Source organism: Bos grunniens, chromosome X (assembly GCF_055505025.1).
Source record: "Bos grunniens cultivar Pamir isolate PY7600 chromosome X, Bosgru_T2T1.0, whole genome shotgun sequence".
Lineage (NCBI taxonomy): Eukaryota > Metazoa > Chordata > Mammalia > Artiodactyla > Bovidae > Bos > Bos grunniens.
Window position 1 is genome coordinate 125,341,428 of NC_141194.1, and position 135,273 is coordinate 125,476,700.

General features: G+C 40.3%; 2 protein-coding genes across 3 annotated transcripts; one reads left to right on the forward strand and one right to left on the reverse strand.

Moving 5' to 3' along the window:
* Positions 1–14,877: 14,877 nt before the first annotated feature.
* SLC9A6 (solute carrier family 9 member A6) lies at positions 14,878–64,914 on the reverse strand. Its single transcript, XM_086389154.1, is given in 18 exon segments — positions 14,878–17,558; positions 22,095–22,200; positions 27,740–27,819; positions 30,049–30,079; positions 31,255–31,268; positions 31,270–31,345; positions 35,872–36,025; positions 37,232–37,343; positions 39,799–39,912; positions 42,203–42,291; positions 42,587–42,692; positions 44,812–44,953; positions 51,276–51,381; positions 53,649–53,761; positions 54,066–54,142; positions 54,415–54,492; positions 56,082–56,281; positions 64,563–64,914. Coding segments are annotated over 18 exon segments (2,199 nt in total). The 5' UTR covers positions 64,891–64,914; the 3' UTR covers positions 14,878–17,285.
* A 23,033-nt stretch (positions 64,915–87,947) lies between these two features.
* MMGT1 (membrane magnesium transporter 1) lies at positions 87,948–100,271 on the forward strand. 2 transcript variants are annotated; one of them, XM_086389155.1, is made up of 5 exons: positions 87,948–88,363; positions 89,585–89,686; positions 92,398–92,450; positions 95,163–95,266; positions 96,865–100,271. In XM_086389155.1, exons 1-5 carry the CDS (start codon positions 88,285–88,287, stop codon positions 97,022–97,024), a joined length of 498 nt encoding a protein of 165 aa, XP_086245281.1. In that variant the 5' UTR covers positions 87,948–88,284; the 3' UTR covers positions 97,025–100,271. The 2 variants fall into 2 exon arrangements, with proteins under 2 accessions (XP_086245281.1, XP_086245283.1); XM_086389157.1 differs by lacking the exon at positions 89,585–89,686 and having other exon boundaries at positions 87,962–88,363.
* Positions 100,272–135,273: the final 35,002 nt, after the last annotated feature.

Here is a 135,273-nt window from a genome sequence, read left to right on the forward strand (position 1 = left end):
CTACTGGTCTGTCCACCACCTGCCTCACTAGGAGACGTGGCTCCCACACAAACAAACTGGGGCTTTTTCAAGCCAAATTTCTCTCCACATCCACATCCTCATCCATAGGGCCCTTGCTCCAGCTGCTAAGGTAAAAGAGGGGTTAGCCAGTGATTCAGGCCCATGTGCTTCATGGGGGGAAGCCATTTATTTTTCTATAAACAGCATATGGTGCTCATCTATGCCTCCCAAGGAGGCTGTGGGGATTCCTGGCACGAGGGTGATTTTGTTTCAAAGACTCTCCTGGGTCCCAGGGCGGGAAAAAAAAAGCTGCTGAAAAGACAGAAAGGGAAATGATCTTGAGCCATCCGCAGCAGTCCCTAAACCACAAAGAGCAGCATGGGCGTATCTGAGGCTCCAGCGCAGGCCTCCCCGGAGGCAGGAAGGCCCCAGCGAGGCCCAGCCAGGCTGATACCACTCAGGCGGAGAAGCGGCGCGGGGATCAATGAGCGCTCTGTGCTTGGCCTCGGGCGCCACCGAGCAGGGGCCTGTGGGCTACGTGCGCGCTGACAAGACCCTTAAAGGATTCCAGCTTTCCTCCAGAGGAAGGCTTGACTTGGCTCCGGCTACAAATACTGTCAACCACATCATAGCTGTTTCACAAAAGTGCTCAGAAAATGGAAAATGTGAAGGGCATTTGTGGGAACCAAGAAGGAGCCAAACACAAGCACAGCATAACTTTTCCCACCACCCAGGGAGCCACCTTCCTGAGTCTCGAGTCTTGAAGAGACAGAAAGGGGAGTCGGGGCACCCACCCCATTGAGCTGGCCCCTATGAACTTGGTAAGGCTCATGGGAATCGGCATCTCAGAGCCTGCTTTCGGCCTTTGAGTCTATGGTATCAGTCATCTCTTCTGATTAAGAATAGTGATAACAGGGCCTTTCCTGGTGGCCCAGTGGTTACAAATCCTCCTGCCAATGCAGGGGACGCAGGTTCTATCCCTGGGCAGGGAACTAAGATCCCACATGCCAAAGAGCAACTAAGCCCCTCATGCCACAACTAGAGAAGCTTGTGGTATCACAACTAAGACCCAACGCAGCCAAAAATTAATAAACATTTTTTAAAAAACGAGTGATAATATCTGTAACAGCCACAACGGATAGAGTGGTCACTGTCACCAAGGCACTGAAACTAAACAGCTATGTGAACTTGGACATTCACTGAACCTCTCTGAGCCTGAATTTCTTGCTTCTCTGTAAAAGAAAGACAATAATAGGGCTTACTTCAGAGGACGCTTGTGATGATTCAACAAAGCTATGAGTGTAAAGGGCTTAACCCTGCCCCTGGCCCATTTGAGGTACTCGGTCAGCAGCAACTTATTATTACTATTCCACATGAAAAGTATCAAGTGATTAAGATCAAAAGGGGACACAAGAACCGTCTGAACTCTGCCTTCTGCACCTCCTCACCCTCACTCTGCTCACCTTACCCTGGCTCTTCAATACACACTCGTCAATTTTCTCCCAATCCCCAGAGGGGCAGCCAGGATGAGGGCTGATCTGCCATCCAAAAGCATAACCTAATCCCTCAGGGGTCCATGTGCTCATCAACTGCAACTCTGAGCAGACTGCCTCTTTCTTCCTCCCCACCAGGTCCATTTTCTGCAGTTTACATCTCCTTGACAGCTTCACTTTGGCCTGGCTCCACAGGGCAATGCATGAGGCATAGCCCTAGCCAAGTTGTCCATTGGCTATCTTGCCAGGTGACCAAACTGTGAGTCAGAAATACTCAGGCATTTGAAAGCAAAAGCACCCTTTCTGTGATGGCCACCAAAAATAATGCCCCCAAAGATATTTTTTCCCTTGTTTTTCTGAGTGTAAATCAGATGAGAAGGCGAGGGTGGAATGAATGAGGAGAGTAGCATTGACATATATAAACCATGTGTAAAACAGACAGCTAGTGGGAAGCTGTTGTATAATACAGGGAGTTCAGCTTGGTGTTCTGGGATGACCAGGAGGGACGGGATGGGGGTGAGGGTGGGAGGGGGGTTCGAGAAGGAGGGGATGTATGCATACCTATAGCTGATTCACTTCAGTGTACAGTAGAAACCAACACAACATTGTAAAGCAATTATACTCCAATTAAAAAATAAAAAATAAACAACAACAAAAAAACCCAAACAAAACAACAAAGCAGAAGAGAAAAAAAAGTGAGTGGTGGCAACCAGTCCTGTGAAGAAAATGTTTCGTCTTGGTTTGTGCACTTGTTCATTCATGGCATTCTTAGTAAGTAGCTGAGTAATACACCACAGGCCTGGGGGGATCGAGTCAGACAAGGGTGCCTGAGCCTGAGGGGCCACTCGCCACTGGTGGAGGTGGACACAGTAAATAAGCAACTGTGATGTGGTGTGAAAGTTCTCTGCGGGAGAGGAGCCTGAGGTGCTGCTGGGCCCCAGAGGAACAGGCACTGAACTCATCCTGGGACTGTGTTTGTGACAACAACAGAAAACAGGCTTTGATGAAAATAAATGGAACTGAGCAGCCCAGGAAACCACATGCAAAGCACCCAGGGCCTGCCAAGGCAGCTCTAGATCTTGTTTCTCTGGGTCGTGGTGACTCTACTGCTATTTCTTATCTGTTCCTGAGCCTGCTGATTGGGCTCTTGCCTCCAACCCTCAAGGAAGAGTTAATCCTTAAGAGAATACTCACAATATTCTTTTTAAATTCAAGTATAGTTGATTTACAATGTTTCTGTTGTACAGAAAAGGGATTCAGTTATACATATACGTATGTATGTTTTCAGATTATTTTCCATTATAAGTTATCATAGAATATTTAATATAGTTCCCTGTGCTATACAGTAGGACCTTGCTGTTTATCTGTTTTATGAATAGTGATGTATATATGTTAATCCCAAACTCTTAATTTATCCATCCCCATCCCCTTTCCCTTTTGGTAACCATAAGTTTGTCTTCTATGTCTGTGAGCCTCTTTCTGTTTTGTAAAAAAGTTCATTTGTATGAATTTTCTAAGATTCTACATGTAAGTGATAACATATATTTGTCTTTGTCTGACTTACTTCACTTAGTATGATAATCTCTAGGTCCATCTGTATTGCTGTAAGTGGCATTATTTCATTCTTTTATGGCGTAGCAGTATCCCATCGTGTGTGTGTGTGTGTGTGTCTATGTACCGCATCTCTTTTATCCATTCATCTGTCGATTGACATTTAGGTTGCTTCCATCTCTTGGTTCATAGTGCTGCTATGAACACTGGACTTCATGTATCTTTTAAAATTCTATTTATTTTAATTGATTGATGATTGCTTTATAATATTGGTTTGATTTCTGTCATATATCAACATGAATTAGCCATAGGTGTACATGTATCCCCTCCCTCTTGAACCTTCCTCCCACCTCCCACCCTTTCCTACCCCTCTAGTTTGTTACAGAACCCCAGTTTGAGTTCCCCGAGTTGTACAGCAAATTTCCATTGGCTATCTATTTCACATATGGTAGTGTATATGCTTCCACGCTACTCGCTCCATTCATCTTATCCTTTCCTTCCTCTCCACCACCCTTATCCATAAGTTTGTTCTCTATGTCTGCATCTCCATTGTTGCCCTGAAAATACGTTCATCAGTAACATCTTTCTAGATTTCATGTATGTTAATATACGATATTTGTTTTCTGACTTACTTCACTCTGTATAATAGGCTCTAGGTTCATCAAGCTCATTAGAACTGACTTGAATGTGTTCCTTTTAATGGTTGATTAGTATTCCATTGCATATATGTAATACAGGCTTCCCTTGTGGCTCAGCTGGTAAGGAATCTGCCTGCAAAATGGGAGACCTGGGTTCGACCTCTGGGTTGGGAAGAGCCCCTGGAGGAGGGCATAGTAACCCACTCCAGTATTCTGGCCTAGGGAATTCCATGGACTGTGTAGTCAATGGGGTCACAAGGAGTCGGACACAACTGAGTGACTTTCACTTTCACCACAGTTTTCTTTATCCATTCATCTGTCAATGGATATCCATGTTGCTTCCATGTCCTAGCTCTAGTAAACAGTGCTGCAAAGAACACTGGGGTACATGTGTCTTTTTCAGTTTTGGTTTCCTCAGGGCATATGCCTAGAAGTGGCATTGCTGGGTCCTATGGTGGCTTTATTCCTAGTTTTTTAAGGAATCTCCATACCGTATTGTAACACAGGCTTCCCTTGTGGCTCAGCTGGTAAAGAATCTGCCTGCAATGCGGGAGACCTGGGTTCAATCCCTGGGTTGGGAAGATCCCCTGGAGAAGGGAAAGGCTACCCACTCCAGTATTCTGGCCTGGAGAATTGTCCAAAGAGTTGGACACCACTAAGCAACTTTCACTTCACTATATTATGTTCCATAGTGGCTGTATCAATTTACATTCCTACCAGCAGTGTAAGAGGGTTTCCTTTTCTTCACACCCTCTTTAGAATTTGCTGTTTGTGGATTTTTTGATGAGCGCCTTCATTTATCTTTTTGAATTAAGAGTTTTAATCTTTTCTGGGTATGCACCCAGGAGTGGAACTGCTGAGTCAGCTCACAATATTGTTACAAAATCCAACATCAAAATCCCCAATCCTGTATACAGTAGGATTCCAATTTTGTACTTGTCTGTTTCTGTATGTGGGAGTTCATAATGCACATGCAGAAAAAAGACTGGAAAGAAACACATCAAAACATTAAAAGTGGCTCTCTTTGGGAAGCATTCTTCTATCTTCTTGTTAAATATTTTCATTTTCCCACAATGAATATGCATTCATCTTTATTATCTGAAAAATACTGTTAATTTTAAAAACGAAGAGTTTGCAAAAGGCTGCATTGCTATATGATTCTGCTTATATGACATTCTGGAAAAGGCAAAACTATAGGGACAGAAAACAGGTCTGTGGTTGCCGGGAGCCTAGGGTGGGGAAGGGACTAATTACAAATGGACACAGGGGTTTTTGGAGTGATGACAACGTTCTGTATCTTGATTGTGGTGATAGTTACATGATTGTGTGTGTGGTTTTCAAAACTCACAGAACTGAACACTTAGGACAAATGTTGTTGTATATAAAAATTTCCTCAGTAAATCAGAGATTTCTTTTTGGTTAGAGTCTGGATCATTTCTCAGCTTCTATTATTTCTGAAGAATCAAATGGACCTAAGAAGATAATGAAAAATTAGAGGATATGATCTCAAAAAGGAAGATTAAAGAAAGAGATAAAGAAAAGTTTCATATTCCTGTCAGTCTCTTCAAGTTCAGCCTTAAGTGACTGGGGTTTGAGTTTGGTTTCTGTTCTTTGCTCCTTTTTTATTTTTATTTTTTTTTCCTTTGCTCCTTTTTTAAAGTCACTTGAGACCAGGATATATATGAAAGATATAGTTTTTCTTGGTATTTAATGAGGTGACTTGAGTATGAATTCAAGTATATGATTTACAACTGGAGTGATATCTTTATGAAACATTTACACCTGTGACAACACCTAATAAAACTTATTTATTATTATTAGAAACATTGCTTTTATGGTTAGAACAGACTCAAAATAATGCCATTGGACCAGACACATACAAATTGATCATTTACCCTATTGATCTTGTCAGTGTCATATCTAAATTCAATCTGATGGAGAATTGAGAAAAGGGCAAGCCAGTGACATCATTTTCTTTAAGAAGATTGGGGTTTTAATTCACTGCACAGGACATGACATAAAGACTATGTTAGAGTAGGGAACTACATGAGCCAGAAGCTGGCATGAACTCAAGATTATCTGTAGAAGGAAAGAGCGATGCCTAGACACAGACTCTCCTTCACGTAAAAGGACTTGAGGGTCCCCTGTGTCTGGCATAGGGGTAGGTGCTACAATTCTTGTCCCGAGTGACCAAGGTAGACACTAGTGTTCAAATTCAGTCATATCATTTAAATATTTATCCTTGGTCCTTTATTTAATATCAAATCAGATAACTGTCCATAAATATTGACATTAGGTGTTGTTATAATCAAGATAGATTCAAAGCTACTCTTTCGTTGCCTCCTTAGAATAAATGTTATGGAAGACAGGTGGGTAACTGGCTCAGTGCAGAGAGAAGAGCTATTCTATTTACTTTTTATGAAGCTGCAAATTCTTCTGTTTCTCCTTGCTGCTGCTAAGTCACTTCAGTCGTGTCCGACTCTGTGCGACCCCATAGACAGAAGTCTACCAGGCTCCCCCGTCCTTGGGATTCTCCAGACAAGAACACTGGAGTGGGTTGCCATTTCCTCCTCCAGTGCATGGAAGTGAAAAGTGAAAGTGAAGTCGCTCAGTCGTGTCCGACTCTTCGTGACTCCATGGGCTGCAGCCCACTAGGCTCCTCCTTCCATGGGATTTTCCAGGCAAGAGTACTGGAGTGGGTTGCCATTGCCTTCTCCGTGTTTCTCCTTAGAAGTGGCTTTAAACGTGTGGTGCAGAAATTGTATGTACAGATGCTCCTGGTTCAAATAAAACCAGTTGAGAAATCACAGAGAAATACTGAAAATTAAAAAAGAGTTAAGTAATGGATCCTGGTTAAGGGTATGATGAAAAGATGGCATGGAGTTCACTACAGAAAAAAAAAAATTACCTTGTTAGTCCATTTTATTTACAAACTAGGAAATTCAAGCTCTAGACCCATAAAGTCGATGGCCCACTGGATGTCTCCACTTGGATATCACACAGGTACATCATGCTCAGTATGTCCAAACCTGAACTTTTTCCCTTTCCCTCTCCCCAGCATATGCTCTTCCTGGGTTCCCCATCCTGGTGAATGGAGCTACTACCTACCAGTAACTCAGTCCAGAGAAACCTGGCAGTCATCCTTAACACCCTAACCTTCCTCACCTCCAGTATGCAAGCATTCAATAGGTTCCCCCAAATGTGCTTTGCCATTCCCTTAGTGTTACCATTGGTCTCCACGTTCCTGGATCCAGTGGATGCTCTTCTATCTTTGTATGACTTTGACCTCTTTACTGATTCTGACATTGCTGGAGGTCCCTTCCTAATGAAAAAGTCTTTTTCTCCTTTGATATCTCTAACACCACTCTTCTTTTCTACTAGCCTCTCTAATCCCTTTAAATATGACTGGTTTTGCTTGTCTGTTTGTTGTTGCTTTGTATTTTTGTCTAGGACTCTTTCTATTATATACTTTCTCTTGGTGAGCTCATCTACTCCCAAAGTCTAAATCTCTCTCTTGTGCTTTGGGCTTATATAATTAACTCATCCTTTAAGACTCAATTCAATGCCACCTTCCTCAGGAATCACAGAAGAGTACTTCATCTTATTATAGGCCTGTCTTCACTACTAGACTGTGAGCCCCTTGAAAGCAGGAACTGTGCCATATTCACTGCTGAATTGCCAGGACCCTGGGTAGGTGCTCAGATAAAGTTTGCTGAATGAGTGAGTGAATGAATGATTAGTAGAATCAACTAATTGGTCTCCTATGAATGGTAGAGGTTTGAATCGCCCTACTGACATCCCTGGGCTTCCTAGGTGGCTCAGTGGTAAAGAATCCACCTGCCAATGCAGGAGAAGCAGGAGATGCGGGGTTTAATTCCTGTGTCAGGAAGATCCACTGGAGGAGGAAATGGCAACCCACTCCAGTATTCTTGCCTGGAAAAACCCATAGTCAGAGGAGCCTGGCAGGCTACAGTCCATGGGGTTGCAAGGAGTCGAACATGACCTAGCGACTGAGCACGAACACACTGACTTCCCTACCAATGGGTCAAAAAGAGTAGAGCTCAGCTGGATATAGTGTAATGAGAGCAGAGTTGATGGCTGCATTATTACCCAGACCAGCCAGATTTGTCCTGGATGGTAACTCGAGGCCAGCTGTGAACTCTGACCAGCTGTCTTGAAAATGTAATGTTAGTCATCAAGAGAAATGGGTGAGAACACAGCATCACAAACCCGGATGGTGGTAGGGTCTCACCCCAGCAAGTAATCTTATTCTTTCATTGATGTCTCCCTTTAGAGGTGGGATTAGTGTCGGCTGATGGAAACCTTGGGGAGAGGGAGAGGAGACTTTTCACCTTCCCGGGGGCTGTACATCTAACCCCACTCTCTACAGGGAAAGACTCAGGTGAATCAATTAAGTGTTCTCAATAGCTGAAGGGCATACTTCATGAGGTTTAATACACAGTTTTAGATCAGCACATCAGTCCTACAGTTTCTAGATGGGGGAATAAAATCCTACTGAGGAAGGAAAGCAGTCATGAGTTAACACAGAAGCAACTGTAGGAAATACCTAACAGGATCAACATTACCTTTTTTTTTTTTTAAATGACAGCTCTCTGTGGATCATCTTTTTCTCAAGGTAGTTCTGAAGTGACTTTTCCCAGCGACTCTGGAGGCAACGAAGACTTCATTTTGGAAACATTGGCTGGTGAGCTGGTGAGTCACACCTCAGATGAATTAATAAAAGTTAAGAAAACAAAAACCAGATGTTTCCTTCATCTTAATATAGGCCTCTGTGCTTTCTTTTGTCAGTTCTACTGTCAATTGCTGATTTCCTTCTCTTGAGGCAAAAATCAATCTTTAAAAAGTTTGAATATCTGCATCTTTTATGAACTCTGTCCCACAGTGGCTGTTTGGCTCAAATGTCCACACAGACTGCAGCCCCGGCACGGACGCTTTCAGCAAGTGAACGACACAGTGTTTGAGGACAGCACACCAGAGGGCTTTTGGATGCTCCACTGGGTTCGCTGGAGAACTGTCCCAACAGCCTTTGGGAGAAGCACAAAGTGAAGCCGTCTCCTTGCTTGCACGTAAACCTCCCCAGAACCAGAAAGGGTCCGGCCAGCTAGCAGTGGCTTCCTTTCCAGATCCTGGATTCATTTCTTGGCCCTTGACCCTCCCAGAAAATGCTAAGAACTTTAGAGCGCCTGCAACATATATTTTCATCTCCTGCCCAGACCAGTGAAGGATACACTGAAATCCAGAGTGACACACTTTTTAAAGTTTCCTAACACCACCCATCATTCCCTGAGAACTTTGGAAGTATTCTGTATTTTTGTAAGAAAGGAAAATAATTTATTTTTTCCTCCATCTATTGTACTTTGGTTAAAGCAATTATTTTCCCCAGACGCCACCCCAAGCAGAAAGCTCCAGATGTTCTTAGGTCATAATGGGAGAATAGATTGCAAGTCCTAGTGTTTTCCAAGCTTGTGTCCTCTCCCAGCTTTTTCATTTGGGGCCCTGAGTTATTTTCTCTTACTCTGCTTTTCCTGATTGGGTTCCATCTTCTCTTACCTTCCAGAGGCAAAATTGGATTCCTATCTTTACTGCCTACATCTCTGAACATCTTTGTCATAAAAGGTTTTTGATATAGATGAACTTATTTGCAAAGCAGAAAGAGAGACACAGATGTAGAGAACAAACATACAGATGCCAAAAAGAGAAGGCAAGGTTGGATAAATTGGGAGATTGGGACTGACATATACACACTAATGTGTATAAAATAGAAAGCTAATGAGAACCTACTGTATAGCACAGGGAACCCTACTCAATGCTCTGTGGTGACCTAAATGGGAAGGAAATCCAAAAAATAGGGGATATATGTATATGTACAGCTGATTCACTTTGCTGTACAGTAGAAACTGACACAGCAGTGTAAAGCAACTGTATTCCAATGAAATTTTTAAAATAAATAAAATTATAGTACTACCGTTCTACCCACTCACTTGCCTAACCCAGATCACTGGGAATCATTGTACCACCCTCAGCCTCAACTCAATCACCACGTTTAGTCTCCAAGTCCTGTTGAATCTATGGACCACCTGTGCATGTCTCCTGCATTTTTTCCCTCCTCTCCACTCTTGACATTTGTACAGTCCAGGCCATGCCCTCTTTCACTAGCTAAGCCATCATCTCTGTGTCCACTCTTAGTCTGTCCAGATAATCCATCATTCCCATTGCAGCCACAATGAGAGCGAGCTTTCTAGAACCCAAATATGGTCATGTCTTCCACACACTGCCACTCCCTGGCCAGCGCGTGGGCATGGTGGCTTGGGAAAATTCCTGACAACAGTGAGTAATGTGGAAGCATTTGTTAAAGATAGGCTAATGTCACAGAAATGGCAGGGCCTCCTTCCCCAGCCTCCTGACCCCTCTCAGGGCTGGGCATTTATCATCCGGACATTCCTCCATCCCAGTGCCATGTTGTCTGTATACCTGCTAGTCTACCCCACTGGACTGTGAACTCTGGATCTTGTGCAGTTCTGTACCCATAGCATCGTGCACAATGCCTGACACAGAGCAGACATTCAGAACTAAATAAAAACAAGCCCCTCTCCCTCAGAGGCAATGCGTTAGTTGCCTATTGCTGCCATGACAATTTACCACAAACACGAAGTGCAAGTGTTAGTCTCTCAGTCGTGTCTGCCTCTCTGCGATCCTATGGACTGTAGCCTGCCAGGTTCCTCTGTCTGTGGGATTCTCTAGGCAAGAATACTGGAGTGGGTTGCCATGCCCTCCTCCGGAGGAACCTCCTGAACCAAGGATCAAACCCGTGTCTCTTATGTCTCCTGCACTGGCAGGCGTACCCTTCACTACTGAGGCACCTGGGAAGCCCCACCACAAACAAAGCACCTTAAAACAACCCGCACTTGTCACCTTATGGTTCTGGAGGCCAGAAGTCTGACAGTCTCACTGGGCTCAAATCAAGGTGTCAGCAGGGCTGCCCTCCTTCCAGAAAATCTGGGGGAAACTGTTTCCTTCCCTTTTCCAACTTTTAGAGACTGCTTTCCTCTCTCTTTCAAACCAGCACTGAAGCATGTGTCTACCCCTGCTTCTGGTGTCACATGTGTTTTCCTGAACACAGCCAGGAGTGTTCTCTAATTCTGTGGGCCTATGGGATTGGACTGGACCCAACTGGACAATCCAGGATAACCTCCCCATCTCCAGGTTGGCTGATTAGCAATCTTAATTTCATCTACAACTGTAATTCTCTTTGCCATGTTACTATTCACAGGTTCCAGGCAAGTTAGGAAGTGAAATATTAGTGGGCTCAAATGTTTAAATATCAGCTTCTTGGTTCCCCTTAGAAAATGGATCTCTGATTGCTGGTCTCAATAAAGTGTTAAAAAACAATTGTGTAGTGCAGACAGGGGGTCTGATCACCATTATCTCACTTTCTCACACCAAACAAGCTCTCAGATGGGAAAAACAGGCAGCTTTCATTGTCTGACAGAAGTCCTCCGGATTTTTCAGATGCAAAAGCAGCTCACATGCTTTTTGCCTAGTGCACATGGGAACGCAGCTGTATAGGAGATTCAAATGAAGAAAAAAATCATGTAATAAAGCCTTGTGACTCCCCAAGCAACCAAGAGTTGAATACTTGTCAAGCAATTTTGGTAGGATTAGTATTTAAACACATAGTGGACCACTTCAGTTCCAACAAATCTGGAGAAATTAAACCTTGTTTCCAAGAAGCGCTCACAGAGCTTTCAAAGTGTTTTTCCATCACTACAAAAAGAAAGAACTTGCACTGCTAAGCTGTCTCTTGAGTGGGACTCACACCATCAGACCGCAGCAGTGGAAAACGAGCAGGACACCAGGGGCGGGGCTCCTGGACAGCAGGGCGGTGCTGCTCAAGGAGAGGGGCTCTTTCACTCAGTACACAGAATTGTCCAGAAACTGTCAGGTCTCACGGCAGTCAGGCTCCAGCCATGACAGCCCCAGCTAAGCCAGTTCTCAGAGTTCAGCCTTCACCGTGGCAACCGCTTGGGAACCCTCCAACTTGCAGAACTGGAGATTCGGAAGGAAAGTCGCTCCCAGTAGAAGCATGGCCTGCAGAGAGTTTTCCCTGTTTTATTCATGTAGCACCTCATCACAACACCTGGCGGAATACTCAAGCTCAGTGTCAAGAGCCTTCTGAATCCTGGTCAAAACGTTTCCATGTACATCACTTCATCTGATCCCCCAATCAGATCTGGCAGCTACTTGGGCCTGGAATCATAACTCAGTACCTACCACAGTGTTGGCACACGACAGTAGCTCAATAAGTGTTCACTGGATCCATGACCTGTCATATTTTATAAAGGAAGAAACAGGCTCGGAGAGGTTTAAGTAGCTTCCTCAGTGTGCCCAGTGGCAGGCAGGGCTGAAACCTGGCCATTCTGTTCTCCCACTCCACCATGCTGGCCTTCCAAACCCAACTCAGTAAAGGGTATGAGGATGTTTTGCTCCTTTTCAGCAAACTTTTGTTGAGCATCTACCCCAAACCGGAACTTCCCATTACTCTTCCCCTGTCCTCTGCCTGGCCAGTTCCTTCAAGCCCTGGTTTTAATATCAGCTCCTGAGCAAGGCCTCCTCAACGAGCCCTCCCACAGCCACCCAGCCCCTGCCTCCTCACCCAGTACCTCTCACCTGATTCCTGTTTGGTATTTATCCCAATCTCTAATTACTTGATGTGTATATTTGTTTATTTATGGTTGGCTTTCCCCAACTGGAAGTTCCATGAAGGCAGGAAGCCAGCTCAGACTTTCTGGTGACACTTAAGATGAGGGAGATGATGCCACTAAAACAAAAAGCCAACATGGTCTCAGGTGAATCCACAAATATGTTTAGAACAATGGACTCCTAGTGCGAGCATCTGAAATACAGGAAGGCAATGAGATTGTCAGTCTAGGGGCAGAAAGACTCAGGGGAGACACAGCAGTTTTTCTTTTCCAATAACTGAAGGCTGTGATCCCAAAGAGGACCATGGATGTGCCTCAGAGGGCTGGTGGGAGAGGGCTGAAGGGGAGGAAGTTGCAGGGACAGGTTTGGGTTCAAGGTGCTTCTCGTTATGAGTGCTGGGTACTTCCTGTCTTGCACACTCAGCTGTGAGTATAAGAGGGTTGCCTCCATCTATTTTCTTCCTCACTATATGTACCTGGTTATGGTTTCACTCAATATCTATTTGACTGAATGAATTTGTGTGGAAGTTACAGGTAGAGGCTGTCACTATTCACTGCCTGGAATGTTTCTCATCCTCACCTTGTCATCTGCTTGACCCTCTGCTTATTCTGTGGTCTAACCTTAAATATCTCATCATCAGGAAAAGCTTCCTTATCCCCCATGACCAAATGACAGTCCCGCTTAGAGCCTCCTGTACTTTTCCACCCTGTGATGACTGTATTTGGTGTTGTCTGCTACTTGAGGTACGTACTCCCCCACCAGAAGGCACTTGGTGTGTCTTGCCTGAATGATTCCCAGCAACACCATGAGATGGTCACTGGCATCCCCTGCTGTGAGGGCAGGGACCATTGCTGTTTGCTGCTATAGCCACCATGTGGGGCATAGTAAATACACAAATATTTCTTAAATGAATTAACTTTACAGCTAAGAAATTGCAAAAGCTTGGCAACAGTAAGCGGTCAATGTTACACTATAAGCAAGCAGCAGAGTCTGGATTTGAACTCAGGTCTGTGTAACTCCAGAGCCTGGGCTTTTTCTATCAATATTATACCAAACTCTGTGTGGGTTCACAGCCATTGTTTAGGACCTCATGCTCTGCCATCAAAGGTGGGCTCCTTAGTGAAAATATTGGCAGGCACACTGTGAAGGCATGGTGTTAGCCACGTTGCCTTGTCCATGGACTCAGAGATACAAGAGGGCACTTCACTAAGAATTCAAGAAATTTCCCAACCAGGGAACGTGTGTCTGGCAGCCAACAGTGCATCAAATGGAGGAACAGAGCTGAGACTTCATGCCCTACCCTGGCCTGATGACAAGTAAGTGGGGGGTGGGCAGCAGGACAGACATCTGTAATTGCCTTCATCATCCTTCTACTAATACTCAAGATGGAGTAGCCTGTCACCTGGCACTGGAGCTACTAGAGTAGCAGGGAAGAAATGTAGACTTTGGAGTCAAGACTGGATTTGAGTCCTGGCTCTGTCACTTACTAGCAGTGTATCAACCTCCTTCCACCTAAGTTCCCTCATCAGTGAAAAGAGAGTAATGGAATATACCCTCCCGGCATTATGAAGATTAAGTTAAAATGGAAATGAAAAAAATACCTCTCATACACATTGCCTAGACCTAAGCGGGCCCCCAAAATGCAAACTACTTAGTGACTGAATGACTATTTTTGTCATTCCCAGTTTATTGCAAGCCTCACACATCAACGCTGCATCATTTGTGTGAAGTACTTCCTATCAAGGGCTTTCTGATTAAGTCAAGGCTTTTACATCTTCATCTCCAAACACTTGTGCATTGAGTCAGATAAACAAATATACTTTCTCAAACTTAATGTTAAGGTTTTATTTGTGAATTAGAAAACATGAGTTGGTTGAAGAAACAAGCCTGTGCTGTGGAGGCCACCACCTGGGCCCCTCAAGGACCATGAGCAAGGAAGCTGGAGTGGGTGGCACCAAAAGACAATCATGGTGTGGTTGGTGCCATTACCGGACTAGGCGAAGTGACTGTCAGCAAACCCCAACCTAGAGAACTTCTTACACACAATAAGAAAGACCTGTCTTTAACTTGGAAAAGGACTATTTGTGTGATTGTACTCTCAACCCAACTTGGAACTACCTTACCTAACTTTTTACAGAATTTACTCTCCCCACATAATGGAAGTTAACATGTTCATGACATTATCCATTACTGAGCTAACAGGCTACAAATCAATATAACAGAATTCAACTGCTTTGAATCATATTTCTTAAATGGTCCAACTGTGCCCATGAGCAAACACATCCAGCCTTACACATAAGCACCAAAAATGTACCACCCCATAAGTTATGTTCTGTTAGGTTTCTGTTTGCTGCTTTTTTAAAAAAAACACCAGTCTTCCTCCTTTCCCAGTAGGTATATAGGTAGAAAAATAAACGAAGTCAGCACTCTTTACCTCTTACTAGAATAAACTGTGACTCAAACACCATGAATGGTTACTTGCAAGGCTATAATTTTTTTAATGACAGATTTTCCTAAAAGAAACCACTATAACGTCTGTCCAAGTCCTCCAAGGGAAAACAAAAAAATACATAAAGATTAAAAGTCTATTACTTTAACAGCACACTGCCAAACACGGACAACTAGGATACAATGCCAAGGAACCTTAAAAAATAACTTGAAAAGACACAACGTTCAAGTCATTCACACGTGTAGGGTCCACAAAGGACAGGAAAACAAGTCCGAGAACAGTCCTACTTGTGCATGATGAGAATTCTGCTGTACCTCATCCAGGTTCATTCAGGTGTCTTAAACCAACAGATGGATGAGCAGAGTTTGTTTTTTTCTTCTTTGCTTGGAGATGCACACATAGATTAGAGGAGAGGAGAATCTTCCAGATGCTGATTTAAGCACAGCAGGCTTGGTTCCCCTTTGATAAAGTACGAAGGCAGATTCAGTTGACTCAAGCTTTATCAGTTTCCCTAAGAAAAAGTCTCATGCATGCTGAAACAGACAAGTTACTGAATTTGTCATGCTAAGTATTTACAGTCATTTTCATAAAGTGAGCCCAGTAACTTGACAGGATAAAAAAGGTAGTTGTGAATTCCTTGTATAACCTTTTACAGCGTGAATGACTTTGTGGGTAAATGACGCTGAAGTTCAAAGCCCCTCAAACATGTTAACAAGAAATTACTGACAGCATGAAGAGGCACACATTATAGAAAATGCACACTTCACGGGTTCCTGCATAGCAGGAAAGTCGCTACCACTACATAACAAATGGCTATGCCAACAGTTAGAGCTGCCACTCAAGGGATCAACAGTAGAATTCCCTTAAAACCGCAAGGAGTGTTTGCATCACAGCAAGAAAACCTTTGGGAAAATAAGTATATTTTGTTTGGAAAGATATTTTGCATTGGACAATTTGAACATCACATAAACAAAACCGTTTTCAAATTGGATAAGATTTAAGGCAATGCTACTCAGACCTGAGGGGAAAAAAACCTACAGAAGTTTGTTTTTCTTCCAAAACTCTGACAGGTCAGAATCAACATTGGAAAGGATCCCCTCTGCTAAGCATTCAATACACTGTTAGGTATTTGCAGCATTACAAAATAGAATCCACTTTCATACTCTGCATATGAAATGGGCAATTGTTATACACTCTTCCTTGAAAACTGTAAGAAACAAAACAAACATGGCAGCTTAGGTATTTCCTATTAAAAGTCACATGAACATGAAGACAACTACACCTGGTAACACAAAGGCAGAACCGTCCTCACAACAAGCTCGGGAGCGCTGTATTCTCTCCTGACTGGCTGTGGTGTCCTGTGGAACGGTCATGGATTCATAAATTAACATCAACTACAGACTAACGAATGACAAGTAGACACAGTCAATTCAAAAATTTTACATTTTGCTCCTGTTTGGCTGCTAAAGAGCAGCGATTTAAATTGGTATAAAAACTTCTGACCACAAAGCTTGCTATACAGATAAAGTACATAATCAAAAAGTAAGCAGCAATCGAGTTTCTCATTTAAACTTATCTGGTATAGAGTATTTACAGATTTGGGGGGAGAGCTCTCTGAAACCACTACGCTCCTTACTCCTCCTGTCCTCTGCCCACCCCAGCCCCTCCAAATCGAAATCAAGTGTTCCAAACTATATACAACTATACTTTGGCTAAGTGGGCTGGATGGTGCAACTCTTTCCAAGGTCTTGGTCTGGAAAAAAGAAACAAAGTCTTGGAAGTCATGCATAGCGTTCTTTTCTGAGTAGCAGTGTACTGGAGCCAAAAAATTTACTTTTTCACGGCAAAGGGGAAAAGGGGCCCCAGCACTTCACTCCCCAACCTGAATGGGCAAGATCCGAAGCCACTGGCCTCATGCACCATAACAGGCCACCAGACAAAAAGGAAAGAAAAAGGTCACGACAAAGGCAGCAGCAATCAACATAACTTTCCAACAAAGCAACTTCTCCTGCCTGGGCTCCCCCAGAAACAGTGCTCCCTCCTTCCTCTCCCTCCCCTCCCACAAGACAAAATTAATTCACATCACAAGAACCTGGTGCTCTGGTTAAGTGGCAGGTAAATATAAGAAAGAGTAAATCTGTCACCTTGTATACCTGAACTGACATAAAGCTAACAGAACACAAGACATCACTGTGAAATTAACTTTCTAAACAGGTCCAGTCTACATAGTGCGGCCAATAAAAAGTAAAATGAAGAATTTGTTCACAATCTGCCTTGTACAGGGTATTTATAGTCTTTCAATGCTATATAAATAAATAGCATTTATATAGCTTAAACATTCAGAGACATGCACTGGGACTTTTTAGGTAGTACGAATTTCTTCACAATCACATGTGCAAATTTTACAGATCACTAAGTGAGTAACTAGTAAGCTTAGGCTGGACCGTGTCTCGTATTATCTAACAAATTTAAGGGGGGCTCAGAATCATCCATAGGTAGAACCAGGCGTGTTCCCCGAATGACCAGTTCATGGTCCCCAAAGGCAAGTTCCCGATCAAAGGCATCTTCAGAACTGTTTCCCATAAGTCTCCTAGGGGCACCGGATGATGCTGACTCAGTGTTCACAGTAGAATCGCCATACGTCAAACTAATATCACCATCATTGAGGATGAGATCAGAGTCATCGTCTTTCAACTGTTCCTGGTTCTAAATGCAAATAAAACAAGTTTTGAGAATTATTATGAAAAATTAAAGAAACATTTCCAATAGCTGAATTTTCAAGGATGCTGTATTTTCTCTGACCCCACTTGCCCCATTGTGTGCCTGCAGACTGAAGTGCTTGACAGCTGCCAAAATCTCTACTGCTTTCTCTTACCTCCTGTCTCCTCTCCCCTCCTTCAGGTAATTAGCTCCTACTTATCACTGAGGTTTTCACTTAAAAGTCACTTTCTCCCAGAAGTCTTCTTTGATCATCCAAGGCTAGCTTAGTGCCCTCTTGTGTTCTTCCCTAGCAGCCTGCACTTAGCCCTCTCCCTACAGTGGCACTTACCCCTTTTCATAGCTGCACATGCAGGGATCTGCATCACATCTCCCCCCACTAGACTCTAAATCCCTTGTATGCTGTAGTTCAACCACCTAACAATTTGGGGTACACAGAAAAGTATTCACTAAATGTAAGTGCAATTCATTGCTGAATAGGTTTAAATAAATGAAGCGCTTACTTTCATGTCAACAATGCCTAGAAATATTGAACCTTCACTACCCTCATTACATACTTGTCAAGCAGCTCAAAAAGCTTTTGTTCTAATGGAAATTTGGGGGCCAAAAAGAATATAATTTCATAAAGTTCCAGAAGAGGGAAAAGTGTCCAGGATATATAGTGCCATTTTGGTTAATTAAAAAATGTACATGTGCATAGTGAGAAAGGGTCTGGAAGATCCCCTGGAGAAGGAAATGGCAACCCACTCCAGTATTCTTGCCTGAAGAGTCCCATGGACAGAGGAGCCTGGTGGGGTACAGCCCACAGGGTCACAAAGAGTCAGACACAACTGAGTAACTAAACCACCACCACATATCAGTAAACAATGATGTCACAGTCAGCAAGAAACTGCAGCCCTCCAATGTGAGCTGGTGAGCCTGAGGAAACTCAGGAAGGAAAGAATACCTGCCATCCAGCAGCCATCAAACTGCAGCCACAGCCCACAGTGAGCCCCAAGGGAGCTCAGGGTGTGAAAACATAGGATACCCGCCCCACACAGCTGAGGTGCATTTCAAAGGAATGCTTTCAGTGAGCCCAGACTTTGCCATCTTCCCATCATAAAAAAGCGCTAGATTCCTTCTTTTGGGATATCTGGTTTTCTTTAATTTACAAAAACTTTTGACATTCAGACTTCCCACCCTTTGTTGCAAAATTTTTATATAACCTGGTTCCACCTACCCTATGCCTCAGCTCCAATCCACCCCACTCCCCCCACTCCCACCTCCAGGGAACAGTTTTCTCAGGGTTTCTTGAGATGCTGCCTCCCAGACTTGAAGTACCCCAAATTCCAACTTTTAGGTTGTGACTATTTTTCCAGTCAACAATAGAAAAGTCTAGAAGGGTATTCAACAAAATGATGATAGCAAGCTCTGCATGATAGGATTGCTAATGGTTTTTATAGTTTTATGTTTCTGTATTATCTGAAATTTTATTATAATGAATACTTATTACTTTTAAAAATCAGAAAGTCATTTTATTTAAATGTAGAGTAAGAATCATTGTAAATACTCATGTTGATACAGCAAAAAAAGTCTGTGACTAATACTCCTTGAGGGAAGTAGATAGAAACCTCCTACACCCAACTCTCCTATCCTGTGCATTTAAAAATGTTAAGTTTGTCTAAGATAGTCAAATAGACTGAGGACACTATTAGACTAAAATTTCACATTTGCTGTTGCTGGAAATTTTAAAATTCTTTGCTGTTGCTAGAGATTTGCCTCAACACTCAAAGAAAAAGACCTGTAAATTAAAAACCAAAGAAACCCGCTCCACCAACCAGCCATAATCCCTTCCAAGCCAATCCAGCTATAAGTCTAAGCTGTAAGTCTAAGGAGCCTGTCTATCACTTAATTCAGCAATGCCCACAACAAAGCTCTGTGGGGCCTTCACACATCAGCAGGGGCTCTTCAGCACCTTCGACTGCCTTTATTAAGTTTGAAGTTTGGGGCAATAGCTACCAAATCTTAAAATGCATATGCCTTTTGACCCAGCGATTTAACCTTTAAAATCTATTCTTTATAACTTTATATTATTGGGTAAACATATATACAAGGATACTCACTGTAAACATTGTTTGTAATAACAAAAACACAAAAGGAATGAGACTGACTAGATCAACCTTAGTAAAGCTACACTACGCAGCCACCAATAGACAGAAGGTTCTCGTGGACTCTTACAAAGGTATCCATGCTGTGGATCATTAGGTGAAAAAAAGCAAGTAGCAGGACAATACTATTATAATCCTGTTAAGGGAAGCACACCGATTGAAACCGCCCACCTTGGCCAGGCACCATAGTAACTTTGCATGAGTTGTTGTATGACAGGAGATCCTGATAAGGAATACGGAATAAGCCACCACCAACCAGAAGAGTTCGGGGAAGGTTAAAAGGAGACACCATGTGTCCATCCACTTCCCAGAATCCCTCTCGCTAGCATCCATCTTGGCTGAGCAATGTGTGCGCCACCAGGAAAGACTCTGAATTAGAGTGATTGGCCAAAGACCACCCGGAAACTAATCCCATCACCATAAAACCCGAGACTGCAAGCCACACAGCAGAGCAGTTCTCCTGGGTTCCCTTACCCTACTGCTCTCCACCCGGGTGCCCTTTCCCAATAAAATCTCTTGCTTTGTCAGCACATGTGTCTCCTCGGACAGTTCATTTCCGAGTGTTAGACAAGAGCCCAGTTTCGGGCCCTGGAAGGGGTCCGCCTTCCTGCAACAATCCCATTGTAAAAAAACAATAACAGACAGTTATATACACACATAGAAGTTTGTATAGATAAAATATATCTGGGACTATCCACAATAAACTCTTAAAACGACTGTCTCTAGGGAATGTGGTGGGAGAAAGAGAGTGACTTTCATTTATCACTTTGTACATTCTATACTGTTTGAATATCTGGCTGTAAGTATGCTGCTGCTGCTGCTGCTAAGTCGCTTCAGTCGTGTCCGACTCTGTGCAACCCCATAGACGGCACCCACCAGGCTCCCCCGTCCCTGGGATTCTCCAGGCAAGAACACTGGAGTGGGTTGCCATTTCCTTCTCCAATGCATGAAAGTGGAAAGTGAAAGTGAAGTCACTCAGTCGTGTCTGACTCTTAGCGACCCCATGGACTGCAGCCTACCAGGCTCCTCCATCCATGGGATTTTCCAGGCAACAGTACTAGAGTGGGGTGCCATTGCCTTCTCCTGTAAGTATGCTACTTTTGTAATTTAATAAGGAGTCAGCATAACAAAAAATTAAATTAGAAATGAAGTTTTATGGTTGTTCTGGGTTACACTGCATCCCCCTCATCCCCTAGAAATATGAAATCCTAACTCCCAGTATCTGTGAAAGTGACCTTATCTGGAAGTACAGACTTTTAAGGGATCATGTTAAGATGAGGTCTTTAGTGTGGGCCCTGATCAAGTATGGCTGGAGGGTGTCCTTATAAAAAGGGGAAATTTGGAGACACAGACCTGCACGTGCACACACACACACACACACACACACACACACAGGGAAAATGCCAGGTGAAGATGAAGACAGAGATTACGGTGATGCATCTTCAAGCCAAGGAATGCCAAAGATGGCCTGCAAACCGCTAGAAGCTAGAGAGAGGTCTGGAATAGACTCTCTCTCAGAGCCCTTAGGACCCAACCCTGCTGGCACCTGGACCTCAGACTTCCAGCCTCCAGACTGTGAGACAGTAAATTTCTGCTGTTAAGTTTGGGGTACTCTGTTATGACAGCCCAAGGAAGCAAATAGAACAATGTTGTATTCTGCTATATTCCACAGAACACACAGGCATTGTGCAGCTCTTCTGGCTTTTCATGATGGTGAGTAGGTCTCTGGAATCCAACAGCCAGGCCTCACTGACTTAGCTGACAAAGCTGGCTGACCCCTCAGCAGACAGCCATGTGGGCTAACAGGGTAAAGAGGGAATGGGCCACTGTGCTTGATACGGGAGCCTGGGTAGAGTGGGAGGGAGGGACAAGACAACATGGGGTGTGCCCCCCACCCACCAGCAGTCAGTGTATGGACTCAACATAACATAGTGCTGCAGGGTACTCCTCCCTGACCCAGGTGCCACCCCAGCTAAGGCTCCCCTTCCCTGTCCATTCTCCATGAGACTTCTCTGAAATTGAAAACCAGCACAGAAATAGAATTTTTTTTACTAAAATTACTGATAGCAAGATGCTATTCCATATCTGTTTTCAAATGATGTTTCAAACACTGTGAATTATAATAAATTTAGAGATAAATTATATCTATTCCATATATAATTTATATAAAAATTATTATATATATAATAAATTTAGAGATTTCAGTGCACTTTCTAGCTGAGCAACATATGTTTATATTCCTGCTTGTGGCTTTTATATCATAAAAGCAAGCAAAGCAAAACAAAACAAAACAAAAACAGCAGTCACCCATCCACAGAGCAGATACATTTAAATTTAACTTAATGAAGAACTGAGGTTCTGGATGAAACCAACTTACCTCATAGGCCTGGGGACTGGTCAGGCATCTTGCAATGGGGCCACAGCAGGCAGGCAGGGTGGTGGTAAGAGGAGGCCCGCTGTGCGTCAACAGAGGCTTCAGATAGCTGTGCTGGTTAAGGAAGAGCTGTGTTCCTTTCTTTATCAATTTAAAAAGAACACTCTGCTTGATTACAATCACTGTCACAGTGTACCAACCACTTCAGATAGCAAATGTCCCACTTCATGACCCTGTTATGTCAGTGAGATAGCAACATTTTAAAATTTTGTAATATTATCTCTGTTTTACAAATATGGAAACTCAGGCTCACAGAAGTCAACGATCTGCCTAAAGTCACACAAGTAAATGGAGGACCAATACTCAAACCCAGATCAGTCTGATTCCAGATCCTATGACCTTTTGACCACTACATCATATTGCCTTTATGATTTTACTAAAGGCAAAATCACACTCGATTTAGCACCGAAGGAGATACAGAAGAAAGAATACTAAAGAGCCTGAAAAGCGATTAAACATTTCAGTAGTAGAATATAGTAATAAAAAATGGTTTTCATTATTTACTATGGATTCAGCTGGCCTCTTCAATGAGTTGAAACTTCAGTATCAGAGGAAATGCAATTCTAAAAACATTTTTAAAAATTATGCATCATGAGTTCCTCTGTCACAGACTCTCATTTTAGCATTCATCTATTCTCCAAAAATAAAAACAGATGCAATAATATATTTGATACTTGAAAGGAAAAAAGAGAGAATCACAAGAAAAAGCAGAGAAAGGGAGAAAGACACATATACATATTCCCTACTTTCTAAAATTACAACCTAAGGTTGTTCTCAATTAAAAATGAAAGAAATTTACATAAATTCCCATAAACTCTAAGATTAAAGTACTTTGTATAAACACACTTATATAGTTCATAAAACATCTTGCCACACAAAAATCACTGAAAATCTGGAATGATGAATTGTACTAGTGCATCAAGTACAGAAACTACCACATCTTAGTTCAGTGGTACTTAACAGGGTACTTAGTACTGAGGCTAATAAGTCTTGGTGTTTATAAGAACAAATTCCCTACAAACTAAAACTTATCAAATATTGACCAAAAAATCTGAATGGTCCAGTATCTATCAAACAAACTAAAACATTGCTCATACAAAAAGCTCCAGGCCCAGAAAGCTTCACTGGTTAAAATCTTCCTGGCACTTAAGAAGCAACACCAAGCTTACATAAAGTCCTCCACAAAACAGAAAAAGAGAAAAAGTCTTCCCTACTTGTTTTATAAAATTAGCACAGTCTTATTATAGAAACATGATAAGGATATTACAAGAAAAAAAATCACAAGCCAATACTTCTCATGAAAATAGACACAAAATATGAGCAACTAAATCCAGTGTCACACAATGAATAACATATCATGATCAAATGGGATTTGTTCCACCAAACTAAGATTGGCTTAACATTCAATTGATGAAAATCAGCAAGATAAAACACTAACAGAGAAAAAAATAAACACGTGATCATTTCAATTGATGCAGGAAAAGGGTCTGATAATACTCAATACCTATTTATAAGAACTCTCAGCAAACTAGAAAAAAAGGGAATTTTCTTAAATTGATCACAGATATCTCAAAAACTTATAGCTAATATCATACTTAATGGTGAAATATTGAAAAATATCCCTTGAGGTCAGGAATAAGACAAGAATGCCCACTGTCATCGCTTATATTTAACACTGCATTGGGAAGGTCCAGCCACTATCAGTTCAGTTCACTCGCTCAGTTGGGTCCAACTCTTTGTGACCCCAAGGACTGCAGCATTGCAGGCTTCCCTGTCCATCACCAACTCCCAGAGCTTGCTCAAACTCATGTTCATCGAGTTGGAGATGCCATCCAACCATCTCTTCCCCTGTCACCCCCTTCTCTCCTGCCTTCAATCTTTCCCAGCATCAGGGTCTCTTCCAATGAGTCAGTATTTCCCATCAGGTGGTAAAAGTATTGGAGCTTCAGCTTCAACATCAGTCCTTCCAGTGAATATTCAGGACTAATTCCCTTTATCATTGACTGGTTTGATTTCCTTGCAGTCCAAGGGATTCTCAAGAGTCTTCTCCAACACCACAGTTCAAAAGCATCAATTCTTCGGTGCTCAGCCTTCTTCACAGTCCAACTCTCACATCCACACATGACCACTGGAAAAACCAAAGCCTTGACTAGATGGACCTTTGTCGGCAAAGTAACGTCTCTGCTTTTTAATATGCTGTCTAGGTTGGTCATTGCTTTTCTTCCAAGAGGCAAGCGTCTTTTAATTTCATGGCTGCAGTCACCATCTGCAGTGATTTTGGAGCTCAAGAAAATAAAAGTCTGTCACTGTTTCCACTGTTTCCCCATCTATTTGCCATGAAGTGATAGGACCAGATGCCATGATCTTCGCTTTTGGAATGTTAGGTTTTAAGCCAGCTTTTTCACTCTCCTCTTTCCTTTCACTTTCACCAAGAGACTCTTTAGTTCTTCGCTTTCTGCCATAAGACTGGTGTCATCTACGTATCTGAAGTTATTGATATTTCTCTTGGCAATCTTGATTCCAGCTTGTGTTTCATCAAGTCCGGCATTTTGCATGATGTACTCTGCATATAAGTTAAATAAAACAGCCTTGACGACTCCTTTCCCAATTTGGAACCAGTCTGTTGTTCCATGTCCAGTTCTAACTGTTGCTTCTTGACCTACAAACAGATTTCTCAGGAGGCAGATCAGGTGGTCTGGTACTCCCATCTCTTTCAGAATTTTCCACAGTTTATTGTGATCCACACAGTCAAAGGCTTTGGCATAGTCAATAAAACAGAAGTAGATGTTTTTCTGGAACTCTCTTGCTTTTTCCATGATCCAGCAGATGTTGGCAATTTGATCTCTGGTTCCTCTGCCTATTCTAAAACCACCTTGAATATCTGGAAGTTCACCGTTCACGGATTGCTGAAGCCTGGCTTGGAGAATTTTGAGCATTATTTTGCTAGTGTGTGAGATGAGTGCAATTGTGTGGTAGTTTGAACATTCTTTGGCATTGCTTTTCTTTGGGATTGGAATGAAAAGTGACCTTTCCAGTCCTGTGGCCACTGCTGAGTTTTGCAAATTTGCTGGCATATTGAGTGCAGCACTTTCACAGCATCATCTTTCAGGATTTGAAATAGCTCAACTGGAATTCCATCACCTCCACTAGCTTTGTTCATAGTGATGCTTCCTAAGGCCCACACAACTTGGCATTCCAGGAAGTCTGGCTCTAGGTTGGTGATCATACCATCATGATTATCTGTGTCATTAAGATCTTTTTTTGTATAGTTCTTCTGTGTATTCTTGCCACCTCTTCTTAGTCACTTCTGTTTCTGTTAGGCCCATACCATTTCTGTCCTTTACTGTGTCCATCTTTGCATGAAGTGTTCCCTCAGTATCTCTAATTTTCTTGAAGAGATCTCTAGTCTTTCCTATTCTATTATTTGCCTCTATTTCTTTGCATTGATCACTGAGGAAGGATTTTTTATCTCTCCTTGCTATTCTTTGGAACTCTGCATTCAGATGGGTATATCTTTCCTTTTCTCCTTTGCCTTTAGCTTCTGTTCTTTTCTCAGCTATTTGTAAGGCCTCCTCAGACAACCATTTTGCCTTTTTGCATTTCTTTTTCCTGGGGATGGTCTTGATCACTGCCTCCTGTACAAAGTCATGAACCTCCATCCATAGTTCTTCAGGTACTCTGTCTATCAGATCTAAGCCCTTGAATCTATTTGTCATTTCCACTATATAATCGTAAGGGATTTGATTTAAGTCATACCTGAATGGCCTAGTGGTTTTCCTTACTTTCTTCCATTTAAATCTGAATTTTGCAATAAGGAGTTCATGATCTGAACTCCAGTCCCATCACTTCATGGCAAATAGAAGGGAAAAAGTAGAAGCAGTGACAGATTTGTTTGGAGGATCCAAAATCATTGTGGATGGTGACTGCAGCCATTAAATTAAAAGATGCTTGCTCCTTGGAAGGAAATCTATGACAAACCTAGACAGCATAATAAAAAAGCAAAGACATCACTCTGCTGACAATGGTACAAATAGTCAAAGCTACTGTTTTTCCAGTAGTCGTGTACAGATGTGAGAGTTGGATCATAAAGAAGGCTGAGCACCAAAGAATTGATGCTTTCAAATTGTGGTGCTGGAGAAGAATCTTGAGAGTCCCTTGGACAGCAAGGAAATCAAACCAGTCAATCTTAAAGGAAATCAGTCCTGAATATTCATTGGAAGGACTGATGCTGAAGCTGAAGCTCCAATACTTTGGCCACCTGATGCGAAGTACTGACTCACTGGAAAAGACCCTGATGCTAGGAAAAGTTGAAGGCAAAAGGAGAAGGGGGCAGCAGTGGATGAGATGGTTAGATAGCAACACCGACTCAATGGACATGAGTTTGAGTAAACTCCAGGAGATAGTGAAGGACAGGGAAGCCTGGCGTTCTGTAGTCCATGGGGTAGCAAAGAGTTGAACACAAGTTAGCAACTGAACAATACCATAGATACGCATTCATTCGTGTTTCCATATATTAGAATCCTTCCAGAAAGTGAATGTAAAAATCTAGCAAACAGAATATAGTAAGTAGTAGCTTCTAATGATAAGTGTCAAGTGCATTTTTCTTAAACATAGAAGGTTTTGATCAGAAAGTCAAAAGCAAGGAAAAAGGATTTTACATAGCTGTCCCAAAGTCACTTCAACAGAACATAAACTAGGTTCTGATTCACTTAAAGTCTCAGCCAGAAAGAACTCCATAATCCCTTTATCTAGTTCAATTTTCAAATAAGAAATTAATTTTAATAAATAGTGAGTGATACAATTTTTTAAAAGGCATGATTTAGGGACTTCCCTGGTGGGCCAGTGATTAAGACTTTGCCTTCCAATGCAGGGGGGTTGGATTTGCTCTGGTCCAGGAGCTAAGATCCCACATGTCTCTTGGCCAAAAAACCAGAAACAGAAGCAGTACTGTAACAAATGTAATAAAGACTTCAAAAATAGTTCATATAAAAAGTATCCTTTAAAAAAATTTTTTAAAAGCATGATTTAAACAGGTTATTATATATAACCTGACTTAAAGTATAGCTATGAAGAAGACTGTTACAATAGGACAAGAAAGAAATCTGGTAAATAATGAAGCACTGGCATTCTGAATGGAGAGGAGAATCCTCCAGTCTTTGGAAAGGTCAGAGAAAAGACATCAATGATCACTGCGGTATCTAGCATTGCTGAGTTTCTCATTCCCATGTTTCTTCCTAAGCCTGCCTTTCCTCTTTTACCCTAGCAAGCACACTGACAAACACCAACAAATTCCTTTTACGGCATTCACTCAATTAGCTAAAAGATAATAAATATTAAAGTTTACTCCATAAATAAACCTATATATCAAAGCAAGTCTATCATAAAGGCTCTTGAGTCCCTACTGGCTTCACAGGTTTTCAGAGGAATTCATCCATGTGTGTGGGTAACCTTCTCCACTACACTGAAGGGGAAAAGGAAGACCAAAGGTATGTTTTATATTCCAGTTCAGGAAGAGAGTAGTCAAAACAGTTGTTCCATTAAATTGTAATCATTCATATCCATACTGTTTTTTTCTCAATTAAGGATACTTGTGATCAAAGTTATACCACATCCGGAAGAGCCACGCACTCTCTGCTTTGGTAGTTCTTCTTTCACTTTCAGGAATACCCTGCAAACAGACAATAAGTAAGTCAATATATACATAAAGACAAAAAACACATTCATTTAAGAGTCATTGCTTTGTAGAATTACAAATATAGCCTAATTTAAGAGCTTGTATATTGCAGCTTAGGAATAAGAAACTGAAGTATTTTTCTGCACACTTCTATTACTCAGGCTGCTTCCTGATTTATGAGTCGACTGGCATTTAGCAAAATTAATGTGGGATAATCCACCCCCTAAATCTGAAAGCTTTACACCCACAATGTGAACTGCACCTTAAGTGGAAAACATCCCATAAACATTCTGATCTTTGGGAGTTGTCATGGGTCTCAAAACTAACTGGCATTTTCAAAGATGCTATTATGTTGTTAGAACATTAGCAAAATTTAAGTAAGTAGGGAAATTCCATGGTAAGCCAGGCTGGGTAGGAGGGAAAACTAACACAGCAAGCGGATCTCTTCAAAAACAGCTCCCCCCAAAACATAAACTGCATCCCCATGTGTAACACGGAGCAGTCAGCAGTGGCGCTGTGAGGCCATCTGGTTCATCTCGGCTCTGATGTGAACTAGTTGGGCAAGTCCCTTCCCCTCCCAGCCTGAGTTTTTTCATGAATACAATGCGAACCTTACTCAAAAGCTCTTTCCAGCATGAATGTTCTGTTTCCAAGATTTTCAAAGAGTACAGTTTAGATTCTGGGTTTGGTTCCTGTTTTGTTCCTGTTTTTCCTGATCCTCAAAATAAGTGAATCTTCCTCTCAGTAGGTATCAAAATACAAAATGTCTGAGAACACTGAACAGGCTTACAGTGTTTACTTTCACATCAGGAGGCATTAGTTTGTATAGCTCCACTTTTTAGAAGAGCAACAAATCTACAAATCTCACAATCCCCTCACCACACGAACACCTGTAAACCTAACCCCTACATGTTCCATAGTTAATAAAATCTTCCTCTGTGCTTCCCAGTGGACACTTGAAATATTGAGTAAACAATATACTGAGCCAAGGCATCCACAGTTTTGAGGGCAAAGTAAAAATGACATTTTTTTCTGGATGTCACAGTTGGTACTCACCTACCTGGCTCTTTCCCTGTCACTCCATTTCCATTTGTCCTCTGTGGTGACAGAGGGGACATAACAGGTAGAGGCATACACAGATGGTGATCAAGCATTGGTCTGGGGAGCTGTCTGATCACTACTCTTTTTTCGACATGGGGGTGGAGGCACTGAGGGGCTATTACCCTTTGGAAACTACCCCAGGAACTCAGCATCATGGGAACTCATCCAGCCTGGTTTGTACAATTATTTCAAACCCATGAAATTATACTTTAAGGTTCTGATCACAAAAGAGGCAGGTGCGTCCTAGGTCACATACAAACTCATCACTCGATAGCTAGCAAAATTAGCATTCAGGAAATGAATCTGACAAAAAAATTTTTTTTAATTACACTCTGAAGACAAGTAGACCAGGGCCTGTTTCAGACAAGAAAAAGAACTATTGTTTTTAAAGAGATGCTTTCCATTTTCAAAAACCTCATTTCTGTTATTTCCCATCTCATGTCTAGGGCAGAGGCACCTATTCAGCTGTGCTCAGAAAGCATTAAAAGGTGGAAGAAAAATACCAGGAAAAGGTGGTCAGTCTAGAGAAAGCACGGAGTTACAATGCACTAGTCTACCAAGTTCTGTTTCAAGGAAACAACAGAGAAAGTGACACATGAGTGTAAGCAAGGAAACATGGGCAGGGCTGAGGCAGAGGGTAAGAAAGCACATTCTCCTGAACAGGCAGGGAAGCCTGGCTGAAGAGCCCAAGGCTTCCAGGCAGTTCTCAAGGGCAGCTGCTGGTCATCCAATTTCAAAGTTGCACAGGAAAAGCAGCTGGAGTGGGGCTTACATCAGAGACAAGACTTCATGCGCAAACCAAAATGGAAAAAGGCTCCCCGTGCCAGAACAGTCACTTGAAAACCCAGGAGTGCTTAAGGGACTGCTCTTGTCTGTGGCCAAAGCCCAGCCTTGCCCACAGATAGGGGAGCTGTCACCCTTGATAACCACATGCGGCCTAAAATTCAGTTTTGTCTCTATCGAGCAGTGAGAAAAGCCAGGAATGATATGATGTCAGTTAAAAGCTGATGCAAATAGTACAGAATCTAAATAACAGTGGCATGAAGTCTACGTAGACTTGTTTTCTTTCCAAGCAACCACACATTTGACAGAAATGCCAGGACAACACAAATGCATATTTACCAAGTGTTCTTGGTCTGAATCAACACCAACCCTAAAAGAAAAACACAAAAGGCAAATGAGATCTTGAAGCAAAAAAAAAAAAAAAAAAAAATGCCCTATTCACATATGAGTACTCTTAGGCAACTATTTTTCTCAACACAGAAGCTATGAAATGACTAATATTTTTGTGCTTCTCAATGGCTGCTGCTGTAGACTTTTGGCTCCTGCCACTTTCCTTAGCAACAGCTTGACTCCTAAGGTAAGCAGGGTCTACTAACCTTCTCTTCCCGCAAGCCAATCCCACTTACCAGTTTCAGAAAAAATAACTTTTTCTTTTGTAACCAAGTCCACAATAAGCAGGAGTCAGGGCAAGCAGTGCTGCCCAGTGGCCGAATAAGAACTCTAGGGCAGTTCCACAAACAAGGTTGGCCCATTGCAGTTCCGGGAGGAAGCTGCATGTTTTCAGACCTCTCAGCTCTCCTGGCAACATTCTGTTATGATGACTGAAGAGAAGGTCCAATTCCAGGGTGTTTTTCCATAGGTGAATGGATAGCTATTAGCCTTGGTTCTTCATGATTCTTTTTTATCTGCTTTCAATATCTCAGGGAACAGCTTCATTATGAGAAGCTCTCTTTGACTCCTCTATCTCCTCAATCTGAGCACTCACCACCTCTGTTCATTCTCCCTCTAAACTGTCTCTCAGATCCTCTCTCCTTTCCATTTCAACTGCTCAAGCTGGGACCTTATTCTGACTCACAGCATCTGGAGCAACTGGCTGTAAGGGTCCCCTGCTGCCAGGCTCTCCCTGAGAGTTAGCCATCTCAAGCAGAGAGCTCACTGGCTTACTACCTTTACAAAAGTCTCTGAGACCAGCTTGTAACACAGAGGGTCAGGTCTAAAGTCCTTTGTGTGGCATTCAAGACTCTTCAAATTAGCCACCCCTGCCACTCTGGCCCAGTTTTCCCCTCACCCTCGCCCAAACACCTGCTGGTAGTGAGACCCGACTGCTCCTTGCCCCAGACCCTGTCCTCTCCTGAGCTTCCATGTCTGTGCTTGTGCTGGTCCCTCTGTTTGAACTGTATTGTCCCTTATTTTGTTCTCCTTTTTTGAGTTCCAAAGGAACCATTCTATGACCCCTTCAGTCAGGATCATTTTTCCTCTGGGCTTTTACAGTACTTTCTAATTCTTTTATTATAATACTTAGTATAGTAGAGTATAGTTATTTACCTGTCCGTCTCCCCAGATAAGACTGTGAGCTCCTTGAGGGTAAAGGTCATGTCCCAATTCATCTCTGTATCCCCAGAGTCTAGCACAGTACCTGACACACAATAGGTGCTCAAATGTTTATCGATTAAGGCCACTACTACAGACAACACAGAAAAAAACAGCAGTGTGAGAAGCTGCAGCAGGAGCAGCCTAGTAACACCAAAGGGAGGAAAATGATGCACGACCTTATCTGGAAGGCAAGAGAATCAGGGCCAAATACTTGAAAAACAGATGGTCATAACTAGATTCAGAATTCCAAGAAATGCTCGTTTCTTCTTTGTTAAGATGGCCAGAAGCTATTTAATACCTCCTTCGCCATATTAAACTCTAACCACATTTGTGTATCTCAAGTGACATCTAGTGGTCTTGACAACACAAGTTTAATTCTCAGATGCAAGAGTGTTGGAGGCCAAGTTAACGTAATAAACATTTATCAGAGCAGTTACCACCTGCCAGGCACTGTGCTAAGCATAGGGCATAGACACGATTTACACACAGCCCTGCCCTCCAGGAGTTCACAGACTGGTGGGAAAGACAGACATAACTACAGCGCAATCCCCAAGGGCTCTGCAGTCCAGAAGAGCTGGGTTCCAATCTGACCTCAGCTCCTTTCTAGCTGTTTGAACTTAGTCAAGTCATGCGGCCCTATGAACCACAGTTCTATCACCTGAGAAATGGGGGTGATGGCCCCCATGCAGAGTTGCTGCAAGAACTAAACAAGAAAATGTGTCTAAAGATTTTAAAACAGTGATACATCATTGTTGTTGTTCAGTCGCTCAGTTGTGTCTGACTCTTTCTGACTCTGTGGACTGCAGCACGCCAGACTTCCCTGTCCTTCATCATTAACACTTGCTAAATGGTAACTCTTATAATAACATCATCATTACAAGGCTGACTGAAAACAGTGCTATAACAGACGTACTCTACAGTAAGCAGACAGAAGAGTGGTTCTGAGAGAAAAGAAGAGGGTGAAAGGAGGCGGTGTTTGAGCTATGTCGTTTCCTGGGAGTGGAAGAGCAATCCAGGCAGAGCCAACAATGTGAGCAAAGGCTCAGAGACGGGGAAGTGCAAACTATGTGTGGTACACAACAAGGAGCCAAAGGTGACTGTCACAAACTACGCAAAAGGACAGAGGAAGAGCTGGCTGGCTCTCACTCACTGAGGAGCCACTGTCCACACAACAGGACAGATGACATCACGTTCTTGCTGTGAAATCCTACAAGACAGCAACTGGATTTTATTTATTTTTAAACAGAAAGTTTATTTTTAAGACATTCTTGTTTTATTTATACTACATTTTCTTTTTAATGGCTACACTGGGTCTTCGTTGCTGCGTGAGGGTTTTCTCTAGTTGTGGCGAGTGGGGGCTACTCTCAAGTTGCGGTATATGGGCTTCTCATGCTGTGGTTTTTCTTGTTGTGGAGCACAGGCTCTAGGGCATCCAGGCTCAGTAGCTGTGGTGCACAGGCTTAGCTGCTCCAACGCATGTGGAATCTTGTCAGACCAGGGATCGAACCCCTGTCTCCTGCATTGGCAGGCAGATTCTTTACCACTGGACCACCAGGGAAGTTCCAAGTGGATTTTAAAATCCAAACTCCTTACTGTGTCCTACTAGAACCAATAGCAGGGCTCCACCGACCACGCCAAGTTGGTGCACCTCCTGCTTTTGTGAATAAAGTCTTGTGGGAGCATGGCCATGGCAACTGATTCATGTATTGTCTATGGGGCTTTCATGCTGGAGTTGAGTAGTTGAGACAGAGACCATATGGCCTTCAAAGCCTAAAATATTATTCTCTGGCCCCTGACAGGACACATTTGTCAAGCTCTGCCCCTAAAGGATCTTGCCCACCTTGTTTCCTACCTGCCTTTTGGTTACTATATTCCAGCTAGGTGGGCTTTTTTCCTTTTCATTCAACAGGCTGTTTGTTCCTGCCTCAGAACCTTTGTACTTGCTCTCCCCTCTGCCTGGACCACTCTTCTTCCTGCTCACTGCTTAACTGGCATTATCTTGTCATTCAGGTATCCTAAGCTCCAATGTAACCTCAGAGACACCTTTCTTGAGCTCCATCGATAAAATGCACTCTATGCCCACCTACTATCATAGCACCTTGTTTGCCATCAGAGCATTTAACATCATCTAAAATAGTCATCTTCATTTACTTACTTGCCAGTTTACTATCTGTCTTCTCCCACTACAGTACAGACTTTATGAGACCAGAGACCTTTTCTATCTTGTTACTACCACTGTACCTCTCCAGATCAGGGTCTCTTAACCTTTGCAGTACCAACATTTTGGCTCAGATTACTCTTTGTTGTGGGGGCTGCTCTGTGTACTCGTGGGATGTTCAGCAGTATCCTTGGCTTCTACCAACAAGATGCCAGTAGCAGCCCCCTCTCTTTGACTGTGACAATCAGAAATGTTTCCAGGCACTGCCAAATGCCCCTGTGGGGAACTGCTGCCAGTTGACGGCCACTAAATTTCACCTTAAAACAGCACTGGGAACATGGCTGGTGCTAAGTTAGTATTCATTGAATAAATGAATAAAAGGCACATTTGAAGTATTGTACTAAGAGCTTTACAGACATGAGCTCAGGAATCCTTACAACAACCCTGGAGGAAAGTACTATCACACATGTTACCAATGGGGAAGCTGAGGCTTAGAAAGGTTAAAGAACTTGCTCAGGATCACAGAATTACTAAACAAAGGGGCAAGAACTCAAAGTCAAGCCTAATCCTGCATATATGTTAAAACTGAAGGACTTTTTAGTATTCTCACAATTATACTCAACAAATTTGGGGGGAGGTAAGAGAAATTTAAATTCCAGTCTCTGCAAAGAGGCCAAAAAACCCCCAAACAACAACATTAATAATAGTTAACCTAAGACTGTATGATAATGTATACAACTGAATGCCAAACAGGACAGGCAAGATGGGGCCAAAGAGCTTGCAAAGCTGGTGAGGTGGATTCAGCTTTATGTGAGTAGGTAGGTTTTGGGGGAGCTTTTTCTGGGGGGTGGGGTAAACATGGGTATTTGGTTTAGTACGTGTGAAAGGCAATGAGGGAAGAGAACTGATTTTACCTAAACACTGAGATTCCACTTAAGAGTGTTATTTTTCCTAAATTATCTTACATTTAGCTTTGGCTTTGTTTTCCTTAGTAGAATAAGGAAGAACGTTTGTTTTAAAACTCTTGAGGAAAAAAAGGAGTTTAATCCTTCCAAAATGGACCATCCTCATTTCTTGATACAGAGGTCTAGGACAAATCAAGTGAGATTGGAGGCTCCTCTGTCCACCATTAATGGTATTTATGAGCTTGAACAACTAGAAACTTTTAAAGCCTCTATTTCCCCACTTGTAAAATGGAGTGATTGTGATTAGATAAATATATCAAATGCACTTAGCACAATGCCCAGCACATAGAAGGTGTTCAACAAATGCCAGGTCCTCCCTAAAGTAATAATCAGGGTTACAAGAACATTATTTTGATGTATTTTTAATTATCCACAATAACAGCACAGGAATTGTAATAAAAGGATTAGAACAGTAAAGAGAAAGACAATCATAACAATATTCAAAGTCTGATTTAGGGCTGGTTGCTATTTGGAGTATTAAAAGAAAGGCATAAAATGGAGAATGGACTCTGTAAGATGTGAAAGAAATACTATTTTCTCTAATGAACCTTACACATTCTGGAAGCTCAGTAGCTCTCAAGATCTATGAAGTTACAGCAAACACAGAAGTAAAACCTACAACGGCTTTAACTATAGACTGCTGTACCCATGGAAACAAATGCAGAACTCCTGAGATACAACAGAGCTTTTTCCAACTGAATACAGTAACTAGTGTGCATTCAAGACTAAGATCTTACAACCTTGGCCTTGGATTGTCAGGTCAGAAACAGTGCTGATCATGAAGATAAGAAAGAATGATAATATCTAGTTGTTGATTTGGGCTGGGATAAATTGGACTGTCTCATATGCTGCAGATACAAGAAAATTTTTGATCCAGTTTGGAGATAAGAATAATAAGCCTTAAATATATGCATATCCCTTGACCAAGCAATTCGACTTCTAGGAATGCATCCTAAGGAAATAGCCAAGTGCACATTGGTATATGCATTTCCAAACACTCACACTGTTAATCATAGTAAGAGCAAAATTCTCAGCCGTAATAACAAAAACCTAAAAACAACACAAAAGTCCAATGGTAGAGATTTGGTTAATAAATTACAATATAAGCAGCCATTAAAATAATGATATTTACTAACATAAATGTCTATGCTATATTATATTTAAAAATCAGTTTATAAGAGTACCTACAGTGTTGCCTCTTTTTGTTAAAAAAAATACATGGAGCAGAGCAAGAGGTCTGGAAAGACATCCCTCCAAGTGTTAACAATAGTTTTTATCCTTCCTTTGCATATTTTCCATTTTTTCTGTGCTACATGTTATATACTTATTATAAGGAAGAAATGAAATATTAGGGACTTATCTAAGCTTAAAATTCTCTCATGGTTAAAAGAAAAATAACACAAATTACATTTTAATACTAAAATGAGGTCCCCAATCAATACATACCTTATATGCAAACATGACAGCATGGCAGTGGTGCCACCACCAAATACCCACACAGTAAAAAACACAATCAGAAGTGTGGTGCTGAACATCATCTGCCGGGCATAAGTGGCCGTATCTCGAATGGCCAAGGCAAACGCCATCGCGCCACGAAGGCCTACAAGGGAATAGGAGGAGGACAACATGAACTTCATAAATTCAGACATAAGGTACATTCTGAGACCTTAGAATAGCATGAACAAATACATATTTCAACATACGTAGGTATATACAACCAAATACAAAAAGAATTAGTAGATGATACTCACAAGCATTGATCATTTAATAATTTTTTAAACTCTATTGTAAAATGTACTTACACTAAAGTTCACTCTTTCGGGTGTACAGTTCCGTAAGTTTTGACAAATGTATACAGGTGTGTGACCACTACCACAACCGAGACACAGTGGTTTCATCACCCCTCTCCCAAATTCCTTTGTGCTACCTTCTTTTTGGTCTAACTTCTCATAATCTTACCACACTCTTGGTAACTATTGATTTTCTCTGCATTGCTGGGTTTTTGTCTTTTTGAGGATGTCATGTAAATGGAACATACAGAATGAAACCATTTGAGCCTGGCTTCTTTCGCTCAGCACAATGCCTCTGAGGTCCATATATGTTCTATGTATCACTGGTTTGTTCTTTTTAGCACTGAGGAATATTCCATGGCATGGAGGTGCCATTATTTTGCATACTCCCTCACTCACTGGAAGACAGACAATTGGGCTGTATCCAGGTTTTGGCAATTATGAAGAGAACTGCCATAAACATGCACATACAGATTTTTGTGTGAAAATGTGTTCATCTTTACCTCCTCCACTACACTTAACATAGTTCTGAACTGGGAATTTGGAACCAGAACATGAGAAAACTCCCACAGAAAGGAATGGGACACTTTTAAAAAGGATGTTTTATTGGAGGCTGCGATTTCAATGTTTAAGGGAGTCTAATATATTATCTTTGGAAGGGCTGATGCTAAAGCTGAAACTCCAATACTTTGGCCACCTCATGCAAAGAGTCATTGGAAAAGACTCTGATGCTGGGAGGGATTGGGGGCAGGAGGAGAAGGGGACGACAGAGGATGAGATGGATGGATGGCATCGCCGACTCTATGGACATGAGTTTGGGTGAACTCCAGGAGTTGGTGATGGACAGGGAGGCCTGGCGTGCTGTGATTCATGGGGTCGCAAAGAGTCAGACACAACTGAGCAACTGAACTGCACTGAATATATTATTGGCATATTATTTCCATCTAAAATCAGACTGGTATATGCACGGTGAGTTGTTTACTGGAGGAGGCAAGAAATAGAGAGTTAAAACTTACCAGCAAACATCATCATGTGTTGAAAATTTGATCCAATCTTACTTCTTCTACCCAAATTAAGTAAGAGGGACAAGGGGTAAATATTGGCAGCTCTTCCCAAGAAAATAGCAATCTAAAATTATTAATAGGTTAAGGATAATTCTTTTTATTGTTAACGTTATTTAGACCATGCATTTCTATCACTGGACTTTTGTACTATTTCTAGGATTTTGCTATTATGGCTAACGATTGAGGGGGGAGCCACCTGGGTCCCTAAGAACAAGGACAACTCCCTAAGGATGGTTACAAGGCTGTGCGGGTCCCTGGTGACTTTGTGGAGCAGAGCCTGCTACACCAGTTCAGACTTTTACAAGAGAGAGAAATACATTTCTATCTTTTTTAAACTTTGGTTAACTTTGGTAATTGCCACATGAAACCAAACCTATATCCTAACAAATACAGCCAGAAGGAGAACAAGTATCTCCTGCTAAGAGTCAATTTCCATGGTAGGATTCTGTTTTGAGGAATTTCAACTCTTAACAGACTCAAAAACCTACAGAAAATATTTAGCCTTGGTTCTGGGTAAGTATTGTGGATTCAAGCCACTTGACTGCTTAAAAATTTCTCAAAGACTAGCAGGATATGAAGTTACTGATCTCATGGGAGTCTTCAAGTCAAGGTTCTTCTCTTATGAATAAGGCTTTATCTGTTTCTGCCTGAAGTTCATTCTCAGAAGACTAAGACTCGGTAGAATAGTATTTCAGTAATACTTCAGTTTCTAACACAGATCCTACTTAGAGTTTTAACTAAGAAAATATTTCCAACAATCTCTTTTGGCAGAATCTTCATTCTGAGGTGGTTTCTTAAAATACTACTTCTTTTGAAAATCACTAATTCAAACATCCCGCTCTCTGACCACAATTTCTCTTTCCATGTTTCACATCCATCTATTGCAGATAATTCTTCCATTTCACTGGGACCTCCAGTCCAAAGACCCCTCTGCTTTTCCATCAGTCAGTCCTCTCCCCTCTTCATTTCCTTTTCTAGACGCATCTTAATAAAACTCTTTCCAATACTCAGCAATCCCTTTCCCCTCTGTTTTCACTGCACCAACTTGACAAAACTCCAAACTCAGATGGACTCAGCTATCTGTTTTCTCCATGCTTATAGCTAAATAGTCCTGGATAAAGTAATACAACAGGGCAGGCTGACTCTACTTTAAGATTTATTCCTCAAACTCAAATGGGTTCCTAACACCGCTCAGCGATTCTACTGCATTTCTTTGCTCAATGCACTTTTCTACTCTCTGCAACAACTATTTCCTCAAAACTCCTATCATCTATGGGAGCCAGCCTCCTAGAGGGTTCCCTAGTATTCACACCCTTGTGTAGTCTCAGCTCACACTTTACCAGGGTTTATGTGTGATCAACAGAAAACAGCAGAAGGCAGATGGCACACTGTCTCCAAGACTAGGTCATAAAAGGCCCTTTGCACTCCATCTTGGTGCTCTCTCATCTCACTCTATTCCCCTGGGGAAGCTATGTTGTGAGTTGCCCCATGGAGAGGTCCACGTGGAGAAGAACTGAAGCCTCCAGCTAACAGCCATGTCAGTGAGCTTGGGGTGGCTCCTCCATCCCCAGTCAAGTCTTGAGAGAGTACAGTCCCAGCCCAGAGCATGATTATAACCTCATGAGGGATACTGGAGCCTGCCAACTTAACCTGCCAGTTAAGTTGCTTCTGGATTCCAGAGTCTCAGAAACTGCAAAATAACATGTTTGTTGTTTTAAGCTGCTAAATTTTAGGGTAATTTGTTACATAATAGATAACTGATAGGCCACCTGCTCCTATCTCACTTTCAGCAGATGATCTCACCTCCTGCTTTTCAGATAAAAATAGAAGTAATCAGAGAAATGCCATCTTGGAAATGTACATACTTCATCTCTACATACTCTACCCTCTCCTGGAACAATGGCGGAACTGTGCTTCCTCCCTCTGGAGGCCCATCCCTCCCCATGTGCTTTGGACTCCATCTCTTCCTGCCTTCTTGTGAAGTTGGCACTATTGCTTGCTCTCTTTCATGTAATCAGTGTCTTCTTTTCAACTAGGTTTTAAAAACTCAATGAGAAAGAGAAAAAGAAGGGTGGTGGAGAGGGAAAGAGTGGGCAAGCCTCCTTCCATCTTTCATCATCTTTCAACTACTGCCCTGTGGCACAGACTGCAAACTGCTCTCCATCATCCAATCTCTCTTTCTTCCCTTCAGTAACAGAGGACAAACAGTTTTATCTTTTGGAGTTGGCAGAATGGTAAGAGACTTTTTCTTGTCATTTCAATCTGTCAGTATTATTTGTGCAATAAACAAAAACGTAAATAGCATAGACTAGATAAAAGAGTTGAAATCCTTATTTACTTCGCTCAGAGGAAAATATTATATATATTATTATACATATTATTTATATTAAAAATATATGTATCCTTATCAATTCTTATCAATCTTATCAATTCTTATCAATCATCCAACCCCCAAGAAAACACGTGCAAATCTCAATTTAAAAAGAAGTTTCCAAAACAGAATACATAATAAAGGATACAAATGCTCCTACTACAAATGTTGGGTTAAAGACATGGTTCTGGAAGGTGAACAGTGTCAGTCCCATGTAGGAGAAGATGAAATTCTCTGCCAAGAAATTGAGAAGCTCAAACAACTGAAACGAAATTTCAAAAGGTTAGTCCAGTAAAAATCTACATAATTTGAAAACATGAGTATTACTAAGATATTGAAACAGATACTTCAAATATGTAATGTTCATGTATATCCTCCAAAACATGCGATTCAGAGGGAAGCAAATGTAGAGATGACATTTCTGGTCCCACAGAAAAAGCCATAAATGTTTCCCCTTCACTTGCCCAATCAACTTCCCTTCTTCAATTCCCATATTCAGTCATTCTCACCCTCATCCTCCAAACCCTGCCAATTTTTTTTTTTGGAATGTTCTTGGTTGTCTCAGCCACTGTGTTAGTCTAACTTTCATCACTTCCCATCGATACTGCTGGGGATGGACCCTAAGTGGTATCCCTGCCACCCTCGACTTCTACACCCTGACTCAATTAATTCCTAAATATGGCAGGTCCAGACACTTCCCTCTTTACAGGCTGTAAGACCCAGTTCAAATCATTTTATCCTGGTACAGAGTGCTTCATGATAACTCTCACACCAGCTTGCCATGTGATTTCACTTTTTACATGGGTCTCAGCCCTCACTAAGAGAGTGAGGGCTTACACATTATAGTCCTGTGCTCTGTTCCCTGCCCTGCTACCTGCCCACCTCCACCTGTTTACATCACTGTGATGAAAAGGCCACAACTAGAAGCATGAAAATTATAAAAGGAAAAATCTCATTTATAAAGGCAAATAAACAGTAAAGGTAATAAATCAACCATATATAAAGCTAGTAGGAAGGTTAAAAGACAAAGGTAGTAAAATAATCTATATCTGCAATAAGAGATAAAACAAAATGATGTAAAATATGATATCAAAAACAGTAAACATGGCAAGGGGGGGAAATGCATTTGAACTTAAGAGATCAGCAAATATATGCACCCCAACGTTCACGGCAGCATTATTAACAACAGCCGAGATATAGAAGCAACCTGACTGCCTATTAATAAATGAATGGATAAGATGTGGTGTACACACACACACACACAATGGAATATTACTCAACCATGAAAAGGAATTAAAATTTGCCATTTGCAACAATACGGATGGACCTAGTGGGTACTATGCTAAATGAAATAAGTCAGAGAAAGACAAATACTATGTGACCTCACTTATATGTGAATTCTAAAAACAAAGAATAAAAAACAGAAACAGAGTTATAGATACAGAGAACAAACAGATGGTGGCCAGAGGGGATAGAGTTGGGGGAAGAAAAGAAATAGGTGATGGAGATTAAGAGGTACAAATTTTAAGTTGCCAAATAAATGAGTCATGGGATGAAAGGCACAGTTTGGGGAATATAGTCAATAATAAGGTATTATCTTTTATCATGGTGATTATTTTGAAATGTACATAAAAACCAAATTGCTATGCTGTATAAGAGGAACTAACATAGTGTTACAGGCCTCCCCAGTGGCTCAGCGGTAAAGGATCACCAGCAATGCAGGAGCCACAGGAGATGTGGGTTCAAGAAGATCCCCTAGAGGAGGGCATGGCAATACACTCCAGTATTCTTTCCTAGAGAATCCCATGGACAAAGGAGCCTGATGGGCTACAGTCTACAGGGTCACAAAGAGTCAGACATGATTGAAGTGACTGAGCATACACATACAACACAGTGTCATAGGTCAATTATACTTCAAAAATAAACTAACTCATAGAAAAAAGACATCAGATGTGTGGTTACCAAATGCAAGTTGTAGGGAGAGGGGAATTGGATAGAGGAAATAAAAAGGTACAAACTTTCAGTTATGAGATAAACAAGTACTAGGGATGTAATGCATAATATGATAAATATAATTAACACTGTGATATGTTATATATGAAAGTTGTTAAGAGTAAATCCTAAGAGTTCTCATCACAAGAAAAAACTTTTCCTATTTCTTTAATTTTGTATCTATACGACATGATGTGGTCACTATTTCATGAGGTATACAGATCAAACCATTACTCTGTACACTTTAAACTTAAGACAGTGCTGTATGCCAATTATAGCTCAATAAAACTAGAAGAAAAAAAGCTATTAGAGGAAAACAAGGAAAAGAAGCTAACTGACCATTGGAATCACAATAATAACAGCCCCTGGCTACTCTGCTGATCTATCTCTACCCTAAAAGCTGTCACCCTTCAATCTGCCAGTCTCATCTATTTCTGGAGCCAACAGAAGAGGAACTGAAGTGAGCAGACATCACTTTGAACAGAACAAAGATTATTTTAAAGTAAAAAAAAACTGTTTGCTGCAAAAAAAGTTTATTGACAAACTATAGTTTCTCTTACCTGTTTAGTTCTATGCTGAGACTCTGTGGACAAGTTGTTGTACGTATAATGGGCCTGTGTGATGCCACAAAACAACACTGCAACCACACCTATAAAGACAATGAGTTCCGAGTTCACATCAAAGGCGTGTTCCCAACTTTTATACTAAGGATCTTATTCATAGAAGTAAATTAGATGTTTAGTGTTAAATTTTTCAGTTGTGACTTACTTTGTCGAGAGGAACCGCTTCCACTGAAAATCTTTTACATTCTAAAATGATAGCATAAATGCCAACCCTAACAAGAGTGCTCAAACACTAGAGGAGTTGGTCCACACATAGAAAAAACATCACTGGCTAAGTCACTCCCTATAAGGGTTTACAATTAAAAGGAGAAAGTAACCTACCTGTGAAACCCCATGCTTCAGCTAAGAGGAAGGTACTCCAGGACATCAAGAAGAACAGGCCCGTCTCCAACAGCTGGAACTCTCGTAATTTGGTGAACTTTGTCACGTAAGACTGTCAAGGTTGATAACAAGATCTCATAATACAGAAGTGTTACTAGAAAAAATAATAGTTGAAGCAAGGCAAGCCTGAAAGCAGAAGGATTCTCTAGTCTCTAACACAAAAGTCACAGAATAAGGAGGCACCAAAGTGAAGAAATTCTGAACACAAGCATTGTACTAAGGAGTCAGCAGTCCTCCCTTCCATGAGGAAGCTCTACAGCTTAGTCCATCCAATTGTTCTATGGGTATCACATGCTTTGTTAGAAACCATGCAGTAAGGAACAGTGTGTGTGCGTGCTCAGTAACTCAGTTGTGTCTGACTCTTCTGAGACCCATGGACTATAGTCCACCAGGCTCCCCTGTCAACGGAATTTTCCAGGCAAGAATACTGGAGTGGGTTGCCTTCCTAATCCAAGTAAAGAACAAACATGACAGTAAAGGACAGGAGTGACAGATCAGATACACAATATGCCAACTCTATTAATTTGAGACCCAAAGCAAGACAGCTTCCATAATAATAGCAATTTATACCTAGTAAAAATGTCATTTTCATGAGATTTGATGTTTAATCTTCTCTGTGATGTAGAGTATCCCATGAGGAAACTGAGGCATGTCACTCACTCATACTAGTATAACAAGTATTTGATAGTTGCCAGTGGAAGGGCCTGTATCAAGCTGTGGCAAATCTCAGCCTGGAGTCTACATTCCCTTCAACAAATGTGTACTACAACACAATGATAAAGTTCCTCAAGGAACTTAGGCTAGGAAAGAGATACTAGCTGGCCTGGTCCTTCTTCAGAACTGTTTTCACTGTCCCTTTAAGGCTCAGTGTGCCTGAAAAAAAGCCCTAAGACAAGCTTCTTCCAGAACAAAACTAAGTACAGAAAATGAATATATTCTTGGAAAAGTATTTGTTTTCTATGAAAGTACCTTGAAAGTTCTGGAGCTGGAAGCTCTTTAGAGATCAAATCCTACTCATCTTCCACGCTCTCCTCACCCTCCACCTTCCTACACTGAGGTCCCATGGAGTGCAGTGCCAGCAATTCTTCTATAGTAGGAGTTCCAAAAGGCAGACACCACAAGAGGCCTTGTTTATCTGTGATACACAGGGCATAGCATGTGGTATATAACAGATAATCAAGAAATTTTTTTGAAGAATTAAAAGCTTGACATAAAACAGAAAATTGAAGTTCCAGAAGTTTAGGTATACTTGCACTTAAAGAATCCAGTAACAGAAGATTTAGATTCATTTATTAAACTGTCATTTTCTATTATATTTTAACTTATGAACGTGAAACTGCAATGACTAAGAAAAAAAGAAAAATTTTTGAATGAATACAAGAATGACTGGCTCAATGTTTCTAAAAGCAAACTAGTGGTAATGTGTAGGACTTGAGAGCATAAGGTTAAAATCGGTGAGAGCTAAGATGAACTCCCATCTATCCTAAGCCGGGAACTTTATTTTATTCAATTGGTATCAAGATCATACATTCCTATTCGTCCTATTAAATGAAGAGCAAAAGGATGCCAGGCTGAACAGCCACATGGAACACCCAAGGGGCTCTTTGGAAAATATCTACCTTTATATCAATTCAATCTGCTGCTGCTGCTGCCGCTAAGTCACTTCAGTTGTGTCCGACTCTGTGCGACCCCATAGACGGCAGCCCACTAGGCTCCTCTGTCCCTGGGATTCTCCAGGCAAGAATACTGGAGTGGGTTGCCATTTCCTTCTCCAATGCGTGAAAGTGAAGTCGCTCAGTCGTGCCCGACTCTTAGCGACCTCATGGACTGGAGCCCACCAGGCTCCTCCATCCATGGGATTTTCCAGGCAAGAGTACCAGAGTGGGGTGCCATTGCCTTCTCCCTTAAAATTCACCCCCAAAAGGTCACTATGTCTAAACAGAATTCCATAGTGAGTGTTTAAGGGCATGAAGCCCTACACAAAGCAATGAAATTCTTTTATTTATTTACTGGTAAAGATGATTGCCTAATTCAAACCAAGCACTTGCTTATAAGGTTAATAATTATAACATGATGTCAATTGCAGAAGTAGGTGAGACCACGGAACACAGTATTACATTACTCTGTAAAGTTAACAAGAAAAGATAAGTATAATAAAAGGATATTAAAGCTGTCACCACTCCAGTAGCAGCACCCATCGCGAAAGAGCCACTGAAGATTCCAAGGAAAATCCCAATAGACTTGAACATGGCTGTGACATCAAAGGTGTGGCTGTTGTCTCCAGCTGGCTGGTATGCTACTATTGAGCTACGAAAGAGAAAGAAATGGCTCTTTCTTCGAGAAGCAACTTTTACTTTTAAAACATTATCTAAAAAATTGTAAAAATTACCTAGTGTCAAGCTTGATGATGAAATAAGAGGGGGTAAAACCCCAAAACTTTGGATTTGAATTGCCAAAATAAGGACCAAAGGTTACCAAAACATGCTGCAGTGGATCAGCTAACAAGAAAACTCAGCTTTTGTTAAGTGACAATTTCAGAAGGTAGAACATGTTATTCAGTAAGATCCTTTTTATGAAGGTCGAACCAAGCCTTTTCCTCCCGTCTCAAGATACCACGCAGCACTATTCTTTTGTGACTGTTTACTTACTGGTACTGAGTGCCTCAAAGCCCTAACGTACTAATAATATGAACAAACTAATGAAAAATTTCCCACGTTTCCAACACAGTATGCATAAAAATATAAAGAACACTGTTCAATACTCAATCCAGTCACATTTTGTTTTTCCTACGGGAAAAATAAAAAGGATGACTAAAGAACCCTTTCAACTTTTAGAATACCAGATGGCCCAGAACCTCCTATCTATTCACTCACTGAAATGGACTTTTATAGATAGAAGGGCTTGAAAGGCCTTCCAAGGAGTTAAGAGTCCACTCAACAGTACTTTTAGCATACCCAGCTGAATCCTTCACCTAAACTTCTGAAAGAAAGTCACTCTGTAAGAGGCCAAGACAGGTAATTAGAAGGGACACTCTCCATCTTGAACTCATAGTCTAAATCTGGTCTAAAAATACTTCTTTTGAAACAGTTGCCCCAGGAACTAAACACAGCTGAGAAAATCACTCTTGCTAGTGGGTCTCTGGCAAAAGCACCTACCATTACTAAGTCAGTTTTCATCACAGTTAACTGAGTACCAGTGTTTATATAATGAATCCAGACTCAAAGACATCACACAAGTCATGTCAAAGAAAAGAAGCAGAAGAAACACATTCCTAAGAATATAATGAATTCTCCCCGTGGTAATTGCTGATTTTTGTTTTTTCTGATTCGAGGCTAAAAAATGACATTGCTATACCATGTACACTAAGTTCTCTTCACACCTCCCTAGTTAAGTTAAAAAACAAAACAAAACCTAAGACCAAGCTAACATTTCCTAATTTTACCTATCTTATTGAAGTATAACTCCAATATGAATTTCTGGTAATGGAATATAGAAATTTCTGAGACTCAATCTGAATTGAAAACTTTAAAATCTGCATTTAGTCCAGGTTCAATGCACGATACTGGATGCTTGGGGCTGGTGCACTGGGTTGGACCCAGAGGGGTGGTATGGGGAGGGAGGAGGGTTCAGGATGGAGAACGCATGTATACCCGTGGCAGATTCATTTTGATATATGGCAAAACCAATCTTGTAAAGTTAAAAAATAAAATTAAATTTAAAAAAATAATAAAATCTGCATTTAAATCTTCAAAGTGACCAGATCATTTTGTGATTGGTAGATCTGTTACTGTTTTAGTGAATATGAAATGGCTTTTCACGTCATACTATCTTACCTACACATAAACGACCCTACCACTGTAAATTAGAGTTGACTATATTATAGCATGAAAATATAGCAGCTGGCTGGAGAAAGGAAATACTGCTACAACAACGTTCTTTCTCTCTGGCCATAGTTTTCAAAATGCTGACAGGAACAAAGTATCAATGCAAGGCCTTCTGAGATCACTTTCCCTGGAGTAGTTCATGGAAATTCAAGATTCACATTAATCATCATTTTATTCTTTAATCACTAAAATGTACAGGAAAAGCATGGTGGGCTGAGAACAGATGACAGGTTTGTCTTCTTCCTTTTCAAATGCTGGCCTCTGGATTGAAATCTTAACTCATCTTTTCTACATCAGTCAACATTTTAACTTGAGGCAGCAGCATTTTTATGAATACTTAAAAAAAATCTTGAGAGTAATACAATGTACAATTTAGGGGGGAAAATCACCCCATCATTCCACTACCCTGACAGATCTCTTATTTTCCTTCTGTATTTCTTCCCCCTCTTTTTGTTTTTGTTCAGTCACTCAGTTGTGTCGAACTCTTTGTGACCCCATGGACTGTAGCACAACAGGCTTCCCTGTCCTTCACTATCTCCCAGAGTTTGCTCAAACTCGTGTCCATTGAGTCAATGATGCCATCCAACCATCTCATCCTCTGTCACCCCCTTCTCCTTATGTCCTCAATCTTTTTGTTACATGCATGCTAGTTCATGTTTAGTTGTAATCATAGTGAACATACAGTTCTGAATTCTGCTTCTTCAACTGACAATAAGAATGACTACAGTCTCTCTAGTCGTGGTTTTTTAAGACATCAAAATGGTCCAAATGGATATAACATGATTTATTTAACCATTTCCTCACTATTGGACATTTTAAAGTTGCTTCTAATATTTTTGCTACTATAAATAACAGTGTGAAAGAACATATTTGTGCTTTTTACAAATTTTGGACTGTTTTCCCATTCTACATTCTTAGAAACAAGGTATTAACTAAACCTATAGCTGCTTTTACATGTTGAGCAATAGCTTTCAACTAAATCTTTATTATATTTTAAGAGGGAAATATGACTATATCTCTCATTTTTTAGTAATGATATCCAATGGCCTAGAAATTCTACTTTCAAAAAATATCCTACAGAAATACTCTCAAGGATTCACAAAGATTTATATATAAATATATTCACTGCAGTGCTATTCACAATAATACGATATTAGAAAACACTAAATATTAATCAGCAAGGGAACTGCAGAGGTACATTGGTAGTGTATCCATACAATGGGATAAAGGAGGTATTAATGTAGTAAATGTCTAAGTGAAAGAAGAAAGTTACAGAAAAGTATGTACAGTGCTATGCCATTTTGTTTAAAAATTAATATTATTTATACATATGCTAATATCCTAATGGAAAAAATCTGGATGAAAACATTAATAAGTGGTTATTTCTGAGAGCTGAAATCTCCGGAATTTTCTACTAAGTCAGATACTTTAAATTTTTGTTAAAAACATGTATTAATTTATTATCATAAATGACAAAAGATAAAATACAAAAGAGCAGGTACTACCAATTTCAACGTCAACAACAATGTACAAGTGATGCAGTTTTAAAACGACATCAGGGTTTCTCAATCCCAGCATTACTAACATTCAGGGCCAGGTAATTATTTGTTGGGTAGTGGGTGCTGTCCTGTGTATTGAAGGATTATTTAACAGTACCCTTGGCTTCTACTCACTAGATGCCAACAGCAACATCCTCCTGTTCTTGATAACCAAAATGTCCCTAGACGTTGCCAAATATCCCCTGGTTGGGGGGTGGTAATGGTGCAAAACTGTCCCCAGTTAAGAATGACTATAGTAGACCATTACCAGCAGTAACTATTTTTCATTAACAATTTTGTTCTTGGTAACTGAATAGGTAAAAATGGCCACTAATTTAACATGCATATCTCTGGTGACTAGTAAAGCTAAACAGTTTCTGTCATGTTTGTCTACTCATACTTACATTTTATAAAATGTAAATGACCCTCAAAACATATTTTAAATTAGTATGAACTTAGGTCTCTAGGGTAATCATGGTATACCCGTTCAGAGGAATACTATTCAACGTAGACCATCTCTAGGTATACACAACCCTATCAGTACATAAGCTCTACCTCATACAGCAATGAGGGAATCAGTTTCACTCCACCTTCACCAGATTAAAGTATTGACATTAACAACAAAAAAAGTTACTGTCAATCTAACAGGTCAAAAAACAAATAAAAACAACTTCTAACATAAATTTCGAGAATGGATATCTTAACCTGTTAACTGCCTAAGAGAAGTCCTTCAGGAAGGGGTCCCCCTCTTTCCACAAGGCTGTTTCTACAGAATATACACGTTAGAAAATCACCAAACAGAAGTCAACACAAAGTAGACTATTCACATCTAGTGAAAGTTGCTCAGTCGTGTCCGACTCTTTGAGACCCCATGGACTATACAATCCATGAAATTCTCCAGGCCAGAACACTCGAGTGGGTAGCCGTTCCCTTCTCTAGGGGATCTTCCCGACCCAGGAATCGAACCAGGGTCTCCTGCATTGCAGCCGGATTCTTTACCAGCTGAGCTATCTAATGTACTTTTAAAGGCAAACGAAAGATGATGAAAAACGTAATGCCAAGCACTTCAGTTAGGAACCTCCTACGAAAGTGAAAGTGTTAGTCACTCACTTATGCTCGACTCTTTGAGACCCCATGGACTGCAGCCCACCAGGCTCCTCTGTCCATGGGATTTTCCAGGCAAGGATACTAGAGTGGTTTGCCATTTCCTTCTCCAGAGGATTTTCCCTACCCAGGGATCAAACCTCGGTCTCCTGCACTGCAGGCAGATGCTTTACCATCTGAGCCACCACAGTCGCAAAAAATTCTGGCAATAAATATGGTAGAGGGGGTAGAATTTATATGCACTACATTCACAAAAGAAGATCTGATCTTTCGCACATCTTCATGCACAACATTTAAGGAATTAGTGTTACATCTCAGAAAGGATAATTTTCCACTTTGCAGTTAGACAATGGGGTAAATCAAGTTGTGTAAACCAGAGTCAGTGACTGACTGCTCTTTTATGGTTAATGAAGTGGAAATTAAGGAGAGAAATAAAAGTAAGGAGGAAAGGTGAGGGAGTTTTACTTCTCTCTTGTAGAAAGTTCTGGTGTAGAGTAAAGGCAGTTGTCTATAGGGTTAGATATTTGCTTAGTAGGAGTGAGTTGGCAGGCCACAGCTCCTCAGAGGTTCACATCCACTCTTTCACCTGCAAATATCTTCTAGTAGCATATATAGTGATTTCTATACTTAGATTAAAATACTGCTCATTTTCATTGTTTTCAAAAAGTGTCCAGCTCTTTGTGACCCCATGGAGTCCATGGGGATTCTCCAGGCCAAAATACTGGAGTGGGTAGCCATTCCCTTCTCCAGGGAATCTTCCCAACCCGTGGATCGAACCCAGCTCTCCCACATTGCAGGCAGATTCTTTACCAAAATTCTGTAAAACAATTATCCTTCAATTAAAAAAATAAATTTAAAAAGTATACTACTTAGCACTTCTAAAAATTAAGTTTCTGAAATGATTATGTTAAATAAGAGAAATATGAATTAAAGTATGAAGTATTTCTTAATCATCAAATTGGCAAAAATAGCAAAGTCTGCCATGTTGGTGAAGTTGTGAGGAAACAGGCACTCTCATAATTTGGTGGCTAAAATGCAAAACAGCTAATTGACAGGCATTTTAGCAATTTAACAAAATTACAAATGTATTTACCCTTTAACCCACTAATCTCACTTCTGAGAATTTATCCTACCAATAATCAATATACTAATGTACATATAAAACAGGCAAGTTCAAAGTTAATCACAGCAACATTATTTAAGATAGCAAAGAATTGTAAACCCTTTATGTTTCCAGCAATAGAAGACTGATTAAGTAAACTACAGTACAGTTCATAGTATTGTACACAGAATACTATGTGCCTGTAAATGAAGAATGAGAAACTCCTGGCTTTGATACAGAAAGATCTCCAGAATGTAGTTACGTGAGAGGAAGTCAGGTATAGAACATATACAGCATGCTACTTTTAAAATATGAAATGAGGCAAATTAAGAATATTTATTCATATACATGCTTGCATTTGAAGAAACACTAGGATACACAAGAAACTAATAAAAATGGTTACCTAAAGGGACTGAGGGGATAGGTGGATGAGGACAGGAGTGAGAATGTGACTTTTCAATGTATACCTTTCTATATAGTTTTGATTTTTGAACCATGTGAATATATAGCTATGCCAAAAAATTCAATTTGAAGAAAAAATGTCCATGTTAAAACAGAATGCAAAATTACATATACACTACAATCACAACTATATAAAAATATTATGTATAGAAGAAAAGAAATTTTTAAAATGTCCTAGAATGCTTACAGTAATTGTCTTTAGGTGTCAGGGATACATGTCGCTTTTTCTTCCTTTTCTTCTGTGCATTTTTTTAAAAAAAATTATTCGAGTATAGCTGCTTCACAATGTTGTCTTATTTTCTGCTGTACAGCAAACTGCATCAGCCATGCATATACATATATTCCTTCCCCTCTTTTTTTGGTTTCTATGAATTTTCCATGTTATCTATAAGTATATATTTATTCACAGGGGAAAATGCTTCAGTTTTTCAAATGTTTCTATTCATAATGTACTCTACTCAATAAGTGACTTCTGGTTCTTAGAATCCTAATTTCGACATAGAGAATAAAATAAGAAAAAAAAAAAAAAACACACTTACGAAGAGAGCACTATGGCAACAGCATCATTGAGGACACTTTCACCAAAAAGAAGTGCATAGAGTTCAACATCAACTTGAAGCTCGTGGAATATGGCAAGAACAGTCACTAGCAAGTAGAAAGAGTCACAGGAATATTAAGACATTACAAATATAACATATTTCCCTCCATAGATAATCATACTAGTTATTTGGAAATTCCTTTCTTCATCTCAGAATTCAATCCTAACAAACATTCATACCATATTAAAGATTCAGTAATTTTATGTCAATATTTTTCTTTTCCCTAACTGTGTACCTGTAATATCTCCTTCCTTTTTCTAACAGTCAAAAATAACCTTGGAGGACTGAGTTGGCCTACATTCTTTATGCAAATGCTAATAATCTTGCCTTGTACATTTCTTTCCCATAAAAAATACATTCAGAATTTCTTACAGACCAGGTGATCATTAATCTTTGATAAAGAAGACTATTACAAAAAGCATTTCCTGCTGCAAACTTCATTTTTTCCTTGGAGCCTTATAACTCACTTCTATTTGACTTGTAAATTTCAAGCATACCAGCTTAGCAGAGACAGTGGGAAATGAAAACACGAGTTTGGTTTCCGGTTGGCATAAAATTTATGACCAGAATTACAGGTGCTATATTTAACTTAATAAGAGGACAACTATCAGGCTATTTCAGCTTGAGAGGGGAAAAAAAAACAAAAACAAAAAAACCTTCTCTTAGAAAACCATTACATGAGAATTCTTAGAAAATCAGAGGAGACTGAAGTTGCATTGTAACTTTAATTGCTGAGTCACGTACAGCTCACTTGCTAGATAAACTCAAGCAAACATGAAAGATTATTACAACCAGAGTTGGGAGAACCTCTTCAAATGCCAACTAAAAAACAGGAAGCTTGTACTTTAAAAGATAAAGTGTCCACTGCAAAGCATTTCATCCGGAATATCCTGATATCAAAGCTAACCAAGAGAAGGCAAAAAGGAGGGCTGGAACAATGCTGTAAAATTTTAAAAAGAACCTATGGCTCCCCCTTCTATCAAGTGAACAACTGCAAAATAATAGAATTATTATAGGGGTAAATACCTATATAACTCAGAAGAAATATAACCATTCAGCTTTATATAAGCAAAACAGTTCTGCTTGAGCCATCCAGGCAATACTCCCACTAAAACAAAACCAGAAGTTTTAAGTAATGTAGCCAGTCCAACTGACTGAGATTTCTCCTAGACTTTGAAAAGTTGAGGACTTTGCTTCCAGTAAGAGAATATGGAGAACAGAGACCACTAGCTTCCTGCAAAAACCATCCCATCTTCATACTGATAATGGGAATAGCTACAAACAACAAGGGGGCAGTCTCGACTGTCTTTAAGGAGGTGATTTGCTTTTCAGTTTTAAAAATGCCAGACTACAAAAATGCCTCTCTAAAATGTCCTCTGAGCTCTTAAAATCATTTCTTACAGAGTATAGAGCATATTTTCCCACATTCTATAATGCCCTGTGTTATCAGAGTTAACACAGGAATTCAGAGATAAACTTTGATTATGCTGGATGATAATTAAAGAAGATAATTAACTTACAAGGTCAAAGAGTAAAACGAAACAAACCTACCAAGAAAACAAAATCTAGTAAAAGAAAACTTGCGTCCTTAGTTCAAAAAATGCAATCTCTGCTCTTATCCCTACATCGTCAGCCTAAACATGCTCTAAATTCTTAATTTGAATGTAGCTGTGAAGATCACCAATATTATATCAGGAAAAATACAGTCTAACTCATCTAACTCAATACAACAAAATTCACTGTCATGTCACGATAATATCAAAACTACTCCATAATCAGAAAGCCAATTTTCTAAAAATAGCTCTTTAATATATATTACAACCCACCAATGGCCCCAAATCACACTTGTTTGTATAATGGCCTTCTAACAGTCATTTTAGAACAATTTTTCTTACTCTTAAATTCAGATTAGCTAAATGTCAACAGATTTTTAGGGATCTGTTTTCTAGAAGCTTGAAAGGAAATGTATCATCATTGCCCATTCTTAACTAATACAGTTTGTCTTCTATACCCTGTCACCTGGGATAGAGACCAACCTAAAATTCTTGAAGGAAATGCTTTACGGTCCTCATCTAAAAAGCATCAAATTGTGGACCAGTATTAGGACATATAATAAAGAGGAAAAAAATTGTGTGCTTAAGCCAAAAGGATCCATGAATTTTGTTTTTTCCTTCCACAACTGGAAAGTATAGCAAGATGGGGAATACCTAATACTGAATTCTACACCTCAAAGCAAGAAATACATGCACATGTGTTGTTGAAAAAACACTGTACACCTTAAGTACTCAAGCTCCATATTCATGTAAAACATACCTGGATCAGTTGCTGATACGATGGCACCAAACAGCAGGCAATCTGTAAAGTAGAAATCTCCGGCAAGTTGTCCAGTTACTTTCATCAGTGTAACACAGCCATACACTATTGATCTGTTCAATAAACATATGTCTACTTTAGAAAAAACATCAACTGCGAAAGAAGTTAGAATACAGTAAGAATAAGACGGGTCTACTATTAGTACTTTGTGACTAAACCCGCATTTACTGCATGTCATTTAAATATCGTAATGCCTTAGCCTTAAGGAAAATTCAAAGAACTTATTACCTATATGAATACATTTTACTACAAAAGTCCTTAGACACATTCAAGAATACAATATTGCAGAAGTCAAATATGCATTATTTTAAAATTATAATTTGAAGGCTAAAAGTGTTTTAAGCTTCAAATACTCACCCAATTACAAAACAAGAAATTGCAGTTCCAAGAAAAGCGTATGCTAGGATTGACCCAAGGTTTCGAAAGAAATGTCTCTGATAGGAAAAAAGTTTTACTGTGTTAGAATATTCACCAATTATTTTTAAAAGAAAAGGTTTCATATTCTAGTGTACTATGCTAATATTAAATGCATTATCCATTAAAAGAAATAACTAAGAGAGACTTCGTACAGGCATTAAATTCAGCATCTCAAAAGGATCAGGAGAGGGAGAAGCGAGGGGTGAGCTGGCCATTTCTGAGCGGCAGCGATAGTAAAGCCCGTGGAGTGTAAGGGTGTTCAAAGCATATGAAATACAAAAGCACTTACTCTTTTCAGGCTATATCCTGCATAAAATATGATAGGAGGAAGTAATATGTTGAAAAATACTTCTGGATCAAAAGTAACCTGTTAAAATAAAGAGTTCTTTTAGATGAATTCGCTCAGAAGATTTCTTATTACACTATGAAATGAGCAAAAAGAAAAAAAGATTAAATGTTAAACTGGTGAAAGGCAAGAACAGTACCATTGTGGTAACTGAAAAATATTTCATACAGGATAGCTGGTGTTCCACTTCTCAACCAAATGACAAGGAGATAGCATTGGAACAATCAGTTACATCCTATCTATGCAAAGTAGGTTAAAATGATAGTAACACTCTTCAAAATAAGAGAAAGTATGAACATGTCTTTGCTTTAAATAAAAGAGGCCCCAAACTGGTAACATAAAATTTGGGAGTACAGAATTATTGTTGGCAAGAGGAAACAGAGTTCTTGCATAGGTAACATCTCTAAAGGTATATAGCATAATATAAAAAGTTTCTGTACAAATCAGATTTCTAGTCCTGACAGCCCATTCCTTTTACTATCTATTCCCTATAATAATACAGATGTCCCCTTCTGTTCATAAGGCTACAGTAGGATTTGACAAGAACACAGAGCAGCTACACACATAGCCAAGCTAAAAGTTCATTTCCTAGAGCTTTTAAGGAACTAGAATTTTCCACAGGTAGAAAAAAGCTCTAGCTGCAAAGTAAAATTTAAGTTTGTGTGAAATTTTGAAAAGCATTAAAGATGGTCAAAAACACAACCAAGTAGTTGTAAAAGCCAAGTCCTGTCAATGTAGAAAGCAGATGTGGAGGCAAATGGTCAAGGGTGGATGAAAACAGAGATATGAGGCCCTGAGACACGTCAGGATGGGAACTATGAATGGGTCAGGAGAAAGCAGCTCCAGGAATGTCTGAGAGCCAGTAAGACTGAAACCAACCTACATCAAGTTTCATGCACACCATGGTACAGTACCTGATACTCAGGTTGAGGCCCTTATGAATCAAAGAAAGATTAAATTGTGCTCAGTATACAACACAAGGGCATCCCTCCTGGCTCAGTGGGTAAAGAATCCGCCTGCAACGCAGGAGACACAGGAGATGCCCGTTCAATCCCTGAGTTGGGAAGATCCCTGGAGGAGGAAATGGCAACCCACTCCAGTATTCTTGCCTGAAAAATCCCATGGACAGAGGAGCCTGGCAGGCTACAGTCCTACTGGTTGCAAAGAGTCAGATGGGACTGAGTGACTAAGCACTCTACAACACAATCAAGGCAAGAAAGAATTCAAAAAAATATTCATGGAATATTTTAGGTATTATCATATAAATGCTATGTGCTAAAGTACCATAAAACTCCAAGGGCCATAGGCAAATTGAAAGAAATATTTATAAATTCTGCTTAACTCAATACCGGTTACCATTTATTACAACTGTAAACATTACAGAGTGAAACAAAAACAATTACAGTACTTAGTTTCAATCAGAAAATCAAACTGTAGACATGACAACTTCCTTAGCACTGCATTACATTCATTCATTGAGGTTTTAATGCATTTGAAAATACTGATTATTCTAAATATCATTAAAAATTCATTATTTTTCTCCTGAATCACTTTGCTGCTATTATATACTTTTTAAAAAATCCAAAGGTTCTCTTTAATGAAGAACTTACCTTTCTAAGCATTTCATTATCTTGAACGTTATTGAGTTCATGTGAACTAATCTCTCCTTTCAGCGTATACTCATAAAATTTTCCACTAACATTTACCAATAAGGTAGTTGGGCTTGACTGCACTTCACAGCTCAGGGTCACGTTATTCACATCGCTTGGAACGTGAATGCCATATCGAAGCACAAGGCCCACCAAAAGACCTGGAAATAATAAAAGAATAATATAAGCTCTTCTTTCATACAGAAACTACTTCTTGTGTACCCCACACATACCTCTGGATTAATAACAGAAAATCTCTTATGATAGTTTCCTGTAGTTCAAAATTCATTTTTAGACCAAATGCAGTTACATTTTAAAGTCCTACTAAATTCACAAATCTAAGTGCCCAATTTAACTCCAGTGACAGGAGGGGTAAATATCCCTGGGGGTAACAACGCATATTGTATTCCTAGATTAAGATATAAATAAGTGATTAGGAAAGTAACAAAATGAGGAAATACCTTCAGATCATCTGTACACAGTACATGCTCCAAGGTGTCCCAACCTGACAGTATAATTATGTTAGAAATGTGTTTACCATCTCCATCTATTAATACCAATTCACAAGTCCTAACTTCTTGCTATTTTCTTAAGTCATTCCTAAAGCACTGCTGCTGCTGCTGCTAAGTCACTTTAGTCATGTCCGACTCTGTGCGACCCCATAGACGGCAGCCCACCAGGCTTTCCGTCCCTGGGATTCTCCAGGAAAGAACAATGGAGTGGGTTGACATTTCCTTCTCCAATGCATGAAAGTGAAAAGTGAAAGTGAAGTCGCTCAGCCATGTCCGACTCTTAGGGACCCCATGGACTGTAGCCTACCAGGCTCCTCCATCCATGGGATTTTCCAGGCAAGAGTACTGGAGTGGGGTGCCATTGCCTTCTCCTCCTAAAGCACACGGCTGGCCAAATACAATTTTTACAAACTGGAAAGTTAATGTTTGTAGATTGAGTTCTTCTAATACTAAAGGTTCAGATTTTAATTTTAAAATATGTTTCAAAATGAAAACATGGACAGAAGAACTGACTTTGACACTATGATATCAATGTATTATTAGAATTTTACCTGGATCATCATATTGATATTCAGTTATTCACAATGTTCTAAGTACTATAAACCTAGATTGATCAAAAATGTTTAAAAATGACTTTATTGTGATATAACTCAAGTACCACAAAGTTTATCCTTTTAAACTGTACAATTCAGTGGCTTCTAGTATATTCACAAAGTTGTATACTGATCACTACTTTCCAATTCCAAAACATTTTCATTGCTCCAAAAAGAAACCCTAGACCTATTAGCAGTCACTCTCCATTTCCCCCACCCCAACTGCCATCCCCTGACAGCCACTAATCTACTTTTTCTCTAGATAAATCTGCCTATTCCAGATATTTCATATAAATGGAATCCTACAATATGTGACCTTTTATGTCTGGCTTCTTTTCCTTAGCATAATGTTTTCAGGGTTTATCCATGTTGTAGCATATATCAGTGCTTTATTTCTTTTTATGGTCAAGTAATGCTTCAGTGTATAGATATACCTCAACTGCAAATTGAACTCAAACATCTGGAACTTTCCTTAACTCTGCTTTAATGGCATTTTACCTTCCTGTCTCCGTCCACTCTAACTGGTCAGTCTTTCTTTTAATATATGTGAATGGACTATTATGCAAAGTAGGCCCACAGGGTTCACAAATGAAAACAAGGTCCCTCCTTCAAGTAGCTCTCAGTCCACTTGGCAAAGGGAGTGGGACATTAGGAAAGTCTTTCCAGAGGTGTCATCTAAGCAAGTAACAAAGTCAGAGAAAATGGTTTCCCAGGTATGAGGACTAGCAGTACATATCCAGTCACGGAAGAGTGAGAAAACATAGCCCATTCAGGGAATCATAAATAGTTCAGGATGGCTGGGATATCAAGTGTCAAGAGTTGAGGTGTGAAAGACTGGCAGGAGCTGAATCACGAAAGACCTTGCATGTTGGGGAAGGGAGTTTAGACTTTATCCTGAAAGCAAATGAAGCCATAGAAAGCCTATAAGCAGGGGCTTGACATCAGATTTCTATTTTAGCATGACTGGTCTAGACTACAGAGGTTCGGGAAGGTCAGATAAGAAGGCCACTGAGGTTATTCAGGCACTAAGAATGCAGGGCCTAATCTAAGACAGCAGAGATAGGGAGAGAGGGAGATTTTTAGAAAGTATTATCTTGTAAAAGAATTTGGTGACTGAGAAGACTGGGAGCAAGGGAGATGAAAAACTAAGAGGAACCTAAAGTGACTTGGCAACTAGGTGGATAAGCTGGGCCAGTGAGTGAGGCAGGGGACAGATTTCTAGGGGAAATGTGCAGCTTCATTTTGGACATGTTGAGTTTGATGTACCTGTGATACATGCACAGTTGAGTATGTGGGATCTGGACCTCAAGGAAGGGGGAGGGTCTGGACTGGCGATATACACTTGGCAGTCATAAGATGGTTGAAGTCAAGTGCAGAAGGGATTACCTAGGGAGCAAACAAAGTGAGAAGAGGACTATGGATATATGCCCAGAGTTTTATGCCAAAATTAAGGGGCTGGTAGAAGAGAAGAAGACGATGAAGGAGTCTAAGAAAGAAAAGCCAGAGGCATAGGAAGAACAGAGGAGGAAGTGATGAAAACTAGTAAATGCTGCAGCAAAGTCAAGGAAGACAAGCATTAAGAAGTGTCAATTGGGTTTGGCAACAAGGAGGTCACAGGTGACCTTGGTAAGAGCAATTTCAGTGAAGTAGTGGAGGCAGAAGCTAGGCCAGAGTGGGGAGTGATAAAGCAGAAATGGGGAGTGCCAGAGCAGTAGTTGGCCGGGAATGGAGAAGGAAGCAGCAGAGATGAAGGATCCTTCTCTTCAACTTATAGTCACATGTAATTTTCTTTTTTTAAATGAGCAACAATGAGAAACTGGTAACCAGTACAATGGCATCGACTCTAAAAAACATTTTAACAAAGATTCAGATATTTGAAACAACATGATGGACATTGAGGGCATTATGCTAAGTGAAATAAGTTGGACAGAGAAAGACAAATACTGTATTCTCTTTTATGTGGAATCTTAAAAAGAATAAAACAAAAAACAAGCTCAATAGATACAAGCTCTGGTGGTTGCCAGAGGCAGGTGGAAAGGGATGGGAGAAATGGGTAAAGGGGTATAAATTTATTTAAAATTTAATAAATAATAATTGAAAGATTTGATCTTGCTGTTTAGTCACTAAGTCGTGTCCAATTGTTTTGTGATCCCATAGACTGTAGCCCACCAGGCTCCTCTGTCCATGGGATTTCCCAGGCAAGAATACTGGAGTGGGTTGCCATTTCCTTCTCCAGGGGATCTTCCAACCCAGGGATCAAACCCATGTCTCCTGCACTGGAAGGCAGATTCTTTACCACTAAGCTACCAGGAAAAGATACACTTTGAAAATATTTCACCTCCAAAAAACAAAATTAAAAAGTGATGGCTGGATACTGTGTTTGATAAACATAATCTGGGAGAGAAAAGGTTATCACTCCACAGTCATCCTGTCTATATGATATGGAAATATCTCTTTTTTCTACTATCCCATAAGACCTCCTAATTAAGAGGCTAAGTAGTACTAAGTTGTCCCCTTACATTGATGTACAAAAATCACAGTTAAGCTATTACAAGCAGCAATAATATCAGCATAAATTCTTTCCTTATCCCCAAGCCTAACTATATAAGGAAGAGTACCCACAGGTTCTACTGCACCCCAATCCAATGCTGAAATGTCACTGTGTGTCCTGAGGAGGGCTCAGCACTTGGACAAATCTTATACCCTGGCAGTTAAAACACCAGCAAGGAGAATAATTACTTAGGTTGCAAAAGAATCAGATCTTCTTATTACAGCATCAGACAGCTGAAAAATTAGAATTTCTTTGAATAAAGTTGACAGATCAAGTTAACTTGGGCTCTGTGAAAGGTCAAATCCTAATCATGGAGTTAAGGCAGTTCTCAGTAAAGAGAAAGTACACAAAAGGAGTGCTTTGTTAAGGGGATAAGGCAGAAAATTCTCGCTTCCTACACAGAGGCACAAAAAATATTGATATCATGACATTTAAAATTACCACTGTCAGGCAACAAAGTGTACAACCACAAAGAGATATCTTTCACCAGAGACAAGTCCCTCCCTTCCTACACATTCCTGACCCTCTTGTGCTGGAGACCCTCCCAAGGACTGAGGACTCAGGCCCTCTGGACCCAAGGCCCAACCACTGTATGAGTCCCATAGTGGAAACTGGTTTTTTAATGGATTTCAGCACATCCTTCCAGCTTATCATACTAGAAGCCTCTGATAATCAAAAATATGGAAGAAACTTAAGTATGGCCAAAATTGATAAAGATTTCTACAGGTTAAAAATATATGCATATTTGTATATGTGTGTGTATACATATATAATATTTATCTGCTTCTTGAAGAACGCTGTTAGATTCTGTCTTAAAAGTTAATTCAACTATTATGAATCTGTCACTATTTTCTCATCTATAAAATGGGGATAAATGACTTTCCCAACATTATTTGGCATTGACAAAACCAGAATTAAAATCTGCATTTTCTATTTCCAAAGTCTTTATAATTTTCTTATCACTTCCTGGCTTTCATGTCACTAACTTGTTCTCTGGTGGTTATGTCTCCATTCTCTCACAGGTTTCCCTCACAACTCACTTTAAAACCCCTGTAACTTTAAGTATTAACTCCCTTCATATCTGATCTTATGAAATTTAATATAACATAGTGAAGGAGAAAAAGCACAAGTTTGGAGGGCAGATAGAAGTATCAATTCTGGCTCCATCAAGTTCTAGTCTGTGATTCTACCGTAGATAATCTCTCATTGAACCTCAGTTTCCTCATACGTAGTGATGATAATACTAACATAGTTCGTTTTCATAAATAAGCTTTATCTCTTCGACATGAGGTAATATGTTTTAAGAGGCTAAGAGAATGGGGCTCTGAGGCTGACTGACTGAACTTCATCCTTACAAGTTATGTGACTTCAGGCAGGTCACTGAACCTCCCTGTGCCCCAATTTCCTCATCTGTAAAATGGGAAAGATAATAGTACCCATCTTACAGTGTCGTTATGAGGTTTAAATGAGATATCTGGAGACCATCTAGCAGTGTCTAATGTTATAATGCTCAGTAAACACTTCCTATTCAGTCACTAGATTGTAAGTGCTTTGTGGGCAGGGAGGATGACTCATCTGTATTTTCCCATTATGTCTCATACATCAAAGACAATAAATATTTATTGATGAATCACATTAGTTAAACTTGGGACTCTGGATGCTGTAGTTTCAGGCATAATAAGTACTGCTTCCTTGCTTTTTGCTTTTTATACCATCTAAAAGCACACTGCAGTTTTCAGACTTACTAACGGTAACTCACTTTGAAGCTTCTTAAGCAAACTAGCCCAGGGAACAGAACACTTGGGTGCTTCAGCATTGTGTTTGTAACTAGGCTATATTACAATCTAGAAAGTGACCACGTTGGCAATTTAATCTCATTTTCTTTTTTTACCCTTGCTTCTCAAAAAGATAAAGGAGAGGCTTATTTTAAGTAGCATTTTTCCAGGATTTAGGTAGCTAAATCATCAGTGGACTGAATCTTGGTGATCTGGACATTCCCAGAGTAAGAAGTCTTTTCATCTGGAAGTAAAGCTAAAAACTAAAGGTCTTAAAGTACTATATTAACATAATAGCTATAATGGTACAAGTTGTAAGAAAAGGTAAATGGCAGATGGTAATTATGACTAGAAAATGTCCTAATTTTCATGGCACTGAAAGTACTTTGAGCCTCACCTATTCTCAAACTGGATTTGGGAGTTGGTCAGGAGCTGTTCATCCACAGCCCCCGATCACCCATACTGAGAAAATGGGACAGGCTAAAGAATGCCAAGTCATGGCAAATCAACCCGATTTGACACCCAGGTAAATCTCTTTTACTTTATATTCCACAAGAGACACCCTTGTTTTTTCTTCACACAACACCAACACTAAGGTACTCCATCACTTTTTATTAACTTAGAAACATCAGGGAAGGAAATCAGTAATCCCACTTTTCTCCTTTAGCCCAAGAATTAGAGGAGGTTAATGATATCAACTACCAAAGAACAAATGTTGTCAGGGCAATTCTAAGTCTCTATTTGACTTTTGTAAAAAATACTATGTCTGCCTCTTAACTTACAAGACTGAGTCAATTAAAAGAATCATTCTGAGCTTAACCTGAGAAAATGCAGTTATAACAGCAATAATAATGCAATTGAAACTCTCATTTAATGAGCATTTACTTAGGGGTCAGATACTGAGCTAAAAACATTTCTTCCTCACAATAATGCTACTATCATTGTTCCCAATTTATAGATGACAGTGTAAGAAGGTGAACTTGCCCAAGATCACAGAGCTATTGGCACAGCGAAATAGGAACCCAGGTCTGACTCTAAAACATGGGCTAGAAATCACGGTGGTGGTCTGTTTTTGTATGGTACAAGAGCTAAGAATGGCTTTTAAATTTTTAAAGGTTTACAAAAAGAAAAACAAAACAAAACAAACACTTTCACAACACAGAGATTGATGTGATCCACAAAGCTGACAATATTTACTCTGTGGCCCCTTTCAGAAACAATTTGCAGACCTGTGATCTAACCATCTTGAACCACTTTATCATACTCTCTCTCTATAGGAAAGAGGTTACAGTGATCGGTTCCTTATTTTAACACCATAATACTCATTTGGCATTTAATGGAATTTAAGATCCTTTATTTTCTTTATATGACTTGTCTACCCAAGAAAGGTAAGTTCTTTTAAGGTAGGGATCATATATTTCTTTGTATTTTCTGTGCATAACATAGTAAGCTGAGTAGCAAACGTTTGTTGAGGATAGTAAATAAATCACACACTGTTATACAGAGAAATTAAACAGAGATATACAGTTTATCTGACTAACTCAGCTTAAGGAGTGCTGCAAATAGAATACAAAAACATGAAATATGAAAACCACCACCCAATATGTCTAAAATCTAAGAATCTCAGGAAGCAGAGATATTTTGCACACAGGCTTAGAATTTTATTACCTTACAAATGAAAAATAAGTCTGAGTTCCTGCATTTTCCTGATACACACAGCTACCTTTCCTTGCTATGCTACCCTTGAGCTGCACATTCCAGAAGTCTGTATTTACTGGAAAGGGGTGGGGGTGGGGGGGTGCGTGGAGAAACGTCTTTTTATGCCAAGGCTTCTCCCACCTATCTGCAAGTCTGAGACACAAAGCTCAACAAGCTCATCAGTTTAAGCCTGTTTCAAATGCAGATAATCTTCACTCATGAACTGCACAGAAAGGACTGTTTATCTGCCCTCTTCTCTTCAGCCATATATCCCCTCCTGGTCATCCTAGATTAAGACAGCAATATGCATCTTTTCCTCTCATGAGTCCCCAGCAGAGGCCAAAATGCCTCTGAGTCTGTGGTTTGATTTGCCCTTCTCCCCTTATGATCAAAAAATAAAGATAAATAAGAAATCTCAAAAAGAAAGCACACTAAGACACAAGAACTGAAGCCATTTACTCAACAATCTGTCAACAACCTTATGCCATCAGCAAGTCACCCATCGCACTGCATATGCGTGGTGCTCCTAATTACTGTTTGGCGGAACTGTTCTGACCATCCTACAGTACAACACGCTGCCGGAAGATCTTTATCTCTTGTCCTTACCTCGGCACGGCCTGAATTAGAAGAGTCAACCATATGTATTCATATCAGATATCACAAGCCTAGTACAATACATCAAGATGTCATCAAAATTGCCCTAAGCCGCCTTCGGCTTCTTTCCCGTTCAGGTTTTTCTCAGCCTCCAAAAGACAGGGCATAGCAAGAGCTGGGTGATGGGGAAAGGTGGACTCTGGCTCCAAGGGAACGCCAGATGCTGAGCAGCAGAGATACTGCTGCAGCTTCAGTGGACCTTAAACGAACTGACATCCCAGAGAAATGGATAGCTGGGCTGGCTTCCCCTCCCCCAGTCCTCAACCCAATCCGAGACACCGCACCCACTCCCTTTCCATCCTCAGTCCTGGGTCCCGAGCTCGGTAGGCAGAGGCGGAGAGGAGGGGTGCGGAAGAAAAGGGAGGTGGGGTCGGAGGGAAAATGGTGTGGACTGGCAGAGGAAAGGGGGGAGCGAGGCCGAGAAAACGGGGGACGAAGCTTAGGAGAAAATGGGGTGAGGCAGAGAAACGAGGAGTGAAGCAGGAAAAAAAGGGGGCGACGAAGAGAAACGGAGATCCGGGAGAAAGGCGAGGCGGAAAATGGAAGCAATGGGAAGGGGAGCGGTACGTAGGCCGAGCAGAGCCAAGAGAGGAGGTGAGGCAGCCGGCGGACAGAGAAAGGGGGAGCGCCCGGGGCAGACACGGGGTTGAGACACTTGCCATAAATCATAGCCAGGCCGGTTTCGTGCAGGAAGCGGGCCCGGCGGTGCTTGAAGAGCCAGATCGTGAGAATGGTAAGCGTGAGCAGCAGGATGAAGATGAGCAGGTTGGCGCTGTCCTGCCGGTGGCTCTCCTCAGCTTGCTTCTCTGACACGATTTCCTCGTCCATGGCTCTCGCTTCTCCGCCAGCGCCGTCCGAAGCCCCGGCCCAGCCAAAGACGCCCACTGCGAGAAGTAACCAGAGCGGCCGCGTAAGCCGGCGGGCCCGGGGGCCGCCGCCGTCGACGCCGCGGCGGAGGGGCGCCCGCAGCCAGCCGCGTCGAGCCATGACTCCCCCCACCGCCCGCCCCGCTCCTCACCCGCAGCCGCCCGCGGTCGGACCACTCCCCGAGGGCTCACGGGAAAGGGGCGGGGCCCCAGGGAAGCCGTCGGAGCGCGCGCCGCCGCCGCCGCCGCCGCTGCCGCTCTTAAAGCGGACGCGCCACTCCCAGCTCGCTGGGCCCTATGACTTTGGCCTTCTGTCCCCCGCCACATCAGCTTCCCCCCAGGCTCCGCTGCCAGGGAATGAAAGGCCGTCGAATCTAGTCCACCGCCTTCTGGAAAAGAAACCTGGGTTCAGCGTAATCAAAGCAGTGGCAGATTGCGCTCAGTCTAGTTTGATCCTATTCTTAAAGGTCTCAGAGGAATGGATCTTTCATAACCCATCTCAACATTGTCCCCCAGTGTCTCTTAACAGGATAAGAAGTTGTCCTCTTGGGAAGGGCCTAAATCTCCATCTTTAATTTAAATTGGATTCTCCTTGTTGTGTCCTCAAAGGGGGGGAAAATAGCACTGTAATAGTTCATAAATAATTGACTCAAAGGCAAGGATTCTGCGTGTGTCTTTATGCTCAGTTTTCTTTACACGTAAACACCCGATGTAAGTCATCTCTTACAGATAAACTCCTCAATCTCGCAAAGATTCAGTCGGTTTGTGCTTAAATTTCCCTGTGCTCTAGTCTCCTCCCTCCCCAGGAAGAAATCTTTTGTGATGTGATGTGTTTCTCCTTTTCCTCTTGCTCCTTTCCTCTGCCATCTTAAAGGAGATTTCCCCAGCTCAGAAGCCACCTTTAACACCGTATCTCATCTCTCTTCTTCAAAGAGTATTTTCCCTGTTCTCAGCCTTTCAACCATGTACCCAAGATTTTCACAGTTCTCACCACTCTGAGAACAGTGGATTTCTATTTTCTCCCTTCCTCTCAGATCACTCATTAGTCTTTGTGGGCTTTTTGTTCTCTCTAGACTTTCTCTAGATGTTTCATTTCTAATTCTGCAGGAATGAACTCCAGTTCCAAGACCTGACCTGCCACTCTCCCTCAGGCCTCTACCTGTTGGATCGTGAACGTAATGCTGGTGAGACTCTTACCAATTGCCAAAATTAAGAATGCTTTTTAAAAATTATTTATTTATTTAGATGTGCTGGGTCTTAGTTGTGGCATGTGGGATCTAGTTCCCTGACCAGGGATTGAACCCAGGCCCCCTACATTGGGAGTGTGGAGTCTTAGCCACTGGATCACCAGGGAAATCCCCTAGAAATGTTTTTGAATGAGCTCATTTCACCCCTACCAACACATGTTCTTTCTCATTTTTTTCATACTGTTGATACTAGCTATCCATCCAATTCCTATCATACTGCCTAGAAGTCATGACTCTCAAACGTTTTCATCTCATGGCCATATAACCTCTTTGCTAACACAAACAACATCCAGGCAACTCCCAGCTGCCCCGATGTGGATTCACTCCCATTAGCCAGTTCATTAAGATGGTAAGCCTAAAAATAAGAAAGTTCTGGAATGGTGCTTATCTTGGAGTTCTGGCCCCGTTGGGTCAGAATCTGTGCCAGTGACTATGAACCCATTCTCTCCTCTTAGTACCTGGGTCTGCCCCTGTCTTCCCAATTTCATGGCTGCCTGTCCCTATACCCTGCCTCCAGCCTAACCACACTGCCCTGTACACACAAGGCTGGGCTGTGTAGAGACAAAAAACCCAAGTGAGAATCATTCCCAGTGTCTCCACTGCCTCCCTCCCCAGACCTATCTCTGTCACCCCAGAAGACCTAGCACATGAGCATCTCAGCTTCTTCAGGCCTAACCACCCAATCCAAGGCTCTTTTTGCCCCAGCGCAAAACCATTTTTTATTCTCCTAGTGTTTGGAACTTAAGGAAAAAAAAAGTCACAGTCTGCTCTCCTGACTACAGTCAGCAAAATTCTCCAAGCTCCAGACTCTACCTCTGATTACATGGCCCCAGCAACTTAGTGTCCTTCCCCTACCCTCTCCCTAGCAACGTCTTTATAGCAGGGTTCCAGAAGGAGTCTTGAGAGGGCAATAACTCTGTCAGGCAGGCCACCCCCTAGCAGGGGAGCCCTTGGCTCCCCTCAGAGTATACTTCTCTCTCAACTCAACACTGCCTGGTGTGACTCTCGCCCTCCATTTTTCCTCTCACTGCTGCTCCCCCTGCCAATCCTTGCATGTGCCTTCTGGAATGCCCTCCATTAGGAACAAAGTACCCAACGCTCTCAGTTGCTGCATGATGCCTGCTACATCTCCCCTTTTCCCCAGTCCCTGAGCCTCGCCCAGCACATCACATGCTCTGCAGCTGTTTCAAGTGGAGCCTGCTTATTTCCTCACCACTCCACACTTCTACACACACACACACCCCTCACCACTCCACAGTCCTACACACACACACACACACACACACACACACACACCTCACGCCCTGTATCAGGTTGCCTGAAGGAGGAGCTGGCACTCCACTCACTACCCATTGGTTGCATTCCAAGCTCCTAACTGCCCCACCCTGCCCTGAATGCTAACACCCTCTCCTTCCCTGGTCCTCAAACGATTTCCTGATCACTCTAACACATTCAGCAAGGACTTGGGTATCTGGTTCACAGCTTCCTCTCCCCTCCCTCCCCTCACCACCCCCAAGCCTAGGCTCCCTTAGCCCCGCCTTCGAAGCTCAAACAGGTCAGTCACCTGGAATTCGAGCCCTGCCTCCATTTTTATTAGGAAAATCAAGATCCTCAAAAATAGTCTTCACCGTCCTCACCCTGCAGTCAGTCTTTTTCAGTATGCCATCAGTGCCCATGCCTTCCTCCTCCTCTCCAGCCCCAGTGCAAGTGGTGTTCCCTCCTCCCTTATGAAGCACGCCTCAGTCCCACCCAGCATTCCACCACCCGCTTCCTGCCTCTTTCAGGGTCTACTACTCCAAGAATCATCTTCCTCCACCATCTTCAGCGGCTCAGTCTTCACCACCCTTTCTGTTCTCCAAAACCACTTTCAGGGACTTTTCAGTGGTTTTGGAGTTCAGTGGTTAAGACTCTGCCTTCCAACTCAGGGGGTGCAGGGTTCGATCCCTGGTGGAAAACTAAGGTCCCACATGCCAAGGGATGCAGCCAAAAATTAAACACACACACACACTTTCAGGTTTCTCTTCTAGGAAACAGCTTCCCCCACCCCCCATCCACACCCGCCTCTACTACTAGCACGTTTCTCAAGAGTCCTCTACACTCCCATCCACTATCAGCCAGCCAAACTGGCCTGCCCCTGTTTTGCTATGACCTGCTGTGAAGCATGCTTTTGACATTTTTTAGTGGCTGAAAAAATCAAAAGAAGACTGTTTTCTGACACGTGAAATCCAGTGCAATTCATACTTCAGTGTCCACCAGTAAAAGTTTACTGGACACGGCCAAACACATTAGTCTACTGATTGTCTGCAGCAGCTTTGCAGACATAATACCAGCTTTGGTATTATTTCTATTCTAGGGGTCAGGTACCATTGTGGGTGTGTGCTAAGTCACTTCAGTCATGTCTGGCTCTTTGTGACCCTATGGACAGTAGCCCGCCAGGCTCTTCTGTCCATGGGATTCTCTAGGCAAATATACTGGAGTGGGCTGCTATGGCCTCCTCCAGGGGATCTTCCCGACCCAGGGATTGAACCGGTGTCTTTTAAGTCTCCTGCATTGGCAGGCGGGTTCTTTACCCCTAGTGCCACCTGGGAAGCCCCTGTCTGTGACAGCTTTGGGACTACAAGGCAGTCCCAAATGGGTGGTTGAAAAACAGACGGTATATAGTCTGCAAAGCCTCCAGTATTTACCATTTGGTCCTTTACAGGAAATTTTGCTGACTTTTGCCTTGGCCACTGCCAATCATTATACTTTTATCAGAAGGATCTTTCTGAAGCACAAGTCTGATTACATATACCATGTGTCTGCGTGCTGTGTTGTTTCAGTCATGTCCACTCTTTGGGACACTGGACCATAGCCCGCCAGACTCCTCTGTCCATGGGATTCTCCAGGCAAGAATACTGCAATCAGTTGCCATGCCTTCCTCCAGGGGATCTTCCCAACCCAGGGACCAAACCTGTGTCTCTTATGTCTCCTGAATTGGCAGGTGGGTTCTTTACCAATAGTGCCTCCTGGGAAGCCCTATATATACCACAGCCCTGCTCCAAACCCTCCACTGACCCCATGGCTTTCAGTTCTGGCTCCTTAGCTTGGCACACAAAGGTCCATACATCCTGACTCCAGACAGCTTCTTCACCATATATCCTGCCTTTCTCCCACAAATACACTGTGCTTCAGACTTTCTGAACTTGTTAGTTTCCTGAAAGCTTCATGTGCTCTCATGTGCCTCGCCACGTTCTCCCTCTGATTGAAGAGTCCTTCAACCCATTCCTCACCGAACTAACTTCTCATCTGACAAAACTCAGTTTAAAGGTCACCAAACATGGTACTGCCGACTAAAAAAATATGTACAATGTGAGGGTTGTGAGTTAAGGTTTGTTTGGGGCAATATGAGGACTGCAGTCCAGGAGACAGCACCTCAGATAGTGCTGAGAAACTGCTCCAAAGAGGTAGTGGGGACAGACAGTATATATGTGATTTTGGTAAAGGGAGACTACATGCAATCAAGCACATATTTTTTGTAAAAAATTTCTGCTGGTCTCATGAAGTTTCTACTAGTCATGAGAAACAATCGTCACCGTGAAGGATTTTAGTGCTTTTCTAGATATGAGGAGATACAAGAATTGGGCTCATAAAATTACCTCCTGAGAATATCTATCTGAGGACCTGTCCTGCCAGTTTTCCCAGAGCACAGAGTACCTCATTTCTGCTCTCCACCCTGAATTCCTTTGGGGGTATTGAAGGTCAGCAGCTGCACCAGCACATGATTTAATCCTTGATAGAAAGTGAAAGAGAAGTCGCTCAGTCGTGTCTGACTCTTTGCAACTCCATGGACTGTAGCCTATCAGGTTCCTCCGTCCGTGGGATTTTCCAGGCAAGAGTACTGGAGTGGATTGCCATTTCCTTCTCCAGGCGATCTTCCCAACCCAGGAATTGAACCCAGGTCTCCCGCACTGCAGGCAGACACTTTACCATCTGAGCCACCAGGGAAGCCTTGGTAGAGGTAGATGGCAAGCCAATTTGTAGTTGACAGTACATATATACTATGGAATATTACTCAGCCATAAAAAGGAACAAATTTGAGTCAGTTCTAGTTAGGTAGATGAACCTAGACTCTATCATACAGAGTGAAGCAAGCCAGAAAGGGAAAAACAAATATTGTATTTTAACACATATATACGGAATCTACGGAGAAGGCAATGGCACCCCACTCCAGTACCCTTGCCTGGAAAATCCCATGGATGGAGGAGCCTGGAAGGCTGCAGTCCATGGGGTCGCTGAGGGTCGGACACAACTGAGCAACTTCACTTTCCCTTTTCACTTTCATGCACTGGAGAAGGAAATGGCAACCCACTCCAGTGTTCTTGCCTGGAGAATCCCAGGGATGGGGGAGCATGGTGGGGTGCCGTCTATGGGGTCGCACAGAGTCGGACACGACTGAAGCGACTTAGCAGCAGCAGCACACGGAATCTAGAAAAATAGTACTGATGAACCTATTTGTAGGGCAGGAATAGAGATGCAGACATAGGGAACAGATTTGTGGCTACAATGGTGAAAGGAGTTAGTGTTGGTTGCTCAGTCACGTCTGACTCTTTGTAACCCCATGGATTGTAGCCCACCAGGCTCCTCTCATCATGGGATTCCCCAGGCAAGAATACTGGAGTGGGTTTCCATTTCCTCCTTCAGGGGATCTTCCAGACCCAGGGATCAAAACCAGAGCTTCTGCATTGCAGGCAGATTCTTTACAGTCTGAGCCACCAGGGAAGCCCAAGGAGAGAGTGGGGCGGAATTGAGAGAGTAGCATTGAAACATATACACTACTGTGTGTAAAATAGATAGCCAGTGGGAAGTTGCTGTATAGCATGGGGAGCTCAACCCAGTGCTCTGTGACAACCTATAGGGGTGGAATGGAGGGAGAAGGTGAGGGCAGTTCATGAGGGAGGGAACCTATGTAAACTCATGGCTGACTCTAAGGCAGAAATCAACACAACATTGTAATTATCCTCCAGTTAAAAAAAAAAAAAAAGGCCATCAAGCTTTCGACGATGCCCTCAGGCTGAGTTAGGGGCTCCTAAAGTAATGCTCAAAATTCTCCTAGCCAGGCTTCAGCAATACATGAACCGTGAACTTCCTGATGTTCAAGCTGGTTTTAGAAAAGGCAGAGGAACCAGAGATCAAATTGCCAACATCCGCTGGATCATGGAAAAAGCAAGAGAGTTCCAGAAAAACATCTATTTCTGCTTTATTGACTATGCCAAAGCCTTTGACTGTGTGGATCACAGTAAACTGTGGAAAATTCTGAAAGAGATGGGAATACCAGACCACCTGACCTGCCTCTTGAGAAATCTGTATGCAGGTCAGGAAGCAACAGTTAGAACTGGACATGGAGCAACAGACTGGTTCCAAATAGGAAAAGGAGTACATCAAGGCTGTTATATTATCACCCTGCTTGTTTAACTTACATGCAGAGTACATCATGAGAAACGCTGGACTGGAAGAAACACAAGCTGGAATCAAGATTGCCAGGAGAAATATCAATAACCTCAGATATACAGATGACACCACCCTTATGGCAGAAAGTGAAGAGGAACTAAAAAGCCTCTTGATGAAAGTGAAAGTGGAGAGTGAAAAAGTTGGCTTAAAGTTCAACATTCAGAAAACGAAGATCATGGCATCTGGTCCCATCACTTCATGGGAAAAGAAGGGGAAACAGTGGAAACAGTGGCAGACTTTATTTTGGGGGGCTCCAAAATCACTGCAGATGGTGACTGCAGCCATGAAATTAAAAGACGCTTACTCCTTGGAAGGAAAGTTATGTCCAACCTAGGTAGCATATTCAAAAGCAGAGACATTACTTTGCCAACAAAGGTCCATCTAGTCGAGGCTATGGTTTTTCCAGTGGTCATGTATGGATGTGAGAGTTGGACTGTGAAGAAAGCTGAGCGCCGAAGAATTGATGCTTTTGAACTGTGGTGTTGGAGAAGACTCTTGAGAGTCCCTTGGACGGCAAGGAGATCCAACCAGTCCATTCTGAAGGAGATCAGTCCTGGGATTTCTTTGGAGGGAATGATGCTGAAGCTGAAACTCCAGTACTTTGACCACCTCATGTGACGAGTTGACTCATTGGAAAAGACTCTGATGCTGGGAGGGATTGGGGGCAGGAGGAGAAGGGGATGACAGAGGATGAGATGGCTGGATGGCATCACTGACTCAATGAATGTGAGTCTGAGTGAACTCCGGGAGTTGGTGATGGACAGGGAGGCCTGGCGTGCTGCGATTCATGGGGTCGCGAAGAGAGTTGCACACGACTGATCGACTGAACTGAACTGAAGTGAACTATATGGTCTTTCAGAGTACCACCCCTTGCCTCCTGCAAATCTCTCTCTTAGCCCTCCTGAAATATTATGTTTGATTTACATGTTTCTTATACCATGTCATGAGTATCTTGAGGGCAGAAAGCAAGTATTACTTATTTCTTTACTGACAGCCACTAGCCCAACACCTAACCAAAATAGGTACTCAATTACAACATATGTGAGCATCAGTGTATGTCTGTTCTATTTCCTTGAGTACCAAGGAAATCTCCATGTTTGCAGATGACATTCAGTTCCCGTAAGTACCTAGATTCAGTTCAAGGACAAACTGAAAGAGGACTTTACGGTATTGGGTACATAGTAAATGCTCAGGAAGGACTTACTGATTGAAAAGTATACATAAGTTTAGTCTAGTGTTTGTGGCAGTCCTTGGTTCTTTGGAGATGCATAATAAACACTGATTTAATTAATTCACATGTTGATGGAAAGGCTGAAAAGCTAAGTTGAGGCCGTATTGTGGAAGGTCTTAACACCACATAAAAGTTTAACTCATCCACTCCCCTGCTCAAAACCTCACCAATATTAATTTGGCAGCAGATAGGGGAATAAACAAAATGGGCAACAGGGGAGACCAGTGAAAAGGTTGGAAAGGTAGTCTTGCTGAAAAGTAGTGAGGCCTTCATTTATAGGATGCAGTAGGAATGGAAATGGAAAGCTGAAAGAGAAATCCAGTGCCGAGGTATGATTACCCTGCTTTAGCAACCGATGGGGTGGGTGGATGCGGAGTGCTTAAAGAAGGATGGAAAGATGACACCGGGGTTTTGAACCTGGATGACTGGAAAGCACAGGACAGCTAATAGCATTAAAATGGGAGTCAGAAGGTAGAGCTCAGCTCTGGACAGGTTGGATTTAAGGCAGCAGTCTCCAACCTTTTTGGCACCAAGAACTGGTTTCATAGAAGACAATTTTTCCACAAACTTGGGGGTGGGGCATGGGCAATGGTTGTTTCAGGATGAATCAAGAGCATTACATTTACTGTCCACTTTGTTTTTACTACTATTACATCAACTCCACCTCACACCATCAGGCATTAGATCTCGGAGGTTGAGGACTCCTGATTTAAGAGACTGGTGGGATTTCCAAGTGAAGTTATCAAAATGGGCAGTTAGAAACTTGGGTCTAGAATTCAGGAGTGAAGTTAGGGCCAGTGATAGATCTGGGAGCTATATGCACAATGTTGAAGCTATGGGAGTCATGTGTTCTTCAAAGAAGGTAAGGAAGAAAGCCAGTCCTGGGCCAGTAGTATCGAGAATGCTATATTCAAAGAGCAGAAGAAAGAATAGGTCACACATATTGATTAGGACTCAACATAATTATGCTGGAGTTTTCAGTTTATTTCCTAAACAAACCAGCCCAATGTGCTAAAAAAGCAAATAAGATTTTTGGTGTCATTTTCAGTGTCAAGGCTATGTGAAATGAATACTCATATTACCCTCAGCCAAGTAACCTAGGATACTTGGTACAGATGTAGTAATGAAACCCCACGAGAAATATTAGTGGATCTGGAAAAAGCCCAGAGAAGAGCAATTAAAATAATCAAAGGGGTGCAGCAACTGATGTTTTACAAAAGACTAAAAGGGTAAAGAACCTCTTCAGTCTGGAAAAACAGCTAAGAAGAGTCAATAGCAGCATCAACAACAATCACAATGGCTAAAATTTACTGAGTGCTTCCTGTGTGTGAGATTATTTTATAAACAATTTGTAAGTATCATCTTGCTCAATCCTGACAACAATCTTATCAGGTAAGTACTATTCTTATTCCCACTTTACAGATGAGGAAACAGAGGCACAGTGAAGTTAAGTAACTTGTCCAATCTGCCAGTATTTAAACCCAATCTGTTTCTGGGGGTGTGGCCCTAAACTCACCTCTTCCATAAGCACACCGAAATTACAACTATTTGTGTGGCAACTATTGATGAGAAAGACCAGAAGGCTAATAGAAAAGATCTTCTACAACTAAAGATATAAAGAAGGAGCCCCAACGAGACAGGTAGGAGGAGCAGAGATGCAGTATAGTCAAGACCATACCACTGGGTGGGCAACCCACAAACAAGGATAATTACAACTGCAAAGGAAGAAGCAATGAGTCTGAGCCCCACATCAGGCTCCCCAGCCTGGGGGTTCTGCACCTGGAAGATAAGCTCTCAGAATGTTTGTCTTTGAAGGCTAGTAGGCTTACTTTTGGGAGAGCAAGAAGGCTGTGGGAAATAGAGATCCACTCTGAAAGGGTGCATGAAAAATCTCACATACTCTGGCACCCAGGGCAGAAGCAGTAATGTGCGAGAAGCCCGGGTCAGATCCACCTGCTGATCTTGGAGCGCTTCCCACAGAAGGAAGAGGTAACTGGAGATCACCCGAGGGACACAGACCCTGGCAGCAGCCATTTTGGGCAGCTTGTTCTACCACGTGAACAGTGGTGCTATCAAGTGCTTTTGGAGCCCTCCATCTAGCTTATTCCAAAGAATAGCAAGGAGAGATAAGAAAGCCTTCCTCAGCAATTAATGCAAAGAAATAGAGGAAAACAGCAGAATGGGAAAGACTAGAGATCTCTTCAAGAAAATTAGAGATATCAGATTTCATGCAAAGATGAGCTTGATAAAGGACAGAAATGGTATGGACCTAACAGAAGCAGAAGATGTTAAGAAGAGGTGGCAAGAATACACAGAAGAACTGTACAAAAAAGATCTTCACAACCCAGATAACCACGATGGTGTGATCACTCACCTAGAGCCAGACATCCTGGAATGAAAGTCAAGTGGGCCTTAGGAAGCATCACTATGAACAAAGCTAGTGGAGGTGATGGAATTCCAGTTGAGCTATTTCAAATCCTGAAAGATGATGCTGTGAAAGTGCTGCACTCAATATGCCAGCAAATGTGGAAAACTCAGCAGTGGCCACAGAACTGGAAAAGGTCAGTTTTCATTCCAATCCCAAAGAAAGGCAATGCCAAAGAATGCTCAAACTACCACACAATTGCACTCATCTCACACGCTAGCAAAGTCATGCTCAAAATTCTCCAAGCCAGGCTTCAGCAATACATGAACCGTGAACTTCCAGATGTTCAAGCTGGTTGTAGAAAAGGCAGAGGAACCAGAGATCAAATCGCCAACATCCGCTGGATCATGGAAAAAGCAAGAGAGTTCCAGAAAAACATCTACTTCTGCTTTATTGACTATGCCAAAGCCTCTGACTGTGTGGATCACAATGAACTGTGGAAAATTCTGAAAGAGATGGGAATACCAGACCACCTGACCTGCCTCTTGAGAAATCTGTATGCAGGTCAAGAAGCAACAGTTAGAACTGGACATGGAACAACAGACTGGTTCCAAATAGGAAAAGGAGTACGTCAAGGCTGTATACTGTCACCCTGCTTATTTAACTTCTATGCAGAGTACATAATGAGAAACGCTGGGCTGGAAGAAGCACAAGCTGGAATCAAGATTGCTGGGAGAAATATCAATAACCTCAGATATGCAGATGACACCACCCTTATGGCAGAAAGTGAAGGGGAACTAAAAAGCCTCTTGATGAAAGTGAAAGAGGAGAGTGAAAAAGTTGGCTTAAAGTTCAACATTCAGAAAAAGAAGATCATGGCATCTGGTCCCATCACTTCATGGGAAATAGATGGGGAAACAGTGGAAACAGTGGCAGACTTTATTTTGGGGGGCTCCAAAATCACTGCAGATGGTGACTGCAGCCATGAAATTAAAAGACGCTTACTCCTTGGAAGGAAAGTTATGACCAACCTAGATAACATATTCAAAAGCAGAGACATTACTTTGCCAATAAAGGTCCGTCTAGTCAAGGCTATGGTTTTTCCAGTGGTCATGTATGGATGTGAGAGTTGGACTGTGAAGAAAGCTGAGCGCCGAAGAATTGATGCTTTTGAACTGTGGTGTTGGAGAAGACTCTTGAGAGTCCCTTGGACTGCAAGGAGATCCAACCAGTCCATTCTAAAGGAGATCAGTCCTGGGTGTTCTTTGGAAGCACTGATGCTAAAGCTGAAACTCCAGTACTTTGGCCACCTCATGCGAAGAGTTGACTCATTGGAAAAGACTCTGATGCTGGGAGGGATTGGGGGCAGGAGGAGAAGGGGATGACAGAGGATGAGATGGGTGGATGGCATCACTGACTCGATGGACGTGAGTTTGAGTGAACTCAGGGAGTTGGTGATGGAGAGGGAGGCCTGTTTTGCAATTCATGGGGTCACAAAGAGTGGAACAGGACTGAGCGACCTAATTGAACTGATCTAGCTTATTAGCGCAGGGACCTGCCCCCAGCCCTGCTCACCAGCCTGTCGGTACCAGTACTGGGAGACCTTAGGCCAAGCATGTAGCTGAGAGGAGATACAGTCCCACTCACCAGCAGACCTGCTACCTTAAGACCTCCTGAGCCCACAGCTGCCCCGGGACCTGGCCTTGTTCACCACAGGGCCCAGGACCTGTCCTTGCACAGCAGTGTACTAGCACCATCTCTGGGATTTCCAGGGCCCTGCAGCTAGAGATCCTGAGACCTGGCTCCATCCATCAGTGGACCAGCACTGGCCCTGGGAACACCTTCACCCACCAGTGAGTGGGCACCAACTCTGGGATCCCCTGGGCCCTGGTCCCACCAGGGACCTGGTGTATCCTGGTCCGACCAGTAGGCTGTCACAGCCTCAGGACCACCTGGATCCCATCCCTGTCCACCAGCAGGCCAACACCAGCTCTGGGACACCCTGGGCCCCTTAGCCAGTGGTCCTGGGATCCTTCCCCACCCACCAGTAGGCTGACACCAGCTTTGGGACCTCCAAGGCCCTATAGCCAGAGACCCCAGGAATTGGCTCTGCCCACCAGTAAGCTGGCACTAGTTCTTGGACCCCATGGGCTCCAGCTCTTCCCACCAGCAAGCCAGCACAAGCTTTGAGATGTCTTGGATGGCTCAGCCAGTCACCCTGAGATTTGGCCCAACTCATCAGTGGATCAGGGCCACCTTTGGGACACCTCAGAACCCTCAGCCAGCCTTGTTAGGAATCAGCCCCACCCATCAGCAGGATAACAGTAAATCTGGAAACCTTGGCCCTCCAACCACCCAGCCCAGAACCTGGTTCTGTTCACCAGTAGGCTAGAAGTAGCCCTGGAACCCACTGGGGCTCTTAAGCCAGCAGCCTCATGACCTGATCCCACCCACTAGTAGCCTGCAGCCTCTGCACAAGGCAGAGCCTGGCAACCAATCGGACTGGGTGACAGCCATGCCTACCACACCACCCACAGTAGTCAGCCCACCACAACAGAAGGACCCATGCAGCCCACATAGGGGGCACCCCTACAGCACACAGCTCTGGTGACCAGAGTTGGGTGTGCTAGTGGGACGCATAAGATATCTTCTACAAATGGCCACTTATGCAGGCTCAGAAAATATAATCAACTGTTGGGGTCCTTTAATGGACCGGAACCTGGTGGTCTGGAGTAGACAATAAGAAAGTGAAAGAGAGAGAGAGCCGGAGGGAGGGAGAGAGAGAGAGAGAAAGAAAGATATGGGGACCCAAGCTCTGATGGAGCAAAGGATTAGGAGCAAACACTCAAACATTTTTTCCTAAGTGAAATTACTGAAAAGCTGATGCAGAATAACTTGACAAATGAAACGCTGTTCACATCCAAATACCTGACCTTGTCCCCAGAAAAGAAACGCAGCCTGGCAGCTGTTGAATCTCTCTGTTCAGTGTGTCAAGGAAGATGATTATACTGTCAAGACCTACCTGAAAAGAAGGTGAATATTTTTCACTTTTGATATTCTTAGGAACAAATAACTTATTTGGCAAATGGTGTCTTTTTTATGTTTTTCTGGTTTTGTATTGTGAAATAGGCACTGAAGCTGATGTTATTTGGTTTTAAGAATCTTACAGACTGGAAACAGAAATAAAGCTATATTAACAATAGTTATAGGCTTAAAGAATATATTGCATTGGAATCTAGTAAAGTCTGTTCTGGATAAGGAAGATAAAAGTGTTCTTGTATATTCCCCCTTATTTAATTTTTTATTTGTAGTTTCAGTGTGTAATGTGTTTGTTTAATTATGTCTTGTGTTTGTGGATTATAAGGAATGTATGTAATCTGTTTAATAGAGAATGAATGTAAAAACTGTTTGAATTGTTTAGAAATATAGGCAGGGCCATTGTCTGTTTTTATAGAATTAGGTGTTCTCATTATTGCAAAGTAAGCTAACAGGTGGGTTATGACATGTCATGTAGTTTCACCTCGGAGAGGTGTGGCCCATATAAAAGAAGAATTTGTATCGATCGAGACATGTAAGAAGGAAGAGCAAGAAAGCTCAGGACAATGAGTTACATCCACTTGCCATAAAATTCTCTTTCATTTGTCATAAACCTTTTTTATATTTTTGTATTTATCATTTTATTTGTCATTTCTTATATCTTTTTATGAAAAGCATATATCTTACTTTTCTTTAGCAACTATGAAGTGTCTTGTATATTAGCATTTTATAGATTGAATATATTTATTATATTATATATTATAATATATATTTATTTTTATATAAATATTTATATTTATTAATAGTTTAAAATCTCTTTAGTTTTTCTGTAAGAAAAACTTTTTGTAAGAGGAAGTTAGTGTTCAGTAACTAATGTTTTAAAATCTTACTTAATTTGGAAATGACCTAGCTATTTAATAAACTTTTATCATTTAGTTTAGTTGAATTCTAGGAATTTAAGTTACCCCAATCCTAAGAGATTATTTTAGATAGACATTTTTAAAACATAATTATTTTTAATACAGTTTATTTAAAATTTTTCACCTTATTTATATATTTATATATATATAAAGAGTTAGTTTTTTGTTGACAAATTTAGTTTTACCTTAAATCTAGGCATAATAAAAGTATCATACAATGTTGATGATTTAAGACATGTCTTAATTAGATTAGCAAATAATTATATTTAAATTATATATATATTTAAATAAACATTATATTTAATATTGAATATTTTTCAGTTCATGTGAACTTGAATTTAAATAGAGCTCATTAACTTCATATTATCCAAAAACAAAGACATACATTGAGATATAGATAATTTTAGATAGACAGACATAGTTTTCTGTTTGAAATTTAAAATATCTTTTTGATATATATATATATACATATATATATAGATAGATATAGATTTTAAGTTTCACCAATTTGCTTATAGCTGGAGTCTCAGATAGAGTGGGCTGTGTATCCCAAGGACACGATAAGAGTTAACTTTAGTTTTTTTTCTTAGGCTTGTTTTTGTTTCCCAGGTAGAATTGGAGCTCCAAAACAGTATTTTAACAAGTTAACCTTTTCCTAACTGCACGTGTAAGAAGAACCGGTTTTGCAATTTCAAAAAGGATTTTATTTTAATCAGTTTTCTCTGGAGTCTAAAGAATATCATGGCCATTCAGTGTCAAAAATATCATTTCTCCTTTTTGTAGTTATAGTATATTATTAATGATATATGCATGAGGGAATTGCTGTCACACTGGATATAAAGTCTTGGCTATAAAATTTTGACAAATAGTGGGACTGTTAAGCGTACCTTGAGGTAATATAGTCCATGAAATCTTTTATGAGGCCCGATATGATTAGGATAATGGAGAGAGAAAGTGAATCTCTCCTGGTCTAAAGGGTGTAAAGGTATATTAAAAAATCAGTCTTGTAAATCAGTAATAATAATGTGTCAATTTTGAGGAATAGTAGTAGGTGATGGGATCCCTGGTTATAATGTACCCATAGGTTTCATAGAAGCATTAGCTTTTCTAAGGCTTGTTAAGAGATACCATTTGTTAGATTTCTTTTTTATCACAAAAATAGGAGACTTCCAAGGAGAGCAAGATTCCTCAATATGTTTTAATTCTAATTGTGTGTCTGTAAGTTCTTTAATAGTCTGTAATTTTTCTTTCATAAGGGGCCATTGTTCTGTCCAAATAGGCTCGTCATTCTTCCAAGTTATTTTAATAATTGCTTTGTTTGTTAAATGAGCAGTGGCCCTTAGGAAAAATATGGAATGTATATTTGAGTTTGTCATTGCATAAGTAAGTCCCTTCCTATTAGATTAAGGGGTGCATCTATCACACAATATCTTAATGTTGCAGGCTGGCCTTTTGGTCCTTCATATGGGTAGATTTGAACGTTTTGATAAATTTTTTGTACTTTGGTTTGACAAATTCCTGCAATTTGGCAAGAGATTTTTTGTATAGGCCAGGATTTGGGCCATAAGTGTTTGGAAATAATAGTAATATTAATATTAGATCCAGTGTCGAGGAGACCAGAAAATCTTTTACCATTAATTTTGATATTTATATTTGGCTGGGCATATTCAGATACCAATGATGTCCATAAGATTGTTTTTGATCTTTACTGCTGAATCTGCTTGTCTGTACATTATTAGAGGAGTTAATAGAAATGTAAGGTAAAAGCTGGGCTGGAAGAAGCACAAGCTGGAATCAAGATAGCTGGGAGAAATATCGATAACCTCAGATATGCAGATGACACCACCCTTATGGCAGAAAGTGAAGAGGAACTAAAAAGCCTCTTGATGAAAGTGAAAGAGGAGAGTGAAAAAGTTGGCTTAAAGCTCAACATTCAGAAAACGAAAATCACGGCATCTGGTTCCATCACTTCATGGGAAATAGATGGGGAAACAATGGAAACAGTGTCAGACTTTGTTTTTTGGGGCTCCAAAATCACTGCAGATGGTGACTGCAGCCATGAAATTAAAAGACGCTTACTCCTTAGAAGGAAAGTTATGACCAACCTAGATAGCATATTCAAAAGCAGAGACATTACTTTGCCAACAAAGGTCCGTCTAGTCAAGGCTATGGTTTTTCCTGTGGTCATGTATGGATGTGAGAGTTGGACTGTGAAGAAAGCTGAGCGCTGAAGAATTGATGCTTTTGAACTGTGGTGTTGGAGAAGACTCTTGAGAGTCCCTTGGACGGCAAGGAGATCCAACCAGTCCATTCTGAAGCAGATCAGCCCTGGGATTACTTTGGAGGGAATGATGCTGAAGCTGAAACTCCAGTACTTTGGCCACCTCATGCGAAGAGTTGACTCATTGGAAAAGAGGAGGCCTGGAATGCTGCGATTCATGGGGTCGCAAAGAGTCGGACACGACTGAGCGACTGAACTGAGCTGAACTCCATCACGTCCATCGAGTTGGTGATGCCGTCCAACCACCTCATCCTCTGTCATCCCCTTTTCCTCCTGCCCCCAATCCCTCCCAGCATCAGAGTCTTTTCCAATGAGTCAACACTTCGCATGAGGTGGCCAAAGTACTGGAGTTTCAGCTTTAGCATCAGTCCTTCCAAAGAACACCCAGGGCTGATCTCCTTTAGAATGGACTGGTTGGATCTCCTTGCAGTCCAAGGGACTCTCAAGAGTCTTCTCCAACACCACAGTTCAAAAGCATCAATTCTTCAGTGCTCAGCCTTCTTCACAGTCCAACTCTCACATCCATACATGACCACTGGAAAAACCATAGCCTTGACTAGATGGACCTTTATTGGCAAAGTAATGTCTCTGCTTTTGAATATGCTATCTAGGTTGGTCATAACTTTCCTTCCAAGGAGTATGCGTCTTTTAATTCCATGGCTGCAGTCACCATCTGCAGTGATTTTGGAGGCCCAAAAAATAAAGTCTGCCACTGTTTCCACTGTTTCCCCATCTATTTCCCATGAAGTGATGGGACCAGATACCATGATCTTCGTTTTCTGAATGTTGAGCTTTAAGCCAATTTTTTCACTCTCCTCTTACACTTTCATCAAGAGGCTTTTTTAGTTCCTCTTCACTTTCTGCCATAAGGGTGGTGTCATCTGCATATCTGAGGTTATTGATATTTCTCCCAGCTATCTTGATTCCAGCTTGTGCTTCTTCCAGCCCAGCATTTCTCATGATGTGCTCTGCATAAAAGTTAAATAAGCAGGGTGACAATATACAGCCTTGACGTACTCCTTTTCCTTTTGGAACCAGTCTGTTGTTCCATGTCCAGTTCTAACTGTTGCTTCCTGACTCACATATAGGTTTCTCAAGAGGCAGGTCAGGTGGTCTGGTATTCCCATCTCTTTCAGAATTTTCCACAGTTCATTGTGATCCACACAGTCAAAGGCTTTGGCATAGTCAATAAAGCAGAAGTAGATGTTTTTCTGGAACTCTCTTGCTTTTTCAATGATCCAGCAGATGTTGGCAATTTGATCTGGTTCCTCTGCCTTTTCTACAACCAGCTTGAACATCTGGAAGTTCACGGTTCATGTATTGCTGAAGCCTGGCTTGGAGAATTTTGAGCATTACTTTACTAGCATGTGAGATGAGTGCAATTGTGCGGTAGTTTGAGCATTCTTTGGCATTGCCTTTCTTTGGGATTGGAATGAAAACTGACCTTTTCCAGTCCTGTGGCCACTGCTGAGTTTTCCACATTTGCTGGCATATTGAGTGCAGCATTTTCACAGCGTCATCTTTCAAGATTTGAAACAGCTCAACTGGAATTCCATCACCTCCACTAGCTTTGTTCATAGTGATGCTTTCTAAGGCCCACTGGACTTCACATTCCAGGATGTCTGGCTATAGCAAATTAGGTAAAACGAGGTGACACAGAAACATGTTCCAAACAAGGGAAAAGATAAAACCCTAGAATGACTAAGTGAAGTGGAGATAGGCAATCTATCAGTAAAGAGTTCAAAGTAATGATTGTAAAGCCATTCAAAGAATTTGGGGGATGATTGGATGAACAGAGTGAGAAGTTAGAAGTTTTTTAAACAGAGTTAGAAAACATAAAGAACTAAACAGAGATGAAGAATACAATAATTAAAATGAAAAATCACTAGAAGGAATCAACAGTACTGAACAGATCAAGGAGCTGGAATACAGAGTAGTGGAAGTCACTGAAGCTCAGCATAAAAATAAAAATGAATAAAAAGCAATGAGGACAGCTTAAGAGACTGCTGGAACAATATCAGACATACTAACATTCACATTAAAAGGGTCCCAGAAGGAGAAGAGAGAGATAAAGGGACTGAGAACATATTTGAAGATATATTAGCTAAAACTTCCCTGATCTGGAAGACAGGTAAACAGACATCAAGGTCCAGAAAGCACAGAGAATCCCAAACAGGAACCCAAATAGGACCACACCAAGATATGCTGTAATAAAAATGGCAGAAATTATAGATAAAGAGAGACTATTAGCGGCAACAAGGGAAAAGCAACAAGTTATGTAAAAAGGAACTTCTGTAAAGTTATCATCTCCCTTTTCAGCAGAAACTCTACAGGCTAGATATATTTAAATTAATGAAAGGGAAAAACCTACAACCAAGAATACTCTACCCAGTAAGGTCTTAAGTCAGGTTTGATAGAAAGATCAAAGTTTTACACACAAACAAAAGCTAAAAGAGTTCAGCACCACTAAACAAGCTGTACAATAAATGCTAAAGGAACTTGTCAAGGTGGAAAAGAAAAGGCCACAATTAGAAACATGAAAATTACAAAAGGAAAAATCTCATTGGTAAAGGCAAAAATACAGTAAAAGTAGTCAATCAACTATTTGTAATATTAATAGGAAGGTTGAAAGATAAAAGTAATAAAATCATCTGTATTTGCAATAATTAGTTAAGGGTACACAAAACAAAAAGATGTAAAATATGATATCAAAACAGTAAATGTGGAAGGAGGGGGACAAAATGCAGGGTTATTAAAATAGCTATATGAAATGACATGTTTACTAAACTTGTGGTAATCATTTCTAGGGAAGGTGGGTTTTTGAACTAAGTAGGAAAGGACAAAGTGTGCTAGGTAGAGGGAGAATATGCATGGGAAATGGATACATGGACATGGTGCATGAAATTACTTCTCCAGCTGGATGGCTGTTAATCAACTTGAAAACAATTCTGGGATTGCAGTGCTTTTTCTATTCAACCAGCTCTCCTGGGGAAACAGTGATGAGCCTTCATAAACATCTCTATCTCCATAGGAAATGCTTTAGAGATGGCTATCCCCACCTTTAATAACATCCTCATCACTTATCCACTATGCATATGAACAACGGCTATTTCTTTGGGAAAACTAAACACACTTCTTGCATCACCCAGGAATTTAAATGCTCTTTCTCATGACGTTTGACTCTTGTTCTAAGAGCTCGTGAAAACACTGCTGCCATTAGCTGTACCTTGCACCTCTGGGAATAGCTCTAATGTACAGAACACTGTATGAGTGGACCCAAGGTATTTAGTAACTGTAACTTAGTAAAGTCTTTAATAACTGTGACTATGAATATCTTGGCTTCCTTTCAGATTGGAATCTAAAGATAAGACAATTAAAGACAATTAAAATCCTACCCCATGAATATGCTGCTGCTGCTGCTAAGTCGCTTCAGTCATGTCCGACTGTGCAACCTCATAGACGGCAGCCCACCAGGCTCCGCCGTCCCTGGGATTCTCCAGGCAAGAACACTGGAGTGGGTTGCCATTTCCTTCTCCAATGCATTAAAGTGAAAAGTGAAAGTGAAGTCGCTCAGTGGTGTCCAACTCTTAGTGACCCCATGGACTGCAACCTAACAGGCTCCTCTGTCCATGGGAGTTTCCAGGCAAGAGTACTGAAGTGGGTTGCCGTTTCCTTCTTCATCCTGATTGTGAGGTTTATACATAGTTAGAACTGGACATGGAACAACAGACTGGTTCCGAATTGGGAAAGGAGTATGTCAAGGCTGTATATTGTCACCCTGCTTATTTAACTTATATACAGAGTACATCATGCAAAACGCCAGGCTGGATGAAACACAAGCTGGAATCAAGATTGCCAGGAGAAATATCAATAATCTCAGATACGCAGATGACACCACCCTTATGACAGAAAGCGAAGAAGAACTAAAGAGCCTCTTGATGAAAGTGAAAGAGGAGAGTGAAAAAGTTGGCTTAAAACTCAACAGACCGAAAACGAAGATCATGGCATATGGTCCCATCACTTCATGGCAAATAGATGGGGGAACAATGGAAACAGTGACAGACTTCATTTTGGGGGGCTCCAAAATCACTGCAGATGGTGATTGCAGCCATGAAATTAAAAGATGCTTGCTCCTTGGAAGAAAAGCTATGACCAATCTAGACAGCATATTAAAAAGCAGAGACATTACTTTACCAACAAAGGTCCATCTAGTCAAAGCTACGGTTTTTCCAGTAGTCATGTATGGATGTGAGAGTTGGACTATAAAGAAAGCTGAGTGCCAAAGAATTGATGCTTTTAAGCTGTGGTGTTGGAGAAGACTCTTGAGAGTCCCTTGGACTGAAAGGAGATCAAACCAGTCCATGCTAAAGGAAATTAGTCCTGAATATTCATTGAAAGGACTGATGCTGAAGCTGAAACTCCAATACTTTGGCTAACTGATGCGAAGAACTGACTCATTGGAAAAGACCCTGATGCTGGGAAAGATTGAGGGCAGGAGGAGAAGGGGATGACAGAGGAGGAGATGGTTGGATGGCATCACCAACGCGATGGACATGAGTTTGAGTAGACTCCTGGAGTTGGTGATGGACAGGGAGGCCTGGTGTGCTGCAGTCCATGGGGTCACAAAGAGTTGGACATGACTGAGCAACTGAACTGAACATTTGTAAGAAATATAATATACCATACTTGACATTGATCAAGTACTCTGTCAACTCTTGGCTTAGAGGTGAATAAACTGGTGAGGGCCAGAGAAAAATAATGACTATAATTAAATGTTTGGAAAATGGGATCCAGGACAAAAGCTATATAGGTAAATTTGAGGAAATCTGATGATTCCTGGATGCCTTCCTTTCTTTCTTTTTTTTTTTTTTTAGCTTTGAGGAAACTCAAATATATCAGAAAATGCTTATCATCAAAATGTTATCAAAATGTAAGTGTGTGTACAAGTCCAGAGGGATTTTTGAACACAATTCAAAATAACAGAAGGATGCTCTATAGAGATCCTTTCTAAGGAGGATACACCCCCTCTACTTTCCCACAATTCATTCATTCTTTCAGTAAACACTGAATGCCTACCATGTGACAGGCAATGTTCTAGGTATAGATACAAATCTCTGCCCTCTTGGAACTTACATTTCTGGGCAAAGAGAGATAGTAAACAAAAGAAACATAATCAATAGGTAAATTGTAGTGTATCTTAGAAAGTGACATGAAAATAGAGCAGTCGAGGGGCCTCAGGAATGGGAAGAATGCAAATTTAAAAGCATAGCCAGGATAGGCCTCTAATAGCAAGTGAGATGAATAAATTGAGTAGCTAACATGTAGAATTCTGACGTTAAAGGGAAAGCATGGTGATCATCATACTTTGCATTTACCCTGTGATATGCAGTTTACAACATTGCGCCAGCCAGTCAGGTGGCAGGGAGGAGTTGATGGGAGTTTGGGAAAAGGAATGAATTCTATTTTGGCCATATTAAGTTTTAAGTGCCATGTGATAGAAATAAATGATCAGCAAGGAGTTGGAAATGCAAGTCTGGAGCTTAGGAGAGACATTTGAGATACAGCTGTTGATTTGGAATCACTAATATTGACAATGGCTGAAAGCAGTGGGGAGGAATAGGTGAGCTGGCCAAAGGAGAGTAGAACGTAAAGAGGTCAATGTGAAATGTCTACATTTTAGGGGATGAAGACAAAGATAAAAATCGAGAGTATATTTTATTCTGATCAGAGAGACAGAGAGAAGATGAGCCAGTATTGTTATCATCCTTTTATTCTTCCCTTTTTATTTCAACCTAATGTGAAATGTGGGCTTCCCTGGTGGCTCAGATGGTAGAGAATCCGCCGGCAATGCGGGAGACTTGGGGTTCGGTCCCTGGGTTGGTAAGATCCCCTGGAGGAGGGCATGGCAACCCACTCTAGTATCCTTGCCTGGAGAATCCCCATGGACAGAGGACTGAGCTTTCTTGGTGGCTCAGACCGTAAAGAATCTGCCTGCAATGGGGGGAGACCAGGGTTCAATCCCTGGGTCGGAAGATACCCCGGAAGAGGGCATGGCAACCCACTCCAGTATTCTTACCTGGAGAATCCCCATGGACAGAGGAGCCTGGCGGGCTACAGTCCATGGGATCGCAAAGAGTCGGACACGACTGAGCGACTAGGCACACACAATGTGAAATAGGTCCCCTTAGTGACAAAACACTCCTGTGGCGCTACACCCCTTTGGGTGCGAATCTTTCACATAGACCACTTACAAGTAAAGAGAAGAGGACTAACTTTTACTGAGTGTACCCCGCTTGCAACGTGTTCGGGGCCTCCAAATCCCGGGTGGTTTTCCTCTACACCCCCACTAGCTCCCTCGCTTTCACACTAGTGCCTCCTTCCGTAGTGCCAGTTTCCAGTACGCTGAAGTACAAGAAAGGTCGACAGAAAACAAAGAGCACAGCTTGAAGAAAAAGCAAAACAAACAAAAATCCCCGGCCAAGACATAGGGATCTGGTACTGACAGCCTCTAACTACCTCCTGCTGCGTCCACTGTCCCTCTGCCCTACCCGGAACTCTCCATAGGCCCCGCCCCCGGCTCTCCGCAGGCCACGCCCCCCTGCCCCGCGGCCCGCGCTCATTTGCTGGCACCTTCGTCTCTACTTCCCCATTGATCCGCCTGCGCTTCTTCTTCTACGCTCTCCACGCAGCCCCGCCTCTCCGAGAGCGGCAGCGCGGCGCAGGCCCGGCTCTTCAGCATTCCTGGACCTTTTTCCTTGTCTTTTACCCCTTCTTCCCAGCATTCCCGTTTCCGCTTTCTCACGGCTATTCTGTTTTTCCACCTCTGAGACGCTTCGCGCCCAGGGGTTCAGTGACGTCATCTTTCTGCGCTGCGCGGACACCCGCCGGTGGAGGAAGGAACGGTTCTGCCGCCCTTCGCTTCTTTTGTTGGGCTGCTCTTTCGGAGTCATGGCGCCGTCGCTATGGAAGGGGCTGGTGGGCATCGGCCTCTTTGCCTTAGCCCACGCGGCCTTTTCCGCTGCGCAGCGTAAGTGCCTGGGGGACAGGGACAGCTCCCATGCGGGACTCTGCGGGCGGCGTGTGGGCGCACCCAAGAAGGAGTGTCGGACCGAGTGGCCCAGAAATGGTCATTTGAGACCTTAGAGTTTGGGGTGACTGTGAGAAGCGGTGCGGGGCTCCCCGGTGGAAAGCTTGGAGTCTGAGGAGAGTGGGGCAACTGGGATTACAGCAGGGTTGGAAGGGGATGTTGGGGAGAGGGGATCGGTGGGCTGAGGGGTGGGCAGAAAGGGAGCCTTTCCGGGAATCTGGGACAAGTGTTGTCAGATCCATCGCGGGGTTGGTAAAGTGTCAGATCGAGGACTTCGGATGCTCATGGTTCCATGACAACTAGGTGGACAGCGTCTTGGGCACTCCTGGGTTTTCCAGGAGGACTGAGAAGTTAGGTGACCACTTGCCTCTGGGAGGCACTGTGATATGGGGCAAAGAGCACCGGGCTGGGAGACTGGAGGGCTGGTTCTTAAAAACTTGCTTTACCGCTAAATCTGTGACCTTGGGCATATCATATCCCTTCTCTGATGCTTCATTGAGGTGGATTTTAATTCTTGCCCTTTCTATGTCAAAGAGTGATTGGGAAGTTTAAGAAAAAGGCAAAGTAAAACTACTTTATCGTACATATACAATTGTATTGTCAAGAAGAAACTTAGACTCCAGCAGAGGATGCAGTGCAGTGAGACGGTTGATCTGTTTGGAGGTCTTCCTTCTCTCCTAGACCAAGGGTTAGCAAACTCTAGCATGTGGGTCAAATGCAGCCTCCCTCTTGTTTTTGCAGTGAGCTAAGAATGTTTTTAGAGTTTTAATTTGTTGGGGGTGGGGGGAGCAAAAGAATATCATTTTATGATCCATGACAGTTATATAAAATCCACGTTTCAGTGTCTATCGGTGGTTTTATTGGCACACAGTCATGCCCGTTTAGGTATTTTCTGGCTGCTTTCTAAGGGCAAAGTTGAATAGTTGCAACGGAGATAGTAAAGCCTGCAAAGGCTAAAATATTTATTATCTGGCCCTTTACAGGAAAAGTTTGCTGATCTCTTTTGTAACCTATAGAGCCCACGAGGGCAGGGATGATGTATATTTTGTTCATTGCTGTAATCTCAGTGCCCAGCATAATGTTCCCTACAGTAGTTACTCAATAAATTTGTTGAATGAAGGGAGGAAATTCAGAGTTGAACTTTTTTCCTTTATTTGCTAGATTACTTTCCATCTTCAGGAATAAAGTGGAAAAGGAAATGCGAATTCCTTCAAAGCTCCAGTTTTCAAGATAAAATCTTTCGTTCTATGTATTATGTATACGGTAATTAAAATGATCCAATTATTAAAATTACATTTTTAGATACATGTATTATGACAACATTTGTCTTGACAAAAATTCAGCTTTAATTTTTTAAAAATTTATTTTGAAATTTTAGATTTACAGAAAGGTTACAAAGATAGTGCAAATAGTTACTGTATTCTCTTCACCCAGTTTCTCTCCTTGGTAACATCTTCCATTACTATGGTATGATATCACAACTAGGAAACTGACATTGGTATATTACTATTAAGTACAGTCTAGCTTTTATTTGGATTTCACCAGTTTTCCCATTAATGTCTTCTTTCTATTCCAAGAATCAATCCAGGATATCACATTACATTTAGTCCTCATGTTTTCCCTGCCTCCTTTCTCTGTGACAGTTTCTGCAAAACTCCTGTCTTTAATGATGACAATAATAATAGCTTACCATGTGCCAGGCACTGAACTAAGCACTTTATGTGTATTGTGTAATTCATTCCTTCCAAAATCCCTGTGAAGTGAAGTGAAGTGAAGTCGCTCAGTCGTGTCCGACTCTTTGCGACCCCGTGGACTGTAGCCTACCAGGCTTCTCCGTCCATGGGATTTTCCAGGCAAGAATAGATATTATTGTTATTATCACCTTTGAAAGTTGAAGAAATTGAGCCACGCTGCTAGGAAACTTGCACAAAATTACAAAGATGATAAATGGGGAGGCTGGGCTTCAAATACAAACAGTTTGATTCTAGAGCCTATGTGCTACATTGCTTGGTAAAATTCAGTCTTGAGTAATTGGTTGAAATTGCGATGTGCTTAGGTGCTAGAAGGTGCAGTGATGTCCTGAGGGAGTTCAGAGTCAAATGGAGAAACAAGTGATTCAAGCAGCAGTCACCATAAAGTGATATAGATGCTAAAAGTAAAGATACATGGAGATGGGAGCAGTTGTTTTTTGGAGGTGGGGGAAGGGGTTAAGAGGTACCTAGAGCCTTGCTGATCAAGTGTGGTCAATCATCTGGGACCTTGTCAGAAATGCAGAAACTCAGACCCCACCTCAGATATGTGGAATCCGAATCTACATTTTAATAAGATCCCCAGGTGATTGTATGCACATTCATTTGAGAAATGCTGCCCTAGAGGAGATTAGGATACAGTGGTACTGTGTCATTTTCTACTATAGACTTCAGCTGTAAAATATTACAGTCCTAGAGCAAGGAGACAGGTGACAGAAGTCCAACCCTTTCGTTTTACAGATGAGGGAATATCCTACTAAGGTAGGGTTAGAGTCAGATTAGGCTTCAAGCAAAGAAAGGTAGCTGGGAATTGGACAGTAGGAAGTTAGCCAAAACCTACTTTGGCATTGGTTTAATTTTTCTTTTACACCTGTCCTGTGATGAAACTTGTGAGATAAAACCAGAAATGTCTCTAAACACATTCTCTTTTAAGAATCAGTGAGTGCATGCTTACTCACAATTTGAGTTTTTAAGCATGTTATATTAAGTAGAGGGCTTCCTTGGTGGCTCAGTTGGTAAAGAATCCACCTGCAGTGCGGGAGACCTGGCTTCGATCCCTGGGTTGGGAAGGTCCCCTGGAGGAGGGCATGGCAATCCACTCCAGTATTCTTGCCTGGAGAATCCCTAAGGACAGAGGAGCCTGGCGGGCAGTAGTCCATGGGGTCACAAAGAGTCTAAGACAACTGAGCAACTAAGCACAACACATATTAAATTAAGTAGAGACTGCTAGGTTCCTCTAGAATTAGGATTTTGTGTTTTTATGTGAGATGAGAATGCCTTGTGGCATTTATCACTGCAGTAGGACCTCTTTACAATGCTCATGTTGGAAACAGACCATTATTACCATTAAGGCTAATTGTATCTTGTCAGATTGTGGCAGCAAGTAGCACCCTATGGTGCTGTGGCATGCTCATCTTTGCTGTGATGAACTTTATTTTGGCAGAGCGCCTATCCTGTATCTCCTTTGATTCTTATATTATTCCCATTTTACTGATGCAGAAATCTAGGCAGTGAAAGGATACTATATTCTCAGGCACATTCACTCTCTCCCTCCTACATTTTAACACTCTGAGATTGAGATACATGTTACAGTCCACTAGAGTGTCTTTCACATTGAATGAGATTATGATAAACTGAAGAGCTGGTGTTATGATCCAGGCTTCTCAACTTCCAAACCTTGATCCTTTTCCTTCATACCCTGCTGCCTCCTGAGGCTAAGGCAGTAGCAGAATTAAATCATAGAAGCAGAAATTGATGTACAGGAATTACTCCTATTCCAATGCTGCCCCAGGATATTCTCTTGAGAAAAACATTTCCATAGCAATATTACTTTGTCCATATTATGTAATGGTAGTGCTATTTTAGAGTTGAGATTTTTCTGTAGACTTAATTTTTAAATAATTGTGATTTCTTTGATCAGTTAGTGAAAGAATTTAAGAGAATTCTAGTTTTCCTGTAATAATGAAAGAAAAGTTGTTTAGGTATTTCTTCCTTAGTTTGCTCACTTTTCACTCTTCTGTTTTATAGGATGAGAAAGCAGGTCATGATGGGAATAAAATAGTTCAGGATCAGACTGACTGCCTTAGAAGATAGAGGTTTTTGAGGAATCCAGGATTAGCATTGTTTGTTTTAGCATATGTCAGTTGTTTCTTTGGTATATTGATTTGCTTGCATTTTAAGAAAAATGGGCTACAGTTTCCTTAATGGTGTGCTTCTGGTTTATAGATCGTTCTTATATGCGATTAACAGAAAAGGAAGATGAATCCCTGCCAATAGATGTAAGTTGGTCATTTATATTCCATTGAAATATATATAACCAAATCACTTTGTTGTATACCTGAAACTAACACAACATTGTAAATCAGCTATACTTCAATAAAAATATATATTTATATACAGTTTAAAAATTAGCCACATAGCTTAAAATGTATTTAAAAATTTTTTTTATTTTTTATTCTCTTAATTTTCCAGACATGAAATAACATCTGTTATATACTTTTTGTCACTGATTATAAAGCCCAAAGATGTAGAAACAAAATATTTCTGTTTGGTTTCTAGAACTTAGTTTATTTATTTTTTGGCTGTGCCATGCAGCCTATGGGATCTTAGTTTCCCAACCATGGATGAAACCAGGCCCCTGGAATGGAATTGTGGAGTGCTAAACACTGGACCATGGGGGAAGTCCCTAGAACTCAGTTTAAATAGTCTTTCTAGAAGTTGCTCTGCCCATAGTCTAAGATGAACTTAACAAGTTGATTATTTGACTTTATCTTTTTTGGCTGCACCTTGAGCCATGCAGAATCTTAGTTCCCTGACCAGGGATTGAACCTGTGTCCCCTGCAGTGGAAGCATGGAGTCTTAAGCACTGGACCGCCAGGGAAGTCCCCCACTTTTTAAAAATCTTATGTTTTTTAGAAAAGTTTCTTTTATACATAAAGTTTAAAAACAAGTAAACCTAACAAAACATTGTTTAGGGGCATACACAGAGGTGATAAAGAGTAAAAAAATAGGAAGTGCTTTTTTTAAAGTTGCAATAATATGTGAACTTCACTCACAGTTTTTTATCTTTACTGGATTTTTTTTTTTTTGGCTGTGCTTTGTGGCTTGAGAGGATCTTAGTTCCCTGACCAGGGATCAAATCCATGCCTTCTGCAGTGGAAGTGCAAAGTCCTAACCACTGTACTGCCAGGGAATCCTTCCCCCAACTTTTTTATCTTTCTTGGATTTTTAATGTACAAAAGTAGTAAGTTCTTTGTAGAATCAAACAGTGTCAAAAGTAAAATTGACTCCATATATTAAAAAAACACTGACCCCATGCTCACAATTCTCCTTCTGTTCCCAACAGTTTGGAGCGTATCAGTAGTTTAGTTTTCTTCTGTGCATAAGCAACATTATCTTTGTTTGTGTGTATATAGTTTTATGTAACCAAAACACACAGGATTTTTATTGATTTATCTTGACATATTTTCACGACAGCTCAGAGTTACCACATCCTTGTTAATGATGTCTGTGATTGCATTGTATGAAATAGGTCTTGGTACACTGATGATGGGGATGTAAACCAGCATAACATATGACATTAGATTTTGATTTAGAAAATTAAAGTAATAGCTTGTGGCTAATTTTGACTTTAATTGTCTGTAATTCAAGATATGGTAAATGTGACTATTAACTCACTCTTCTGTTACCTTTGTTTTTGTGGTAGATGCATACACACACACATACACATGCACTTGTGTATATGCACTCATTTCTATCTGTTTCAAATAACTTTCTTCTGTTTACAAATGGAAAAATTTGAAAAATACAGATAATTACAATCAGGAAAATTAAATATGCCTGTAATCCCATGTTGGTTAATATCAAACACTGCAAATTTTTGTTTACATGCTTGCACAACCTCTTTGGAAAGCAGTTTGGTATTACCTAATAAAGTTGAATTTGTGTATACTCTCACGCCAGTGATTGCATTCCCTTGTGTTAGGAGACATACACAAAGGTATCCATCCTGACTTTGTAAAAGTTACAGACAGGAACTAGCCCACATAGTTATCAACAGTGCATGGATAAATTGTGGGAATTTCATGTAATGAAATACAGTGAAAATGAATGGACTATAATAACTATATACCACAATAGGGAGGAATCTCACCAAAAGAAAAAAAAGCTCAAATGGGAAAAAGTAAGCAATGTATGTTTTAGACGTACACATAGAGCTGGTAAAATAAATAAAAGCAAGGAACTGATTAATACACAATTGGGGCCAATGGTTAACTGGCAGGGAGGGTGAGGGATATAATTGGAGAGGGATACCTGGGCCTTGAAAGGGACTGGTAATATTCTCTTTTTTAAGCTGGGTAGTGAGTGAGGGCGGAGAAGGCAATGGCAACCCACTCCAGTACTCTTGTCTCGAAAATCCCTTGGACGGAGGAACCTGGTATGCTGCAGTCCATGGGGTCGCGAAGAGTTGGACACGACTGAGCGACTTCACTTTCACTTTTCACTTTCATGCACTGGAGAAGGAAATGGCAACCCACTCCAGTGTTCTTGCCTGGAGAATCCCAGGGACGGGGGAGCCTGGTGGGCTGCTGTCTATGGGGTCGCACAGAGTCGGACACGACTGAAGTGACGCAGCAGCAGCAGCAGCAGCAGTGGGTAAGGGGTGTTTTTTTTAATAATCTGTGTTATTTAACACTAATACATTAAAACATTTATAGTTGCTCTTAGAAGTTAGTCATAGTTGATAACTGAGTTCTGAATGGCTCAGTACCTGTTTTGCTATTTGAGCAAAACCCAGACGTGTTATTGCAGCTGATCCACAGAACTTATAGAAGATACTATTGTGTTTGAGTCCAAATCATTTAAAGTGAGAATTGACTGCTTGATAGCATCTGGGAGAAATACCTGATAGAGGCTAGAAACGGAGAGAAAATTGTAAATTTTCATAATATTTGTTTGTTGTTGAGTAATCTTAATCTTTATACTCACAGATAGTTCTTCAGACACTTCTGGCCTTTGCAGTTACCTGTTACGGTATAGTTCATATTGCAGGGGAGTTTAAAGACATGGATGCCACTTCAGAACTAAAAAATAAGTAAGTCTTTTCCTTTTCATAGACATTTAATTTCATGGGGGTTTTGCTTCATTTACATAGTTTAAAATTATGTTTTCTGGTACGTAAAAGTTGGTTTTGTTTTTACATTTTGATCATGCAGTTTGTATGAGTAATGAGGTAAAAAAATTGAGTCAGTGTTTGATTTGACAGGAAAAATGGAAGTTGAATGACAGACTGTTGACATTAGAATAAGATGTTATATTATGGTTGCTTAAAATTACTTGTTTGTTGGTTGGATAGATGGATGAAAATAGATATATAAGGAAGATATTCCCTCAGGCATGTTTTCCTTCTTTCCTTCCCTTCTTCCCTCTCCTCTACCCCCTCCTCCACCCCTCACCACTTTGCTTCCCTGTCTCCTTTCTCTTTTCCTTCCCTTGCCCTCCCTCCCTCCCTTTTTCCGCTTTTTATCCTCTTGTCCCAGCTTAGTCGTTGGAAGATTAAGGGGTTTTCTGTTTCCTGTATCCTTTGAACCTAGTCTGTGACATAAACTCTGCTCTCAGGCCCTTTTCTGTCCTCAGACTAAAGTATATTTGTTATTCTGCTTTGTTTTTTCCTCCTGTACTACTTCTAAGCTATTTTCATGAGCTTTGCTTGCTTTACTTTTCTGTATTGCTCACTTTCATAGAATCATCCTTTAGCTTTGTTCAATTCAATCTCTGGACTTTACCCACCTTCTTGATCCTAGAAATTTTAACACAGTACTTCCTTAGAAGAATTCACAGTACACATTTATGTGTTACAGGAAGTTCACTCCCTTTTTACTTTTACTTTTAAATTTACATTTCATATAGTCACATGTCAGGCTTCCCTTTTATGTGGGGGTATGCTTGGATTTTTAGGTGGGCTGACTTTGAGATTTGAGTTTTTATCAAAAGAAGAGTTCTCTTTCCTTCCAGGAAATTAATATTTAAAAACAAATCAACACCAAAAGCTGTACACTTCAGTGTTTGTGAACTTTTTTTAGACTACATATATCTCGCTGGAAAGAAGAAAAGGATACTCCACTATCACCACCCACTACTGTTCTTACAAAGAGTCTACCAGGAATCACAGGCGAGGGGCCAAGAAAGAAAGCAGTAAAACAGAATGGCATTAAGTAGGTGGTAGCAAAGTACATGAATTTAGTACATGGCAGCAGAATATACAGGTTTGGACAACAGCGGGTACAGAAGGGCCGAAAGGAATCTTTCGTTGTACTGATTCTTGGGAAACAGATCAAGTGAGAATAATCAAAGGTACAATCTATGTACTTTTTTTTTTTAAGGACTATTTAGCATGGGCTAGTGGTAGATTCACAGAGGTGATTAAAGTTGAGTGATTATTTGTTTTCATAGATATCCTGGAAGGAATGCCTGAATTAAAAATTTTATTATGTTGCTTTTCCGGGTTTCTTATTTTCCTTGTACAGGAAAAAAGTGAATACAGTATGATTACCAATTATAGTCTAATTTTATGGATTTAAACTTAGTTAAAAATACAACCCATAGCAAATTCATAATTTATTAGAAGCCTACTTATTTTCAAATAGGCTTTTATCAAGGTTTATCTAAAATTGATGCTTTTCTTTTTTTAAGGACATTTGACACACTAAGGAATCACCCATCATTTTATGTATTTAATCATCGTGGTCGAGTACTGTTCCGGCCTTCGGATACAACAAATTCTTCAAACCAAGATGCATTGTCCTCTAACACATCATTGAAGTTACGAAAACTTGAGTCACTGCGTCGTTAAGATTTTTACAAATTATAATAACAGGACAGGACACAAAGCTGGAATATTGGAGTTTGGGATACAAAACACTCCCCCATCAGTATTTATATTGATCGCTCAGACCTAATTAAAAAAGTCTACAACCCTTATTTGTACACTGTTAATCAAGTCATTAATGCAGTATAAGTTATCTGTGAAATGAGTCTTTGATCTTTCATAGAATTCTTTTTTCATTTAAAACAAATTCACATTTTTTGTAAAAGTCACTGTTTTGAGCACATTTCTTTGAAAAATGTTGATGGTTTTGTAATTATTTATTTTCTTAGATTTCTTTTGCACTACAGTTTTTAGGATCCTTTTGGAAATAGTGTGACTACTGCATTTTGCAGCATGAATGGTAGTAAATGGTCTTAAGTTCTTAACAACAAATGAATTTCTCTAAAGAGACCAAAATGGTGACTTACCAGTTTTTCTTATGCCCCCTAAAAAGTGGCTCTGCTTCAGCAGATACTTGCCAGTTTTTAATTTATCCATGAATTCTCACCCTACCCTACTCCCATATACCTCCTAACATCAGCTGTCTTGTTTCATCACTTCTCTGGGATTCAGTGTGCAGTGAGCAATTTTTATGTCAGAAATCCCGTCATAACAAATAGATTTAACAAACTCAACTTACGTAAAGCTACCTGTGTTCTCTTCATATATCTGTAAAACAATGTCCCTAATTGATTATATAGTGTAAGAATAGTTGAAGATAGACCAGAAAGACCATCCGTGAATTAATTATCCTGCCTATGTAGAAGAACAGTAATCACTGAAGAAAACTGATTAGTTGTTACTAACCAGTTTAACTTATTCTAAGCCTCTGTTATTTTATTGCATAATGAACTTGTGAATTAGTTGGAGAAGGCAATGGCACCCCACTCCAGTACTCTTGCCTGGAAAATCCCATGGACGGAGGAGCCTGGTGGGCTGCAGTCCATGGGATCGATAGGAGTCGGACACGACTGAGTGACTTCACTTTGACTTTTCACTTTCATGCATTGGAGGAGGAAATGGCAACCCACTCCAGTGTTCTTGCCTGGAGAATCCCATGGACAGAGGAGCCTGATGGGCTGCAGTCCATGGGGTCGCTAGGAGTCGGACACGACTGAGTGACTTCACTTTGACTTTTCACTTTCGTGCACTGGAGGAGGAAATGGCAACCCACTCCAGTGTTCTTGCCTGGAGAATCCCATGGACAGAGGAGCCTGGTGGGCTGCTGTCTATGGGGTCGCACAGAGTTGGACACGACTGAAGCGACTTAGCAGCAATGAATTAGTAATAATAAAGGAAACCTTATTAAAGGTAGATCTCAACAGAATTGGGCCAAATATGTTCTAAATATTTGGAACTAATATCTTTTAATTTAAAAATTAAGGTCGTAGCTTCCAATTTGTAGCAGACTTGGAGTTTTCTGTCTTCATTGTATGTTGCTGAAGGTGAGGATGAGGGTACAGACTAGAATTTTTTTAGAAATAGCAATTTTAGGGAAATTTGGCTAGCTCTGATCTGCTGGAAGCTTAACATTTCTTGGTAGAGAACGTTGCTTTTGTTGAATTGTATAGGTGTAAAGGGAATTTAAAAAGGAAATGTGCTTTAGGCAAGAATCATAAGATGCCCTTATCGTTGATGGCTTTTTTTCTGCTAGTAGTAAACCTCAGCTCTTCTGCCTGGTAACACACAGCCCAAAGTACAAGATTATTTTGTCAGTGGGTTTTTAATCGTTGTTTAGTTTTGTTTTGCTAACCTTTTAATCATTGTTTAGTTTTGTTTTGCTAACCCAATCTATCTGTGGAACACTGACTCTGCTCTCTAAGGAGAACAAAGTTAGAAATCTAAAATAATTTAGAAATGAGTTTAAAATGTGAAGTCAGGAGTTAAAGTCATATAAATCGAAGTAGTGTACGAGAAACAAGCTCCTTCCATCATGCCTGTCTACCATTTCCTCAGGTATGACTTGATTTGCAAGATCCTCTTGTTTTCTTCTCTTTTGAGGCCTGTCTTCCTTTCCTAGTATGTTTTTATAATAAATTTATTAAGATATAAATCACATACCTTACTATTTACCCATCTAAAGGGTACAATTCAGTGGTTTTATAATGTATTCACAAAGTCGTGCAAACATGATCACAGTCAATTTGAGAATTGTGGCTGTCACCCTGGAAAGAAACCCTGTACCCTTTAGTAGTCACCTGTCCTTCCCTCCCAGTGCCTCCCAACCCTGAGCAACTAATCTTTCTGTCTGTGCAGGTTTGTTTCTTCTGGTCATTTAGTATGATTGGATTCCCATAGTATCTGAACTTTCATGGCTGGCTTCCCAAATATTGTTTAGTTCTATGTGGAGTGAGAACTTCTCATGTTAAGAACTGTGAATTCTCTGAAAGGAGGTGGTTGGTAAGAATCAGTAGATGTAAGGAGGCAAGGTCAGATTCCTAACAGGTTTCTCAGTCAGTCGGATGCTGAATAGGTTTTTTCTCAGAACCAAGCATTCATGATGTGTTAATATAATTGTTTGTCTAGTCTCTAGAATGGATATTGAAATCTTTGCCTGCTCAGGACAGTCTTGCTAAAAATGATGCCAAATAATATGGCAAGTAATTGACATAGCAGACTTCAGTCATGTCTAATTTTGCTAGGAGCTTGTATACCTCTGGTCAGGTGAGTTTCCCAAATTTTTAATTTCCTCCAGTGAATTTATGCTCTCTTTTTAAAGTATGTACCATAGGATTGGGGTGATTTGGATGCATCATAACAGTGCTAAATGAATTAAGTTCAGAAGTTTTTTGTAATGCTGTGAGGCAGTACTAAGGTAGCCAAAAATGTAGTGATGTGAGCAAATTAAGCCTGCAGCTGACTATGATTTCAGTGACATTCAGAAGTGTGTATTGTTGAAGGCTCTCTAGAATATAGGAAGGCTCACTTAATCAGGGAAGCAGCCGAATGCTATGGCCTAGTGGCCCAGCTGCAGAAAATGCAGGTCGGCAAATTGGAGGCTGTGAAGCTCTGTAACTCCCTAATGATTGTTTCCTGAGCATTGTGGCTTATTTTTGAGTGGCATGACAGCATCCCCCGGTTGTATGTGGCCTGTTTCCATGATGTATTGAGTAGTGTTGTTTGTTGTGAGCATCAATGCCTGTAACACCAAGCTAAACACATTCTTTTGGATATGTTTCCTCTCTTTAAATGATCTTGCCCTGTCCAATAAATAAATGATTGTCTCACCCTGTTTTTGGTAGTGGTTTTTTTTGTTGTTTTGTTTGTTTGTTTGTATGTTTTACTTTTAATCTCATTTTCTTCTGCTTCTCTGTCCCCAGAAAAATGTAAGATTTAATTTTAACAACTGTATTTTTTCCAGTGTGATGCTTTTACTAAATTCAATGGATACTTTACTTTTCATTATACATGTAAAGTCTTACTGCAATTTTATGCTCTTTTAGAGTTGAAATAGAATGTGTAATCTCATTTATATTTGTATTTATGAATTATCAAATACCCTTTGGAGTACAAGAATATTGGTCTTCAAGCAGCAGTGTCTAATCATTCCAGCACAAATTTGTTATATAGCCAAACTGCTATTACAGAAATGGCAATTTATACTTAATAGGAAATCATTATGATTGAAGCATCAAGGGGCAAATCTAAAGTTTAATCCAAGAGGAATTTCTGATTCTAAAAGCATGGCACTTGTCTGCAGTAGTTTGAAAGATAGCACTATTAGTATTCAAATCTACATAGGAATATCTCAAAATAACCTACTAATCAAGTGTTCTTTTAAAAAGAAAAAGAATATATGCACATGGCAAAAAAATCAGATGGTACAGAAAGGTATGAAATTAGAACTTGCTCCCTTTCTTCCTGCTCCTAATAACCTCTCTCCAGAGGTAACTAGCTTTAAGTGTCTTGTATATTCTTTCAGGAAAAAAATAATTTGCCAGCAAGTGTATACATAAAAAGTTTTTACATTAATGGAATAAGACTGTATACACTCTGTACCTTGCTTTTTTTTGCTGTGTCTTATAAGATCTTTCTGTATCTGTATATATAGAAATACCTCATTCTTTTTAATGACTGTGTGGTATTCTACTATATATTGTGTTACAAATGTTAAAACATATAGACTTCCAGGTTGTTGGCAGTATTTTACTGTTGATAAACCATATTGTGATGAATTTACTTGTACGTATAATGAGTTTAACCTAACAAGGTTAATTCCTAGTAATAGAATTGCTGGGTCAAAGGATAGTTTTCATTTTCAGGTCAGTAGGTATTGCCAAACTGATCTCCAGAAATCTGCCTAATTATACTTCCACATATAATGTATAAGAATAATTATTTATGAGGCCCTTACCGATATTGGGCACTCAGCTTTTAAAATTTGATCATCTGAAAGTGAATAAATGGTACTTTGCATCTTAATGAAGTTCTAATGCATTTTAATGAAGGAGATGGAACACATTTTCATGTTTATTGGTTACTTATATTTCATTTTCTGTGAACTGTGTGGTCATGTTCTGTTTTCGATTCAATTTGTTTTTATTAGTTTGTATGAGCTCTTTGTATGCTAAGAAAATTGGTCTATTGTCTTATGTTTAATAATATTTTCCTGAGTTTTATTTATTTATGTAGTTAAACTTACCAGTCTTTATGGCTTCTGGGATTTGTGCCTTGCTTTAGAAAGGCCTTTACATTTAAGAATAAATTTAATGTATTTTTTCAGTATTTTTAAGTTTTTTTTTTTAAACTTTTAAATCTTCGATTCGTTGGAATTTAGGTGTAAAGAGTGAACTAAGGATTCAACATTTTTCTCTTCCAAATAGCTATCTGGTTGTCCCAATCCTATTTATTTACTTTTTCCACATTGATTTGAAAAACCATCCCTTGTATATTGTTTCCATATATATTTAGATTTGTTTCTGAACTTTACAGTCTTTTCCAAAACTTACCAGTCTTTTAATTACTTTAAGTTGTTACACATTTTCATATTAGGCTTTGCTAATATATATCACATTATTATTAATTTCAGCATATTTTCCTAGTTATTCTTGAATTTTTATATTTCTAGACAAACTTTCAGTTTAGTTCAGTCGCTCAGTCATGTCCGACTCTGTGACCCCATGAATTGCAGCACGCCAGGCCTCCCTGTCCATCACCAACTCCCGGAGTTTACTCACATTCATGTCCATCAAGTCAGTGATGCCATCCAGCCATCTCATCCTCTGTCATCCCCTTCTCCTCCTGCCCCCAATCCCTCCCAGCATCAGAGTCTTTTCCAATGAGTCAACTCTTTGCATGAGGTGGCCAAAGTACTGGAGTTTCAGCTTTAGCATCATTCCTTCCAAGAAATCCCAGGGCTGATCTCCTTCAGAATAGACTGGTTGGATCTCCTTGCAGTCCAAGGGACTCTCAAGAGTCTTCTCCAACACCACAATTCAAAAGCATCTATTCTTCGCCACTCAGCTTTCTTCACAGTCCAACTGACATCCATACATGACTACTGGAAAAACCAAAGCCTTGACTAGATGGACCTTTGTTGGCAAAGTAATGTCTCTGCTTTTCAATATGCTATCTAGGTTGGTCATAACTTTCCTTCCAAGGAGTGTCTTTTAATTTCATGGCTGCAGTCACCATCTGCAGTGATTTTGGAGCCCCCCAAAATAAAGTCTGACACTGTTTCCATTGTTTCCCCATCTATTTCCCATGAAGTGATGGGACCAGATGACATGATCTTCGTTTTCTGAATGTTGAGCTTTAAGCCAACTTTTTCACTCTCCTCTTTCACTTTTATCAAGAGGCTTTTTCGTTCCTCTTCACTTTGTCATAAGGGTGGTGTCATCTGCATATCTGAGGTTATTGATATTTCTCCCAGCAATCTTGATTCCAGCTTGTGCTTCTTCCAGCCCAGCGTTTCTCATGATGTACTCTGCATAGAAGTTAAATAAGCAGGGTGACAATATACAGCCTTGACATACTCCTTTTCCTATTTGGAACCAGTCTATTCCATGTCCAGTTCTAACTGATGCTTCCTGACCTGCATATAGGTTTCTCAAGAGGCAGGTCAGGTGGTCTGGTATTCCCATCTCTTTCAGAATTTTCCACAGTTTATTGTGATCCACACAGTCAAAGGCTTTGGCATAGTCAATAAAGCAGAAGTAGATGTTTTTCTGGAACTCTCGCTTTTTTGATGATCCAGAGGATGTTGGCAATTTGATCTGTGTTTCCTCTGCCTTTTCTAAAACCAGCTTGAACATCTGGAAGTTCACGGTTCACGTATTGCTGAAGCCTGGCTTGGAGAATTTTGAGCATTACTTTACTAGCATGTGAGATGAGTGCAATTGTGTGGTAGTTTGAGCATTCTTTGCCATTGCCTTTCTTTGGGATTGGAATGAAAACTGACCTTTCCCAGTCCTGTGGCCACTGCTGAGTCTTCCACATTTGCTGGCATATTGAGTGCAGCAGTTTCACAGCATCATCTTTCAGGATTTGAAAGAGCTCAACTGGAATTCCATCACCTCCACTAGCTTTGTTTGTAGTGATACTTTCTAAGGCCCACTTGACTGCACATTCCAGGATGTCTGGCTCTAGGTGAGTGATCACACCATCGCAGTTATCTGGGTCGTGAAGCTCGTTTGTGTACAGTTCTTCTGTGTATTCCTGCCACCTCTTCCTAATATCTTCTGCTTCTGTTAGGTCCATACCATTTTTGTCCTTTATCAAGCCGATCTTTGCATGAAATCTGGTATCTCTAATTTTCTTGAAGAGATCTCTAGTCTTTCCCATTTTGTTGTTTTCCTCTATTTCTTTGCATTGATTGCTGAGGAAGGCTTTCTTATCTCTCCTTGCTATTCTTTGGAACTCTGCATTCAGATGCTTATATCTTTTTTTTTTAACTTTATTTTATTTTCAGATGCTTATATCTTTCCTTTTCTCCTTTGCTTTTTGCTTCTCTTCTTTTCACAGCTATTTGTAAGGCCTCCCTAGACAGCCATTTTGCTTTTTTGCATTTCTTTTCCATGGGGATGATCTTGATCCCTGTCTCCTGTACAATGTCACGAACCTCCATCCATAGTTCATCAGGCACTCTATCTATCAGATCTAGTCCCTTAAATCTATTTCTTACTTCCACTGTATAATCATAAGGGATTTGATTTAGGTCATACCTGAATGGTCTAGTGGTTTTCCCTACTTTCTTCAATTTACGTCTGAATTTGGCAATAAGGAGTTCATGATCTGAGCCACAGTCAGCTCCTGGTCTTGTTTTTGCTGACTGTATAGAGCTTCTCCATCTTTGGCTGCAAAGAATATAATCAATCTGATTTCGGTGTTGACCATCTTGTGATGTCCATGAACTTGAGTATCATTTTATTCAGTTCTAAAATCCTATTGCTATTTTTCCTAAAATTTTAGGAACTTAAAATATGAAAGAATAGTTTGATGAGTGCCAAGATACTTTTCAGTTAGATTCACCATTTCTAAATATTTTGTTATTTTTGCTTTTGTTCTTTCCAAGTGTGGTTTTTTCAAAGCCCTCCTGAATTGTTTGTGGTGAGTTAACAGACTTCATCATCACACTTCATGACATCATGACATTCCTAAATATGTCAGCAGGCCTCCCCTATAAGAGTGAAGACATTGTTTCATTTAACCACAATACCATTCTCACACTTAAGAAAATGATGAACCGTCTAATACTATATTCAGATTTACCCATGTATCCCCAGAATGACTTTTATAGCTGCCCTCACCGAGGTTCACAAATTACATTTTTAAATTTGTCTCTCTGGTCTCATTTATTTTTTTAGCTGTGCTGCCCAGCTTGTGGGCTCTTAGTTCTCCAACCAGGGACTGAACCTGTGCCCCCTGCATTGGAAGCACAGAGCCTTAACCAGTTGGCCACTAGGGAAGTCCCTCTAGTGTCTCTTAAATAGTCCTTCTACCTCCTTTTAAAGATGCTATTTTCTAAATAAACCTTAGTTTTTAGAACTGTTTTAGATTTATAGAAAACTTGGGAAGATGGTGCAGAAAATTCCCACATAGCTTGCCTCAATTTCACCACAGGTTAAAGTGTTAGCATGATACATTTGGTAACAATCCTTGAACCAAGATAGATACATTGTTATTAACCAGAGTTAATATTCAGATTTCTTTAGTTTTTACCTAATATCCTTTTTATGTTCCAGGATTCCATCCAGGATATTAGCTGTGATGTCTTAGGCTTCTCTTGGCTGTGACAGTTTTTAGACTTTCCTTATTTCTGGTGACCTTGACAGTTTTAGGAAACTTAGGTAATTTGTATGATATTCCTCTATCTGGATTTGTCCAATTTTTTTTTAGCGTTATTAGACTTGGATTATGTATGGCGTTGTCATACCAAGGGTACACATTTATTAACCTGAATTATCGCTCTTGATTTTTTTTTGCCTGTGCCTGCAGCCTGTGGGATCTTAGTTCCCCAACCAGGGATTGAACCTAGGCCATGGCATGAAAGGGCAGAGTCCTAACCCCTGGACTGCCAAGGAACTCCCTGTTGGTGTTATTCTTGATCACCTAAAGCAGTGTTTGTCAAGTTTCTCTATCAAAGGGTAGAGTTACCCTTTCCATACTGTCTTGGAAGTTGCTATACATAGCCCAGACTTAGAAAGTGGGGAGTTATGTTGCACCTCCTTGAGGATGGAGTATCTACATCAATTATTTGGAATTCTTCTGCACAGGAGATATCTCTTCTCCCCCACTTATCAATTTATTCTATATTTTATTTATATGAGTTTGGGCTCATGGATATTTATTTTGTACTCTGGCTTATCATGCAATACTACTTAATTTGTTGTTGAAATTGTTCCAGTTATGGACATTGGTTGCTCTTTCTTTTGATTCCTGTGTCACTTTGACATCACTCCCATTATTGTGGATTTTTTGCCCCAGTATTTCTTACCTCTGGCACTACAAGATGTTCTGGGTTCATCTTGCACATTTCCTTCTCCAGTCCTAGAGTCAGCCTTTTACTCCAAGGAACCTGGTTCTTTTTGTTGGAGAATAGTTTTTAAAACCAAGATCTGGGCCCTGGTTGTGCTCAGTTACTACTGGAAATTTGTCACTTCAAGGCCCTTCTACCTGAAAGAGCAAGGAAATATGTGTTACTAACCTGTGCCTATACACATATGTATAAATATTTCTATAGGTAACATCTGTATTTCTATTAAGTGAAACGCAAGTTCATTTTGATGTTTGACCCATCGCCACATACATCACTGTAACTTCCTCCTCTTGCTTATCTGTAAACTGTTTCAACACTGAGAAACCTGGTTCCCACTGTCTGCTAGCCACTTACTTGAATTGTTTAATTCCAGTATACATGTGCAGTGTTTTCAGAATTATTAACATGTTTTCCCATGGGAAACAACTTTTTCAGCTAGAGCGCAGTGATTGTATAGGGATTTTTTGCTATTTTACAGTGTCCACTCATTTCCAAATTTACTTAGGTCAGCACATTTCCCACGTACTCTTTAGTACATTTGTTTCAAGAACTTGTAGTATAGATTATTTTTCCCCTTCTGCATTCTATCCTTGGACTCCCCTGACCTAAATGATTTTTAAAAATATACACCAAGGTTCACTTTTTGTGATCTAGAGCTCAGTCAGTTTTGACAAATTCATAATTTATGTATCTACAATTACATTATTATATAGGATAAATTCACAACCCTAAAAATCCCTTGTGCTTCACATGTTCAACCCTCTCCTTTCCCCTGAGCTCCTGTTCACTACGATCTTTTTACTGTCTCCATGGTTTTGCCTTTTCCAGAGGGCCATATAATTGGAATTGTATAGTATGTAGCCTTTTCAGACTGGCTTCTTTTACTTAGTGATATGTATTCAAGTTTCCTTCATGTCTCTCTGTGGCTTGATAATTCATTTTTAAAATCTGTGAATAATAGTTCATTATATGGATGTTCCACAGTTTATCCATCACCTATTGCAAGATATCTCCATTTTCTGATGATTATGAATAAGCACTCACATGTTTTTGTGTGGACCTGCTTTTTCAAATTAATTGGGTAAATACCAAGGTGTATGATTGCTGGATCATATGGTAACATTATATTCAGTTTTATAAGAAATAGCCAAGCTGTCTTCCAAAGTGGCCTTACCATTTTGCATTCCCATTAGCAGTGAATGACTTCCTGTTACTCTGCATCCTCGCCAGTGACTGGTATTGTCAGGTTTTGCATTTTAACTATTGTAATAGATGTGCAGTGATGCTCATTTTAATTTACAGTTTTCCCTAATGACAAAAGATGTTGAGCATCTTTCATGTTTATTTGCTATCTGTATTTCTCTTTTGGTGAAGTATCTGTTTAGATCTTTTGCTTAATTTAAAAAATCAGGTTGTTTTCTTACTGTTGCATTTTAAAAGTTCTTTGCATATCTTGAATGCAAGTCCTTTCCAGAGTTGTGTTTTGCAAATATTTTTTCCCAGTTCGTGGTTTGTCTTTTCAGTCTCATAATAGTGTCTATTACAGAGAAGATTTTATTTTAGTGAAGTCCAACTTATCGATTTTCTCTTTCTTATCTCATGCTTTTTGTATTATGTTTAAATGCTCATTTCCAAATTCAAATCCATCTAGATTTTTCTCTTATGATTTCCTGTAGAGGTTTTATTGTTTTTCATTTTACATTTAGATCTATGATTACTTCCTAGCTAATTTTTGTGAAAGATGTAAGATCTGTATCTAGGTTCATCTTTTTTCATATGGACACCCAATTGTTACAACACCATTTGTGGAAAAGACTATGCTTTCTCCATTGAATTGCCTTTGCTCCTTTGTCAAAAATGGTCAACTATATATGTGTGGGTCTATTTCTGGGCTGTCTGTTCTGTTAATCTACACGTCTACTCTTCTACCACACTGTCTTGATTACTGTAGCTTTACACTAAGCCTTGATATCAGGTAGTGTGAGTCCTCCATCTTTGTTCTTATTTTTCTGTATTACATTGGCTATTCAGGATCTTTCATCTTTCCCTTTAATCTTTAGAATCAGTTTGTCGATATCTACAAAATAATTTTCTGGGATTTTGACTGGGATTGCTTTGAATCTATAGATCACATTGGAAAGAATTGATATCTTAATAATATTGAATTTTCCATTTTGTGAACATGGAATATCTCTGCATTTATATAGATCTTATAATTTCCCATATAGAGATCTTGTACATATTTCATTTGATTTATATGTATTTCATTATTTTGGTGCTATTATAAATGGTATTTTTTAAATTTCAAATTCTAATAGTTATTGCTGGTATTTAGGAAGGCAATTTTTTGTACATTACCCTTGTATCTTATTCCTTGTTATCATTATTTTTTAAATTCAGGAATGGATCTTGAATTTTGTTAAATGCAATTTTGGCATTTATTGAGATACTCATGTTTTTTCTTCTTTTACCTATTAAAATGGTGAATTATAAGAATAGACTTTCAAATACTGACCCATTTTTGCATTCATGGGGCGAAGTAAATATCCATTAAAGATAACAGCTTGCTAGGATTTTTGGTCTTTATGATTTTCTTTAATGTTAACCCGGCTTTTATAATACTTTCTTTAAGCCACAGGTTCACTAGGAAGACTAGATTTCTGCCAAAAGTTGGGTTATTTCTTCCTTTATTGTTAAGGGTACTCACTTCTTTCTCTGCATTAGTTTATGTGCTGTTCTTTTTGCATTTTATAATGTAGTATTTGGTCCATACAAAATGTATGGAATATATATGTAAACCGAAACTTAAAGGGACTTGTGTAAACTCACATCAAACTTAAGAAGAAGAGTATTATCAGTACTATTGAAAAAATCTTTTGTATTATGTGTAGTGGCCTTTTGATGTGTGTCCTCTTTAAGAAATATTTTCCTATTTTGGAAGTCTTAGAGATACTCTTCTCTAAATTCCTCTAAAGTCTTATTTTTTTCTTTCATATTTAAATACTTAATCAATCTGAAATTTTTGGAGTATGGTATGAGGAAGAGATCCAATTGCATTACACTTTACATACATTGCCAATATGTGCTGCAAAAAGAAAGTCTATTCTTTTCCCAGCAATCTGTAATAATACCTCTGAAATGTATCACATTCCCATATATGTGTGACACTATTTCTAGGCCCTGCTATTCTGTATCATTGTTCAATTCGTGTACCTCTGCATCTGTATCACACTGTTTTTATTACTAAAGGTTAATAATAAGCCTTGAGATAGTAAGGCAGATCCCCCTAATTTGTTCTTCTATGTGTTTGTCTTGGGTATTTATTTTTCCACATAGATTTTAGAATCAGCTTGTAAAGTTCCATGAAAAACTGTTGGAACTTTGATTGTTATTGTGCTAGATTTATACATTAATTTGAGGGACGGAGGAAGTGGACTCTGAGTCTTCCTGTCTACGGTACAGACCTCACTTTAAGTCTTCTCTGATACCTTTCAATAAAATTTTATAATTGTCTGCATACCAGTATTAGACATGTTTAGTTATATTTATTCTATACACATATACACATATTCTCTCATATATTATGAAAGTGAAAGTGGCTCAGTTGTGTCAGACTCATTGCGACCCCATGGACTATACAGTCCATGGAATTCTCCAGGCCAGAATACTAGAGCGGGTAGCCATTCCCTTCTCTAAGGGACCTTCCCAACCCAGGGATCGAACCTGGGTCTCCTGCATTGCAGGTGGATTCTTTACCAGCTGGGCTACCAGGGAATCCCCCTACTATATATTCCTATATATATCTTTAATATTCTTTATATAATTTTGTTGATTTTAAGATTGGCTTTAAAACTTACATTTCCTGAATTTCTTGTTATTGTTATATAAAAGAATTATAGAATTCTTATATATTAAGAATTAATTCTTATATATGAAGAATTATAGAATTAATACACAATTAATTTTTATGTGTTGATTTGATATCTATTCTCTTTGTCAAATTCTTTGTTTATAGACTACTTTGAGTTTAGCCAAATAACTTACTATCTTTTATTATCTTAAGGTGTAAGCTAGGGATTCTTGGAGTACAGTGTTAAATAGAAGTGGTGGACATCCCTGTCTTGATCTTACAAGGAATACTGATTTTTCACAACTAGGAATAATATACACTATAGATTTCTGGTAGATTCACTTCTTAACACATGATTTTAATTTTGTCCTTACGAATAGTTGTTTTATGACTTGTGTTTTCTGCATTGATTAGAATGATTGTATGACTTTCCTCCTTTATTTGTTAATACAGTACACTGGTTATCTATTTCTTGCCTCTCACCTCCAAATTAATGTTTGGCCTAATCTGTGAAAATGGTCCATTTCTCTTTTTTTTCCTTATAGCAGTTGTCACAGAAGTTTGTCTGTAAAGGGCGTCAGAGACATTGTAAGGGGAAAGTTTTGCTTCTGGGTCCTGGGTTGCTGAAACAGCTGGCTTCTGCTGGGCACCAGGCTTCTCCAGGGCTAGGCTCTGCCCCTCACATGATTTCTCCAGGGCCTGGCTGGTGAAAGGCATAGTGACCAGCAGCACTCAATGGTCAGCAGCTTCCCTTGAAACCCTCTCAGCCAATAGTATATGTCAAACTGCTTCTGATGAGACATCTCTGTACCAACATTCTTAGATACCCCAGAGGCAGATTTCTAGAAATTTTGATTGGTGTGGTACCACAGCAACTTTACCACCATTCTCTGAGTTGCTTCTAGTCTTTTCCAATAAGGTCAGGATTTCGACCCTTGAGCAGCAGGAATACTTTTCCTTGGGTACTTTGCCTACAAGGAACTGTTTCTTGGGCATTCTCAGTCTAGGGGGTGGTACTCTTCCTTGGGGGATCTATCTCACCCTGGGAGGCGGAAGTCTTCCTTGGGTACTACAGATAAGCTGTGGGCTGGGGAGATTTCACTGGATGATTGTCAGCACTGTAGGAGAACTTTCCCTGGGGTACTCTCTCAGCTCTGTTGATGAGGGGGCTTTCCTTTAGTGCTCCATCTTAGTCCATTTAGGAGGACGTCTTCCTTGGGTGATTATCTCAGTGCTAGGGGAGGACTTTCCTGTGCGTGGGTGCTCTCCATCTCAGCTGTTTTGGGGAAAGGGATTTTCCTTGCTTGCTTATCAGCCATGTAGTGGGGAGTCTCTTCCTTAATCGCTCCATCTCAGCCCTGGTTTTGGGGGTGTTTCTTAGTTCTGTTTCTTAGATTCTGTTGCTTAGTCCTGTGAGGAAGGACTCTACTTTGGGTGCTTTACATTAGCCCTGGGGCCAGGGTTTTTCCTTGGATGCTCTGTCTTTGCCATGGGTGGGAGGTGCTTTTACTTGAGTGCTCTGTCTCAACCCCATGGAGGCAGGGAGGAACTCTTCCTAGGCCCTTCTACCCAAGTAGTGTTAAAGGAGGGGCTTGTCCTTGCATGTTTGATTTCAGCCCTAGCCAAAGGGATTCTTCCTTGGGTGCTACACCTCTAATCCCAGAGGGTGGGTTTGCAGCACCACAAAAATTCTCTGCCATACATTTCTAGGTCTCTCCAACAAGTTTTGGACATCAACCCTTTTTTTGGTGGGAGGGTATTTTCCTGTTAAGTTCCCTCTAAGCCCTGGAGAGGACTTTACATTGGGTACTCTATTTTCAGCCAAGGTATGGCACTTTTTCTTGCATGTTTATGTCAGTAGTGGGGGAGGAAGTTTCCTTGTGGACCCTATCTCAGCTGTACAGTAGGAAGGCTTTCTTTGGGAGCTATATCTTAGCCTTTGTGCGGATATTTCTTTGGATGCTCTAACTGTCCTGGGAGTGGTACTTTGCCTTGAGTGTTTTCCCAGCCCTGAAGGGTGGTTGTTTTTGGAACTGTATCTCAGTCCTAGCAGGGATGGAAGAGGCACATTACATCTGTACTCATGGAAGAGACCATTGGTATTAAGGCACAGAACATGCAGTAATCTTCTAAACTGTATTCCACCTTACCCCAATCCTCAATTAATTAGTTTTCCTTAATCTTTCTGTGCCTTGGTTTCTTCATTTATAACAATGAGAATGGTAATCATACCTAACTCAGGATTCTACAGAGGATTAAGTGAGTTCATATATGTTAACCATTTAGAATAGTACCTGGCAGGCAGTAAATGCTCAATGAACTGTCTTCACCCTCTTTGTATTCTATTATAAGAAATGCAAATGTTATGGAAAAAATTCTTTATCATGATTCTATTCAAATTATGGGAGGCATAGTCTTTGTTATCTTTGGATGAAAACAGCTTAAAGATAAGCTTCTATGCTTCTGACCCTTATCCCCCTCAATCCAGCACCTAGGTGGACATATTTGAATCTCCCTGTGTTTGGGGGTGAGGGGGCTTATATTTTCAAACTACCCTACCCTTCACCATCTGTGTGTAGCATTGGGTAAAGTGGTAATCAATATTTGTTAATGATGAATTTAAAGCATAAAAGGACACACACAAGAGAATGATTTTCCCTAAGAAGGGTTGATAAAGGATGAATTGTACCTCTTCAGTGGGTAATTATGCATTTGTCCCCTTTTGGTTGATGAGAGCCACTCATCCCCACCATGGTTTTTTGGCTTTGGATAACACCACATATTTTAACTGCCTTATTTCATTTAGACTGGATTAACATTAAGTTGCATTTCTGATAACAGAGTGTTTCTTGGGGGATGAATGGCAAATTTTCCCCTGTGATTAAAACCATATTAATGGTACAAATGCATGATTATACATACATCTGAAAACTTTCAAAAGTTGTGATGGTTGTATTTTTGTCATTAATGGAATAGGTTGATTTTTTTTTTAGTGAGTGATGACTAATGAAGCTGATGAGTTTGCTGCTCAGCTTGAAAGCAAAGCGGAAAGTCCTAGAGAATCCAATAGTCCTTCCTCATCTAAGAGAAGGTAGACTATGGCCTTTCTGTTGATAAATTAGGAAGGAAGATGGTAATTATATCTTTGAGGAATGGAGAGATATAAACATTTTTGCAAGTGGAAGAGAAAGAATCTAATAAGGTACAACAAATTGGAGTTACTGCAAGAATTGGAAGGATGAAGCAGATTCTTGAGGCAGTAAGATATGATGGGCTCAACAAGAGGATAGGTCTGAATATTGCCATCTCCTGTTCATACTCTAATCCAGAGGAGTCTGACTTCTGCATCCTCTACACCACTGAAACTGTCACATCTAGTCCCTTGTCTGCTACACATTGCCTTTAACTTCTCAGCAGTATGTGACACAGTCAGTCACTCACTTCTCCATGGAAACCTTGGGTTTCCAGAAACCACATTTCCCTGATTTCTTCCCTGTTTCATTCTCCTTTTTCAGTTGTTTCTTTTCATTCCCACCACTAAATATTGTAGGGCCCCAAATCTGGATCCTGGGCCTTCTTCCCTTGAATATACTATCTCCCTAGATGATCTCACATAGCCTTAGAGCTTTAAATATGATGTGTATTTCAACAATTCCTAAATTTATACCTCGAAATGACAACTTACTCCTAAACTCCAGACTCAGATTCAAATGCATGCATGTTATCTCCATTTGCATGTCTAAGAGACATTTAAAACTTAAATCACTCCATGTGTTTAAACTGAACTCCCTCTCCTGCACTAGCCTTCTCAGCATTACAGCATTTGTCTGTTTTTTCTTTTGTTGTCTGTGCTTTTAGTGTGATATCCAAGAAATTATTACCATGTCCAAAGTCATGAAGCTTATTCCCTGTTTTCTTCTAGGAGTTTTATAGTTTTAGGTCTTACATTTGGGTCTTTAATCTGATTTGAGTTAATTTTTGTTTATGGTATAAGGTAAGGGTCCAGCTTCATTCTTTTTTATGTGGATATCAAGTTTTCCCAACACCATTTCTTTTTAAAGCACTCATTTCTCCATTGAGTAGTCTTGACACCCATGTAGAAGAGCATTTGACCATATACATGAGGGTTTATTTCCAGAATCTCTATTCTGTTCCATTGATCTATTTGTATGTCTTTATACCAGTAACATGGAGAAGGAAATGGCAACCCACTCCAGTATTCTTGCCTGGAGAATCCCAGGGACAGGGGAGCCTGGTGGGCTGCCGTCTATGGGGTCACACAGAGTCAGACACTACTGAAGTGACTTAGCAGCAGCAGCAGCAGCATACCAGTAACATACTGTTTTAATTACTAAAGCTTTGAAATATGTTTTGAAATCAGGAACATAAGTCTTCCAATTTTATTCTTTTAAAATATTTTTGTCTGTTTGGCATCCCTTGAGATTCCATAGGAATATTAAAATCTAATTTTCTATTTCTGTAAAAGATAACTTTAGAATTTTGACAGGAATTATATTGTAGATTGCTTTGGTTAATATGGGCATCTTAACAATATTAAATCTTCCAATCCATGAACATGGGATGCCTGTCTATTTATTTGTGTCTTCTCTAATTTCTTTCAGTGATGTTTTGGTAGTTTTCAGTGTACAAATCTTTCACCTTCTTTGTTAGGTTTATTTTTAAGTATTATTTTTTCTGCTCTTTTAGATGGAATTGTTTTCTTAGGTTCCATTTGAGATTGTTCTGTTAATGTATAGAAATGCAACTTATTTATGTGTGTTGATTTTGTAACTTTCCATGAGGTTTCATTTTATAATCCCACATTCACTGTAAGCTCCTTTTTGTATCCCTCACAATGTGTTGTACCACATAGGTGTTTTGGCATCTTTGGTTAATGAAATACCTGTTTATTTTCAGATTTAGAAGAAGATTCAGGACCTTGAGAATGTACTAGAAAAATAAATTCCTACCATCTTCACAACAAAGTTAATTACATAAAAACATAATCCTATTAAAACTATCAGTGAGAAACATTGACACGTTTGCTGTGCTGTAGGGTGGTGCTGGATATTGGTGAAGTTCCCTAGAATATAACATTCAAGGGACTTGCCTTCCAGAGGTTAAGAAAAACCAGTGAAGCTTTAATGCTATGATTTTATGTCAGTAAAATCTGGCTTTGGTCCTAAGAATTTTCTTTGAAAACATAGTTTGCTTTCTTATTTATTGTTTTCCCCTTGAGGAGGGATATGTTATTAACTCATCAGGCTAAATACTATTACAGTCCTGGTTTGTGCAGCAAGTCACATTCCTGGTATTTATAACTACTTTCTTTTAATACCCTTGTCCTCAACCAGCACTCAGCTTTTCATGGTTCTTTTCTTGGGAGGTGACTCAACATTCATTCTTGAATGCTTTGGCCACTAGACATTCTGCTTCAATTAGGTTTACAATTATCCACTGTTAGCTGCTCAGTCGCATCTGACTCATTGGGGCCCCTTGGACTGTAGCCAGCCAGGCGTCTCTGTCCATGGAATTCTCCGGGCAAGAATACTGGGGTGGGTAGCCATTCCCTTCTCCAGAGGATCTTCCCAACCCAGGGATCAAACCTGTGTCTCCTGCATTGCAAGCTAATTCTTTACTGTCTGACCCGCCAGGGAAACCAAGGGAATTCCAGAAAAACATCTATTTCTGTTTCATTGACTATGTTAAAGACTTTGACTGTGTGAATCACCACAAACTGTGGAAAATCCTTAAAGAGATGGAAATACCAGACCATTTTACCTGTCCTCTGAAAAACCTGTATGCAGGTCTAGAAGCAACAGTTAGAACCGGGCATGGAACAATGGACTGGTTCCAAATTGGGAAAGGAATACGTCAAGGCTGTATATTGTTGCCCTGCTTATTTAATTTATATGCAGAGTACATCATCTGAAATGTTGGGCTGGGTGAATCATAGCTGAAATCAAGACGTCTGGGAGGAATATTAACAATCTCACATATGCAGATGATACCACTCTAATGGCAGAAAGTGAAGAGGAACTAAAGAGCCTCTTGATGAGGGTGAAGAGGAGAGTGAAAAAAACTGGCTTAAAACTCAACATTCAGAAAACTAAGATCATGGCATCCAGTCCTATCACTTCATGGCAAATAGATGGGGGAAAAGTGGAAACAATGACACATTTTGGGCTCCAAAATCACTGTGGATGGTGACTGTAGCCATGAAATTAAAAGATACTTTGCTCCTTAGAAGAAAAGCCATGACCAACCTAGACAGCATATTAAAAAGCAGAGACATCATTTTGCTAACAAAGGTCCATATAGTCAAAGCTATGGTTTTTCCAGTAGTCATGTATGGGTGTGAGAGTCTTCATAAAGAAGACTGAGTGCTGAAGAATTGATACTTTTGTACTCGCATAAGTGAGTCTCCCAAAAGTCATTTTACTTCAGGACGATGGGAAACACAAGAACAATGAATTCCATGAACACTGCTCCATTTCTGCACTCATTTCCTGTGAAATGGACTCCTTATTTAGAAGTGATGCTGATTGGAATACCATGATGGTGAATAAGGCATTTTTCAAGTCTATAAATGTTGGTTTCTCAAAAGCAGTTCAGGTGGGAAGGAAAATCCATTTCTAGAGTGTTTGAACATGGACAAAGCACTGCCCCTTCCTTAATGGAAGTGAGCCAGTGTAATCACCTGCCACCTGGTAGTAGCAGGCAGATTACTCTAGAGACTGGTGTCATATTGAGGGCTCAGTGTTGGCCTCTGCTTTTTGCAGATTGGGGCTTCAGCAGTGATTATAGTGAGATCAGTCTTGCTGAGTAGAAGCCCATGTTGCTGAGCAAAACCTCCATCCTTGCGATTTGGGCACTTGGTTCTTGAGTCCACTGGATTATGACCTGAATGCTAGAGAAAGAGGCTGATTGATGTCTAGATGATGAATACCTATCCATCGGATTATTAAAATTCTGCTCTGGTAAGCTTATTTACAGAGAATTCTCACAAGACACAAGTATCTTCATATCATGTATCCATTTGGACAGGTGTATTCACATACTTTTCCCCCAGACCTCCTTGTCCCAAATGTTCAATTATGCGTCTGCAAAGTCCTTGACCCTTCAGCCAATGAAGTGGAAGTGACCTAGACATGGATATGCACTCATACTTGTGGCTGACTCTCCTGGCAGAAGGAACGACAGGTGCACTGCTCAAAGTTCTTCCCTGGGAGGATTACCCTTCACCATGTCCTTCCAGGCTGTCCCAAAGTGGACTGGACTGATGCAGCTGTCCACTTCTGGCTTGAGTGGTAGGCAGGATTCTCAATGTGCCCTTCAAGATTCCAGTCTTCTGGTTATTTAATCAATCTCTAACATGAGTACTGCTGTGGTGGGATTTTTGTTTAATGAAAAACGAGTTTTATTTTGTTGGCACTGAAAGAAAAAGAAGTAAAACAACAGTATTTCTACACTGAGGGGAAAGCAATGTTTAAACTTTCTTAGCAATAAAATGTATTCCAAAAGAAAGTATGTTTCATGAAGATCCCAAAGTACAGGTGAATCTTAACACAACAGTACAGGAATCTGTAATACTGAAGATGACTCTCTTCTGACAGGATGTTTAACATACATTTTTTAAAATGATAGAGGCGGTGAAGCAATCTCTTTTAAATAACTGTGTCAAGAGTGATATGGCTTTTTCCATTAATACTCTAACAATTTCTTTTTAATACTTTTTACTGCTATGACAATTTTACAGAAATTCTGCTGTACTTAAAATAAGCTTTGTTATTAAACTTAAAAGCTTTTGCACAGCAAAGAAAACCATAAACAAAATGAAAAGACAACCTACAGAATGAGAGAGAATATTTGCAAATGATGCAACTGACAGGGATTAATTTCCAAAATATATAAACAGTTCATTCAGCTCAATAGCAATCCCCCTCCAAAAAAATCCAACCCAATAAAAAATGGACCAAAGACCTAAATAGACATTTCTCCAAAGAAGACACGCAGATGGCCAACAGGCACATGGAGAGATACTCAGTGTCTCCAATTTTTAGAGAAATGAAAATCAAAGCTACAATGAGGTATCACCTCACACCAGTCAGAATGGCCATCATCAAAATATCTATAAATATCAAATCTAGAAAGGATGTCGATAAAAGGGAACTCTCCTACACTGTTTGAATGTAAATTGATGCAACATCTATGTAGAACAGTATGGAGGTTCCTTACACTAAAAATGTAGTTACCATATGTCCAGCAATCCCAATCCTGGGCATATATCCTGAAAAGATGAAAACTCTAACTCAAAAACGTACATGCACCCCATCTGTCAGCACTATTTACAACAGCCAACACATGGAAGCAACCTAAATGTCCATCAACAGGTGAATGGATAAAGGAGATGTGGTACTATATATACAATGGAATACTACTCAGCCTTAAAAAGAATGAAATACCTGTGATGGATTCATTTTGATATTTGGCAAAACTAATACAATTATGTAAAGTTTAAAAATAAAATAAAATTAGAAAAAAAAAAGATAAAAAAAAAAAAGAAATAATGCCATTTGCAGCAACATGGATGGACCTAAAGATTATCATTACTAGGTGAAGTAAATCAGAAAGAGAAAGATAAATATCATATGATATCATTTATATGTGGAATCTAAAACATACAAATGAACTTATTTACAAAACAGAAACAGACTCACAGACATAGCAGTAAAATCAAACTTATGGTTACCAAAGGGAAAAGGGGGTAGGGGAGGGATAAATTAGGAGTTTCAGATTAGTAGCTGCATACTGCTTTATATAAAATAGAAAAAGAACAAGGTCCTATTGTATAGAACAGGGAACTTAATCAGTATACTGGAGTGGGCTGCCATGCCCTCCTCCAGGGGATCTTTCCAATCCAGGGATCAAACCCAGGTCTCCTGCCTTGCAGGCAGATTCTTTACCATCAGAGCCACCAGGGAACCCAAATGAACCATAATGGAAAAGAATATGAAAAAGAATACATGTGTATATGTATAACAGAACCACTTTGTAGTACATCAGAAACTGACACAACATTGTAAGTCAGCAGTTCAGTTCAATTCAGTCCAGTCGCTCAGTCGTGTCCCACTCTTTGTGACCCCATGAATCGCAGCGCGCCAGGCCTCCCTGTCCATCACCAACTCCTGGAGTTCACTCAGAATCACGTCCATTGAGTCGGTGATGCCATCCAGCCATTTCATCCTGCCCTCAATCCCTCCCAGCATCAGAGTCTTTCCCAATGAGTCAACTCTTCGCATGAGGTGGCCAAAGTACTAGAGTTTCAGCTTTAGCATCATTCCTTCCAAAGAAATCCCAGGGCCGATCTCCTTCAGAATGGACTGGTTGGATCTCCTTGCAGTCCAAGGGACTCTCAAGAGTCTTCTCCAACACCACAGTTCAAAAGCATCAATTCTTCGGCGCTCAGCCTTCTTCACAGTCCAACTCTCACATCCATACATGACCACAGGAAAAACCATAGCCTTGACTAGATGGACCTTTGTTGGCAAAGTAATGTCTCTGCTTTTGAATATGCTATCTAGGTTGGACATAACTTTCCTTCCAAGGAGTAAGCATCTTTTAATTTCATGGCTGCAGTCACCATCTGCAGTGATTTTGGAGCCCCCAAAAATAAAGTCTGACACTGTTTCCACTGTTTCTCCATCTATTTCCCATGAAGTGATGGGACTGGATGGCATGATCTTCGTTTTCTGAATGTTGAGCTTTAAGCCAACTTTTTCACTCTCCTCTTTCACTTTCATCAAGAGGCTTTTTAGTTCCTCTTCACTTTCTGCCATAAGGGTGGTGTCATCTGCATATCTGAGGTTATTGATATTTCTCCTGGCAATCTTGATTCCAGCTTGTGTTTATTCCAGCCCAGCGTTACTCATGATGTACTCTGCATAGAAGTTAAATAAGCAGGGTGACAATATACAGCCTTGACATACTCCTTTTCCTATTTGGAACCAGTCTGTTGTTCCATGTCCAGTTCTAACTGTTGCTTCCTGACCTGCATACAGATTTCTCAAGAGGCAGGTCAGGTGGTCTGGTATTCCCATCTCTTTCAGAATTTTCCACAGTTTATTGTGATCCACACAGTCAAAGGCTTTGGCATAGTCAATAAAGCAGAAATAGATGTTTTTCTGGAACTCTCTTGCTTTTTCCATGATCCAGTGGATATCAGCAATTTGATCTCTGGTTCCTCTGTCTTTTCTAAAACCAGCTTGAACATCAGGAAGTTCACGGTTCATGTATTGCTGAAGCCTGGCTTGGAGAATTTTGAGCATAACTTTACTAGCTCTGAATAAAATTTAGTAGTTCTTGCAAGCATGAATGTGCTTTAGGAGACAGATCCAAAAAAATATTTCTACAATTTATATCAAAGAGTGTTCTGCCTATGCTTCCTTCTAGGAGTTTTATGGCTTCTGGTCTTACATTTAAGTCTTTAATCCATTTTGAGTTAATTTTGGACGTGGCTTTAGAGAATGTTATAATTTCATTCTTTTACACATAGCTGCTCAGTTTTCCCAGAACCTCTTATTGAAGAGACTATCTTTTCTCCATTACACATTCTTTCTTCCTTTGTCATACATTGACCATAGGTGCATAGGTTTATTTCTGGGTTCTTTATCCTCTTCCATTGATCTTCCAAATCAAACACACATTGATTTGTGTGTTTTTGTGCCAGTACTATACTGTTTTAATGATTCTAGCTTTGTAATATAGTCTAAAGTCAGGACGTGTGACTGCTTCAGCTCTGTTCTTTCTTAAGATTGTTTTGGCTATTCTGGGTCTTTTGTGTTCCATACAAACTTTAAAATTATTTTTTCTAGTTTAGTGAAAAATGCCATTGGTGGGTTTTTTAATTAATTAATTTTTTATTGAAGGATAATTACTTTACAGAATTTTGCTGTTTTCTATCAAACCTCAACATGAATCAGCCATAGGTATACATATATACCCTCCCTTTTGAACCTCCCTCCCATCTCCCTCCCCATCCCACCACTCTAGGTTGATGGAGAGCCCCTGTTTGAGTTTCCTGAGCCACACAGCAAATACCCATTGGCTATCTATTTTACATATGGTAGTGTAAGTTTCCATGTTACTCTTTCCATACATCTCACCCTCTCCTCCCCTCTCCCCATGTCCATAAGTCTATTCTCTATGTCTGTTTCTCCATTGTTGCCCTGCAAATAAATTCTTCACTACCATTTTTCTAGATTCCATATATATGTGTTCAGTTCAGTTCAGTCACTCATTTGTGTCACTTTGCGACCCAACGGAATGAATCATGCCAAGCTTCCCTGTCCATTACTGACTCCCAGAGCTTGCTCAAACTCATGTCCATCGAGTTGGTGATGCATTCCAACCATCTCATCCTCTGTCATATCCTTTTTCTCCCGCCTTCAATATCTCCCAGCATCAGGGTCTTTTCCAGTGAGTCGGTTCTTCGCATCAGGTGGCCAAAGTACTGGAGTTTCAGCTTCAGCATCAGTCCCTGCAATGAACATTCAGGACTGATTTCCTTTAGTATGGACTGGTTGGATCTTCTTGCTGTTCAAGGGACTCTCAAGAGTCTTCTCCAACACCACAGTTAAAAAACTTCAGTTCTTTGGCACTCAGCTTTCTTTATAGTCCAACTCTCACATCCATACATGATTACTGGAAAAACCATAGCTTTGACTAGATGGACCTTTGTTGGCAAAGTAATGTCTCTGCTTTTCAATATGCTGTCTAGTTTGGTCATAGGTTTTCTTCCAAGGAGCAAGCATCTTTTAATTTCATGGCAGCAGTCACCATCTGCAGTGATTTTGGAGTCCCCCCAAAATAGTCTCTCATTGTTTCCCCATCTATTTCCCATGAAGTGATGGGACCAGATGTCATGATCTTCTTTTTCAGAATGTTGAGTTTTAAGACAACTTTTTCAGTCTCCTCTTTCACTTTCATCAAGAGGCTCTTTAGTTTTTTTTTTTTTTTCTGTTTTCTGCCATAAGGGTGGTGTCATCTGTGTATCTGAGGTTATTGATATTTCTCCAGGCAATCTTGATTCCAGCTTGTGCTTCATGCAGTCCAGCATTTCTCATGATGTACTCTGCATATAAGTTAAATAAGCAGGGTGACAATATACAGCCTTGATGTACTCCTTTCCCGATTTGGACCAGTCTGTTGTTCCATGTCCAGTTCTAACTGTTACTTCTTGACCTGCATACAGATTTCTCAGGAGGCAGGTTAGGTGGTTTGGTATTACCATCTCTTTCAGAATTTTCCACACTTTTTTGTGATCCACATGGTCAAAGGCTTTGGCATAGTCAATAAAGCAGAAATAGATGTTTTTCTGGAACTTTCTTGCTTTTTCAATGATCCAGCAGATGTTGGCAATTTGATCTCTTGTTCTTCTGACTTTTCTAAATCCAACTTGAACATCTGGAAGTTCACAGTTCATTTACTGTTGAAGCCTGGCTTGGAGAATTTTGAGCATTACTTTGCTAGCATGTGAGATGAATGCAATTGTGTGGTAGTTTGAGCATTCTTTGGCATTGTCTTTCTTTGGGATTGGAATGAAAACTGAGCTTTTCCAGTCCTGTGGACACTGCTGAGTTTTCCAGATTTGCTGGCATATTGAGTGCAGCACTTTCACAGCATCATCTTTTAGGATTTGAAACAGATCAACTGGAATTCCATCACCTCCTCTAGCTTTGTTTGTGGCAATGCTTCCTAAGCCCACTTGACTTTGCATTCTGGGATGTCTGGCTCCAGGTGAATAATCACACCATTGTGATTATCTGGGTTGTGAAGATCTTTTTTTTTTATAGTTCTTCTGTGTATTCTTGCCACCTCTTCTTAACATCTTCTGCTTCTGTTAGGTCCATATCATTTCTGTCCTTTATCGAGCCCATCTTTGCATGAAATGTTCCCTTGATATCTCTATTTTCTTGAAGAGATCTCTAGTCTTTCCCATTCTATTGTTTTCCTCTATTTCTTTGCATTGATCCCTGAGGAAGACTTTTTTTTTCCCTCTCTCCTTGCTTTTCTTTGGAACTCTGCATTTAAATGGATATATGTGTTAGAATATGATATTTATCTTTCTCTTTTGGACTTACTTCACTCTGTATAACAGGTTCTAGGTTCATCCACCTCATTAGAACTGGCAAATGTATTCCTTTTTATGGCTGAGTAATAGTCGATTGTGTATATCTACCACAACTTCCTTATCCATTCATCCATCGATGGACATCTAGGTTGCTTCCATGTTCTAGCTATTGTAAATAGTGCTGCGATGAACAATGGGATACATGTGTCTTTTTCAATTTTGGTTTCCTCAGGGTATATGCCTAGGAGTGGGATTGCTGGGTCATATAATGGTTTTATTCCTAGTTTTATAAGGAGTGTCCACACCATCTTCCATAGTGGCTGTATCAATTTACATTCCCCCCAACAGTGCAAGAGTGTTCCCTTTTCTACATACCCTCTCCAGCATTTACTGTTTGTAGACTTTTTGATGAGGGCCATTCTGACTGGTGTGAGGTGATATCTCATTGTAGTTTTGATTTGCATTTGTCTAATAATGAGCAATGTTGAGCATCTTTTCATGTGTTTGTTAGCTGTTTGTATGTCTTCTTTGAAGAAATGTCTGTTTAGGTGTTTTTCACACCTTTTGATTGGGCTGTTTGTTTTTCTGGCATTGAGTTGCATGAGCTGTTTGCATATTTTGGAAATTAATCCTTTGTGTTGTAGCAGCAGCAGTAGTTGTTTCATTTGCTATTATTTTCTCCCATTCTGAGGGTTTTCTTTTCACCTTGCTTATAGTTTCCTTTGCTGTGCAAAAGCTTTTAAGTTTAATCAGGTCCCACTTGTTTACTTTTGTTTTTGTTTCTTTTACTCTAGGAGGTGAGTCATAGAGGATCTTGCTTTGATTTATGTCATCGAGTGTTCTGCCTATGTTTTCCTCTAAGAGTTTTACAGTTTTGGTCATACATTTAGGTGTTAAATCCATTTTGAGTTTATATTTGCATACGGTGTTAGGAAGTGTTCTAATTTCATTCTTTTACATGTAGCTGTCCAGTTTTCCCAGCACCATTAACTGAAGAGGCTGTCTTTGCCCCATTGTATATTCCTGCCTCCTTTGTCAAAAATAAGGTACCCATAGGTGCATGGGTTTTTTTAATGGGCTTTCTATCTTGTTCCATTGTCTATATTTCTGTTTTTGTGCCTGTACCATACTGTCTTGATGACTGTAGCTTTGTAGTATAGCCTGAAGTTAGGAAGCTTGATTCCTCCAGCTCCATTCTTCTTTCTCAAGACTGCTTTGGCTATTCAGGGTCTTTTGTGTTTCCATATGAATTGTGAATTTTTTTGTTCTAGTTCTGTGAAAAATGCCATTGGTAATTTGACAGGGATTACACTGAATCTGTAGATTGCATTTGGTAGTACAGTCATTTTCACAATATTGATTCTTTCTACCCAGGAACATGGAATATCTTTCCATCTGTTTATATCATCTTTGATTTCTTTCATTAGGCTCTTATAATTTTCTGTGTACAGTTCTTTAGTCTCCGTAGATAAGTTTATTCCTAGATATTTAATTCTTTTTGTTGCAATGGTGAATGGGATTGATTCCTTAATTGCTCTTTCTGATTTTTCATTGTTAGTATATATAGAAATGCAGGTGATTTCTGTGTATTGATTTTGTATCCTGCAACTTTGCTAAATTCACTGATTAGCTCTAGCAATTTTCTCATACTATCTTTAGGGTTTTCTATGTACAGTATCATGTCATCTGCAAGCAGTGAGAGCTTTACTTCTTCTTTTCCCATCTGGATTCCTTTTATTTATTTTTCTTCTCTGATTGCTGTAGCTCGGATTTCCAGAACTATGTTGAATATTAGTGGAAAAAGTGGACACCCTTGTCTTGTTCCTGATCTTAGGGGAATGCTTTCCATTTTTCACCACTGAGAATAATGTTTGCTGTAGTCTTATCATATATGGCCTTTCCTAAGTTGAGGTAGGTACCCTCTGTGCCCATTTGTTGAATAGTTTTAATCATGAATAGGTGCTGAATTTTGTCAAAAGCTTTTTCTGCATCTATTGAGATGATCATATGGTTTTGATCTTTCAATTTGTTAACGTGGTCTATCACATTGATTGATTTCCATATATTGAAGAATCCTTGCATCCCTGGAATAAACCCAACTTGATCATGGTGTATGAGCTTTTTGATGTGTTGCTGAATTCTGTTTGCTAAAATTTTGTTGAGGATTTTTGCAGCTATGTTCATGAGTGATATTGGCCTGTAATTTTCTTTTTTTGTGTAGTCTTTGTCTGATTTCGGTTTCAGTGTGATGGTGGCCTCATAGTACGAATTTGGAAGTGTTCCTTCCTCTGCAATTTTTGGAAAGAGTTTTAGAAGGATAGGCATTAGCTCTTCTTTAAATGTTTGATAGAATTCTCCTGTGAAGCCATCTGGTCCTGGGCTTTTGTGTTTTGGGAGGTTTTTGATCACAGCTTCAATTTCAGTGCTTGTAATTGGGTTGTTCATAATTTCTATTTCTTCCTGTTTCAGTCTTGGCAGATAGAACTTTTCTGAGAATCTGTTCCTTTCTTCCAGGTTATCTATTTTATTAACATATAGTTGTTTATAATAGTCTCTTATAATCCTTTGTATTTCTGCATTGTCTGCTGTAACCTCTCCTTTTACATTTCTAATTTTGTTGCTTTGATTTTTCTCTCTTCTTGATGAGTCTGGCTAGGTGATTGTCAATTTTTTTATCATCTCAAAGAATCAGCTTAAGGTTTTATTAATGTTTACTATTGTTTCTTTCATTTTTTTTTCATTTATTTCTGCTTGGATCTTTATGATTTCTTTCCTTCTACTTATTTTTTTTTTCTTCTTCGTTTTCCAGTTGCTTTAGGTGTAAAGTTAGGTTGTCTATTCTATGTTGATGTTTTTCTTGTTTCTTGACATAAGATTCTATTATAAACTTCCCTATTAGAACTGCTTTTGCTACACCCCATAGGTTTTGAGTTGTGTTCTCATTGTCATTTGTTTCTAGAAGTTTTTTGATTTCCTTTTGATTTCTTTAGTAACGTGTTGGTTATTTAAAATGTGTTATTTAATCTCCATGTGCTTGTGTTTCTTACAGTTTTCTTTCTTGTAATTGATGTCTAGTCTCATAACGTTGTGGTCAGAGAAAATGCTTGATATGAATTCAATTTTCTTAAATTTACTGAGGTTTGGTTTGTGACCCAAGATGTGGTCTATCTCTACACACTTTTTACTATCAACTTGTCAATTTCCAGCAAAATGCAACATGGGGGAATTTTAGACAGGATTAGGGCTTCCCAGGTGGTGCTGGTGGTAAGGAACCTATCTGCCAATGCAGGAGATGTCAAAGATGTGTTTGGTACCTGGGTTGGGAAGATCCCCTGGAGGAAGACGTGGAAATCCACTCCAGTATTCTTGCCTGGATAATTCCATGGACAGAGGAGCCTGGTGGGCTACAGTCCATGGGGTGCAAAGAGTTGGATATGACTGAAGCAATTTAGCACACTCGCACAGTAGAGATCATTTTTCAGGAGAATTGACAGTAATGACTCAATAACAAATCTTTCAGTCCATCCAAAAAGTATTTTTCTCCATTTACTGAGGTCTTTAATTTCTTTTAGTAATGTTTTATACTTTTTGTGTTGTTCATGCTCAGTCAGTCATGTCTGACTTTTTGTGATCCCATGGACTGTAGCCCGCCAGGCTGTTCTGTCCATGAGATTTTGCCAGCAAGAATACTAGTTGCTATTTCCTTTTGTGTTGTGCTCTAGCACTTACTTAGATTTAGATATTTGATGTTTTTGATCCTGTTTTCAGTTGTATTTAAAACTTCATATTCTAGTTATTTCTTGCTATTATACGGGAAAAGAAAAGTGGTAGTAATAACTAAAAAGTGGCTATTATTATAACTAATAAGTTGATTAAATTCACTTATTAACTATAATGATTTTATATTCTTTGGCATATTCTATGTAATGACATCTGTGAATAATGACAGTTTTACTTTTTTCTTTCCAAACTTCACAACTGTTATAATTTCCTGGCACTACTGAACTTTTAGAACCATCAGTTAATTGTTGAATAGATACTGGACACCACTTATTCTGAACTTTGGAAGAAAATGTTTGTTATTTCGTCACTAAGTAGGACATTTTGCTATAGATTTTTGGGGGAGTAGATACACTTATCAGATTAAGTAAGTTGCTTGCTTTTTATTCTAAATTGTGGATAGATTTTATCTTGAATAGGTATTGAAATTTAACCCATCTATAAAAGTAATCATAACGTTTTCCTTTGGTTTGCTGTTGTTAAGTATTATGTTGAGTTTTGAATCTTGCGTTCTTGCAATATACCTCATCAAGACAGAATGTATATCCTTTTACATATACAATCATATGTAAATGTAGTTCAGGAGAGATATTAGTGCAAAGGCCTATAGTTTCCCTTTCTTCAAATATCCTTGTGAGATGTTATCAGTTTATATTGACCTTCTAAAATGAAGACAAAGAAAAGGAATTATTTCCCCTAAACAAGAGTTGACACAGATTGGTTTCTACTCCCTCAAAGAAGTAATCCACTTTTTTGTTGATGAGAGTTGTCCATTCCCCAAGCATTCTGATTACTCATGGTTATACCACATTTGGCTTTTTGACACAACCTTGTGTATTAACTTCCTCTGTTTTTAGACTGGATTAAAATTAAGTGGTGTTTTCTGGAAAGAGTATTTGTTGAGGTATGGTAAATATTGGACCATGGATAAAACTAAAATTAGTGATTCACTTTCTTGATTGTATATACATACACAAACTGTTTGCAATTTTGTGATTTTTGGATTTTTGTTGCAAATGGAACCTGTGCATTGATGTTTTTCAGGAAACGATGAGTGATGAAACAGAGTTGGCTGTAGGGCCTGAAAAACAAATGGAACTTTGCAGAGAACCCAAGAGTCCTTCTGCATCTAAGGAAAAGCTGAGTGTGGACCTGCTGTCAGTGAAACAGGAAGAGGAAGGAGAGTCCTATTCTGGAACCTCATCCCGAGTCCATGGAAGATGGTAAGGATGACTGTTCTCACCTCCTCTTCATGATCTTACCCAGTTAAGTGTGGATTCTGCCACCTCCACTTTACTGGAACTGTTCTCATCAATCTCTCCAGTTTTGGCTGAGACTGCCATTAATTTCTCAGCCATATTTGACACAGTTGTTAACTCCCTCCTTCACGGAAACTTTCTTGTACTCCCATATTCCAAGGTCTACTGGTTTTCTTCTCATATTTGTAACCCCCTTTCTTTCTTTTTTCCCCTACTTTCCCTTGTCATTTTCCCTGTAGATATTATTGTAAAGAGTCCTGAATCCCACCATTTTTCTCTATCGTCTCTGCTGCTGCTGCTGCTGCTGCTAAGTCACGTCAGTTGTGTCTGACTCTGTGTGACCCCATAGACGGTACCCAACAGGCTCCTCTGTCCCTGGGATTCTCCAGGCAAGAACACTAGAGTGGGTTGCCATTTCCTTCTCCAGTGCATGAAAGTGAAAAATGAAAGTGAAGTCGCTCAGTCATGTCCAACTCTTAGCGACCCCATGGACAGCAGCCTACCATGCTCCTCCATCCATGGGATTCTCCAGGCAAGAGTACTGGAGTGGATTGCCATTGCCTTCTCCGCTATCATCTCTAGGCTACTCTAATGTGAACTTTCAACAAGATACTACAATAGTTTCTTATTTGATCTGATCCCCATTCTTGCTAGTCTGACCCTCACTGTCTAACCCTGCAGCCAGAGTGGTCATGTCAACACAGAAATCAGATCACACCACATCTGTGCTGAAAACGCCTCATTACCTTTCCTCGGCACTCAGAGCACAATATGAGCTCCTGACTCTGGTCCACCAGCTCTGCACGACCTGAGCACACCATCCTCTCCTAACACGTGTCCTCTGCATGGGCACAGGCTGACTCTCTCTCCTCCTCCAGCCTCTGCCCAATGGACACATGCTCAGAAGGATCTGCCTGACCTCGTGATCCACTGGGGCTCCCCCTCCTGCTCTCTGTCCCCTGCCTGCTTGCTTCTCCCTGAACACTAATTTGAACTGTAATTATTTTGTTGGATCATAGTACACTTCCTACCTGGCCTTCCCATGAGCATGGACATTCCATAAGGGCAGGGATTGTTTCTTTGTGTGCCGTTGGAGGCCTCCCCCCAGCTCCTGGCACAGTGCCCAGAACAGAGGACAATGAGTCAATGGAGGAAAGGTGTTAGACCTGGAGTAAAAAGAAATTCACTTTTCTGAGACAGAAAAGATGGATGAGGAGGATCATGTACTGACAGGGATTTGGGGTGATTGACTGTGGATATCAGACATCTTGACATCGAGTGAGACTTGTAGCTTTTCAACTCATACAAGCATTAAGGAGATATTAAATCATGAGTGCCAGGGCTCTATGAATGTTTGCATAGTAGTTGAACTGTTCAGATACATTACTGTATGTATTGAGAGTGTCAAGAGAGAAAAAGTGTTCTATTGTATGCTCCTTGCTCAGTCCTATTTGTGGGATCTGATATTTCCACTTGGAACATCTTCCTGCTCTGTGAAAGAAATAATTCCATAGAAACTGAAGAGCACATAGATGTCCCTGTGGGGGTAATTGAGCACAAATATCTTTCAGTTCAAACTCTATATTAGGTTTCTAGGAGCTCTTGTCATTCACAATATCCATGAGGATGGGAGGGGAAGTGGTCATACTCCACATGATGGTTTCTTGTCAAAATCTATTCCAGTGGACCTCATAGATTTGGCAAGCGGTGGTATTCTATCCAACAAGTTGGCCTCTCTGTCTGATGACTTAACTGGCCTCAGCAAGGGTGGGCTGATTCACAGACCTTCCAGGAATGCCCTCTAAGAGGACTCATTACCAGCTGTCTTTTTGCAGATGAACAAAAAATCTTGATAATGGCTTCTTTGGGAATGATGCCAACTAAATTGTTATTAAGTCCAGAGGAAATCAATGCTGATATAAAATGTGAATTAAAGAAGTAAATTCAGCAACCTGAACAAAGTAAGTAGTATAACAATTTCTATTAGAAAAGAAGCACACACACACAAAAAAAACCATGCAGAGTCTCTCTCATTCTATGATTTAGGATAGATTCAACCTAAGTCTTGTTGCCCAAGTTGGGTTTTCACATAATTTAGGATAGCTTCTTTTTATTTTGACTATAATATTACACTGCACCTTTTTTGGGGGTTATTTTAATTTTTACTTGGTTATTGCTTGCAAGAATTCCATTGGTAGATATGTTCAGGCATCATGACTGACACATTTAAAACACATACCCTATGTAACATTTTATCAATTGAATATCTGAAGTAGCAGATACACCAAGATTGAGTTCTACCATCTTTTCATAATTTGAGAAATAACTGAAGATTTTTAAAATATATCTCTAGGATATGAAAAAATCTTCAGATTGCTTAAAACAGTGCAAGGACCACCAGCAGTGAGGAAGCAATTTCTTGAATTTGCTGTCAAGGAAGCAGCAAGGTGGGTCTAAAGAGGAATTCTCCAAATTTTTTAATAGCTAGGCTCAATGCAATGTTGGGATGAGGGGTGGGTACAGGCCCCACCTTGTGTTTCTCACTGGGTCCTTCATGAGAGTTAATGCTGTCTCCACAGTTATTCAGGTTAATATTACCTGAGTCTGTCTCATTCTTCCAAGCCCAAGGGGACGTCTATTCACACAAGAATTTGATTGGGCCTTGAACCTCAGTTTATACTCTGTATTTGCTCTATTGTCTTTTACCATCAGGGTCCACTTACTATTCCCAAGTGGATTCTAAGTTCCTCTTTCTATCCCCCACAGTACTGCCCATGTCATCATTTCATTGGTTATCTCTGTTACTGTCATGTCTCTTCATTTTCAAATTTAAAAGCCAAGACTTAATTGATTGCCTTGAGAAGGTACTAGAAAGAATGGAATATGGTTACTCTTTCAACAAAGATTATTATGCCTAAAACATATAATCCAGTTATCTCAATGATCAATGGAAAAAGAAGATGAAATTGCTGTTTTCTAGAGTAGAATGAAATGCTGTTGTAATCTCCTAGTATCCTAGCATGTGTTTAAAAGACTTGCCTTCCAGAGGCTACGAAAAAGCGTGGAACTTTTTAATATTATAAATTTCTGTTAGTAAAAAGTGGGCTTTTGCCCTAAGAACTCATTTGAATGGATAATTCATGTGTGTGTGTTTGTGTGTGTGTGTGTGTGTGTTTCTTTCCCACCTGGCATGATGGATTATTAACACATCAGTTTACTTACATCCCTTGTTTTGCAGCAGGTCACATTATTGTAACCGGTGTTTAAAATGGCATCCTGTAATATTTATTTCTTGTTCCCTTTGCCCTGAGACTGCACCTTAGCTGGTCTTGGTGCTTGGCCTAAGAGGTGGGGTGACTCAATCCTCCATTCCTGAAAGATCTGGACTATTAGATATCCTGTCTGATTTGGATTGTTGTAATTTCCCATATACCTTCATCACAAAACATGGGAGTATTAGGAGAGACTCTAGATATTCTGCACATATTTCTCCTAGCCACTGAATGGTAGCAACCCAGTTTCTTTTAGCAGTCAGATTCCATCACTCCAGCCAGCACAGAAACCCCCTTCGTGCCTGTTGGTTAAGAGGAATGAGCAGTCCAAAGTGGCTAACTGGCAGTCTTTCTTGACTGCCATTTCAATGAGTCATTATTGGGTCCCATGTTGATAAAATTTCTCCATTTGGAAGGAAGACATCTAGTCTAGCAGAGCTGAATGTTGAGAGGGCAGGAAGAAAATTTTTGCTAGTGGATATGTAGCAGTTCCTCAATTATGTTGCCCCAGTTCCAAAAGGAACTGACACCAGGCTGGAAGTGTAACTTAGACTTCAAAGAGTCATCCCACTATTTATTGAGCTGGCCAATTCAGGATCATAGGGAACATCCTAAGACCAGAGAAATCCAAAAGAAGATACAAAGCCTAATTTTTGCCTTCAGGTCTTATTCCTTCTGTTGCTGCCTGATTCACACCCTGAGTTTAATAGCTTGTATCTAAGTCCTGAGAAACAAAGTTAAGTCTAATGAAGACATTTGAGGTTAGCAGATAAGGGTATGAGAAGGGGTAAAAACAAAAGATATTTGGTCAATATGTATGTAAACATATTGATATCAAAATAAGAAAGAAATACTCATAGTGATTCTAGTCCTTGTTTCTGAAAGCAGTCATATGGTCTTTTCTTTCATTAGCCATTATATATTCTCTTTGTCCTCAACAAGCACCTTCCTGGAGAGGATCATTTTCCTGATAGGGTGATGCAAAGTTTCCTTCCTGTGGTTCACTGCCATTAGCCGTCCTGAATGAATTAGGATGTTGTAGTTTCCATTGATGTTAATCACTGGACATAGCAGTATTAAGAGGTGCTCTGTAGAATCTACTGCACTCCAAATATATTCTTCCTTATTCCCATTATGAATGAGAGGCCTTGAAACAATCAAATCCCAGACATGACCTAGTTTACAGATCCAAAACCTTATAAATGAAGGAGAGGCCTCTTGAGGAAAGACCCTGTGACAGAGCAAATGTTTATCCAGTTTTATCTTTCTCTCATTGATACCCAGAGGGACCTGCACCCACTTTTTAGGGTGCCAGTGCAATGTGGAAAGAGAAATGATCAGATGCTTACTGATTACAGGTCCTGAGCTCTGCAGAGACAATACTGTCCTAGAGATGCAAATGTCATTCTGCCATTTCAAGAAACATTTGACTTATTGCTGGGCCTTAGTAGAGACTGAATGCTTAGACACAGGACACCAAGTTCTCATGCCACCTGAGCTGCCCAATCTGACATGGAAGTTGTCTGACCTACCAAGTCATAGCACTGGGGATGCACAGAAGCACCCCATTATCAATAGAATGTATGTATACATCAGACTAAGGAGAGGCTGAAGCTAAAAGTAAGTTCCATTAAGATGTGGCCAAAATACTTGTGATTGTACTTCTGCTACACAACTTTCTCTGTCTATGCTTGGCTGAATTCTAATGTGGTCTCTATGACCTTTATTCCTTGATCATGTTATCTAACATGACAAAAGTGATTTTTTCAGATGTAATTAAGGCTACTCATCAGTTTACTGTCATATAGTGGGGTTATATGGATGGGCCTAACCTACTCTCATAAGCCTTTCAAAAGCAGAGGGTTTTTCTAGCTGGTAGCACAAGAGGACAAGGGAATACAAGACACAAGATGAACTAATGTGCAGTTGCTGACTTGAGGATGAAAAGGGTTATATAAAAAGGACCAAATAGTTGCCTCTATGAGTTAATGGTGACCCCCAACAGTCAACCAAAAAATCAAAAACTTCAGTCCCACATTGCAAGAATGGGATTCTGCCAACATTCTGAATAGATTTGATAGCAAATTCCACCTAAGAGCATCCAGATGAAAATTCAGCTAGGACAAAATCTTGCTTTGAGCACTTTAAGAGCTGAGGTGGAGAATCAAGAGAAGCACATCCAGACTTTTGAGTGCAAAATTATGAGATAAGACATAATATAGATGTGCTGTTTTAAGCCACTAAGTTTGAGATAATTTCTTAAAAAAATTTTTAAATATATTTATTTTAATTGGAGGCTAATTACTTTACAATATTGTAGTGGTTTTTGCCATACATTGACATGAATCAGCCACGGGTGTACATGTGTTCCCCATCCTGAACCCCCCTCCTACCTCCCTCCCCATCCCATCCCTCTGGGTCATCCCAGTGCACCAGCCCTGAGCACCCTGTCTCATGCATTGAACCTGGACTGACGATCTGTTTCACATATGATAATATACATGTTTCAATGCTATTCTCTCAAATCATCCCACCCTCACCCTCTCCCACAGAGTCCAAAAGACTGTTCTATACATTTGTATCTTTTTGCTGTCTCACATATAGGGTTATCATTACCATTTTCTAAATTCCATATATATGCGTTAGTATACTGTTTCGGTGCTTTTATTTCTGACTTACTTTCGCTCTGTATAATAGGCTCCAGTTTCATCCACCTCATTAGAACTGATTCAAAGGTATTCTTTTTAATGGCTGAGTAATATTCCATTGTGTATATGCACCACAGCTTTCTTATCCATTTGTCTGTGGATGGACATCTAGGTTGCTTCCATGTCTTGGCTATTGTAAACAGTGCTGCGATGAACATTGGGGTACACGTGTCTCTTTCAATTCTGGTTTCCTCAGTGTGTATGCTCAGCAGTGGGATTGCTGGGTCATATGGCAGTTCTATTTCCAATTTTTTTAAGGAATCTCCACACTGTTCTCCATAGTGGCTGTACTAGTTTGCATTCCCACCAACAGTGTAAGAGGGTTCCCTGTTCTCCATATCCACTCCAGCATTTATTGTTTTTAGACTTTTTTTTTCCTTTTTTAAAAAATTTTATTTTATTTTTAAACTTTACACTATTGTATTGGTTTTGCCAAATATCTAAATGAATCTGCCACAGGTATACATGTGTTCCCCATCCTGGACCCTCCTCCCTCCTCCTTCCCCATACCATCCCTCTGGGTCATCCCAGTGCACCAGCCCCAAGCATCCAGTAGCGTGCATCGAACCTGGACTGGCGACTCATTCCATATATGATATTATATGTATTTCAATGCCATTGTTTTTAGACTTTTGGATAGCAGCCATTCTGACCAGCGTGAGATGGTGCCTCATAATGGTTTTGATTTGCATTTCTATGATAATGAGTGATGCTGAGCATCTTTTCATGTGGTTGTTAGCCATCTGTATGTCTTCTTTGGAGAAATGTCTGTTTAATTCTTTGGCCCATTTATTGATTGGGTCATTTATTTTTCTGGAAGTGAGCTGCAAGAGTTGCTTATATATTTTTTGAGATTAATTCTTTGTCAGTTGCTTCATTTGCTATTTTCTCCCATTCTGAAGCCTGTCTTTTCACCTTGCCTATAGTTTCCTTTATTGTGCAAAAGCTTTTAAGTTTAATTAGTTCCCATTTGTTTATTTTTGCTTTTATTTCCATTACTCTGGGAGGTGGGTCATAGAGGATCCTGCTATGATTTACGTCAGAGAGTGTTTTGCTTATGTTTTCCTCTAGGAGTTTTATAGTTTCTCGTCTTATGCTTAGATCTTTAATCCATTTTGAGTTTATTTTTGTGTATGGTGTTAGAAAGTGTTCTAGTTTCATTCCTTTACAAGTGGCTGACCTGTTTTCCCAGCACCACTTGTTAAAGAGATTGTCTTTTCTCCATTGTATATTCTTGCCTCCTTTGTCAAAGACAA

What these genes read in the sequence shown, in the direction of transcription:
- MMGT1 (XM_086389155.1), top strand. Translation starts at nt 88,285, where the DNA reads ATGGCGCCGTCGCTATGGAAGGGGCTGGTGGGCATCGGCCTCTTTGCC. An exon ending in TTCTATGTATTATGTATACG is followed by an intron (nt 89,687 to 92,397) that starts GTAATTAAAATG and finishes TCTGGTTTATAG; the next exon opens with ATCGTTCTTATATGCGATTA. An exon ending in ACTTCAGAACTAAAAAATAA is followed by an intron (nt 95,267 to 96,864) that starts GTAAGTCTTTTC and finishes TCTTTTTTTAAG; the next exon opens with GACATTTGACACACTAAGGA.